The 144179-nt window shown below is 33.1% G+C and overlaps 1 protein-coding gene and 1 long non-coding RNA gene across 2 annotated transcripts in view; one reads left to right on the forward strand and one right to left on the reverse strand.

Moving 5' to 3' along the window:
- The first annotated feature begins 15039 nt into the window (after positions 1-15039).
- Positions 15040-90094, forward strand: LOC133187882 (uncharacterized). Its single transcript, XR_009721272.1, has 4 exons — positions 15040-15062; positions 89514-89587; positions 89726-89926; positions 90025-90094. It is a non-coding gene; the product is annotated as an uncharacterized LOC133187882 (long non-coding RNA).
- A 51676-nt stretch (positions 90095-141770) lies between these two features.
- Positions 141771-144179, reverse strand: part of LOC133187548 (neuroglian-like) — a 54232-nt gene continuing 51823 nt past the window's right edge. Inside the window, exon 10 of the mRNA XM_061322949.1 lies at positions 141771-144179. This exon is cut by the window's right edge and continues 2034 nt beyond it. The gene's annotated coding sequence lies outside the window, so the exon portion shown is untranslated.

Raw genomic sequence — 144179 nt, forward strand, 5'->3', positions numbered from 1 at the left:
CAAATCGGTAACCGGTGTTATAGAGTATTATTTCCCCCATAGTCAACTTTTCCCGGAATCTGTACTCTAGAATAGGACATTCTCCCGATAGGGAAATATCAAACTAGAGGCAAATTTCCACCTCTTTCGAATTCTTAGAGTGATATTTCCACTGTAAGGTTTCCGGGTTCGTTTAAGGCCGGATTCGGCTGCTCTAACTGATCAATTTAATCCAGTAAAATTTTAGTATCTCAATAACTGATTTGAATTAGCAATATGTAGACTCTCCCTGTCGCTCGGGAACGCATGGGCCTTCCAAGGACTGAAGCACATTAGCTTCTTGCCTCTAGCTAGCCAAACCCGTGTATTATTGTAACGTATATAATTACATATTCACTACCAAAGTCCCGAAAGCCTATTTCAGGCACGTAAGACTTTATTCAGGTATGACAGTACCTACCACGTTTGGTTATTCTGTTTTGGACCGTCTTCGCAAACCAGCCGTCAGCAACAGACTACATGTAACAATTCAAGCCGACTGTCTCAGTATATATACACACTTCAGGTCACGTGACCTGCTGAGAACCGGAGGGATTCTGTAAGCGGTAGTATATTAAGTATGTCCCAACGACCCCATCGGTGTAATATTGGATTTGAAAGCAGAGAGCAAATACTCTCGTAAAGTTTTTCAAGATTTAATTTTTCTACAAATTGACTTATTTTTATGACCCATGCCAACAGCAGCTATTTTGGATAATTATACATACTTACTTGTACGTGTAGTTTGAAATACAAAGGTAAAAAAAGTTCATTAAAAAATAAAATTCCTCGATTATATTGTACCAATCTTTTGTGTGCGGTTACTGAAAAAAGAAATTTAAAATTTTTAATTTTCATACTTCGTATATTTCAGTTGAACTGCTCGCCATTATGAAAATATAAAAAGTTGAATGCTCACCTAGACTTTTTAGGTCTTTCCACCTTTCTGTGGAAAGACCTCTTGAAATGCTTATGTTTATTATTATTATTATTATTTTTCTTCCCGGACTTTTGAAACCGCAAGACTTATCGAAAAACTTTATAGTTCATGATACTGGATATTAAAAGTTATTCCGAAAAACGACCCCCCATGTTTGAACTTTGACCTCTTACGAAGTTATTGCCCCTTTCGCAAGAATAGCTTGTTATCGCTACTCCTTCGAAACCGTAAACCGTAGAGGTACGAAACCTTCACCAATGTCTTTGACTAATTGAGGGGATTCTTCAATCTATTCATTGCGAAAGAATTCGTTGACCACTTCAATGAGTTATTGCCCCTGAAAGTTTTTGATATTCATGAAAAATTAAAAATTTTCAAAACCATAAGTCGTAGAGACATGAAACCAACTGCATTGAATTCTTTGACATTTGACCTTGAAATTTATGTCAAGGTCAAAGGTCAAGGTCATTCAAACTATGAGATATTAATAACTCTCTTGTCTTTCAACATATACTATATGCCTTTGCATCTTTAATATGTCCTTCTAAAACTATTTCAAAGATTTCATTCTTGTCCCCTAAGCTTAACCCCTTTGAAAGTTATTGCCCCTTGTGCAAAAAACCTTGTTATCGCTACTCCTCTGAAACCGTAGACCGTAGAGACATCAAACCTTCACTAATGTCTTCAGGGTCTTTAGACACAACTTCAATCTATTCAGTGCGAAAGGATCTGATGACCCTTTATATGAGTTATCGCCCTTTAACGGCTTTGCGCTTAATAGTAGGCCTTATAACTTTAAAAGTATAAGTCCTAGAAGCATGAAACTAATTGCAATGTGATTCTTGACCTTTGACCTTTAATGTGTGGTAAAGGTCAAAGGTCAAGGTCATTTCAAAATTTTCATTTTTTTCTATTTTCAAGCCATTTCTGGATTCTTTTTGTATAAAAATTAACTTTAGAGAGTAAAATATAAAAATTAAAGAAATCTAAAGAAGGTGGAAAGACCTCTAATTGTTCGAGAACAATTAGTCTACTAGTTTGTCATTATTTTTTTGAAGTTTTACTAAGATTGTCTCTCGCGAGGAAACCTGCTTGAAAATTATATAAGGGGCCTTATAACAATGTGTCGACCCCTCCCCTCATATAGGGTAAACTGATCGGAAGTCGAACGCCTATCTATATTCACCGACAGTGTTGACAACAGGGCACATTATGCGTGTCATAAACTCAGAAATCTATCGAAATGTGTGCCTAAAGCGTCATTTTAGCGTGTTGTTTACTGTGGCAACTGAATGAAACAATTGTTATTAAAGGAAAAAGCCCGAGATACCAAATAGATCGTAAGTCGAACACATTCGACCACAAGTCGAACGGCTAGATATGAAGTCGAACGCCATTTATTCCGAGTCGCATGAATTACGAATTTTTCATTGATCCTCCACCTTTTCTGTTGATTTTATCTTATTTCTCTCTGTATTCATTTTTTTTCCAGTTTTATATGCTTTGTCTATCTTTTTTTCATCCTCCGTTGAACATGTTTGAAGCCCAATTTGAAGTTACATGTATGGCAAAAAAGAAAAAAAAACGTTCTGCTTTCTTTTTTTTTTTTTGACATCGATCACTTTGTTATCTTCATTTTTTACACTTAGAAGTCTTTTCTAAGGTAACATTTCGAATGCTTAAATTATTCGTTTCAGGCGAATTTATGTGGTCAGGACTCAATTTATTGTTTGAAGTTTCACAACTTTCTATGGTAGAACTAATTTTCTTAAAGTTCGATTACTTTATTCAACACAAAATAGTTTCAATCTAAACAATCTTGCCATGAAACAAATTCAATTTGACATATTTTAAAATCAGAAGACATAAAACGATTTACAAAATGGCATAAAAATTTAATGTTGAATATTTATTTCTTCAGAAATTTTTAAATCTTTCATGCGGATTTTAAAACCATTCAAATTATATCTATAAGCTTTCGTTTTTCTTTTTCTTTAATCAAATGTTAATCCTCTGTTACGGCCCCTATTTTCCTGAGATCTCAACAAATCTTATTATTTTCTGGAACTGGCGCAAACATACTTGCAGCGTCGTTGTTTTTTTTAAAAGGGGGGGGGGGGCAAAAAGATTCAAGGTGAAGATAGGGAACGGAATCAATCTCAAGAAAATCTACAGACAATACAAATCTGTAAAAAGGATATAAAACACGAACCCCCGGAAATTCCAGAGGTGGGATCAGGTGCCTAGGAGAAGTAAGTTGACCAGTCACATCCGCCAATTACAGTCTTCGAAATAACCCGGGAGTCCGATGCCCGGGACCTGGTAAAAATGAAGATTCTTATGCCCGCTGGGCATGTGTAATGTTTTCTCCATTGTAGACTGACTTTTATGTAAAAATATTTTACACAGTGGATAGCAATTTATACTTTCGTTTCTGATATTAAAGTGTGTACGGTATTTTATTCCATGACAACTCCTTTTCCCTTTTTGTTTGTAATTGGCATTTCTTGATTTTTTGTGTGTGAAAATTTGAATAGTAGTTTAGTAAAATACCCGGTAAATAAAATCAAAAGAAATTAATTTTACGTCAAAAGTGATCGTTACCCCCCCCCCCACCCCTTTTCAACATGTTCAATTGTATAATACTCGTTTATTAAATTCAGATTTCTTCAAAAATAGCAATGATTACCACATTTTGGTAGATTTATTATTTCTTGTAGATTCACTGACCTTTTTTAACAGCCCTGTTTATACATGTATTTAATGTACCAAATAAATATGCCGTCAGTAGTCAATTAAATAGGTGAAATTTATTTTTTATTACCTAATGTAACAATATCATTAAAACAGACAAGTATATACATGGCCGTAGGAACCGGAGGGGCACGGGGGGGGGGGGGCGTGCCCCCCAATAATTTTGCCGATATATAGATTACTATAGTAAACATAGATACTATATGCTAGTGCCCCCTCAATAAAAACGTCTGAAGACCTTCTTTTTTTTTTTTTTTTTTTTTTGCTTGTCAGGAAATTTTTGGTAGTGCCCCCTCAACAGTAACAGTCAACTGAAAAATGTATTGCTGTGCCCCCCCCCCCCCCCAAACTGAAATTGCTTCCTACGGACCTGATATATACTAAATAAGTTGACCAAAGAAGTGCACACACATTTTAAAATCAATTTCACAGGTGTCATATGCAGTGAAGCGTAACTAACTAATCCCTGTCGTCTTTCTACTGTTGTTGAAATGCACGAGATAATCATGCCACATTGTGTACACAAACTGTAATTACACTGTAGGATTTTCACATGGAATCCAAATTCAGTATGTTAAAAACAGCATGCAGGTTTTTCCGTAATGATAAACTACTACATTTCAAAATTTTCGGTAATGCATTACAGCAATAAAAAGTATATGTTCTTGACCACTCGAAAGAATATTTTTCACTCTTGGAAATTGTTGGTTGTTGGTCCATTCTTGTATAAACAATGGTTCATACACTGTAAAGACAGCGTTTTTTTTTTTTTTTTTTTTTTTATTTCATGAAGTTAAATTCTGAGTAGGGCATATAAACTTGGTAAAAGTAGTAGATGAGATGCCCGACGGGCATGCGTTGTGAAGACTGCGCCATGAACCAGCAAAAACCAAAGAAGTAATTATCCAATCTCGAAAATTCCATGCGCGGGGGGGGGGGGGGGGGGGGGTCCAACTGTTTCAACAATAAGATTTTTGGCTACATAAAACGGGGCGATTTTACCGTGCTGCAAAAAATTAGGGGATGGGTTGCAGCTAGACTTTTCAATGAACATTTTCAAACTAAATTTACAGTAAAATATTATGTTCGAAAATATACTTCGTGCTTGCGGAGCGTCAGATCTTCTTAATTAAATATTCATCACTGTTTGTCTTTTCACTGTCGTGGTAAATGGATAAAGCATTAAGAACCCACCTGTAACATGTATTAGGCACTGGAGAGCACTGAAAACATTGGCAGGCGCAGACCCAGGTATTTTTTTCCAGAGAGAGGGGAGGGGGCACTACATCACAAAAAATCCAACTCACAAATTTGTTGATAAAAAGAAAAGAAAACTCCTTTTCCCAGCATGAGGATTTTTGCACAAAGTTTAAAACTTGATTTTAGACGTAATTGCCAAAATAGATAGCCTACATCTAAATTTGCTATATTACGACTAGATGTTTACAATTAAAATGATCACGTAAATTGTGGTCTGAATAATGGAATAATTAAAGTACTGGTGGCACAGGTTTGTTTGTTTTTGTTTGTTTGTTTGTTGTTGTTGTTGTTTTTTTTTTTTTTGTTTTTTTTGAATGGAAAGAGTTGATTCATTTTCTTCTATAATAATATAATCTTTATAAATCTTATAAAGCTTTTAATCTCTCTTGTATAAATTGCGGTATTTTTATCGTTGTTTCTAGTGTCGAACACTGATCGACTTCCGATCATTTTCGGTGTTCGACTCCATATTTTTTTTCGATATTAATTCAATGAGCTTTGGTTAATTATTTTGCGAATTATGTATCCAAAACCATATAAAAACAGCTTTTAAAAATATTGATTGGTATAAATCCTTTTTTTAAAGTATTGATTAGCTTATTTGGTAAATGTTTGGAGCTTTGAAACAACATGGATAATTCATTTACGACAGAAAATTTGGAGAAATCACGTTCAAATTTCCCGGCACCTAGAACTATTAACAGAAGAGTTCGACTTAGAAAAGATAACTCTAATTGATTAAATGGATAAAAAAGAAGACAGATAATCAAGAGTTGCTTACCATTTATTGTTTATCAAAAGGTGTACTTGAGGTTTAAAATACGTTCGACTCGCGGTCATGTCCGACTTTCGATCAGTTTACCCTATAAGTACATGCGTTATATTTTATTGTTAGGGAAAATCGACTCTGGAGTAAATCGCACTCAATATCTATTACACAGAGTAGGATTTCCCCCCGGAAAATTGAATCTGGTGTGGTATTTCCATAGGGAAAATCCTACTCTAGAGCCATTTTTCCGAGGGGGGGGGTGTTATTTTTTTTTAGAGAAGAAAGCCTACTCTACAAGTATTAAATAATCTAAAAACAGATGAAAAAATAATGGGCATTGAGAAGATTCTTGTTTAAGCCACGATGTACTAATACGTTTGACTATGTAAGCCTGATGCAGATTTCACTGCAGATTTCACTGTGTTTTTTTATTCCTTCCTTCAATGCATTTAGCTACCACTTGTTTTTTAGAGACAAAGAAAAAACAAAAAGGATAAGATACTAATCCAGTACCAATATTTAAAAATATATGATAAAAGATTATATAATCGCATAACCTTTTGCTCACAAAATGCTTTTCATTTAATATAACTGACACATCTACTAATAAAAGGTGATTGGTGAGATACCTGTAACTAATCAAACGATATGAATCAAAATTTTTTGACTATATATACAGTCTACATTTCAGGAACAGTATCCAATCTATTGGAATTCCCATGGGTACCAATTGCGCCCCGTTATTAGCAGACATTTTTTTGGTATTCATATGAAGCAGAATTTGTCCAAAATCTTGTACGTGAAAAGAAGAAAACACTTGCTGTGGCCTTCAACTCGACATTTAGATATATCGACGACGTATTGTCAATTAACAATGGCTATTTCCATTCTTATGTCGATACGATATATCCTGGTGAACTTGAGATAAAAGATACCACAGAGTCTGACACATCTGTTTCATATTTGGATATTTTACTTGAAAAAGACTTTAATGGTAATCTAACAACCAAGCTTTATTATAAACGTGATGACTTTAACTTTTCAATCGTCAACTTCCCTTAAATATGCAGCAATATACCTTCATCACTTGCATACGGGGTATATATCTCTCAGTTGATTCGATACGCAAGAGCATGCTCTACGTATCGAATCAATTTCTAAAACGAGGTAAATTATTGACAAATAAGTTGAAACAAGAATATCAGCTGTCTCGTTTAAAGTCATCATTTCGTAAGTTCTATGGTCGATACAATGACCTTGTCAGCAAATACAATTTATCATTGAGTCAAATTCTGACTGACTTTTTTCATACTAATTGTTAGGCCATTATTTACACACTGAATTGTCGACGGATTTTTCCGTTATTTCCCGATCATGACAAGCGCATATGTGGAAAATGTTGGGCTCAGCTCTGAATCACCACACTTACATTCCATCTATCATACCACTGCGCTACTAGATCATTGATGTCGAAAGGATAAATTTAAGACAGATTGCCCAATCTTAAAATAATATTAGAAGGGAAATTCAATATTCATTGTCATCATTTTTAATATGAAAATTTTATCATCATTTAGGTAGATACCTCAATATTCACTTTATATTCTGTACAAACTCAATGCTTTTCCTATTTAACATATACGGAAACTATTAATATTTACATATCATTATTGTGAATTTTTAGTTTACACGTATCAATTAAACTGCATGACAAACTTTTGGTGAAAAAATGTTTTGAAGATATCGCTACTAGAGTTGGTGAAATTGCCTATCATCCTCTATGGTTCTTTTGAAAACAAAGGTTTTATCAGTAACGGACTACAAGTATTTTTTTTTTCAGTGAAACTTTTTATGAGTAACTTAAAGGGCTGTTCTAAAGTTTGTTCAGAAAGACAGTCCGGAAAGACAGATGAATATGTAATAATATTTCTAAAGTATGGTGCCGAAGATATCGTACTGTTAGAGGATAAGAAGAATTCTGAGTGTGGATACGGTCTTAAAGATATGGTTATATAGTGTACCATTAGTCAAGAAACACAAAGTAAGTATACTGTGAGCTGAGAAACACTTGTAAAAATGTGTTTTTTTTATTATACAATTATGTGATATGGAAATTAAAATGCATCCGTTTATCTCTAATTTCAGTGTCCCTAAAAAGTTTCATCGCATTTCAATGTATTATTGCAAGTAACCTGGATACACAGAAAGTTTTTTGTAAAAAAAAAATTTATACTCAAAGTTTTGAATAAACAACACAAATAAATATCCTTAACATTCTTTATCTTCGTATGTCGCAAATTAAATAAACCAAAACTCTGAATAAATGAACTATTAGATTTTTCAGGAACAGATCAATGTTCTCAATGTGAAATCAACACTGGCCCTCTAATCATATGTGCTGCCGTCTTCGGGAGATTCATTGCTGGTTTTGTCGTAACATTGTGTTTGAAAGATAAAATGATTTGGTAAGTTTCCAAAATTATAATGATGCAACTACCATAAAATAAAAAATAAAATCATTTAGAACTTGAAATATTTCGGGGAAAAAATTATATTTGATTTTTTTTTAAATTCATTTATTGAAATTGAAATGAATGGAATCAACATTAGAATTAATTGAAATAATTTTCTCCTTAAATTTCGATAAACCGTTTTATTTTTGTTTAATGGTTGCAGCATGAAGTGGAGTTCAACGTTTCAATCACTGACAGCAGAAGGGAGGAACAATTATAACAACAGTGGAATCTCCGAATCTCTAGAAAATGTATGAAGCATATTTTAGCTTTTACAATTTTTGTTCTTCTCTATTTCATTGTAAGTAGATTCATGTACATAATAAACTTTTTTCTCTACCACTGATTAAAGTCGGTGTTACAGAATTGAATACGTACTATACTTTTTAACGTTGAGTCCTATGATACTCAAAACACTCATGTGATTTTCTCCAGCAATTATGTATACTGGGATATTATATGAGATGAATAAATTCGTAATTTTCATTGGCTGAAAGGACGTCACGTGATATTCTTCCTTTTGTGATAATGATACGAAAGCGCTTCCGCGGAATATGACATCGCACGATTCACCGTTCGGCTACACCAAAGTCACGTAGAACGTGACGTCATAATATAAGATGCATGTCTTTGCTATAGTGACGAAATGACAGCCAAGCCAAGTCTGTCTAATATAGGACTGTGTCAGATTATTTATTTTGAGTGATTATATAATATATACTATTTTGGACTTCAGTAAAGTCAATATGTAGTTATAAGGACCAATTGGATATTGACCTCAGGCACAAAGCTATGTTGCTAACACTTTTTGTCTTCGGACAATATCACTTGACATGGGTCCTTTTAACCACATATCGACCTACACTGATCCATTATTATACAATTATTGCTGGTTTTTTGAGGTCAATGCGATGATTTAGACACCTGAGGAGTACAATATTGTACTTCGAAGGTGGCTTAATCGTCGTATTGACCTAAAAACAGCAATAATTGCTTCATTATATGATTCGATTCAATGATTAAATGACACACACTCATTAAGCAATCCGTGCCATCTTACTTGTTCACATCTACTGAAGTACTAGCTAAACATAATGAGAGAATTGGGGTTTAAAAAACAGTTGTAATAGTTTGAAATTTTTAATTCTAGTTTAGGTGCAATGTATAGGATTGATTTTGAAAAGGGGGGCATTGAAAGGGAAAAAAAATGACAATTTACCTGAAAACAAATCTTTGACTAGCCCCCCCCCCCCCGATATCATATATTAATAAAACTTTGTACATAGATTAAACTAACAATATCTAATAAATTTATTGACAACATTGTATTATTTCAATTTAATCATATGAAAATAAAATATTCCATTGTCTAGTGTAAGAAGGCGGCGCAATACATAGAAATTACAATTGAAAATCGGTTCGGTATATAATATTTAAAATCCCACGAAAAAGTATTTACTTCTCAGAATTTCAAGAATAGAAATGAAAATTTTTAATATTGTATTGTGAATACCTTTCCTCAAATTTTGGTGTATATGCTTTAATTGATATGAATTTTACACTACCCATCAGTTTGAAATTTGACCTGTTGAAAATGGCGGCTGCGTTGACACAGGCGCAGGTATGGAATGAGATAAATGAAATATGAAGATAACGAATAGTAATCAATCTCGAAAGTCCAATGAAAGGATACAAATTTGCTGCAGATCAAACATGGACCTCAAAAATTAGAGGTGGGATCAGGTGGCATGGAGGTGAGCATCCCCTACCGACCGGTCGCACCCGCCGTGTGCTCCTTGTCTTGATCGAAAAAAAAAACGTGAAAAATCCGTAGACAGTTCAGTGTATAAATAATGGCCTAACAATAAGTATGAAAAACCTCTGTCAGCATATGACTCATTGATAGGTTGTATGTACTGACAAGGTCATTGTATCGACCGTAAAACTTACGAAAAGATGACTTCAAACGAGAAATATGCTCTTGAATTCACCACAGAAACGAATAAGTCATAAATGTTTGATACACATGGACATGTTTTCTGGTCCTTAGTATATGAAAATGACTGGGACGGTTTTTCTTAGAACATGTATGCGTTTTTCAGTTATTTGTCTTGACATCACGACTTTGTCGATCAAGTGACGATCATTTATATTTTTTTCAATTGTTTTACATAAATCGCTTCGGCGCAGTAGATTAACACAAATATTATTAACATTTTGTCATGTAAATAAACTCATCGTATCCTTGTGTATCCAAAATGTGCTTGGGAAAAGTCATAGTATTACTTCGGTACAAAATATTACAGGAGATGTTCAAAAATCGACAAATTTGAAGGTATTTTCCTCCCAATATCGTAATCTGGTTTAAAACAAAGCCATAACACATTTTCCCCAGGCATCTTTGTTATGGAACAACCTCTTCTACCAGATTTCCAAAAAAGATCTCAGATTAATCGTCATAAATCGTCTGCGCCTAACTCTTTTATACACACATAATAAATTCTACCTCTAACCACAGGTATGACAAAGTGTGCGTTTCAGAAGTTTGCAGCAGGATTGAAAGTGTGCCATATTATTGCATTACAAAATTTCCCAACAATTTAGAGGAAGATTTTAACCCTCCCGACTTTTAGCAGTTGATGTTTTTCTTTGTTATTTTTTTGTAGGTGACCCCCCCCCCCCCTCATCTATTGATCAACTCTCACAATATGATCCTCTAGAAAAAAATCATCTTTTAGTTTTTGTTACTGACTCTCTACTGGAATATACTGCTTTGATCAATCTCATAAACGGATCGGTTTTGCCGTTTATGAGATTGATCAACCCGATACATTCTAAGGCGTTTTTCTGTGGGGATTAATTAAGAATGTTGTATAAAATCATACATCGAAGATACTGAATAAGCTCAAAAAGAACATAAAACTCAAATTAGGAGTGTCTAAGCAAATATTTTGAAAACGGTTATAAAAATTTCAAGAAGCAATTTTTCTATAGTACCGCGGTAGTTGAAACAGGTGATCATTTAAATCATGTAAGTTGTGAAATTAAACCTAACAAAAATGAGGCAATTTACAAATTTCGCTGATATTCATTAATGGCTGAGATTTCGTTCAGTGTTAAATATTTTGGTATTTTGGTAATTGTACAATGAATCTATTGGATACATGTAATAAATTCATGAAAACACTTGTCTGTATCTTTTTCTTGTGTTTATCAATTTGTAAATGCAAAACGCAACATATAATTTGAAGCACGCTGTACATGTATATGAGAGGGGAGGGGTGACACATTGGTACAACTGATCCTTCTATACTGAAACTCAAAAGAAACGCAACAAACAGTAATCTACTAATATTTGAATTTTTTATTTAATGATTTTCAAAAATGAATACAGTGAGGTTAAACTCGATTTAAAAACATCAGAGATTTGATAAAAATGTTTAATGATTATCTTTTAACTTTAGAAAGTAACACGTGACTGTTAAAACACCCCACCCCGGCTATTCAATTACAGCGTGCAAGACTGCCATGCACAACAATTGCAGCTTGATTTCTACGATGCAGTAGGTTCATCAATCTCAAGATCTGAACGAAAGAAATATTCTTTGCCATTTTAAAATGCCCATTTTTCAGATGATAAGGTCGAATTTTCTCTAGCCTAGCGCAGTGTAGTAACCCTTGGACTTCCGGTCCAAGGACTGTCATTCATGCTAATGATAAGTAAGAGCCTCTTGAGGCGTGATGTAGTGCATATTTGCATCTGCAACTCCCCATCACCTTTATTTTGATATTTTCCAGCTAGAACAATGGAAATGCGTACTTAAGTCATTTTCAGGAAGCCTTGGCATCGCTTACGGAAAAGAAAGGAGAATTTATTTCTCGGAATATTCCTGCATTACTTATGATGAACAGATACAAACCCTTAAAACTCCATACTATTGCCAAATGTTTTGTTAAACATGTAATTTTTGATTTCAGTTAAGCGGACTCAAACTTAACTTCCGGTAATGGTATGGAAATCATTCAACCGTTAAATTACCGATATTTACAAAGTTGAAGATGCCCTTACTTTTTAGATACAAAATTATATCCTATATATAATAGTTCCCCCTAAAATAAGATGTTGCGTTTCTTTTGCGTTCCAGTATATAATTTTCCCACAGGTGTTCTCGCAGTAGACAATCTAAATGAAACTTTATAAAAATTATAATCAAAAATATAGTTGTGCATTCTACATTTAAAATTTTAAAAATGGCGACATTTCTTTGAAAGATATAAAGTATGAGAATTAAAATTTACCTAATTGATTTTTTTGAAGCATCAAAGTCTTTTTTTCATCTTGTCAAACTACTTTCTGCCAAAAAAAGTTATGGTCTAATGTAATCGGTTGGACAAACATTTAAACTTTAGCCATGGAAACAAAAAAGAAGAATTTAATTTTAAATGGATTTTTTTCTCCAATTGTTTTTAAATACATGTACATAATATTGATGTGTAAGTGTCTCTCCAAGTTTCTGGTGTTGATATCCAAAATAGTTATCGTTGCCATGAAACTGCATCAATTTCTTATATAGTTTGAAATTTTACAAAAATTTCCTCTTTGCTTTCAAATCAAATATGGCACCGATGGGGTCGAGGCCTCGAGGGGACATACAGAAGAACTACTTGATTTAAGTACTCACAAAATAGTATGTAGATCCTTTCAATAATAGATACTGGGTCAGTAGAGGGCAAATAAATTAAATAATTCAAAGTGGCCTCTAATTTTTTTTTTAATTTTTAACAAACAGGTGTCGTTGTGCCAAGAAAGGTGTCGGGACATCTCGTTTTACGATTTTTTGCATGACTTTTTAAAATTTCTTATGAGGTAAAATATTGCGTTCAGAAACAATGCTTTGAACTATTTATTTTAAGATTTCAAACTAAATTTGAATAATTCTTGAATCAAAAACACTCAAATTTTCATTTTAAAAAAATCATTTGATTTTCGGGAAAATCCTACTCTGGGAACGAACGATGGAAAAAATTAGAAAAAAGGGGGGGGGGGAATTTGGATCTAGTGTGCGATTTCCCTATGGGGTAAATCCTACTCTAGAGAACAGATTTCGGGGAGGGGGGCTTGGTATGGGGGAAATCCTTTCCTACTACACCGGTACATTTTATCGAAATGCGTTCGTGTTCAGTAGCCTAATAGAACTTAGAGTGTTACATGATAGTAAACAGCTTCTACTAGAACTACTGAAATTTTTCCATTTTTTTTTAAATTTAAGGACACTTCCAATGAACTCATCCAACCATCTCAGCAGCAATTAAAGACGATTTCGGTGTATGAAGATATTCATGATGATGGTGTTTATAACCATTTACGCGAAGACAAACCTGAGAGAAGACAAAGACATTATTCAACCATGCAGGAATCATATTGTAATGAAGATCCTCTTGAAAATACCTTATCTGATGAAAATGCTAAAGATGATGGAAATATTAAAGGTAATACACATCAACAGGAAGGGTTGGAGGTAAACACTAGAGAATTGAATGGTAGAGAAAAATCCCCCGATTGCTCACTTGCATATTTTACTCTTGAAAAAAAAATTCTTAGTTAACGTTTCATTTTTATAAGATCGCAGTATACATGTAATACAAGATTATACTTCATATAGCCTTCATATTAATTATAATGTGTATAGGAATAGTAAATATAATGCCCGAGTTTTTTTAAGTGGTATTTATTATCATGAAAAATTTTTGCATTATACATTTGATGGCATTTTTTCAAAGGCATCATATGAGAGTTCATTAAATAAAATTCACGAGGGTTTAATTTTTTTTTTTGCAAATATAATTTATATCATTTAAAGGATTTCTTTTAATAAGAAAGAACAGTATTCCAAAAGCTGCGTGATGTCATCTAAGCAATTGCAATAATGTGCACATTTAGAATATGAAAGATTAATATGAACATGAAGAATTCATAAAAATTTATTATTTTCATTATATAAAAAAATCAATTTAAAATAATTTTGTTTAGTTTAATTTCAACACTCTATATTTAATTGTGTAATATTTCGCTTAATACAATATTTATTTCCAAAAGGAAAAGACACTGGACTGCAGAAAAGAATGTCTTTTAAGTCCTCTTTATAAAGTGATATGACATATCTTCTATATGATGTATGTCAGCCAAACTGGAAATTAAAAAAAGGATGTAAAACATTCTTTACACTATACCGTATAACAACATACATGTAGTTATTTATACAATTGACTGCAGAATGAAACATATTTTGGAACTTATATATTGAAATTGTATACACTCTACCTTTGGAAACTATTTCGTACATGTAAATGACAATTCATGTCACTGTCATATTTGAGTCACTTGCTGAGCTTGTGCGATAGTACTGCTATTTCTATTAAGGATGTTTTACACATGATAAATCATTAAATCTGGTGTAAATATAAACAATAAAGCGTTATTTTATTGTCATTGTAGGGGATATGATGGCATGGGTTGTTAATTTTAGTAAAATTTTCATGACTCGCATACATACAATGTACATGTATGTCCTTTTCTACTTATTCTTACAATGCAGGTAATCATATAAAATTTGATAACAATAATTCATTTCATTGTGAGTCAAACCTGAAAAAACCTTCCGCATGATTATGAGTACGATAAGTTTATCATACATATATATCATAAAAGCATTTCTTAAGTTGTATAACCATTTCTATATTATAACTTAAATATTTCATTTCTATAAGGATCTAAGGTTAAGTTGAGGAAAAACAAAGATGAAAAATGGTAGGAGTTTTTCACAAAAGAATTAACTATTTCATTAATACAGAATGTCAATGATAAATTTATTAGTATGCCAATTAAAAAAAAAGATGATGATGAATAGTTTTTTTGATACAGTTGTTGGAAAATTGGTAGTTTTATCTGTCCTGTGCCATCCTGTGACCAACGTTTCCAAACTGTAAGTATTGTTTGATTTTTTATATACACATATTTCTACGACAATAATGCTTATTATGTGACGGTTAATAACCATTGTATATAGGGAGATAATTTTACATTTTAAAGAAAATAAGATGGTTTGAAGCCAAGGAATTTATTGCATATACTTCAGACAGTGCATTGAAAGAGCCACAGATTTTTACAGAGAGATAACTAGCGATACAACATGTCTCTCCGGTTTTCAAAGTAAGTGACCAAATTCCGTCTTAAAATATATCATACATGTATTGTAACAGTGCATAAAGATTTGAATAAGTTGCAGAATTTATAAATGATAACAAGTGCATTTCCTTCATCTTAAAGTGAATATTTCTTTGAGCAATATAAAGAAATGCTCTGGAGAGTGTGTTATAAAACAGACATCAAGGGAAGATAACTACATAAAAATACACATCAAATACGACACTGATGTAATTTTGAGGCTAGAGGGCAAGAAAAATTATGCTTGTGGATACAGTTCTAAAAATATGTATGTTGCGTGTACCATTAAGAAAAAAACACAAGGTAAATGTAGAAGCATTCGATCTCACGGATTTAAAAGTTATACGTCAGTTTTTAAAGAGTTTTTTAATTACATTTTACAAAGTTCCTTTCGTTTTACTTTTAGTATCATTAAAATCATGTATAATCAGCCAGTGCATCAACAGAAAAGTCACTGAGTCCAACCCAGTAAATGGTAAGTTTTTATCTTATTTTAGAACTGGTTTTAAAACAATATAACTTGAGACTTATCTAATGCAAACTACTGTAAAATAAGGATACATGTATATGAACAATTTTCAAGGCACGAACGTCGCTTCTGTAACTGCTCAAGATGTCGTACCTTTCTCGAACGCCTATTTAATCATCATCTCTGCTGCTGTTCCAGGAAGTGTTTTGCTCGGTGTCACGGTTACAGGGTTAGTGTGCTTACGGACCAAGACAATACACTAAAAGGGAGGTTGTTCAAAATGATTTTCTCTGACATAATGCTTTCTAGAATTTCATCTATTCATCAACTGTAGATCTATATAAAAAACACTTTTTGATCAAAATCAGAATATCAGTTTTACTATCAGTCAATACAATTTTGAGTCTTGGACCGGGATTGCAGGAGGATAAAACGTACACTAGGACCTCAGCTCACCTGCTCATTCACAACCATCAAACATGTTTACTCCGCTATAAAAAATAGTGCATCACAACCGCAAAAGTGAAAGTAGAATAAAAATGCATTTCTTTGAAACAATAATCAACTAATATTAGGAAAGATACAACAGGGGGGATATAAAATCAACATTGACTGATGTATTTTAAGATAAATGGCATAGTTTATATGGGAATGCATTACATTAGCTGACCTCCGGTCTCCCTAATGATGTACCTCATAAGGCGGTCGTATCAATATAACACTCTAGCTAAACTATGGACTCGATCCTCATAAATATAACAGAGTAGGTGACCTCTGTCTTCGCATGCGTGGATCTAGTGGTGGAAGGGGGATCACACCCCTCGTTTTTTTTTTACTGATATTTTAAAGATATATGAAATAATCATATATGGTAATAAATTACGAAAGTTGACCTATGGTCTCCATAATGATATACGTACCATACTAGGCAACCTTATCAATATAACACTCTAGCTAATCTCTGGTCTCATTTTAATAAAACAGAGTAACTGACCTCTAGCGGGAAGGGGAAAGATCAGCACATTTTTTAAAAGATTTATTTTCTTAAGAAATTATCAGATCGTAGTTGCAGAGCAACCCAGGCCTGTTGACTGATTTCTATGTGATAGCTATAATGGCATTTTTCCCCGATAGTTCCTTCCTTTGGAATGAAGTTTCAACTCGGGTTTCAAATCCTTTATTCCAAGTCACTAATGTTCGTAATTATGAGTCTGGATATATGTTAACTTGCGTTTAGCATGCATGTATGTGGGATTGACCAATCAGAAAGTTCAGCTCCTCCTAAGCGGTTTAATGATAGTGTACATTGAACACTGGGGATTGTAAAAATTGTTAAACTTGTCTGTGATACCCTCTTTTTTTCTCTACCACTATTATTTGATTGAATTGCTATAATTTTTACAGTGGAGTTTGATATGTTTTCCTCTGCCAATTTTGTTGTCTGCTGTGCAGAAAAGTTTAAGTTTAAATCATACAAAATATAGTTTTTTAATCAGCAAATATTATTTTTCTTCTTGTTTCGAGTATTTGTTTTAAACAAAATTATGTACATGTATAACCTTTCGTTGTGTTTTAAACAAGATTTGTACTGGTTTAGTATTTATTGTTCACATATTTTCTATATTATCTTAGTTCTGCTTTGTATGCAAAAAATATTTTAGCTTAAAATTGTGTGTTTGTTTAACGTCCCTTTTTTCTCACTCATATTGAGACGCCACCAGGGCTGCAAATTTAGACCTGTACTCGCTACTTACAGCCTTTGAGCAATGAGTAATCTTTCTCGGGCAAGCACCTCTGCGACGTGGGATCTCGTTTATACGGTCTCATCCAAAGAATCGGTATCAGCATCACACAGTGGATTTGCGCAATTGAATTACATGTAATTGCATACATGTTTGTGCTTTCGTTCTTCGTTATTCTACATTTTAACCATACATATATCAAGCAGTAATTTACATAATTATATTATCACACCCCTGAATCAAAATCAAAATAACAGTTTTATTAAGAGTCCATGCAATATTAAGTCCTGGTTTTATATATTGGGAACTTTTCCTACAAAAAATATATGATAAAGGCTTTTCTGAATTATTAAAGGGTCATAAAAGAAGGCGGTATCTGTATTTCAATAGCTACACAAACAAAATTTAGTAAATAATTTATTACATTATTCTCAATGAAATACATGCTTATCTTTTGTTAAATTAACCATATAATATTATAAAGTTTAAAGTCATTTTTCTCCTTTGCTTTGTTTTTAGTTTGTACATGTTTTTAAAAATCAAACTTCACGACACCTCTTGATTTTAAATTGTATTTAAAATGCATACTTACAGTCAAGTAGGATACAGTTTACAGTTATGTTATAGGACTTAATTATCGCATGTATCTTAATTATTTGAAATTAAAAGGGTAAAACGTTCTTTATGACCACATTTTATAAATTTTGTGTTTTTACTGCGGATAAACCTCGGTAATGAACCAATTATTGACTCAAAAGTAAACCCTGAACTTAAAATTTAAGTTAATTAGATAGCGATCACGTGACCCTGTGACGTCAAAGGCGACAGTGGCTGATCAGCTCTTCACGTTAATCTTACTAAAATATACGCGAAACAACCTGAATTTTCTGCGTTGTTGACGACCAAATCACCGATTTTATCGATATGAAATTGAATATCAATCCTTAAATTTTAGAACTGTCAGCAAGAAAACATTAAAAAAAATTCTGTTGTAAAAATTGTAAAAACAGCAGCGGCGATATCGAAGGAAACGCGGCGAAGACAAAGAAACTCGCCATCACATTACAATTTGATTTGTCATCTTATCACATGTATTAACTTATTTGAATCACACATTTAATATTATATAACTGTTATTCTTAGCTTTTAGCAGAACAATTATTTACTTATGTTTTGTAAAGAATGGCGGTCTTGAAAAATAATTTTCTGATCACGAAATATTGCCGTAATCAGAGCTACAGATTCTAAATGTTTGGAATAAAAAAAGAAAATATTTCAAAAGCCTTATACCTTAGAATTAGTTAATGTTTCTATGGTAATTAAAAAGCACTTTAGGAATTTTTTTTAGCATTTTTCATAATTAAGCTGCATTTATCGTTGATAACTCCGTAAATAGTGTGCACATTCTCATCTCTCTATCACTGAATTGTCGTCTGTGATGTCAGAGCAGTATTTCGCCGAAATCCGACTGAACTATTCATATTCCTGTATTTGAATTTCAACTCTCAATATCTCTTAAAATGTGCTTTCAACAACGTTTATTGTATTCAGTATTTTAATAAACAAGATTAGATAAGATGTTTTCATAACATTACGATTTTTGAAAGATCATGCGATGTCCTTTAAGTAGGATACGGATACAGTTACTTCTATACAACTATAAATATAGTTTTACGGATTGTTATAGAAGTAACTGTGTTCGCATCCTACTTGACTGTAAGTATGTACTCAAAATACAATTGAAAATCAAGAGATGTTGTGTCGTGATGTTTGATTTTTTAAAATTTGTACAAACAAAAACTATAAATATAGTCATATCGAACGTATGACTTTTCGGCACTTTGTACAACCATTCCCTATGATAAATTTAAGACCTGGCTTTTTGACATCATAGACGGCTGCTTTTTCAATAAAAATGGAACTCGTAAATTTACTTATCTTGTTATTGGTCAATTGCAAAATTATTTTGTTAAAAAATATTCTGATTGTACACACAAGTACTTTAAAGTTGATATTAAAAAGATGCTTGAGTTTCTAATTGACAATATCTATGTAGTTTTTGGAGATCAGGTCTTCCAACAATCTATCGGAATTCCCATGATTACTAATTGTAACCCGTTATAAGCAGGCATATTTTTGTATTCATATGAAGCAGAATTTAATTCAAAAATTCTACATGAAAAGAATAAGCCTCTTGCTGTGGCCTTCAATTCAACATTCAGATATATCGACGACTTTTTATCTATAAACAATATAAATTTTCATTCCTACGTTGATTTGATCTATCCATTTGAACTCGAAATAAAATATACCACAGAGTCTGCCACATCTGTTTCAAATTTGAATAATTTCTAGAAAAATACCTAAATGGTAACCTAACAACAAATCTTTATGATAAACGTGATGACTTTAACTTGTCTATCGTCATCCCTTATTTATGTAGCAATATATCATTATCACCTGCAAATAGAATTTATATATCCAAGTTGATTCGATACTCAAGAACATGCTCTACGTACAAAAATTTCTTAATCGAGGCAAGCTATTGACAAATAAGTTGATGAAAAAGGGATATCAACAACGTCGTTAAAATTCAAATTCTTTTGTCGATATAATGACCTTTTCAACAAATACAATCAATCTTTAAGTCGAATGTTGCATGACTGACGTTTTCCAAACAAATTGTAAGACCATTTTTTTCTCACTGAATTGTCTACGGATTTTTCTGTTTATCCTATCATAACAAGGAGCAAACGGCGGTTGTGATCGGTCTCTGTGGATGCTTACTCCTCCATGTCACCTAATCACACCTCTGATGTTTTTAGAGGTCCGTGTTTGCTCTGCTCCAAATTCATATTACTTGAATGGACTTGAGTTTGATTGTTGTTCGGTATCTCCATATTTCATCATAAAAGTGACTATATTTGTATCCTACACGGCTATAAATATAGTCATAAAATTCCACATGAAGTTTCTATATTGATTTATATTAATTTGTAAACTAAGGGGTTGACTACATCAACAAGCTTATCATGGTTCAGATCTTGATTCAGACACAGTTGGCGTTGTAACAAAATGAGATATTATACTTTCTTGTAAATTAGTTGAATCTTATTCGTCGAGAAACATTTGTTAAAAAACACTATAATCCTCTGAATGATGAAGTCACGCCCTCCAGCGTAGCAACAGTCAATATTGCTTGACGACGGGTGATATTCCATAAAAAATAGTGACTGCGCAGAATTTATGCGCGCAAAGTTCACTGTTATATGTATTTGTATAAAACATTCAGTATAATATAATAAATATTGCATGTAGTTGAGTGTAACATTGAAAAATTTTACCCTTCGAAAACTGCGCCTCGGTTGGCAATGGTTTTCTTGGGGTGAAAATTTTCAATGTCACACTCAACTACAGGCAATATTTATATAATATTATTAATAATATAATTGATATATAATAATACATGTAATGTCATACTACAAAAACATTAACTACATAAATACACAATTTACCTAAAAATTTAGTTCTCTGATAAGATATTGATACTAATAGATACTCAAAATAAGGGAACACAACTCTTGCAGCTAAAATTAAAGCATCCCTCACTAATGAATTTGATACTCTATACGTTAAAATGTATATCTATTCAATTCGAGCAAAGTAATCGAATATCTGGATCCTAAAATATTGTGTAACTTGAGCATACCAGTTTACATAAACTATGTATAATATTACCGTTCAATGTAATAATTTTTTCAATAAAAATATCTATCTCACATAATTATTCATTCTTTTACCATATTGAATAAAATTGTTATCTATTATAATTGCAAATAAATAAATTACACATATCAATTCATAATTAGTAAATAAAGTAGAACTTACTATTAAGTGGAAATAGTCATTTTCAAGTCTCAATGTCTGGAGTCTTTAACAAATAAAGTCATCTCTTTCACAACACAAAGAATGTTCAGATTTGACGGTAAATCCAGTAACCATAGAAAAACTAACCAAAATAAACGTGACAAATAAACTACCAATACATTATTCGTCAAGAAAACTTCAAATCTCTGACCTGCCTAAGGTAATCAATTATATGTAAAAGTAAGATTTGGGATATTAGAGGGTGGATCCGACTTCTTATCAATTCCATCCATTTAAGGGACTAGGCAATATTTATCACCAGGGTGGGACAGTTGCAAAATTTTGTGGGACAGTACTTTTTGAGGGATTCAATTTAGGATGGGACAAGCATTTTTTTTTGCGAGTGACAGAACATGTGTTCGCCATTTTCACAGTATTTGTGCTAATTGTGTTGCACTTGGACCAAAAATTAAAAAGTCATACAGCACATTATTGACGTGTTTTCTAGAAAGCACAATACCTATGCACACCAGTCCTAATTTTTTTTATATAAGCATTCTTATAAAAAAGTAATGCTAAGTCACATTTTGGGCGAGATCTTGAGTTGTGGACACTACATTACACCTTTTATTATCTAAAAAATATTAAAAGATATATTTATTAATTCCAAACTTCTTGTAAGTTTCGATAAAATACCTGATTGCAGTGAAATAAAAGAAAATTGTTATTGTTCTCTTTGAAAACAAAAAATTTATACACATTAATGACTGGATACTTTTTGCCTAATTTATCTCCCATCTTTAAGTTTATCTACATAAACAATTACACATAAGACCTATTTAATTATCATCTGAAAATTAAATTGATTACTTCTAAATTTCAAATACATTTGTCATAATATCCTGGTTATCTTCGTTTGCATCGTATCTAGCTTTGAAAATGCATAGCATTTTTGTTGCGGACACTATAAGTTACCATAAGTATAATGTTTAGTCATTTTTAATAAAAATAATTGTTGATAAATGTTCTATTTTAGACTGAAGCAAATCATGAAAATGGATCATATTAAAAGATGTTGGATGTGGTTTATTGAGATGAAAATAACCGCATATAACAAGAATCATTATAGTTATTTCTTAATGTATAATTGTTATGCAGTTGAAAAAATGTGTATGGTTTCCCAGATTTTAATACAATTTAACAACCTAAAACAAATAGTTTTATAGATAAATTTCACAAAATAAAGAAATTACTGAGGAATCTACCATTTTTTCAGTATTTAAATTGTTGTGGACACTACAATACATCGAAATTTTGATAAATGACACCATATTTGGTTTGAATGGAGTAAACTGAACATTTTATTCAAGTTAATCTCTAACTAGTTCTCTTTGTACAGTGAATGGTATTACATGTATGTTATTGGGAAATTTAAAAAAAAGGTCTAGTCAAGAACGATATTCCTGGAAAATAAAACCCGTATACATACCAGTGAGATTGAAGTGTTATCTTGTACAAAAATCACCATTTGTTGTCTTAATCCAGTTAACAAATTTTATTATCAAAGGAGCTAAATATCAGAGAAGTGTTTCACATTTCAGAAATATTTTTAAAAAAAATAACAAGAGGCCCATGGGCCTTATAGGTCACATGAGTATCATGCAACAATTGAATTTGGTTCGTGTTTTAAAGCAGAGGCCATGAAATTCACAATTTTGAAAGAAGCACCATTGCTCATCATAACTATTCACTTAGCATGTTTACTTTGATTACTTAATACCCAGAGGCAGAGCAGAGGAACAAAAAAATGCATCTCCACTTCATAATCAGTAGTTCCCCACCCCACAGGAACCCCTGACCCCGGGGCCACACATTTAACATTCAAAGCATTTATTAAATTTCGGCACATAATCCTCAGAGACCCCCCCCTCTCGGTACCCCTGACCAAGGGGTCATCAAATTAACAATTTTGAAAGAGGCACCCTTACTCACCATAACTATGTACTTAGATCATCGGCATAATACCCAGGAGCAGAGGAGAAGATTTTCAAAGAATTAATGCATTTTCACAATACAATCAATACAGCCCCGCCCTAACACCAGACCCCTGACCCAGGGGCCATGAAATTCACAATTTTGAAAGAAGCACCCTTCCTAATCATAGCTATGTACATGGTTCATTGGTTTTATACCCAGGAGCAAAGAAGAAGATTTCCGAATAATTAATACATTTTCACTACATAATCATTAGAGCCCCGTCCTAACACCAGAACTCCTCACCAATGGGCCTTGAAATTCACAATTTTTGAAGAAGCACCCTTGCTCATCATAACTATGTAATTAGATCATAGGCATAATACCCAGGACCAAAGGAGAGGATTTTCAAAGAATTAATGCATTTCACTATATAATCAACAGAGCCTTGCCCTAACACGAGAATCCCTGACCCAGGGGTCTTGAAATTCACAATTTTGAAAGAGCCACACATAGATGCCATATGCTAAAATTGGCTGAAATTGGTTCAGCGGTTTCAGAGAAGAAGCTGAAAATATTCAATTGTTAACACACGGTGTACGACGGACGATGACCGACGAAAACGGATAACAATAGGTCACCTGAGTGACTCAGGTGACCTAAAAAGTGAATTCCAAGCCTCTGAATTTAAATTTAAATTTGATTATAAAATAGTACATGTGTCTTGGATTATTTTTTCTTTTTATAAGAGAAATAAAACCTATAAACGCCCACATAACTGTTAAGTGAACCAATCAGACTGTTTAATATTTCAGAGTTAGAACTATTCTTCTTCACCATGAAGAAACAATTCTTCGCGAGATTTGTGAACATTTGATTGGCTTAATAAGAGGGTTGTGTTTTAAAAGGTGTTTTAACTTGATCTGCTACGGCAGTAATTAAGGAGGAACAGGACCTTGAGCTGAAAAAAAACTAGTCATTGAATTTTTTCATATTTTGTATATTTTTTAATTTAGTATGTCCTACATATCTAAAAGCAATTCTGTCATCACTTTTCTTGACTTGTTTAAGAGATATCGCCATACAAATATCGCTCCGTACAGTGTCTTCATTAAGTTTTGGTTCTTCGTGTTTACGGGTCCATTATCAAGTCTATAATGGGAATTTTTAAACACAAACAAAAAATATGTACACGGACATGCAGCTCTTCAAATATTCAGAATATAGTGTTTAGAATTCATAAGGTATTTTTTCCATATTTCACAATTTTTATGGACTGGATAAATTGATTATTCTTATGCGACTTTTTTTCTCATTCTTATTCAATATTTGCATTCTGGGTAATACGAATTGTTCCATTGTAACGACTCTGCTCATTGAATAATGAAAACAAAAGAAGTTTTGCTTCATATGCCTACAACTGTCAAAGGATTCCCGCCAAGACTTACTTGCACTTTTTAAATCAATATGAATTGAGTTTACAACCAGCTCTATTTTATATCATATTTCTTTCCCATAATGCAATTATTGAGAAAGAATAAGAAAACATCGCATAGGAAAGATAAAATTAAAAGAAGATTATTAAATAAGAATCGTATCTTTTCGAATAGAAATGGATATCTTTTCGAATAGGAACAACAATGTTATAACATATAAATCACATAATTTTCGAAAAAGACAAAATTATCGAATAGGAATGACAAAATTATCGAATAGGGAACACGTATTTTCGAATATGAATGATATATTTTGGAATAGGAATAATATTATCATATTTTTTCTAATAGGAATAGCAATTTATCGAATGGAAATGACAAATTATCGAAAAGGAATCAAATTTTTACGAATAGGGATAACAACTAATGGAATAGAAATCACATTTTATCGGATAGGAATTCTATGTCTTAGAATAATAAATTCTTTGAATAAAAATAACAAAAAAGTATAATAATGCAATGTTTTACACGCCATAATATGGTGTTTACATATCCCAACTTATTCCATTCTTTAACGATGGTTTTAAAAATCCCTGTAACATCAACTTATCTGTCAGTAGCCTCACAAGATAAGCAATATGCAGAGATGTATAATTTTTGAAAGAAAAGTGATTAGAGTAAACTAAACTTACTGGAAGACTTCTAATATATATCTGATTTTTTTTTTCAAAAATATATTTATTTTCAATAACATACAACATGTTTTTGAGACAACACTTCCTCAGAAATCCTCCGTAGATTCTTCATCTGGGGTGCCAGGAGCTCCTTGGATTGGTAATTTATTTCATCTGTAAACAATTCAATATTTCCATAATATACTTTTAAAAAAATAAATAAACATCATTTTTAACATTTTAATAGTGAATAATGTAGATATTACGGATTTATACATGCATCTTTATATGATTTACATTTTCAGAGGACATAAATCATATTAAAATTTGAAAAATCATAATATTAAATACAAAGCAAAGTATTAGTCATTTGTAAAATAATACATGTAGTTTAAATAGAAAAAAGACAATTAGAAAATATTAATAGTAAAATTAACTATGATTTTGATTTTATGAATACATAGAATTGGAGAAAAACTCAAATTCAACCGAAGGTAAAACCGCATCTAAAGAGTCCATCCACATTAACTCCATGTTGATTTTATAGCAGGATGACTGACCCATCCTGCAGTGAGTGTTCATCTAAATAAAAAATAAAAGATTTAACAATTTATAATTGCAAAGACAGTTTTTCAAAGTAAATTCCATCATTTGTATTTCTTTTAATTTTCATAACATTTGCATAATACAGAGTCTTTTAAAGCATGTTTTATAAGATTATTTGGTGTTTTGGTATTGCTTTATTCCCGCTTAGCTAGTGAGGGAGAATTGCTCAACTTGGATTCAGCCTCTGTTAATTCTGGCCTTAAAAGAAAACAAGTTGTAAGACTTTACAATTTTATTTTAGAGAAACCGCAACTGAGGTTGTCAGGCCGCGCACGGCCATTATATACCTCAGAACCGGTTTCCATGACAATTCCACAACTTGTTAACTTTTTCTGTACCCTTGTGACATGACCGCATGTGGTCATCGTGTGATCAGTGTTTTCGTAATTCTAATTAAGAATTAACCTTAGCCAAAGTTGGAATTTTGTATTTCATAAATTCAATTTAAGACGTGTTCAAAGTCAATAAGTTTGACCAAAATCAACATTGGTTATCCCCGGTGAACACTGACCACTTACATGAAATATTTGATCTATTGATAGTGATTTACTTTATTACTCAACCGCCTGGTCCGAATACACAATTTGTAAATAAGAGTTACGAAATATGTTTATACTCTGTCAATAATAAATACCAGGTAATTTCAAATATGATCTTGCACTGAGTATAAAGATTAAAACTAATAGATATTATTAAATTACAACAAAAAATGTGAATAATACAAAAAATTCTATATTGAGAATATTCACTTTCTCCAATATTATCAATTCGACAAAAAATTGTGTTTATATATTTTATATGCAACAAAAGAGAAAAGTTTATTGTATAGTCTTATTGTGTTGTTTTGAATACAATAGAATCCGGTAATAATGTATTTCCTTTAAGCAGGAAAACAAACATATTCACAGACTGTGCTCCATACTTGAAAAACATTTTTATAATCAAAAATTAAGTGTCTTAAAAAATTGTATTCTCCAATTGATTTTGACAAATTGTACAATATTTGTTTATTTGACTGTTCCATTTACTTAAAAACAAATTGTTGCATAGTATATTATTTAGTAGTTTGTAATCAAATTCGGCTAACTTTTTGTCCTCCTTTAATTTTGTTTTATATAAATGAATATTTCTCCAGTCTGAATTATTTGTTATTTGAAACTCGATATTGTTTACTTTGAGAGCATGGATTTTGTAAAAAAAAAAAAAAATTATTTCAGAGTAAAAAGTTGGTGTTTTGTTTTTTATGAGTCAAGATAGGATTTTCTACTTGGATGAAATTTATCTTCGAATAATCAAATATTTGTTCGTATTTTATAAATACTGTCTTAATTATTATATATTCACAAAGCCAGTTACTTTTGTTTTTAATAACACGTCTGAAAAAAATAACACGTCTGGAGATTTTAATTTTCCATTCTCATTAAATAAGTGCTTTGTATATAAAATTCCACTAATCAATCAGTTTAGAAAGGAAACTGATTTTCCCTTGTTGGTAAAAATCTCATTGGACCAAATAGGTTGTGTCAAAAATGTGTGTGTTGTATCTAATTTGTGTTTTATTTGCAAAAGTTAAAGCATGAAAAAAAAAGTCTTTGTAAAAAAGCGCACGTGTTGAACAATATCAAATCTTTTTTATAACTGTTTCTGATATAATTAAAAGATACTGCAAATCAGTACCTAGAGCTTTTCAAAAGCTGTTGATAAAATATTTTATCACATGCTCGGTTAACAGCAGTTTACGAACCCAGGTTGCTTTCAACCCTTTAGTTTTGTTTCTATATCTGCCAAACTTATACCACCCTCAGTAATCTTCCCTAACATATTATTTCTTTTTATTCGTTCATTTTTATTTCAAATAAAATATTAATTTATTTAACATTTAACATAGTCTTTGTCTGGTACTTCTAGTATTGTGGCCTATGAAATCAACTAAGGAATAGCAAAAGCAATTTTTACAGCACATTTGCCAAAAAGCATTAAATTTCTTTTCTTCCAAGACTCAAATAAAGTATATTCCATGATAGATTTTCATGCAGTTTTTGTTGCAGCATTCTATACTATCTTGTCCTATGTATATAAGTAACCATTTCACTTAATGGTTTGTTACGTTTATACGTTCCGAAATAAATCTTTTTGTATAATTGTGAAATAAATTAACTTTTTAAAACTATTTTATATATATATATATATATATATATATATATATATATACACTATAAAGAAATGTCCCTATCTCAACTCCAGGATAATCAGTTCTATAAGAAACTAGAGCAAAATCAGGATCGGCAATCTATGCTTAAAATAACAAACCTCACAAAGAAGTTTCAAAGTAACCTCACGAAAAACGAAATTGAATACCTTACGAACTTTGAAGTTAAAACTAGCCATTTTTATGGTCTTCCCAAAATACACAAATGTAAAGAAATCCAGAAAAATGTCAAGAAATGTAATTCTACATACATAAAACTTCCTAGACCAAATGATCTTAAACTGAGGCCCATCATTGCAGGACCTGCATCTAGTACACAAAGATTAAGCAATCTGCTAGATATAATCTTAAAACCACTGTGCACCAAAGTGACCAGTTATGTTCGTGATGATATGGATTTCCTTAATTATATTCCACAAACAGTACCAAGAGATACACTGCTTGTTAGTTTTGATGTTACCAGCTTATATACTAATATTACGCATGATTTAGGAATTGAGGCAATCAAATATTGGTTGGATAAATATCCGGAAGAAATCGACGATAGATTTCCCGCAAACTTCATCTTAGAAGGAATTAGAATTGTACTAGAGAATAATAATTTTCTTTTTGATGACGAAAATTATCTACAAATCAAAGGTACTGCCATGGGCACCAAAGTCGCCCCTACATATGCGTGTTTAGTTATGGGATTTCTAGAAGAAAAACTTTACACTATTTTACCGGAAACCTTTGATCTGGACTTTACGCAGTACATTAAAGAGAATTGGAAAAGGTACTTGGATGATTGCTTCATCTTTTGGACAAGGAGTGAAGAGGATCTTAGAAAATTCCATTCGGTCATTAATGAATTACACGATTCAATAAATTTCACAAATGACATGAATCGTGATTCACTTCCTTTTCTAGATATACTCATAATAAAAAACGGAGAAGATATTTCTACAGACCTATTCTGTAAAGAAACAGATACTCACCAATACTTGGACTTTCGTTCCTGCCATCCGTCACATACAAAAAGGAACATTCCATACAATATGGCCAGACGTATTTGTACCATTGTGACCGAGCCTACTCTACGCTTGAAAAGACTCCAAGAATTAAAACAACACCTGAGGCGACAAAACTATCCAATAAACCTTATTGAGGACGGAATCAACCGGGCAAAAGACATACCAATAACCAAATTAAGAAAAAGTCGCCATCCAGAGGAAAACGACGTAGAGAACATCCCATTTGTGATAACTCATAACCCACGTAACCACAATATTCTAAATTCAGCGAAACGATTTTTTCCAATATTAGAACAATCTGAAAACATGAAAAATCTTCTGGACAAATCATCAATAATTAACAGCAGAAGACAAGCACCAAACCTGAGGCGGATTTTAACCAAAGCGAAATTTTCCTCTAGCAACCAGAGAGTCGTCAAAAAGTTTGGTGACCCCCGATGTGGAACGTGTGATTTCATTCAGGAGGGCGAACATATTACACTTAAAAACGGGAAAATTTTAAAACCAAATACCAGTATGAATTGTAAATCTTCAAATTTGATTTACTGTGCAATATGCCCTACCTGTGGAGAACATTATATAGGGCAGACAAATCAACTCAACGCACGAGTTAGGGTTCACAAACAACATATAAGGGACGAAACTGTCAGATGCACCCCATGATAGATTATGTGTTCACAGATTTTATATTATTTCTATGCTTTAATTATACATTGTATTTTAACTGCGTTGAAAAAGTTCATGTAGCCGCTACCACAAACTTCATTGTGACGTCATAATACCTAAGATTTTTACGACGTCATTAGCAACGTTATTGGCAACGTTTTGAACTTTTCATAACTGTCTGAAGAGCCAACATGGCTGAAAGCGCTAACAGTAAAGATTTTATTTAATTTGGACTGTAGCATTCTGTTGTCATTTATTTTTTATTTTCATTCATTTATATATATATATATATATATATATATATATATATATATATATATATATATATATATATATATATATATATATATATATATATATATATATATATATATATATATATATATAATACATAGTCATTTATATATGTTTTGTGTATGTAAATGATTTTTTTTTCTATTTAAGAGGGCCTATTGTAGGTCATTTTAAAACTTATAAAGTCAATAAAGGGCAATACAGGGCTAGGTTCACTTTATCCATAAAATAGGCCTGCCCATATACCAATTACCTCACCAAGTCCCAATTTCCCATTTCAGGATTTGAGGATAATGATGTAATTCATGACGTCATAATGCATGAAATAGCAAGAAAATTACGTCTTATAATGAAATATGTGGAGATAACGAACAGTATTCATGATCAAAAGTCCATCAATACAAAATAGGAGCAGAGCAAACACGTACCTCCAAAACATCAGTGGTGGGATCAGGTGCCATGGAGGAGTAAGCATCCCCTGCCGACCGGTCACACCCGCCGTGTGCTCCTTGTCATGATCGGGAAATAACGGTAAAATCTGTCGACAATTCAGTTTGTAAATAATGGCCTAACAATTAGTATGAAAAACGTCAGTCAACATTTGACTAAATGATAAATTGTATTTGCTGACAAGGTATTGTATCGACCATAGAACTTACGAAATGATGACTTTCAACGAGACTGCTGATGTACATATACAAACGGAAAAATCCGATTCAGAGTTAAAATGTTGACCTAGTAATTTGTATGAAAAACGTCAGTCAATCATTCGACTTAACATGATAGATTGTATTTGCTGACAAGGTCATTGCATCGACCATAGAATTTGCAAAATGTTGACTTTAAGGTAGATCGCGAGTTTGCTGACGTCACAAAAGGAATTGTATTTGCTGACAAGGTATTGTATCGACCATAGAACTTACGAAATGATGACTTTCAACGAGACTGCTGATGTACATATACAAACGGAAAAATCCAATTCAGAGTTAAAATGTTGACCTAGCAATTTGTATGAAAAACGTCAGTCAATCATTCGACTTAACATGATAGATTGTATTTGCTGACAAGGTCATTGCATCGACCATAGAATTTGCAAAATGTTGACTTTAAGGTAGATCGCGAGTTTGCTGACGTCACAAAAGGATTCGACGTAGAAAATCTACCGCTTTTACCGTATCAAACCACAAACAAGCAAAAAATATCTTCAGCAGTATACAGTATAAAATGAAACATACAGTAAAGCTTGTGTAGTCTGTAAAATATTTATTCATTTATAATTAAAAATAAAGGATGGATCAGTATTTGAATTGAGAGTTTTCTTTATTTTGGAAAATGCAAGGGCTAAAACTAATTCTGTTTATCAAAGTTAAGCGCAATAATTCATCATACCGTTTACGGTAGCTTAGTCGGTAGAGAGCTCGCTCCGTGATCGGGAGGTCGTGAGTTCGAATCTCGGCCGCGACAGACCCAAGTCGATAAAATGGGTAGCAACTGTTCCTTCGCCATGCGCTCGGCACTTTGAAGTGAAAGTTGCAGGTCTTTCGGATGAGACCTTAAAAACCGAGGCCCGTGTCACGGCAGGCGTTAGCACGATAAAGATCCCTCACTGCTCAATGGCCCTGAGTGCCGAGTAAAGGTCAAAATTTGAAGCCCTTCACTGGTGACGTCTCTATCTGAGTGAAAAATTCTCGAATGGGACGTAAAACAACATACAATCAATCAATCAATAATTCATCATTCTTTGCATATATAATTGTCATTCAATTTATTTTGACGGAATTTAAAAATTACGTCATTTTTAAAAAAGAAAATTGCGTCACAATCAACAAGCCATCCAAACCTTTTCGTAATGAATATAGAGGAAAGTTTTTTTTTTTTTTTTTGGGGGGGGGGGGTCATTGATGAATTAGATAATTCTCAACAAAGGCAACTTTTACATGAATATTATCATAAATCGAAAATTGAATTTAAGGACTAAATGTTTTATTTTGAGTGAATTGTTGAGTAATTCATAAATTTTTCTGGTCACACGCGCAAACGAAAATAATAACGTCGCGCTAACGTAATATAATGTCGTGAAGAAAATATAATACGTTTGATGGAAAATTGTAAAACTTTAAAGTTTTTTTTGCGAGAAATTGAGCTAGAATACATATTAATTTTCTTTAATAGATCGATTCTAAATTTACTTCACATTCATTGTGTTGATTAATATAAAATTCGTCTGCTTCATTTTAATATTATGAGCATGTTTTTGAAATGCATATAACGGCGTGAAAGGCGCATTTTAGTATATATTTCATTGAAATAGCGTCACCTGTTCTCATCAACATTAGTGCATTTGAAATAAGATTACAACTTAACCACGCATACGAATCTCAAAACAATTTCAGAAAGAAAAATTTTAAACGAGAGGATTTAGCTGACAAATTTTCAGTGTATGTTTTCAGACAGACAGTAAACCCGCGATCTACCTTAAGCGAACGAGACTTTTGGTATTCTTCTTTCATTAACTTAATTGTCAATAGCTTGCCTAGTTTTAGAAGTTGTTCGTACGTGGAGTATGCTCTTGTGCATGCATATAGAATCAATTGGGAGGCATAAACTCCATATGCAGGTGAAAATGGTATATTGCTACATATAAAAGGGAAGTTGACGATTGAAAAGTTGAAGTCATCACATTCATCATAAAGTTTTGTTGTTAGGTTACTATTAACGTCTTTTTCTAGTGAAGAATCCAAATATGAAACAGATGTCAGACCCTGTGGTACCTTTTCCTTCGAATTCAAAGGGATATACAAAATCAATGTTGGAATAAAAATGAATATTGTTAATTAATTGATTGATTAATTGTATGTTGTTGTACGTTCCATTAGAGAATTTTTGCTCATATAGAAAGGTCACCATATACCGGTGAAGGGCTTCAAATTTAGACCTTTACTCGGCACTCAGGGCCATTGAGCAATGAGGGCTCTTTATCGTGCCAACGCCTACCGTGACACTGGACCTTGATTTTTAAGCTCTCATCCGAAAGACCCGCAACTTTCACTTCAAAGTGCCGAGAGCTTGGCGAAGGAACAGTTGCTACCTATTTTTTATGACTTAGGTCAATCGCGGCCTTGATTCTTACACTCGACCTTCGATCCCGAAGCGTACGTTCTTAGCGACTGAGCTACCGTTAGGGTTTATAGTTAATTGTTAAAACGCCGTCGATAGATCATTGATGCCACAGCAAGAAACTTATTCTTTTCATCTAGAAGTTTTTGAAAAATTCCGCTTCATATAAAGTGGGGGGTCTGTAATGATTTTATAATGAAAAACATCAATTCTTTGAAAAACGAAATGCAGTTATGATGAGCAGGATGCCTCCTCCAAATTTGTGACTTTCGTCGCCCTTTCATGGCCCCTGGTTCAGGGGTACCGGTGTTAGGGTGGGGCTTCATTGATTATGTAGTGAAAATCTATTTTTCTATTCCAGTGTATATTAAGCAAACAAACTTAGTGCATAGTTATTATGAGCAAGGGTGCATCTTCTAAATTTGAAAGTGTTTAATTCCTGGGTAAAGGATTCTGGTGCTAGGGTTGGGCTTTAAAGATTTTATAGTGAAAATGCATTAATTCTTCTAAAATCCTCTCTGCTCATCTGCATTGAGCAAGCAAACAAAGTGCATAGTTACGATGAGCAAGGGTCCATCTTCAAAAAGTGTGAATTTCATGTGAAAATAACGAACAGTAATCATACTGAAAAGTCTTATGAAACAATAAAAATTGTGAGAAGAGCAAACACGAACCTCTGAAAAACCGTCAGAGTGGAATAAGGTGCCATGGAGAGGTAAGCATCCCAATTCGACCGGTCACACCCGCCGTGTGCCCTTTGTGATCGCGTAAACAGTAAAATCTGTTAAATAGTATGAAAATATTGACTGAACAATTTGTATAAAGGATGTCAGTTAACATTCGACCTAACGACAGATTGTATTTTCAAACAAGGTTATTGTAGCGACCAAAGAATTAGTAAAATGTTGAATTTTAACGAGATTGCAGATTGTCTTTTCATCAGCAACTTATTTGTCAGGAGTCTGTCGCGTTTTAGAAATTGTTCTTGCAAAATACACGTGGTATCTATAATGTTAAAAGCAAAAATAATGAAAATTAGAAATCAGTCTAAAAACAATATAATGAAATGCCTACATGTTTAAATAAACAAACATGTCAGAGTTGATATAAAATTGAATATGAATCGTCTATCGAAAGGAATTTTAAACTTCCCTAAATGGCTTAAGAACTGTCTCGTCTATAAGCAAATACATTATTCATTAGAATATCTAAAGCGGATGATGTAATGTATCCGCAAACTTTGTTTCCTTAACCATAGCACAAATTCATCGCCTTGATCATGTTCTAAGAGAACAACTAGTGATAAACGGTGATTGGAGAGATAAATGTAACACATCGAACGATATGTATGAACGCCTCAGCTGCCTTATGTGGAGAACATTCATTATATGCTGATACCTTAACATTATAAGCTGATACTTTTCATTATATGCTGATACTTCAACATTATATGCTGATACTTCAACATTATATGCTGATACTTTGACATTATATGCTGATACTTTGACATTATATGCTGATACTTTGACATTATATGCTTTTCCGGTCTATTAGTATTTGTATACTATTACTATTACTATTTCCGGCCTTAGAAACACGCGTCAGTAGTTAAATTCTCGTTAATGGCTCGGTAATTTTTATGTAATTTACCAATAATCAGTATGGGAGTTGTTGTTCAGGGATTTCATTGTTATGACATCTACATAGTAATTTAGGCTACTAATGACTCAAAATCATATGCTGATACTTTGCCATTATATGCTGCAACTTTGTCATCATCAGCATATAATGTTGAAGTATCAGCATATAATGTTAAAGTATCAGCATATAATATTGAAGTATCAGCATATAATATTGAAGTATCAGCATATAATGTTAAATTATCAGCTTATAATATTGAATTATCAGCATATAATGTTAAAGTATCAGCATGTAATGACAAAGTATGATCAGCATATAATGTTGAAGTATCAGCATATAATGAAAAAGTTTCAGCATATAAAGAATGTTCTCCACATTAGATAGCTGAGGCGTTCCATAGATTTGAATCTAAATCTATGACCAATTATACGTTCTACATTTCAGGAATTGTATCCAACAAGCCACACATTTTTACAGAGAAGTAACAAATAAAACAGGTTGTGTATCCAATTCTTCAAGTAAGTTATTTTCCTAATAAGAAACACTATGTACGTAAGTTTTATTATATTTCCAAAGGTTGATACCTTTGGTTTATGACAGAAAAAGAGTCATCGCTACTTTGCCGACAAGAATTTAAAAGCAAATTATCCGTTTCTATTTACAAATATACCTTTTCAATCCTATATATTCATATTTGCTGTATTTTTTTTTTACTAAGCCAACTATGAAATTGATTTGAATACCATTTTCGTATATAGTCACGCATTAAAATATAAATGGAGAAAATCGTGTTATTGTGAGGTCACAATGACGCCACGGAAATGTTGACACTGTTTAGATTTGAAATACGTATTGTTATGGACCTGTGGTGGCACAGTATTTACTTATTTATTTATCTATTTATATTATTAGTGGCCTAGTATTTATTTATCTATTTATTTATTTATTATTAATGTTACTGTGTATATATAATTATTTATTTATTGTTGATGTTGTTACAATATTTATTGCAAATATTTAAAGGATTATTCCTGATACATAAATTATTTAACGTCGTCTGTGTAGATGTCTACTTTAGTGCTGTACTGTACTACAGTGAATGTATACAAGGATTGGATAATTCTTGTATCCAGAAAGAAATACAACCTCAAGATGATTTAACAATTAGTTAGAGGTGCAGAGACAACTATTTATCAACTTTGTCTATCAGCAACTTGTGTTATATAGAATTACTAAGCGTAATCACCCAGCTGACAGCCAGCTATAATTATGTCAACACGTGCTCAGCACATCGTCACCTCGGAGAGATGATTCAGCTTTAAATACCATTTACCATGATTTATAGACATAATAAACAGAGTCTACACCTTTTAATTATTCACGTATGAAGGTTAAGACATCGTTAAATACTTTGTATAAGCCGCATCAGTCGTAATCTCTAGGCAGAATTCAGCAGTGTTTTCATTCGCAGACGGCCATGTTCCTTCATGAATAATAATGAAGGGTCACGTGATAAACACTATATAAGGCCGATCCCGACCTGAAATCATCACTTCGGTCACATAGCAAAATGAGTCAGCAGCAACTTTTCCAGCCAGACCATCCGGCTCCGAAGGTGAATATTTTGCACCTTCTCCATTAGTTACATAGATTTGAACATACATTCCATTCATGATCTATTGATGTTTAGTAGGAACACCATCACCACCTTCTGTATCATATTCAGCATCCCTACTCACCTTCCCTAGAAGGTGCAATTAGAGAGAGTTCAACACCTTCCATCACCTTTTATCACCTTCTACTAGAATTATAACTGCAATTATATAGCCTTTATATTATCTACACTATATGCACCTTGGTTAGGTACCATAGTTAAGTACACCTTCAGTTGATAGGTCACCTTCTACACCTTCTCTGTACCAAGTGTACCTTCTAGTTATCAACAGAGATTATCACCTTCTCAGAACTTCTACTCCTTCTTATGAATAGCCAGGCATCACCCCGAGAAAATATCAACACCTAGAGTCCTGAACTACATTAAAGAGCGCGTTTGACTTTGTGCTTTTTTAACTTAATAAATTCATAGATATTTTTAATCATCTTTGTCATTACTTGATTTCTGACAGGTACAGGAGGGCTCACAAACTTTGAAACGTCTGCAACCTTTACTCATAAAATAGTGGGTCATTATAATACTACAGGTTTCAGCAGGTGTATGCGTTTCAGTATTATAATTATTTACTGCACATTTTTTGTACCATGCATAACCTCATTGCATAATATTTTTAACTTTAGATGGTTTTTGCTACATTTTTTTGTTTATATACCATAATGTGCTTAATTGTGCTTGTTATTGTCAATTATACTATGTATTGATATATTTTATTTGCTTCGTCATTTATTTAGTAATAAATGACCATTCAAATTCCAACCTTGCGTTTTCATCTGTGTCAAACAGAACATCGCCACATCAGGTATCCATAAAAATAATTTAAAAAAAAAAACGATATGGGTAGAGTGTTATATTTTCATAAGTTCAAATATGTCATTTAATTGTCATTTTACATATGTATCACTCTAATTTCGAGACAAATGACATAGAAAATCAGTGATAACAAAACAAGAAGCTGTGAATATGCAAATTTCAATGAAATCGTATAGAACTATCTTTACCCGAGATAGAGATATTTTCAAAGTGTAATGTGTATATTATAACTCTGAAATTATGTTGATTATAAAATAATAAAGGAATCAAAGAAAGGATTTAAAAAGACTTTTTTAAAAAAGCGCATAAATGAAAAAAAAGGAGCTCAAACTTGGAATCACCACATTTACATTCCAACAATCATACCACTGCGCTACGAGATCATTGATGTCGAAAGTATAAAATTACGACCGATTGCTAAATCTTAAAATGATATGAGAAGGAAAATTGAATATATATTGTCATTATTTTCAATATTAAGACCACCTTTAACCAAAATTATCGAAATGTAAATAATGAAGTGTAATCATACCCAAATAAATTTATTTTAAAGTTTGTCATCGTTTGGGTAGATATCTTAATATTTACGACATGTAATTTACTATATACTCTATACAAACTTTCATATTTATCATATACTAGAACTTTTATTATTTACATATCATTATTGTGTAAATTGAGTTTACACATGTATAAATAAAGACTGTATGACAAGCTTTCGGTTAGAAAATGTGTTAAAGAAATCAATTCTAGAGTATGCGAATATGCTTACAGAGTCTGACACATCTGTTTCATGTTTGGATATTTTACTTGAAAAATAGTTTATGGTAATCTAAGAACCAAACTTTATGATAAACGTGATGACTTTAACTTATTAATCGTCAACTTCCCCTACTTATGCAGCAATATACCTTCATCACCTGCATACGGGGTTTATATCTCTCAGTTGATTCGATACTCAATAGCATGCTCTACCTATGTACAATTTCTAAAACGAGGTAAATTATTGACAATCAAGTTGATGAAACAAGAATATCAGCAGTCTCGTTCAAAGTCATCATTTCGTAAGTTCAATGGTCAATACAATGACCTTGTCAGCAAATACAATTTATCATTGAGTCAAATGTTGACTGACGTTTTTCATACTAATTGTTAGACCATTATTTACACACTGAATTGTAGACTGATTTTTCCGTTATTTTCCGCTCATGACAAGGAGCACACGGCGGGTGTGACCGGTCGGCAGGGGATGCTGACTCCTCCATGGCACCTGATCCCACCTCTGATGTTTTGGAGGTCCGTGTTTGCTCTGCACCTATTTGTAATTGTTTAATGGACTTTTGAGTTCGACTACTGTTCCTTATCTCCATATATTTCTTTACAAAAACTCTATGGCTCTTTTGAAAACAAAGGTTTTATTACTGACTGACTACAAGTATTTTTTTTTTCAGGACAACTTTTTACGAATAACTTTCATAATTGTTCTGAAGTTTGTTCGAAAAGAGAATCCGGGAAGAAAGATGAATATGTAAAATTATTATTAAATTATGGTGCTGAAGATATCGTACAGTTAGAAGATAAGAAGAATACTGAATGTGGATACAGTCTTAAGGATGTGATTATAGAGTGTACCATAAGTCTTAAAACACAAAGTAAGTGTACTGAGAAACACAAAAATGTATTGTTGTTTTTTTTATTATGCTAATAATGTGATATGGAAATTAAAATTTTATTCTTTATAATTTCAGAGTCACTTCAAAGTTGTATCGCAAGTCAATGTATTCATGCAAATAACCTGGATATACAGAAAGGTTTTTGTAAATCTTATTTATACTCAAAGATGTGAATAAACCATTTAAATTAATATTGTAATGTATCAATTGATTTTAATCGTAATATTAAGTGGTCAACCACTTATCATTCTTTTTAAATCTACGTTCAAAACGTACCTGCCAGAAAAGTTGTTTATTTATAATTTTATTGAAAATAATATGTTAACTCGTCTAGATATGATTGTAGTATTAGCTTTTATCATCGTATTTTACCTGTTGTTGCTTCATATAAGATCGTAGGATTAATAATGTGAGGGATAAGAATTTTACATTTCATATTTTTGGTAGCCATCATACAGTGTACCTTACTCGTATCGTCACTTCCAGTTGAGTGACATATTTACTCTATGGTAATTTATGATTCAAGTTTAGAATATTAGATCAGATTTTTTAATTTTAGTTTGAGGCTATTAGTAGTTCTTTATTGTTACGTAGATCTTATCAATCAGTCAGCATTTGTTTACGTTATCGTCGGCAGTTACGATATTCATACGTTAGATTGTTCAGTTAAGAAATTAACAACGTTAAAAAAGTTCACTTGGAAATGAACTTGGTTGGTTGATTTAATCCTATGAAACCCGAAGGGGTTCTCAGTAGATTTGATCATATTCCAACCAAGCTCATTACTTTTTAAAATTGTTGTTTATTTCTAATATTTACTTTTGAGGCGATTAATTAGAATAAATTATTACACCAACGACACATCGTACGTTGCGAAGAGCTGTGACCTAAAAAAAAATGCGCAAAGTTGTTCCTTCAAAATTGTTTGAAATGTCATTGTAAAACTGCAAGTAAGTCTATATTCACGAATTCAGCATACAACAAATATATTTGTTTTAAAATGAATTCATGCTTTTTAAAGATTTATCATAAATTTTTGCTTGTGCATGCCCTCCTCTTGGTAGTGAACGTGTCATATAAGTTAGACAATCTCCTACATTTAAATGTTTAAACTGAATTTGTGTGAAATTTTAGGGAAATCGATGGATTTAATGATAGTTGTAGTGATCTGAAAAGGTTAATTAGTCTGAATGGTGTTCAAATCAAGGCCGTGTACAATTTCCAAAGTGCTGATTTTTTCGGCGAGAATCGTCGTCTGATGCAGTTTACCAGCGATCAAAGGAATTTCGGGTTAAAAAGGTAAAAACAATTTTCGGTGACTAATAGACACTGTAATCATTTAAGGAACAAAACGGATATTTAAATGGTTATATGTTTGATTGAAAAATCTCAATATTTTGCAGTTTACTCCCTCATCGTTGTCAAGACGGAAAGGATAAATATAACAATTTTTGAAGCTATTTCCACAGTGACTGCCTCTTTTAATCTGACTGGTGGAGAAGTTTTATGCATCGTTGCAGGTTTTTAACTACAGCAGTGCCAATTTTAAGAGTATTGTTCTAATATATTTACCGTTCTAATAGCCTTGTGCAATGTGGTTGTCAAGAACTGCGTCACATTGTCTCAGTCCTACACAGCTTTTAGGCTAACATGCTACAGAACATGCAAAAAATAACAATTGTTTGCACAGTAGTATATGTATACAGTAAAATAGAATTATATAAACTTGTTTATTGTGTATTTGTATAATTTTTAGATTCAAATCCGTGCAATTAAACTATCGGAAACGTATATGTAGTGTTGTGTTTCGTTTTGTTTTTCATTAATTTTGTGTCTTACAATATCACTGCGCCTGGTGAATTCGGTCAGGTAATGACCACTGACCCCTTAATAAGTTCATAAAGAATTGAACACGTTTGCCCTTCAATAGTATAGGTTTATCACAAAAAAATATTTGCAAATGTAAAATAACCTATTGTACAGCATAGGGATTTTTGATAAAGATATTACATAATTCACCTAGTCAAAATTATTTTATGTGTTATATTTTTTACGATATTGTACGGCAGCATGTGTGCTACAAGTATAGTTCTGTGTGGGTTCTTGTGTATGAACTCAACTTCTCGTACAAGCTGTTCATTGGTTAATAGTTTATACGGTCATGTGACAGATGATAGGAGGTTATATAAGCAAGCGCGTACTGGTCTATTTTACATGAGAGCAAATTAAATTATTGGTGCATCCTGGTAAAAAGACGAGTTATTTAGATGATGAAGCAATGACTCGTATAAATACTGAGGATTAAGAAATAGTAGTCATCCCTGGGGTAGCTTACAAACTGGTGTCAGAAGTGGGATACTCAATTTTTTTAGTGTATTGATACGATCCCATGAGCCGTCCAGTCTGGTAATTCAAAATTAACATTGAGCCTGAGAAGTTAAGATGCCATAATTTTACAATAGTATTATTACTACTTATTTTAGACGAAAGAAAAGAGAATTTAAGATGTCAGAAACTGGCGATTCGGTTGATCATGAAGTCGAGGTACGCTTGCCCGATTGGTAGCATTTGATGATGGTGGTCAAGGTGACACATTTGATGAACATCAGAATTTATTGAAAGATTTTCTCCAAAAAGAAAGGAAGACAATCATGATCAAACACTAAGCGCCTGTAATAGTTTTTCTGGTAACTTACCCTGCAGCTGTTTTCAAGCCCTGTCCAACCTGTAAATTACATGATGAAGCCAGAGTTCGATGATGGAACTGTAAGCTAGGAAATTAAATTTCAAATTTCAATTACTGAGCAGAACTGAGAAAGTGGACACAGAGAGAGATAAAGTACTGTTCCTTGCAGCACGCTTGAGAGTCCTAACCAAGAATATGGTTTAACCTTGAAAATATTAAAGAAGAAACAACATGCTAGAGCTGTTAAATCAAATAATAAGGAATCCAGTGTATCAAAGACTGACCCTATCTGGACAAACAAAGACCCGGGCAGAGAAGAAATCAAGAAGTTACTAAGGCAACAATACTACCAACAGGGAAATTGAGACCTCGCAGTAAAGTTAAGGTGCCCAATAGAAATATCGGCGATTTTTTTGTGATAAGTACCTTCTTGTTCAGTATGGCGAATCCTTTTAATACTTTACTAATATCAGTATGTATTCGTTTTCATGACGAGAAAAAAAAATCTTTTTTTTTTACATAAATGCCATTCAAACTAACAGGAAAAATTAATAAGTTAAACAAGTCGAGACCAGTAGATTTTCAGACTTCAGCATAAATTTACATGCTAAATTAGTCATGTGTTTACTTTACTGAATACATGTACCAATAAGCTAAATGAATTACAATGCATTATGGGCTAATACATGTTTTAATACGAACTCAATGTACTGAAATGAACAGCAATTTTAATTGTCCCTATTGATATTGAAAATGGTGTATAATCTTTCATTTCTATGATCACATTTACAAAATTTATATGAACTTGTTTAAATACCGGCGTAAACTATTGTTGGAAGAAAACGTAAAGCTGCTATTGTGTAGAACAAGCAGTGTCTTTTTCACGTGGATTTAGAGAGCAAAGAAGAAAACATCAGTTAACAGATGCTTTTGATGTGTTTTTACAGTTACAGTTACAATTTAAAGAATGCTTGGAATATAAAGTCTTTTTCTTGGGCATTGTGTTATGAACATATATTCAAATGTTAAATAAAAAATGGTTCTCATTTGCGATTAAAAATGCCTTTTTTATATTCATGAGTATTGGGTGCGAAGTAATGGAAAAAATCTTGACTTTTTTTTTTTTGTTGACAAACAAGAAAATCGTATATATGTATCATTCTGTCCTTGAGTGTGTTTTGCATATATATATATATATATATATATATATATATATATATATATATATATATATATATATATATATATATATTTGAATAAGTTTTCCTACTATATCACAAATGTAATAAGTTTCACGATAAACCCTGAAGAATGCTGAATCACACCGGAAACAGTTATGTCACACACCGGGAACAGTTATATCACCCGACGGAAACAGTTATAACACCCTCCATATCACTTTCACGTGTCTTTATGTTACGCATTTTTAGCTCGGGTTCGATATTTCATGACGTTGGTTGCTAAGCAAACGTAAACAACGGAGCGCAATTTTTAACGTCATGAAAGCATTTTTGGATTATTTGCCTAAACTTAAATAATTCTAGATTATTTTTTGATTTAAAAATGTTATATAACATATACCACACAGGCCCGTAGGAAGCAATTTCAGTTTGGGGAGGCACAGCCAAACATTTTTCAGTTGACAGTTGAGGGGGCACTACCAAAAATTTTCTGACAAGCAAAAAAAAAAAAAAAAAAAAAAGGTCGTCAACTACCAAATATTCCTTGACAAGCAAAAAAAAAAAAAAAAAAAAAGGTCATCAGGCGGTTTTATTGAGGGGGCACATGCTTATAGTATCTATGTTTACTATAGTAATCTATATATCGGCAAAATTATTGGGGGGCACGGCCCCCCCCCCCCGTGCCCCCCCGGTTCCTACGGCCATGCCACATGACTTCTTGGGTGACAATACCATAATGTTTGCCCCTCGGTGACAGGAAAGTCCTGGACTCCAGGACTTTCCTGTCACCTTGGGGCAAACATTCTGGTATGTCACCCTCGAAGCCATGTGATATATGTATAATACAATATAATAATATAAATCATCCAAATCAACTCCAATATTTAATAAGAGCATGAATCATTGTCTTTGATATATAAACTCTCAATTTCAGCCAGATAAAGTGAAAAACAAGTTATACAGTTTTCAAGGTGATCAAGTAAATAGAATGCATTAAAACGACGAAAACCACGTCGCCCGCGTGGCGCAGTGGTTAGAGCATCTGCTCTATAGTCGCAGAGTAAGGATTTGATTCTTACGTTACGGGTTCGAATCCCACTGTGGTACATGGAGACCGGTCCTTCGGATGAGACCGTATAAACCGAGGTCCCGTGTCGAGTAGGTGCTGGCACGAAAAAGATCCCCCACTGCTCAATGGCCCTGAGTGCCGAATATAGGTCAAAATTTGGAGCTCTCCACCGGAAAGTGGTGGCATCTCTATATGAGTGAAAAATTCTCGAGAGGGACGTTAAACAACACAAACAAACAAAAGCCACATCTTGAACACGAAGCAGACCGTCATGCTTTGCGACTCATTCAATTGATTGGAGAATGGGTTTGACGAAAACATCGTCATGTAAAGAAAAATGCCCACCATAAAAGGTAGTTTACACGATCTGTTAAAAGAGACCTTAGATTTTAATAGCGATTCTCTGTAACCACTTAAACTTCTTTGCCACGCATGGTCACCGATTTTGATGAAACTTTGCCCATTATTACTACTTGACATCAGAAACATATATTAAATAAAATTTCGTTGCTATGTGTCTTGGTTGCCATGGTAACAGCCAGAAAAATTGAAAAATTTGAGCTTTTCAGCTACTTTGAATCTTTATTACACCTTAATAAAGACTAAGAAAAACAAACAAACTATTCTCCCAAAAACATGACACCTTGTTGCCACTTATGCTATAAAGAAACTATTTAGAATTTATCTCTTAGTAAGTGGTAACCATGGGTACATTTGGAATACATTTTTGATGCTGAAAAATGCTGAAAAACGCTCAATATTCACCAATGATAGATGTTACATGATCAAACTCAATCAACAACCTAAGAAAAACAATAAAAAATATTTGACCTTATGTAATTAGGTATTGGCAATATTATTCTAAAAATAACTTTCATGGTTGCCATGGTAACACAGCGTAACCATGCAAAATTTGTGGCTATGATTGGGTTAATGCTACTATCTTGAGGAAAAACAATAAAATTCATGACTAACACATATGTATCCTTGGAACCTTGCAACACCGACAACATAAGAAAAATTGGGATTAAATGTTACTTTGCATTGTAACCATGGAAACAACGTATCAGTCGTTTAAAGTGATATTTTTTGCTCCTTTAGGAATTTACTTACCTTTTAATCAAGAAACATATTATTTGACTCACCTTGAATACTACTTAACTGGTAGAACTAAAGTTGAATATCATATATTGATAAAGTTTGTTGAAAAATACAACACTGTTGCTATGGTTATCAAGAAGGGAAAATGTTCAATTTTGTTAATTTTATATCAATATTAAACCCTATGTGCCAGCTTTTTGCATCCAGTTAGAGATTGGGTGGTAGTCAAAATTCAAAGTCAGGTTAGTTGTTCATATATATCAATCATAAAAGTTTTGGGAATCTACTTACAAGGGTGTGTATCCAAGGAAACAGAATATTTTTCAAATTTTTATGCATATTTTTCCGGCTAATTTCCATAGCAACGCTCTATTTAAAGAATTGAGTTTGAATTTTTTGAAATGTGAAAATTAAGGTCACACCAATGCCTTTAAAAATTGATCATCAGTTATATAGAAATATGCTTTTTAAAAAGATAGGAGAAGATTAAAACACTAAGAGAGTAAATTTAAAATCCTTTCGAGGTAGATAAACCATAGCAACCGTTGCCAACCTATAAGAAATATCATATTTCGTCCTTGGTATATGTTATAAGGATCTCTTGTCTATCATTTGCTTGCATTTCAACCTATAATTGTTTTTATTCTTAAGTATATGACTTTATAAAATTAAATGAACAAAATTATTACTTTTGAATACTTCGTTTCCATAGTAACGTATGTAATAGTTGATTTACCAAACATGTTTATCATGCATTTAAGACATCAGGCCTTCAACTTTCAGAAACAGTCATTGCCACTTGTTTGCTTTGCTGCAAACGTTAACTGGGGGACTCTGAACATGTTGAAAAATGCCATTTTTCAAACGTTAGGACATGTTGCTATGGTAACCATGACACGTAGCAACCAATTTTTGCCTGATTTGAGTTTACGATATCAAAGACTTTTATCATAGAGATTTTGGAGAAATTCTGAGACTATGCGTGTCACAGCTCCTATATAAAAGTTCAAGTCATTACAGAGAATGGCTCTTAACAAATATTTGTCATTTTTGCATTTAATGTATTCTTTATATATTATTGAAAATAATGTGGTCTAATCCGTGAAGTTTTTGCAATCAATATACTTTATACAATATACTTGTCAGCAAATACAATCTATCATTAAGTCAAATGCTGACTGACTTTTTTCATACTATATGGTGTATTTGTTAGGTCATTATTTACACACTGAATTGTCGACGGATTTTTCTGTTATTTCCCGATGATAACAAGAAGCACACGGCGGGTGTGACCGGTCGGCAGGGGATGCTCACTCCTCCATGGCACCTGATCCCACCTCTGAAGTTGTAGATGCCGGTGTTTGCTCTGTTCTTTTTTGTTATGTTTAATGGACTTTTGAGCTCGAATACTGTTCGTTATCTGCACATATTCCATTACAATATTGCTTACCAGAATATAATAGTAAGATTTTCAAGAAACCAAAAGACCTAGATGAAACCCTCTGTTTCATCGTTCCGCAACTTAAAAAAAGATATCTTCTTTCATACTTTCTCCCTTTCATAATGCTTATTGTGATGAAGAAGAGAATATGAACAATTCAAATAAAACAAATTAATTAGCTCTATGTTGATATGTAAACTCTCAAAACACTCTCATGAGCATATTTTAATTTTTTTTTCAAGAAATCATTTCTTAAGACTGCATATTTTGAGAAATCATTTTTTTATCAGTTCCGCCATTACTCGAGATATATAAAATAGAACAAAAAAGTTAAGAATAGCATTTGAGCTAAGATAGCAAATTAGATATCACGAAACTCTTAAATAACACAGGAAATCCTTAATCCATTTTGGGAAGTACATAAATTATATTCCGCAAGAACATTCCTGTTAAATGTTTTGACATGATCGTATTTTTATTGTTGTAGGTCTATTGTAGGTCTGAAAGGTACAAATCCTTAAAAGTATTTTCAATTGATAAGCTTGAAGAAAACAAAGATTGCACCTGTGTTGAGGAGTTTGTACCAAACCGTTAATGAAATAAAAAGTCTTCGCTAATGATACAATATGTATAATGTATGATTAAGCGAAAGGTGTGCATTTATGCCCGAAGCTCAATTAAACAATCACAAATTTGTGGCCCAAACCGCAAATGATATAACAAGATTTTACATTAAGTATTGCAGTTGCACCTTCTAATATTATTGATATATTGAGATATTATTCATCAATAAGGGTAGAAAATCTTTTATCTATAATGATTGCGTTTTCATTAATCTTTTTATGGATTTGATTGTACTGACACATTTTTAAGAAACCTGAATAAATATTTACTCGTCCAAGGCTAATATCTGTCATGATTTTGTTTTTTAAAATACAAACACGTGCCATAAGTATTCATAAGTCAACATGGCGGCTTGTTTACGTTTGAAAACGAAAGTACATACTTTGAGTCTCATGTTTTTCGTAATACACGTCATTGATGACGAAGTGTTCCAGATTTAGATTTTTAGTCACATGATGTATCACATGATAATTTGTTGTCGTCTGTAGTTTAGCGTAAATTGTCAGAATTACGAATTTGAAAATATGGGTAGAAAAGGGCGAGAGCTTGGGATGGACGCAAAAAATATCATTATAGATTTGATACAGAATGGTCTATCCCGTCACAAGGTCAGTGAGATGTTGAAAATTCCAAAATCAATAGATATCGATGTAGCAAGAAAGTTTTTTGCCACATGGTCAGTGGAAAACAAAGCAAGGAGTGGGCTACCAGCGAAAATGAAAGAAAGGGATTATCGTGGTCTGGAAAGCCTTGTGAAAACGCATCGTCGGGAATCACTGAGTGACATTACATCTAAGTTTAATGTAGGCAAGACTGAAACTGTAAGTAGGCGGACTATTTAGCGTCATGAATACAGAAGGTGTGTAAGTATGAAGAAAATTGTAGTGAAGGAAGTTAATCGTCGAAAGAGATTTGCATGGTGTAGAGAGAAAAAGCGGTGGACAGTTCAAAATAAATGGAATAAAGTAATATTTTCTGACGAGAGCAAAATTATGATTGGACATGACCAACTAGTTCATATCTGGTGCAAGAGAAACGAAGGTTGGAGATCCGATCTTGTTCAACCACGGACATCGCAATCCAGGTACGAAGTAATGATATGGGGCTTATCTCTTGGAATGGTGGTGGGACAGTTACACCGGTAAATGAAAAAATTTATGCAGCAAATTATCAGGAAATTCTAGAAGAGAACCTGTGGCCAGTGATAGAACCCATGCATAATTACGTATAATGCATATCAACAAGTTTATTCCAAACGTAGTAGATATGTTGAATACTACTTCATTCTTAAGATATAATTTTTAAATACACGACATCTAGATGTCGTTGTCTTAATGCAAAAGAGTTATGATTATGATAACGCTTAGAAATAATATGCACTGCATATGTGCTGTGAGATTTATTTTTTTCTGAACTGTACATTAATCCACATTAACTGAAACACTATAATTGCATGTATATCTATTGAATTATTCAAATAGATATTCAAATATCTATTCTGAATTTGTTTTGCGTCATAAATAATTATGCTTTCTTCCTGGAAAAAAACATGCTTTCAACATACAAAATGATGTTCAAATCTCATGCCTTGTAGTTAAATATTCCTTATTCAGTTATTCAAAAATAGTACTTACCTTTAACTGTCCACTAAGTTAACAATCAAACTGACTGTAAGTTTCTTTTGATTGTAAACAACCTTTACTTGAGACAGTCCAATAAGTAGACAATGCTTACTTAATACAATGGATGAGAAACAGTTCTAGGAGAGTATATTATGAACATAATAGAGTTAATGTTTTAATTATGTTATAGGCCTCAAACTGTGCATTCTGTAAGAAGAAAGAACTATTCTCTAGTCCAACGGTCCTCCAACATGAACAGCTCTCTCTTCCCATAGAATGCAGTTTTCGCCTTTAAAGGTGCATAGACACAGATTTGAAGTTAATATTTTCTCAAATTTTCCGTATAATATCACGACTTATATATTGCAATAACAATTCACACGAAAATATAATTAAAAACTTATTTTATCTGAAAGTTATTGGAACTACGAATTCCGGGACGCGTTTGATTAACACATCTTTGCACTTACACAATTTTAACTTTAGTCTTAATATTTAAGAAAAGAAGCGATTTTGTTATGTATTAATGAAAAATATTACATCTATAATCCAGAAAATTCAGAGTAGAACTGTTCGAAAGCAAAACCAACTCACCAGTATTGTCAGTCCGTGCTCTGTGATGTGTACAGAGTTTAACAAATTGAACACTGTTTTTGTAAACAGGGCACGAGCTCTGTTATTGTTAATGTTTACGATTCACCGGGTGTGTTCAATTGTTAAACTCTGCACACACCACTGAGCACGGACTAACAATACTGTGAGTGGTTTTTGCTTTCGAACATTTCTACTCTGAATTTTCTGGGTTATAGTTTTAATATTTTTCATTAATACACAACAAAATTGCCACTTTTCTTAAGTATTAAGAATAAAATTAAAATATGTGAAAGCGCAAGGATGTGTCAATCCAATGCGTCCAGAAAATCGAAGTTTTAACAACTTCGAGATGAAATAAGATTTTTATTATATTTTAGTATGAAATGCTATAGCAACATATAATTCATGAAATTATACAGAAAATCTGAGAAAATATTTACTTCAAATCTGTGTCCAAGCACCTTTAACCTTTACTGAGACAAAGTTGTGGCATTCCTAACAGCTGAAAAGAGAATTCCCTATTGTTAGCCAGTATTTAAATTATGATTGATCACATTTGTTTTGTGACCTAGTCTTCCAAATTTCCCAGCTCAAAACATTTCTTTCCACATTTATAGTAATCGTTCCTCATATTTTTGAGAGCAACACTGGTATTCATATTGGTTTTACTATTTCTGAAATCAGTAAATAAAAACGACACGTTTTCTTTTTATTGTACATGGATTTGTGTGTGTGTGAGAGAGAGAGAGAGAGAGAGGGTGTGTGTGTGTGTGTGTGTGTGTAAGAAGGGGAAAATATCTGTTAAAAATGTTATTATTTGTTTTATTAAAAACATGGTCTTTTTGGGAGTTGAACTGGCACCTTTATTTTATTTCTTCCGGGCTGAGCAGTGTAACATGTACCAATTGACCAACTTGGTTTGTGTGCATTATATAATTTTACATAAGTCTGGAAGTAGCATGGGATTTGAACTTCTGGTATTTACTGAAATGGTTTATTTATAATTAGTTGTCATTATTTTCAGTTACCATTAAGAGTAATGTTATATATTATGAAACGTTAAGCTCCGAAATACATGAAATTGAAATATTTTTGGTGAAGTCATGGTACAATGCATTGCATGCTGGTCATTTTTTGTACTTTTGTTGGCAGAAAAATTGGCAAGACTGGATGTAAGTAGAATTTAGTGAAATTTTGTTATTCATTGTTGCAACTATTAAACAGGAATATTTCAAAGGATGATATACAGGATAATCTCTCAGAAATGATTTTAAATTACAACTGACTTGTTTGTTTGTTTTAACATAGAACAAAATTATATTTTTCATATTTTTTTTAGAATGTTCGCCGGTATCATTAAATTGAACCCCTCCCTCCAAAAAATGTGGATGCTTTCTCAATAAGAACCATAATACTGAAGAAAGAGATGAAAAAATTAAACCCAAGGATAAATTTCTGAAATACCCATGTGCAGACTTCAAAATCCAATGATTAAACCAAAACAGAAATAATGTTATAAGTAAACTTGGAAAAATAATAATTCAATTTAAAGATGAATAATGAAACAATCAAACAAAAAAGGATAATATTAATAATGATTTTTTTTTACCGATAATTCAAAATAATAATGATAATAAATTACCAGTTCCAAAAGGCGGTTTTATAATGATTATATATATATATATATATATATATATATATATATATATATATATATATATATATATATATATATATATATATATATATATATATATATATATATATATATATATATATATATATATATAAAATTAGCTAAAAAATATTCAAAATTTAATTTAAAACAAGAGGCCCATGGGCCACAACGCTCACATGAGTAACTTTGGCCCTGTGGTTCTTCACTTGATTTCCCCCTTTGTAATACCTATTATGGCCCCGCCCTACCCCAGGGGTCATGATTTGAATAATTTAGAATCTATACAACCCCAGAATGCTTCCACTTAAGTATCAGCTTTTCTGGCCCAGTGGTTCTTGAGAAGAAAATTTTAAAAGAATTTGTCTATATATTTCAAAGTAAAACTTTGATGATTCCCTGATGTGGCCCCACCTTACCCCCAGGGGTCATGATTTGAACAATTTAGAATCTACATTACCCAAGGATGCTTCCACATAAGTTTCAGCTTTTCTAGCCCAGTGGTTCTTGAAAAGAAGATTTTGAAATATTTTTCCTTTATATCTTTAGGTAAAAATTGGATTCCCTATTGTAGCCCGCCCTACTCCCGGGGAACATGATTTGAACAATATGGAATCTACACTACCCCAGAATGCTTTTACATAAGATTCAGCTTTTCTGGTCCAGTGGATCTTGAGAAGAAGATTTTTAAAGATATTTTCTACATATTTCAATGTAAAACTTGGAATCCCTTTTGTTATCCCGCCCTACCCCTAGGGATCATGATTTGAATAATTTAGAATCTACACAACCCCAGGATGCTTCAGTTAAGTTTCAGCTTTTCTGGCCCAGTGGTTCTTGAGAAGAAGATTTTTAAAGATTTGGCTTATGTATTTCAATATTTAACTTTGATTCCCTGATGTGGCCCCACCTTACCCCCAGGCGTCAAAATTTGAACAATTGAGAAACTACACTACCCCAGGATGCTTCCACATAAGTTTCAGCTTTTCTAGCCCAGTGGTTCTTGAGAAGAAGATTTTGAAATATTTTTCCTTTATATCTCAATGTAGAAATTGAATTCCCTATTGTAGCTCGCCCTACCCACGGGGATCATGATTTGAGCAATTTAGAATCTACACTACCAAGGATACTTCCACATAAGTTTCAGCTTTTTTGGCCTATTGAATCTTGAGAAGAAGATTTTTCCTATATATTTCAATGTAAAACTTGGATTCCCTATTGTGGCCCCGCCCTACCCCCGGGGGTCATGATTTGAACAATTTAGAATCTACACTATCCCAGTATGCTTCCACATAAGTTTCCGCTTTTCTATATCAATGGTTCCTGAGAAGATTTTTAAGGATATTTTCTACATATTTCAATGTAAAACTTGAATTCCCTATTTTGGCCCCGCCCTATCCCCAGGGTCATGATTAGAAGAATTTAGAATCTTCACTACCCCAGGATGCTTCCACATAAGTTTCAGCTTTTTTGGCCCAGTTGTTCTTGAGAAGAAGATTTTTTTTTAATTACCCCACCCTATTTTTGTCTTTTCTTGATTTTCTTCCCTTGGAATGGGACTTGGCCCTTCATTTTAAGAATTTACACTTCACTTCAACCAAGGATGCTTTGTGCGAATTTTGGTTAAAATTGGCCCGGTGGTTCTTGAGAAGAAGTTGAAAATTTGAAGAAAAGTTTAGAGACGGACAGACAGACAGATAGACGGACGGACGGATGACGGACAATACGTGATCAGAAAAGCTCATTTGACCTTTCAGCTCAGGTGAGCTAAAAAGGAGAAAAAAAGGAAAATCTTGAAAGGCATGGTTTATGAAAAGAAAAAATAATTGTGAAAACCTGCATTAATATAATTATGCATTAAGAATCTTTCGGAGCACATACGATATCTCAAATCAAGCAGTATTTAAAATACAAACATGAGACATTAAAGGCATGTAGAATAAATGCTGTAAGCTACAATGTACAACTATGTACAACATCTGTCTGCAAATCTGAACAGTTTCAGATCCTCATGCATCAAGCAATGTCGCAGCAAGGCGAAGTAGAGATCTGATACTCAATATTTAGGGCTCTTAAAAAGGTCAATCACGTCTGTTTGTCAAGGTGACCTATAATCTTACCTCGCATGTAAAAGGACCGTAGAGAGCTAATTTCCCTGGACTGTACTGTTCCCAGAGGTGGAAGATTCGCTGCTTCTGTCCGGTCTTCCTCTGTCTACGGCAAAACTTTCATTTGGACATCAATTTCCGCTGAAGGGGTAACAGGGTGGCCTCTTGGTGAAGAAGTGGCGCCAGAACATAGAAGAGTAGCTGTCTATTTGGTGATTGCGAATAATTAGAAACGGTTTGGTATCGTCTTTTTCCCATAAAATTATGTTGTGGGGCGCTTTTACCAATAATTGGAGAGGTTTCGTAAAGAATTTTTTCTATAAAAGTCTCCAAGATGCGCGTTTGGCGCTCTGAGCAGTACTTGGAGAGGGTTTCGTAAACAAAATTTTCTATAAAATTCTTCAAGGAGCGCTTTTTACAAGAACAAGTGGAGGCTTCGACCAAAATAATGGGGCGCTTTGACCGGTGTGGTTTTATTATGGGGCGCTTTGACTCCCCCCCCCTCCCTTAAACACATTATATTCCAAGGATTTAAACCTCCGCCTTACTTTCCCTGTGCTTTCTGTATATATTTTAGAAAGAAATTGAAACGTTTTAGAGAAAAAAAAAACTCAAGTATTACTGGAAAAGAGATTGGAATTTAAAAATAACATAAGCATTTGAGCTAAAAAGTCCAATGAAACAATACAATTTAGAGAACAGCCAACAGGGACCTCTGAAAACATTTCAAGTGAGATCAGGTGCCATGGAGGAGTAAGCATACGCAGTTGAACGGTAACAACTGCCTTGTAGTCTTTGTGATTGAGTTAACGCAAAATTCCGTTTAAAAGTTTGAAAATATTGACCGAACAATTTGTTATAAAGGACGTCAGTCAATATTTGACATTGTATTTGCAAATAAGGACATTGTAGTGACCATAGACGTTTTTAAATGTTGACTTTAAACGAGATTGTAGATACTCTTGTATTCTCAACTTACTAGTTAGTCTGACTCGTTGTGGAAATTGATCGTTCAAAATACACATTGTATCTATATACGTATGAAAAAAGATTAGAAATATAGAAATCAGTCTAAAAAACAATATGATGAAACGCTTACATATTTAACTTAAAAAAAAAACATCTCGGAAATGATAGACAATTGAATATACATCATCTATCGAAAGGAATATTAAAGTTTCCCTAGATTGCTTAAGTACCTTCTTATTTATTGGGAAATGCATTATATTCTTTATTAAAATAGCTAAGGCGGTTGATATTATGCATCCGCAAACTCTGTTTCCTTAACCACAGCAAAAATTCATCGTACTGATCATGTCCTTAGAGAAAACTGTACCAGCAGAAATGAGATCGAGTAAGAAATTTTTTTTTTTTTTTTTTTTTTTTTTTTTTGGTTTTTATGTTTGTTTGTTTGTTTGTTTTGTTTTGTTTTTTTTTTTTCTTGTTTTTTGTTTTGTTTTGTTTTGTTTTTTGTTTTTTGTTTTTTTTTGTTTCCTAAAAAATCTTTAAAAATTCAATTCATCTGATATCATTTATTCAAAGAGTGAAATAAATAATTAATAATCATATAAACACATATATTCTGTTACATGTAAACTCTATTGATAGCTTTACTGAAGTTCGTCACAGTAGCATATGTAATGCTTTATCCCCTGGACTGCTGCACTGCAGATATGTAAGTATGGAAAAACTCATTCTATCTGATAGCTTTGTTTATTTTTATCTTTTTTTCTCAAAAAAGTACATATGCTGTGGTCATAATACGTCTTACACTACATCTAAAAGAGAACATTCTTTACGTTTAAATTGATTGAAAAGATTAAAACAGATCACAAGAGTGGTGTGTATTGATTGTTGCAGAAGCAATGAAATACATGAGACACGTATGTGCGATGTAACATTCTTACAATTTAATTTCTAATAGCTAAGTCAAATATCATGGAGGAATGCAAGGTTTTTTCAATGACAACTGTCTGCAAATTAAAGAATAAAGAAGTTTGAAATTTCGTGTTAAGTGTATGTTACCTTTTATAGATTTTTGTATCTAGTCGCCCTCGTAGCACATTGGTTGAGCGAAATATTTTCGAAGGGACGTTAAACAATCAAACAAACAATAAAATGTGTAACAACATGTACATTTAGAAATAGGGAATCAAAGATTTTTGTCATTGTCATTGTTAGTTTTTATAGATGTACTTGAAAAGGTTTTTTTTATTAAATACATGGTTTGTTTGGTCTTATACTATATTCTTATCAAGATACTCATGATCAAATATGGAGATACGTGATACGCACAGTATCAAGCTCAAAGTCCATAGAAAAAATGCAAGTCAGAAGCAGACCTCAAAAAAAACAACAGAGGTGGGATCAAATGCCATGGTGGAGTAAGCATCCCCTGCCGACCGGTCACATCCGCCGTGTACTCCTTGTCAGGATCAGGAAAACGGAGAAACCTGTATGCAGTTCAATGTAAATGGCCTATATGTAACAATTGGTATGAAAAACGTAAGTAAGCATTCGACTTAATGATAGATTATATATGCTGATAAGGTCATTGTTTCCACCATAGAACTCAGTTAGGAAATGATGACTTTATAAAAAAAACTGTTGATATTCTTTTTGTCAACTTGTTTGTCAATAGCTTGTCTCGTTTTAGAAATATAGATATTTTTTTTTCGAATTGTACATCTTGCTGATTTGAATAACATTTGCTTCGATACATTTTTAAGTCGGTAACCAGTAGTTTAGTGTAGTATTTTCTTCATATCTAAATCCCCCCCAATATGTACGCCCCGCCCCCTCCCCCCCCCCCCCAAGAGGAAATCTCACACTATGCTCAATATTCCCCTCTTTGTCAAAGAAGAATTTCTCCTATTTTATTAATGTTAAAACATATAGTAAAACTCTGAACTACAAATCTTCTAATGTTATCTATGGAATAGAATGTAATCTTTGTGGACTTATTTATGTTGGTGGAACCAAGGGTTCACTTCATAAAAGAATATCGGGTCACAGATTCCAAATAAACCATGGGTGCCAACACCTTCTCTATAAGCACTTTAATTTAACTTATTCAATTTTGTTAATGAGAGTTAGAATTCTAGAAAAGATTTACCATTAACAAACACTCCATCACTGAGTACATCTTTCCATAGACAACGTGAGGAAATTTGGATTAGAAAACTGGTGAGAGCCCTTCCCTATGGATGCAATGAAAATATCAATAGTGTTGGGAATCTTTCCAGTCCATAGTGTAACAATGTCAATGTGATGGGACTTTTCAGCCATACACAGAGACGTAAACGTCATGGGCATATAAACCTTTAATAAACGATGTTCCATTTGATTCGTTACTACCTTCCGTAAATCAACAGTTAGGTCTTCATCTCATTCAACTTTACTCTGTCCCTTTGAAACTTTTGAATAGTCTACTTGAAAAGGTCGAGAAAAGTCCATTTTTTTTATTTCTCGACACCAGAATACAGCCTCGGAAGTGTGATTATGGATATTGCGAATCACAGGCTTTTTAAACTGCCAAGTTTTACAGAAAAAAAATGCAGCTGAAACAATCCGTTTTTTTCAATATGTCAACAAAGGAATTGACGCGGTATATAAGTAATATTCTTAATCACAAAAGGGTCCAGTCTTGTATTCCACCATATTTCAAGCTGAAGACTAAACCTTGTAGTTCCTACAAATATACATCGACTATTGGTTCCAAACTTTTTAATTATAAGAAAACTTTATAGGGCCTGGATATCGAATATCTGAAACATAATCCTCCTTCGTGTTCATGTTCTTCTTCACCCTATAACTATAGTCCTGCTGGACACGTTATAACTGGTAACATAAATATAGTTAATAATGAAGACCTTAGATCGCTAATTTTAAAAGGTCCTAAATATAGAGAACCCCGATCCTTTAGCTGGTGTCGTAATTTCATACATATTATGGATTCTGTAGAGGATTACGCCAGGTGTTGGGTCAGACATGAAAAAGAAAACCTTGATACTTTGTCAAATTAAATGATTTAGGGGCAGTATGAAAGCCATCTTTCCTTCTGTATTCAATAATTCAGAAGTGAAAAAAGAATTAGATAGATTATACGATCAGTACATACTGGTCCCTGCTGACAAAGCAGGTAACAACATTGTCTTTGTTTGTAAGGCTCATTATATAAATTGTATTTTAGAGGAACTTGGATTTAATTCTACAAGTGGTAATCCAACCTATACCCATAGCTCCCTTTCTAAGGAGGAAATTCTTCAAAATCATATGTCAGTTTTGAATATTTTTAATATTCCCAACAACCAAAATAAATTTGAACTACCATATGTATATTGGATTCCGAAACTTCATAAAAATCCTTTCAAAGATGCATAGCTTATTTCAGTAAATGTTCTACCAAGCCTCTTTCTTTACTCCTCACTAAGATATTAAAAGTTGTGAAGGAGAAACTTTAAGAGTACTGTGCAACAATATATTTGAGAAGTGGTGTAAATCAGATGTGAAAAATAAAAAATTCAAAGGAACTTTTGGAACATTTGAAATCACAAACTTTTACCAAAAAATTAACATCATAAAAACTTAGGAATTTTCAACTTTTTATACATCTATTCCCCACGATAATTTTAAGTCCAGATTTTCTGGCATCATTGACAGCTGCTTTTTCAATAAAAATGGAACTCGTAAATGTACTCACAGTACCGACCGGACACAACCTAACACCAGAGCGAACCCAAAGCGCACCCCGGGTTCGCTTCCTGGGTTCGCTCGGGGTCCGCTGCGGGTCCGCTTTCAGAAAATTTGGGACCGCTCTGGATGCGCTTCGGTTTCGCTCCGCGTTCGCTCGGGGTCAGCTCTGGGTCCGCTAGAGCGAACCCGGTGTTCGCTTTCCGGGTTCGCTTTACGCACTCATGCGTGAAGCGGACCCCGCTTTAATCTTGCCGCCAGTAAGCCCCGCCCCTTGTATATTCCAAATACAGTAGTGAAATTGATCATTACTGTTTTTATGGCGATCGAAACATGTACATGTAAGTGACAATATGGAGAACGTTGATAAATTTTCAAGAATTTCACAGTACATTCGACGTAGAATTATCACTTCTATTTTTCTTAACTTACAAGCTAAGTATATCTCGAAAGAAAAAGAAGAAAATGTGTTAAATTTATTTTCGATGTATCGGATGGAGTGAAATTGATAGGAGTATCTTAATAAAAAAAAAAGCTTTCACGTTCATTTGTTTACATTATTCATGCGTTTTAAAATAAGTTGGAAATTCCAATTGGAATTGCAATTGCTAAATCGTAATTCAAATGTTTGAAAGACAAACAACTGAATTATGATCTTATCTATGAAATAGCTGAGACATACTGTACACGTAAAATGCTAAGTTTCATATTAAGCAGTTTACATTTAAGCTAGGTTGTCGTCCATTACATGTATATGTAGGTTGTGATAATCACTAAAAATTCTCATATAGTGTAACTTGAGTTTCGTTTTACAGATCATTTATAATTTACTTCCATGCTATAAATCATTATTTCATAAGGCGAATTTAACGGAAGACTTGTAAAAAAAAAACAACAATCAAAAAACCAAACCAAACAAACAAACAAAAACTAATAACTGGTCCACTGATAAGAATATATTTTCTTTAGTTGTTTTCAAATGAATGATCATTTGAGTAGTTTGTGATCCTTACTGGTTCATGATCCCCCCCCCCCCCCCACTACATACATGTATATACTGGAGCGACATTTTAACGAACAAAATTCTAAATGTTTAAAAATAAATAAAAACAAGAAACACAAACAAAACAAGAATTCAATAACTGTAAACTCGCATGATTAAGTAGATGAAATTAAGATAATAACGCCCGATTTTCTTTTTTTTTAAATTTCGATGAGCCCCCACCCCTCTCCGTACTCGAATTGTTTTCTATGGGCCGGTTGTAGCGATTTTAATTTCAAATAATATACAGTGTTCTCTCTCTCTCTCGTAAAGCTATTTTACTGATTTTCAGCATTCAGGTGGCAGCAAATTACATGAACATGTACTCTTCATGCAACGTACCAAAGAACTATGATGTTTCCAAATTCAAAAATAAAAAAAAATAAAAAAAAAAAAAATAATTGAATTTCTCATTGATAACGTGCCCAGACGAGGTACATGTAACTTAAGGGTCATCGAATGTAGGGGGAGTATATACTCAGGTATACCGAGACCATGGAGACAGTATACATCCAGCTAGCAAGTGTCAATTAAAAAAACCCAACGCAATTGCTCTTAGCACTCGCAATATCTTCGAAACAGGTGGATGATTACCGACACGTGAAGACCTTGGCTTCACTTTGAACTTATAATTATTAAAGTGTTAAAATTAATTAATTATGACAATTACAAAGTTCAAATACAGGTACCTATGTAATGAATAAAGTATATGTACGTTTTCGTATTAAGGTATCTTTGCAAGTTCAGTTTACTAATGTTGGAATTACGTGTACTTTTCATGCACAAGTACAAATCGTATACGTCTAGTATTTTTTTTTTTTATATCCATATAAGGTATTTCGAAAATTACATGTAGTACATGTAAGAGGTTCATGGACATGTAAACCTGTATATATATATATATATATATATATATATATATATATATATATATATATATATATATATATATATATATATATATATATATATATATATATATATATATATATATATATATATATATCGACGCGAAGGAAAGTGATAAGCATTTTTTTTTTTTTTGACTGACTTGCAAGTAGTTACAAAAATTCAAAAACATACAATGTAAGGTCTACATGTAAGATAAATAAGATTGACAAAATAATCTTTCCCTATATATATGTATTTAAATCAAGCTATTTATTAAATTTTGGTAAAAGATTAATTTAAAAAAAAATATCATAGTAGTTAAAAAAATGAGATTTTTTTCCTCCAGTTTACGTATTGACATAAGGCACATTTATACTGTGCAATGTACATTTAATTTTTTTTCATGATCAATTATTAAGATCGATTATTTCGATGTTGATCTGGATAAATTAAAATGTGCATGCAAATTAAAATAATAAATAAAAAAATAATTAAATTAAAGCACGTACATGTTCTTATACTGTATCTTGAGATAATAAAATTCTATAATTTATCGAAGACCAGTTTTTTTTTTTTTTTTTTTTTTTTTTTTTTTTTTTTTTTAAGTAACAACTGTTATAACCATTGTTATCTTTTTTCTATTATGAATTAAAGTACTTATTGTCTGATAAATTTACGCAATGTATATTTATATATTGATGGATTTTAAAAATATAAGGAAAATAAATATATAACCATACATGTAACATGCTACCTGGATAATAAAAATATATAATGTATTAATAGATTTTCAAAATAAAAAATAATGAAAATAGATGTGTAAATATTGCATCTTGTTCGGAGAATTAAAATATATAAAATAATATAAGATCATGTTTAAAAATCATATTAATAATATTTTTACACTGTACATTCACACGCTTTGCTTGTACAATGTTTAGATTACAAACTGGCATGTTGACTTGTCGATGCGCTGATGGTCAACGCATTTTATCACTTATCCTGATTGACAGACCTGTTCGGCATGTTGATAGGTCGATGCGCTGATGAGTTAATCGCTAATCCTGATTGACAGCTCTGTTACGCAACACCGAACGCGCGTTGGCTTTCTGGGACCGCTACTGAATTTGGGTTCGCTTTCAGCGTTCGCTCTGGGTCCTCTCTGGGTTCGCTACGGGTGCGCTCCGGGTTCGCTCGGGGTCAGCACTGGCGGACCCCAAGCGAACCCAGAGAGCGAACCCGGGGTGCGCTCTGGGATCGCTTTCTGTAAGGTTGTGTCTGGTCGGTACTGTACCTTGTCATTTGTCATTTTCAAAATTACTTTGTCAAAAGAAATCTGATTGTACAAACAAGTACTCTGAAGTTGACATTAAAAAGGTGCTCGAGTTTCTGATTCGCAATATCTATGTAGTTTATGGAGACCAGGTCTTCCAACAATCTATTGGAATTTCCATGGGTACCAATTGCGCCCCGTTATTAGCAGACCTATTTTTGTATTCATATGAAGCAGAATTTGTTCAAAATCTTTTCCGAGAAAAGAAAAAAACACTTGCTGTGGCGCCGGCCTTCAATTCGACATTTAGATATATCGACGACGTATTGTCAATTAACAATGGTTATTTCCATTCTTACGTCGGCACGATATATCCCGCTAATTTTGAGATAGAAGATACCACAGAGTCTGACACATCTGTTTCATATTTGGATATTTTATTAGAAAAAGACGTTAATGGTAATCGAACAACAAAGTTTTATGTTAAACGTGATTACTTTAACTTTTTCAATCGTCAACTTCCCTTACCTATGCAGCAATACACCCTTATCACCTGCATACAGAGTTTATATCTCTCAGTTTTTTCGATACGCCAGAGCATGCTCTACTTATGAACAATTTCTGAAATGAGGTAAGTTATTGACAAACAAGTTGATGAAACAAGAATATCAGCAGTCTCGTTTAAAGTCATCATTTCATAAGTTGTATTGTCGATACAATGACCTACTCAGCAAATGCAATCTATCATTAAGTCAAATGCTGACTGACTAATAGTGTCGACGGATTTTTTTTTCGTTATTTCCCGATTATGACAAGGAGCACACGGCGGGTGTGACCGGTCGGCAAGGGATGCTCACTCCTCCATGGCACCTGATCCCACATCTGATGTTTTGGAGGTCCGTGCTTGCTCTGCTCCTATTTTGTAATGTTTAATGGACTTTTGAGCTCAAATACTGTTCGTTATTTCCACATATTTCAAAGATAACATCTTGGCTGAAGGTTTATATGAAGTTTTTTTCAATGGATATATAAGTGAATTCTGCTCAAGAATTGCTAAGAAAAAGTATGAAATCGTAAAACATATACGCAGCAATGTTAAGGCTTCCCGAAGCGTTAAAATGTGCTCAAAACATAATATTTCATTGCGAGGTCGGTTTTGGTTTTAATTTGTAAGTATTGTACTTTAGTACTTCCAATTCATATAGAGGGTTCCCTCGGCTGTATACTAACATGTTTGTTATGATATCACATGACTTTGTTGATCACGTGACGGTCATTTATAATTTTTTGAAGTGCTTTACATAAATCGCTTCGGCGCAGCTGATTAACATAATAATAACAAACATTTTGTTATATAAATAAACTCATAGTTTCCTTGTATACCCGAAATGTGCTTGGGAAAAGTCATAGTATTACTTGGGTACAAAATATTTCGTTAGAAATTCAACTTACCTACAAATTTGAGGGTATTTTCCACACAATATTGTACTCTGTATTAAAAAAAGCCATCACATAAAGTATAAAATTTATGACACTCTCACCGTCATAACCCCTCAAGTTGGCATTACTTGACGTCATTTTCCATTATGACGTCATATTTTGGTAGTTCAGAGAAGTGAAGGCACAGAGTGCACTGTGATTTTCACGACTTCTAAAATGTGCATCAGCCCACCTGTAAACATTTAATTTATTTGCCCTCTACCATCAGTGTTTTATCTAAAGATCGGTACAAAGAACAAAGAGTGTGTGAGAAATTCTAAACTTTATATTATTGATAGGTTCAACATGCCATTATGTCCAATAAGAGACAGCACCTGTTTGAAAATTAAAGAATGGAAACTTGTAGCAATGTGTCACCCCCTACCCCTCATATATGCATGTACTTACAGGAATAATAATTGCAGAATTGAGAAGACACTCATCCTAGTACTGTAATTTAGCCACGAATCTTACGTACGTTCGCCTTAGTAAGCCTGATGCAGATTTCACTGTGTTTAATTACAGTTCCTTCCTTTGATGCATTTAGCTGCTACTTGTTTTAATGTATAGATATTTACTGAATTGCAATCCAACTGATCACAAAACTTTCAGATATCTGAAACATTTTTAGAGCCAGCCATAGAGAAAAAATAGAAAGGATAAGATAACAATTAGGTACCTATATCTAAAAATATATCAGAAATTATCTAACCGCATAACCTTCTGCTCACAAAATGCTTTCCATTTAATACAAACAACTGTCATAACTATCAATAAAAGATGATTGGAGAGATACCTGTAACTAATGAAACAATATGAATCTAAATTTTATGACTATATATACGTTTTACTTTTCAGGGATTGTATCCAACAAGCAACACATTTTTACAGAGAAGTAACAAATAAAACAAGATGTGTATCCAATTCTTCAAGTAAGTTCTTTTTTTGATAAGAAACACTTTGTACGGAGCACGTTCTAGGTTTTGTGTTATTATTATAAAGGTTAATACCTTTGGTTAATGATATGAAAAAAGAGTCAAGACTGCTTTGCCGACAACAAGGCCGACTCAAAAATTTAAATTCAAATCATCCGGTTCTATTTACAAATATCCTTTTCAATCCTATATATTCAGATTTGCTGTAGTTTTTTTTAATAAGCCAACTATGAAATAGGTTTGAATGCAATTTCCGTATATAGTCACGCGTTGAAATATAAATGGACAAAATCGTTTTATTGTGATGTCACAATGACGCCACGGTAAAATTATTATACAACGATCGATACAAGAAGAATGTTATATTTTGATAGGTGCAACTATGTCATTTTACATGTTTATTACTCTAATTCTGAGACAAAAGACTTCGAAAATCAGTAAAAATAAAACTATTAACTATGAAAATGCAATATTCAATGAAATCGTTTAGACCTATCTTTTCCTGAGATATTTTCAAAGTGTAGTGTATATATTAAAATTCTGAAGCTATATTGATTATAAAATAATAAGAAAAAGCATAGAAAAGATTCAAAAACATTTTTCTAAAGCGCATAAATGGAAAATAAGGGGCTCAAACTTGGAATCACCACATTTACATTCCAGTAATAATACCACTGCATTACGAAATCATTGATGTCGGAAGGATAAATTTAAGACTGCTAAATCTTAAAATAATGAAAATTGAATATATATATATATATATATATATATATATATATATATATATATATATATATATATATATATATATATATATATATATATATATATATATATATATATATATATATATATATATATATATATATATATAGTCATTATTTTCAATATTAACCAAAATTATCTAAATGTAATGAAGTGTAATAATAAAATTCATATAAATATTCAAATTATTATTAATATTTCGTTTTCTTTCTTAAGGGTGATCTTTTTCAAAAGTTTGTCATCGATTGGGTAGATACCTCATTATTTACTATATAATCTATACAAACTTTCGTATTTATCATATACTGGAGCTATTATTATTTACGTTTCATTGTGTAGTTTGAGTTTACACTTGTATATTTACATCCACTGAATATTATTTGACTGCCGTCGTGAGAAAAGGGCCCTTATCTTTTGACGTCACAATGCGCAGAAAACGACGTCAAAGTCGCGGTATTGTAAACACGGGAGTAATTTTTGTTGACTGCGTTTTGTGAACAAAAAATAAAATTAGACTTTCAGGTGTTACAAGAAAAAACATTAAATCATATGAAATTTGATCCGGACAGATTTAATAACTAATATAATTACACACTAGTACATGCATTCATTAATTATTCTGTTTAGGTATTTAATTGATATCACATAATTACGCTAAGTGCGACATTCAACTCACTGTTAATTACGACGATTTATAGCGATGTGTATATATAATGCATGGCTTAAGTTTTCTGAGCAATTTGCAAATGTTTAAATTTGACTCGTATTAAGTAGACTAAGTCTTAATATTAAATGGCATTCTGCTTACACGTATATTTTTTTTCCGAGAGAGAAATTGATTGATTGATTGTTGTTTAACGTCCCTCTCGAAAATTTTTCATTCATATGGAGACGCGACCACTTGCCGGTGAAGAGCTGCAAATTTTGTCCTATACTCGGCACTTACGGCCATTGAGCAGTGAGGGGTCTTTTTCGTGCCAGCACCTACTGCGACACGGGACCTCAGTTTATACGGTCTCATCCGAAGGACTGGTCTCCACGTCCCACAGTGGGATTCGAACCCGCGACGTAAGGATCAACTCCTTACTTCGCGACTCTAGAGCAGACGTACTAACCACTGCGCCACACGGGCGACTTCAGAGAGAGAGAGGGAGAGCAATGCACATACATGTATACACTTCCTAATTCTAAAAAAAACACCTAATGTAAAATGTACTTTTTTATTGATCTATTGTTGAGAATATCGATATGCGCATTTTAACCAGCTCACCAGCTTAGGGTGAAGCGTCGATATCCAATTGTGTTTGAGGAGAAGGGGTCGGGCGCAGATCATTGAAAAGCAAAAAAAAATATCTCTTAATAAAAAAGCAATCGGTAAAAGTTCAATCTAAAAAAAGAGAACCTATCTTTTTTTCTTTTTTTTGGGGGGGGGGAGGGGGAGGGGGGATATAGTACTGGTATATGGTATTATGGGAGATTCGAACCTCCTACTACAGCAACGAATGAGAGAGAGGGGGGAGGGGGGCAAACGGCCCCGATATAGATATTTCTTTGGTAAGTTAACAGCAAGAGAATATGCTAAGGGGAAAAATGGAAGAGGGGGATGCCACGGAAATTTTGCAAAAAATAAATTATGATTAAGAAAACATTTTGAAATGATCAAATAAATACATAAAAGATTAGTTTCTGATAAAAATGACTATTGTATCAATTTTCTTAGATTGTTCCGATAAAAGCTGACTTGAAATTGAATTGCAATACATTTAGGATATAGATACAGCTAATGTGGACTTTTTCCAAAAGCATTATGATCAATGTTGAAGAAAATAACAATTACATCGACGATGATACTAGGATTAAAAATATTTATGATACAGAAGAAACAACAGAGTAAACAATAGATTAGGTTGTTAAGAAATTACAAACTTCTGATAAATTTTGATATGGCGACATCTTTTGAGAATAAATCACTGATAGGGGAATAAGAACTAGCAACTAGTTGTTATGGGTGTCAAATTCAAATGTTAAGAAAACTTTCAAAAACATCAACCACACCAGTCGTAAGACAACAAATACAGGGAGGAAATCTATATTTTGATAAAGATGAAAAAAAAATTAACACTGCTGATGTTTCGAGCTGAAAAACCCAGGTTCAGGCAAAACTCTGATAACCATAAAATATGTTAAAGAAGGTTTTTTTGGCTGACTGTTGCACAGACACTTGACGTTTTAAACCTTTCTTTTCATAAATAAAAAATTCTCCTTACAAAAATAGTATGGAGAATTTTTTATATATGAAAAGAAAGGTTAAAAAAATCAAGTGCATGTGGACTGTTGTATTCATGTACATCTGTACGTAATAAATTAGTCACGTTTCGTGTTGAAATCTTGAACTTCAAGTCTCAGCTCTGATATCTCGATACCCCTGATATCTCGACATTTTTTGAAAGTTCCGTTGATGTAGGGATAATGAAGGAAAAATATTAAACAAGCACACACATCTTTCTGATTTTAGAGAAAAAAAGTTTCTATTTCAGTCGTGTTGTAACAAGCAAAAATTAGACTCATGCTCTTTAATTTCGAGATTCTGACAAATTGTTATTTTTTGAAACAATAACTGGGAAAAAATGGTTTGTCTATTTTATCTTTAGCTTTCAAGACAAAAGCTGATACTAAGTCGATCGCCCATGAAGTTCAAGTTAGAGTGGTAGAGTTACAAACATGCAATGGGATATTGCTTAACCAAATCGCTCATAAACAAAAAAAAGCATAAACATGTGTGCTGGACGTAATATTTAATTATTGTTGAAGAATATAATTTTATGTACATTTCATCGCATCGAAAAATGAAAAGATTAGGTGTCAGATTAGCTGATGCCACAGAGGAAGATGAAAAGAGGATCTTGATTATGTTCAAATGCATATATTCAAGCAGGTCCGTAGTTAGATTTAAAAGTTCGGGTGGGGGGGGTCGGGGGAGGGCAACTTCCACCAAAGATCTGAATAGCAAAAAATAATAATAATAATAATAAAATAAAAAACAAACAAACCTAAACTGACTAAAGAGTTGGGGCAGCAACTTCCCAAAATAATCTGACAAGCAGAAAAAAGGGAAAAACTTACCTGTGCAAGTCCTGGAATTTATCAGTGCTCCACATTACAACAACAAAAATGAGGGGGGGGGGACCAGCACGTATAAGAGGAAAAATTGCCCCCCCCCCCGCGTTCTACGGGCCTGTTAAGTCTCGCATGATATTCGGTTTCAATTTCAAATAGATTTCATAAAAATTGTAATGCAACTGTATTTCATTTCGCTCAGAAAAGTCCTTTAGTTTGTATGTATACCAGTTTTTTTTTTTTATTTTGGTTTATTTTTTTTTTTTTTTTTTTTTTTTTAGATAAGCGGTCCTTTTAAGAAATGATGAACGATACTTGTTGTATTCAAGTGATACAGCAGTAGCGTCGAGGGCACAGTGCCTCAAAATAAAAAAAAAAGGACAGAACCATTTTAACCGCTTTTGATTAAGTGTGGTTTACTGAAAAAAAGTAGGTAGTTGACAAAAAAAGATAAATGTACAGATAAACGTTCATAATACAAGCCTTTGACATCGTTATGTGCCTCTTTGTTATGTTTCTACTCCATAACTAAGACAGGCGAAGAAATTGAATTGTATAAACAATGGAAACTTAATTATTTAACCATTTTTATTAAAGAATTAAGAAAAAGCTAAATAAAAAAATCCCCTTGGAAGTAGTGAACAGATTTTTTTTACACATCATGGCATATCTGAATTTATTTCCCGTTAAAATTTTTTTGTGATACAGAAAATACATGAGGTGTTATTATCCCTTCGTAACAAAGTTATAGAGGATAAAGTAACGTGCGTGTATGTGGGTGAGTGAATGCGTGCTTATATCCGAAAATATTTTTTTCTTTTATCGGGATCGATGTGCTCTTTCGCGAGGGGATGTCCCGCTTTAATTGCACGAGGTGCCCCTCTGGGACATCTATATAGATTTTTTCATATTTTAATATTACAAGTGCTTTATATTTTTTTATAAATTGAGCTAGAGTAGGAATTTTAAAAAGAATACCTTATGGTGTTGAATTCAACAAGTATCAATTTTTCGACAGAATAAAAACCGTTCCTTTATCCTGTTTTGACCCCCACCCCACCCTTTACGAAATTACTAGACTTGCTCTAATATAGTATGAAAATAGTATGCAACTTCCCTCATGAATAATTACATAACATAATTCTCAAGTTTATATGAGTCAAAACGATTAAGGTTATTTAAAAAGTGTAGTTTTTAAAAGAATGTTTGGAAACTGAATTTGACGCACGCGACGTCATTACGTTTTCAGTAAGTAACGTCAACGTTGTTTTGAAGCGGCCTTACTAAAATGCTCATAAAATACTGATAAAGTGAGATATTTTAAAAAATGATGTATATTTGCATTCAGAAAGAGTCAGGCTATCAAAATTTAACAAAAAGTCGATTTGTGAAATTTTGACCTTGGAGGTTGGATCCTACCATCAAAAGTAATGAGAATTTTTTATCAAGTATATTTTTAACATTTATACACATAGCTTTATTAAAAATCAAAACAAAAATGTGGGTCAATACTCTTCTTTTGGCGCTACAGAGCATTTAGTTTGACCTTTTTGCACTGTAAATACGTCTTACACATAAATCAATTTTTAAAGTTTTTCCTTCAATATTTTTATTCAAATAAATTATGGGAACAAACTCAGTCTTATTTCATCTTAAATAGACACATTAAAAATTTGTGACAGCAAAAAAATATTCAAATTAATCCGCATGTTCAATTATTTGACCTTTTTGCACTCAGAAATTTTCATTTTTCTGGCATTTTAAATTTAACAAGCAAAAAAATCAATTGAAAGTAATGACATTTTACTAAAATTTAAGAAGAATGGTTAAAAGTATCTAATATTTTCAGAAAAGAAAATTAAAAGTGGGGGTTTGTGATGTTAATTTTTAGATATTACTAAAATAGTGCTAATTTTAAACTTAAATTAGGGCTATTTTTCTCTTGATTTCCACAATATATTTGCTATATTTATCAAATATGATGATTGAATTCATGACAGTTTATTTAATAGATAATTTAGGACCAGTATAAAACAGTTCACTGCACAAAATAACTATGTGTGCAGACTGCATGTAAAAATAGGAATCCAAACTTAACATACTTTAAATACTTTGAAAGAGAAAAAATTTTCTTCTAAAAACCTTCCGCCACAAAATATAGTTCCTCACTTAATGCTTTTGGTATGGAATTTAATCATGGAGTTTAAGCTAAATATAGTTAAATTGGCATTGTAGAATCCAAATTTATTGTAAGAATTAAAACATTATGCAGAATTTTTGAAATATGGGTTAAGATAAAAATCTGCTCAAAAGCTCAGAAGCGAACCTCGTTAAGGGCCCTTTTCTCATGACAGCAGTCATTTCCTTTATTTCTTGTGAAAACCATTGCCGTTCATCAGTCAGTAAACGACACTAAGCTAGTCATCTGCATTGATTTCTTGAGCAAATATTGTTCCATCAATTATGCATACAATGACATACAGATCTCTAATACAATATTTGACATATTTATTTTTACTTCGAATGTTTTTATGCAGCTATAAATATAAACAATAAAATGTTTTTCTTTGTTTGTTAGTATGGGAATTAACGTCGCAGCCGTTTACGCGGGTTATGCATTTTTCTGCAACAGCTGCGACATTAATTACCGTACTAACAACGAAAGAGAGCATTTTAATTGTTTAAATAAATTAAGACTTTATGACAAACTTTTGGTTAGAAAATGTGTTTAAGAAATCAATACTAGAGTAGATGAAAATACTCTATAATGCGCATGCGCTATGGCTCTTTTGAAAACAAAGGTTTTATCACTGACTGACTAACTACAAGTATTCTTTTTTTCAGTGAAACTTTTTACGAATAACTTTCATAACTGTTCTGAAGTTTGTTCAAAAAGAGAATCCGAAAAGAAAGATGAATATGTAAGAATATTATTAAATTATGGTGCTGAAGATATCGTACAGTTAGAAGATAAGAAGAACACTGAATGTGGATACGGTCTTAAAGATGTGATTATAGAGTGTACCATAAGTCTTAAAACACAAAGTAAGCGTACAGTGAGCTGAGAAACACTTGCAAAAATGATTCTGTTACACAAATTATATGAATCAAATTATGTAAATTAATTATTATGGAAATTAAAATCTTTTTCTTTATCTATAATTTCAGAGTCACTTACAAGTTGCATCGCAAGTCAATGTATTAATGCAGATAACTGGCATACACAGAAAGGTTTTTGTAAATCTTACTTATACTCAAAGATTTAAATAAAGAACACAAATTAATATCCTTACTATTTTTTATCGTCGAATGTCACAAATTAAATAAACCAAAACTCTGAATAAATGAAATATTAGATTTTTCATGTGGAACAGATCAATGTTCTCAATGTGAAATCAACACTGGCCCTATAATCATATGTGCTGCCGTCTTCGGGGGATTCATTGCTGGTTTTGTCGTAACATTGTGTTTGAAAGATAAAATGATCTGGTAAGCTTCCGAAGTAAAATTATTTAGAATTTGAAATATTATCTACTTGAATGGGTTTATATATATATATATATATATATATATATATATATATATATATATATATATATATATATATATATATATATATATATTCTACAATTATTTAACTCTGAAATGAATCAAATAGAGATTAGAATCAATTGAAGTAATTTTCTCCTTAAAATTTCGATAAGTTGTTTTATTTTTGTTAAATGGTTGCAGCATGAAGTGGAGTTCAATGTTTCAATCACTGACAGCAGACGGGAGGAACAACTGTAACAACAGTAGGATCCCTGAATTTCTAGAAAATGTACGAAGCTGATTTTTAGCTTTTACAATTTTTGTTCTTCTTTATTTCATTGTAAGTAAGTTGATGTATAATAAAACTTTACATATTGAATACGCACTATACTTTTAACGTTTATACTAAGGTGAAAACCTTTTCAACTGACTCTTATACTTTAAAACATTATTATTATTTCAACTTAAACATAAAGACGCTGGTATTTTAAGTACCATATCTAACCAAGTTAAAATTTCACTAATTTTGTTTTAAATCACAAAATTTCGAAAAATCAATTAATTTCTGAAAATGATAATTTAAAAAAATGTTCAAATATAAAAGTTGCTTTTATAATTGGTAGTTCTTTTAAAACAACCCTGTATTCTATCAACTACCACTCCGGTTATCCTACAAACTCATATAGTTTCGACCTAGTATGACCCTATTTGTTCTCTGTCCAGCGCTCGTCCACTGACCTTAATGACATCAACGCATGGACAAACAATCTGTAGACACCCTACGCACAAAAAATGAATTTAATGTTACAAGAACTTAACATAAAATACCACTGAAAACCGAAATTCATTCCCAGAAACAAACGAATGAATACAAATTATTTAAAATTCTTATCGACTGGAACTGCATGAACACGTAAAAGAATTCTTCCAGACAAGCTTCATGGATACCCGTCAAATTCGGTGCTATCTCAAACAGATATTTCGCTAGTTATACAAAGGATAGAGACAATAGAAAACTTCCGGTGTAGAGATGAATAATGACCACCATAGAATAATGACAGGGAATCATTTTTCTACGTCAAAAAATGACTTTTGCCTGTTGAAAAAGTGGTATCACCCTGAAAATCAGCATACCCTACGTTAAGAAAATGAATCCCTCTAGAATTATAACTCTTGTCGATTTTATTTGCGATATATTTTTCCTTTTGGTTAAAAAGATAAAGAATTATTAAATAAACAAGTTGCTGTCCTTTAAAAAAGGACTGCAATACGTGGATCATATGCATGTGTTTTTAAACGAAATTCAAAGAAAATTTCTAAATTTTACAAAGATGTGATTAAATTTTATTTTTGTACATGTATCTTGTAATTTTCATCGATCGTTATTTAAGTCTGTTTAATTAGTCTGTAATGATAAAAAAAATCATGACCTTGAAATGATATGAATATGAAATGTTGATCTAGGTATTTATCGCAATTGTAATGTAGCCTTTAAAATTAACGACCTAATTAAAGGAGGCTTAAGCGTGCAGGTATCGTAATGATTGAATTTTAACTCCATTTGGCGGATCCAGGGAGTGAGGGTTGTTCCGGGTTTTTGGAACTCCCTTTATTTTTGCAGAAAGAGGAAGTGTGTGTTTTTTCTGTAATATTGACATTTTTACGTCTAGTATTTTCAATAAAATAAGTACTTCAATCTCTGCCCTTTCTGCTCTCTATATAGCATTTTGCTTATTGCTTTACTCCGTGTACCTTCACTACCCCGGCCCCGGGCCTTAATCACCCACACGTAACATGAAAGATTTCACTTTGATATCATCGGAAGATTCAGGCGAACGTACGGCTATGCCATTTTGGACCATCTTCTAAAGTAGCATACTTAAAGAAGTATGCTTAAAAAGTCACGAAGTATCCATAACAGAATAATTATCTCCTTATATTATGGGGATATTTTAATCGGTTCAGAATGTCCCCGTAGTATGTGGGGAGGGGGGCTCACTTTTTCTTTAAAAAAAATTAATCTTTTCTTATAATTTTAATATACAAGGTTTGGTTTGCATTGGAAGTTCCCCCGCACTTTTTGTTGCGGGAAGGTTCAAAATACGGAAAACAAACATTTGAAAGAAATCAAAATGTACCGAAAAGTTAGACGAAGCCCCCCCCCCCTCTCCCGAAATAGGATTTTGCAGTGTGGTGCACAGGTTGTTATTTTTATTTTATTTCTTTATCTATTAATTTTTGCTTGTCAACTCTTTTTTGATGTTGCCACCTTTGAAAACCGGGCTTGAATTTAAGTGCCTGTGGTGTGACCTAGAAACCCCCCTCCCCCCACCCTGGATCCGACCCTGTATTGAAGCACTAGAGAGTCTCGGCACTAGATGGTCTCGAGTTATCTAAAGCGATGCTAGGTTATCGATTAACTTGATAAATTTAAAAAAACAAAAAAATAATAATTTTTTTGTGGTTTTTTTTTCTCTGTCTCTTTTTGAATAAGGGAATGGTTAATATCGTAACTTCTCGGCAAAACAACGTGTTTTTTCCGAGCTCACAACAAAGGTCTGAGAAGATCTCATCGCACGTGTGTAGACCTAGCTAGGCTATTTGGTCTTGCAAGCACAGGTGTGTGCACTCTTTTCTAGTGACGCTTTGACTGGTGACAGTATTTGCTACGGACATGAAGAACTATACACCAAGTTTCATAACATGTGCATTTTTTTTTCTATTAAAAATTGGAGTAAATTAAAAGTCGAATATCTTGGATAATATGGGGTAACCCATATCTATTCTTGTTACAACGACTGTCAATGCATCCATGGACGAGTTCTTTGGTTACTCTGAAAGGTGGCAAAGGTTAACCTTTCATTAAGATCTGCCTACTTTGAGTGATTGTACTTTCATAGGAAAATTGTTAAATTTTTATCCCCGATTGGCCTATAGTTTTGTCATTTAAAAAATCGGGCTATTTCGATACGATACATGTAACCCATAACTGCTTGGACTTGACATCTGTACTAGATTTATACGGAAGATATTTTATCATTGGAAAGATAGATGGTACACGTGTAGCACAGATTTGTAGTACGCAGAATTTTTTTGTTTTGATGTTTCTCCCTCTCCTCCACATGGAAAAACGGTGCTACAGGTCTTTATCAAGCTATATTTGGATTGCTGTCTGTCAAATGAATTTGCGAACCTTGATGCACAAAACTAATAGCGGTAAATATTGTATTTAAAGACTATCTTTTAAAAACTAGTAGTTGAATTAAGTTTTTAATTCAAAATGTTCAAGCTGTTAAGCTATCTATATAAGTTCTTCCTACTTATTATTTAAAATGCTTGTATCATAGAATTTAGTTTGTATATATGGATATATGTATAAAAGAGAAATTCGGATCTTGGTTACGTCAAAGAATACATAAATACGATGTGCATATTTTAAAGCGAGATTTGCCAATGATTGGCATATTCTAAATCGAAAAGGGCGAATTGTTCTCAGGGCAAGATGGCAAAGTCTCTAGTATTCTCGCGCATGCGTAGCCTGACGTAAGCCCATGGCATCCGGTTTAATCCCGTTTATATATTTTCGGCGTGGACCTCAGGGTCCACGCAATCAAAAGACCGTCGGTCAATGGGCTCACCTAAGGTATATATAAAATTAGGATACAAAGATGATATGTTGGCCTCGTTAAATTTTTCGAATAAAATGATCTCTCTTTTATGATACTTTGACGACATTAATCGACTTCAATCTACAGTATGTGTAAATGCTTCCATTTTGATTTGACAAACGTATATTTGTTTTTAAAGACTTTTTTAAATTTTCCCTTAGATATATTCAAGAGAGAGAGAGAGAATTGTTTATAATGTCTACCTATCGGTTAATCAAGTTGCGTATTTTTAAGTCAATGATTTAACAGTGTACAAGTACAATACTTGTGATTTTTGGACATATAGCAAAAGTATCTTACAATTCAAATAAGAACTGTGTGATGTTTAAGTTACTTTTTGTACATTTTTATTAAAACCGAAAGAACAAGCATCAATTAAGCATCCCCTATATGTGGCAAACAAAATTGGAAATGCAAGCAAATCTAAGCTAAATTGCAAGTAAATCTTCAAAAAAAGAAGAACATCAAACCTGTTCGAACATATATGTTATTTGCAAAATAAATATCTAGCTAACTTATCTGTCAACACAAATATCTTGTTTCCGAACGAAGAACAAACTTGTCAAAACTATAACGTTATTTTTTAGAACACATCAAATTCGTCCGAACAGTTATATTTTTTTCTGGACTTTAACGGCACGATATTACTACATTATATTTTGTATTTCAGAAGGCATGGCCTTCATGGATTTTTGTAAATTTGTTAAAGTTAATAAGATTTTGAAATTGCAAAATGCATAACCTTATACAAATTTTAAAAATATTGAGAAATAAATGTATTTGCTAACAAGGTTATTATAATGACTCGTGAATTTTTCGAAATGATGACTTTAATTGAGACTGTTGTTAAACCTCTGATTTGTCAATATTTTGCCTCTTTTTAAAAGCTGATCGTACTCAGAGCATGCTCTAGCGTACTGAATAAGTTAGGGAACTTAAACCCCATATGCAGGTGATAGTCGAATATTACTTCTATTGTATATGTAAGACGTTGGTGATGGAAAAGCCGATTCGGAAGTCCTCCTGTTTGTCAAATACTTTTTAGTTCGTCGTAAACGTCTATAATCCGTGAAATATTCAAATATAAAAAGGATGATAAAGAAACGTTTATATAACAGTTTTAATTAGGGATGACAATCGAATATAGAATTGTCAATCAGTTAACCGCAAAACGTTCCCACCGATTTGTCTGTTAATCGTAATAAAATACACATATTTTTCATATTCATTTTCGAGTAAGCCATATTCAAATATAACTTTATCGACCCTTGAATTTGCGAAATGTTGACATTATAACAAGACTGTCGATATCCTTGTATCATCAACTTATTTGCCAATAGCTTGCCTCGTTTTAGAAATTTTCTGTACGTAGAATATGCGTATCGAATCAATTGGGAGACATAAACTCCATATGCAGGTGACAGATGTATATTGCTACATAAATAAGGGAAGTTTACATTACAAAGTTAAAACAACCTCAACAGTACCGAACAGTTATTAAAAAACTCATCTGTATTTACTTAGAGTACACTGTAGACTCCCATTCCCCAAAAAGTAAATATTAAATAAATATAATTAAAAGAAGCAGGTTGGAAAATTGTAAGGAAAAATCATTTTTGAAAAACCAAATTATCATCAAATCATTACGATGCGCAAATTTCATTCATACACAGAGTCGTGATGCCTACTATGACATAATAAATTATGTATTATTTATACATCATCCGTTGAAATGATATTTATTTAGCTGTATGTGTACTTAGATGAATTAAGTAAAATTTTGAGTGTGAGTGTAAGCTCTATTTCTTGACACTTGAAGAAAAACTTTAAAAATCAATGTTTACCTGACCATTCAAAAGTATTTTGAAAGTGTAATTTGGGACAAACAAATAAAACTTCTGCTTGTTCCACATGAAATTTATTGTCCCTAAAAGCTAGTTATGTTAGAAAAGTGTTTTTTCAATTCTGTATTCATTTATCGTCTCAATTTCTAACTACAGGTCTTGTAGAGTAGACTTTCCCCTCTAGAATCCCTCCCCCTTCAATACTGGCTCATCGTCACGGTAGCTCAGTCGGTAGAGCGCTCGCTCCGTGATCGAAAGGTCGTGTTTCGAATCACGGCAGCGACTGACCTAAGTCGATAAAATTAGAAAGCAACTGTTCCTTCGCCAAGCGTTCGGGACTTTGAAGTGAAAGTTGCGTGTCCTTCGGATGAGACCTTAAATACCGAGGCCCCGTGTCACAGTGTCCCTGTTGGCACGATAAAGAACCCTTACTGCTCAATAGACCTAAGTGCTGAGTAAAGGTCAAAATTTGAATCCCTTCACCGTTATATGGTAAAGTCTCTATATCAATCAATCAATCAATTCTGGCTCTAAAGTATGATTTACCCCAAAGGAAAACTTTAATGACTCTAAAGTAGGATTTTCCTACGGAAATCCTACACCAGATTCAATTTTCCGGGGAGGGGGGAATCTTACTCTCTATTATAATTACGCAGTGCGATTTCCTTCACAGTCAATCCCCCAATGAAATATTATGCCAGCTGTCCTTAAATATGAGGGGGATAGGGGTACACATTAATTACAGGTGTCCCTTCAATAAATTTCCATCAGGTGCTCTAGAAGTAGACATCCATTTTAAAGAAATTTTCACAAAAATTATCAAAAAAAAAGTCTAGTTGTGCATTGAACATTTCAATTTTTCAAAATGGTGGCCAGTTCCATTGAAACAAACGAAGTATGAAAATTTAAAATCTTAAATATCTTCTTTTTTTTTAAGTAACTGCCCAACCAATTTTTTTTTTGAAGAATTAAAACCTAATTTTACTTAATCTTAAACTTATTTTATCTGGTCAAACTGTTTCTGAAAAAAATGGTACAATGTACATGTAATCGGTTGGACAAATTTTTAACTGTATCCACGGAAACAAAAATGAAGAATTTTATTTCAAATGGATTTTTTTTTCTCTATTTGAATTTGAAACTACAATGTACATGTGTATAAATATATATGATAAATTTGAAATTTTGCAAACATTTAAGAGAGTTAGTATTTTCTATTTGCTTTCAAATCCAATAATACACCGCTGGGGGTCGATGGGACATACTTGTGCTACGGCTTGCAAAATCATTTTTTTTTTATTTTGTTCGACTTTTTCCCCTTTTAAGAACTACTTGATTCAAATACTCAACAAATGGTATGTTGAACCTATCATTTATATAAATTTTCTCACAAAACCTTTTTAAAAGGTACTTGTCCGTAAATAAAAACAACGGGTCGGAAGAGGGCAAACAAAATGAATCTCTAAAGATGGCCTGATGTACATTTTAAAATTCTTGAACAAGCAGTTACCGCTACGCCAAGAGAGTGTTGAGACATCGAGTCTTACGATTTTTGAGTGACTAATTTTACAATTTTTATGAGTTAAAATGTTTGGTTGAAACGCAATGATTTGAACTTTATATTTTAAGATTTTATACTACATTTGAACAATTTCTGAGTTGAATTCACCCATTTATCCATAAAGAAAAACTCTGTTGACTTTCATATAAATATCAACAGGGAAATACGTGTTAAACTTTTCGTCAACAATGAAACATAAAAACACTGACGATGGAATAGCACTTTATTATTAACTTAGGTCATTAGGGTAAATTCTGGAAGTCCAAAAAATACACCCGAACAATCCGAAGCCTAGGAATGGACTAATTAACAATGGTGTATGTAACATATAAGTAATAAAACATAGCAATGGCAATTTGTACAATGAACATAAGTGACAGATGGCTTAGATAGAATAACTCATGTTAAGTTAATTGATTACATTGACGCATTTTGAGTTATACAGTAATTAGAACAACTATGGTCTTTTAAGGTGTTAAAAGTAATTATAGTTGTTCTGAAGAAATTTCTAAATCAGCTAAAACTTAAAATGTTACTGTAAATATTGTCGATATCTTTTTAGTATTGATTAAAATAAGGAAAAATTCTCTCTGAGAAAGATGAGGGGGAAATTTGGCTCTAGTGTGATATTTCCCCTGGAAAAGGGGGTCCTACTCTAAAGATTTAGGGCAGGATGGGGGGGGTGGCTATGTCGAAAACCCTACTTTACAACATTGGTACATTTTTTTTCAAAATACTATCGTATATCTAGTATAAATCAGAGTATTACATGATAGTAAACTGCATCTACTAGACTCTGAAATTACTTTTTCAATTTTTTTTAATTCAAGGACACTTTAAATGAACACATCCAAGCATCTCAGAAGCACATAAAGACGATTCCGGTGTATGAAGATATTCATGATGATGGTGTTTATAACCATTTACGTGAGGACAATAATTTAAAACCTGAAAGAGGGCAAGGACGTTATTCAACGATGCAAGAATTATCGTGTAAGGAAGATACTCTTGGAAATACCGGTACTTTATCTGAGAAGAATGCTGAAGGTGATGATGAAATCATAGATACACTTCAAAAGGAAGGATTGGAGGTTACTGCTGGAGATATGAATGGTAGAGTTAAATCTCCTGAGTGCTTGCATGCGTATTATACTCTTGAAAAAAATAACTAAAAATTTATTTTTTAGAAGATTGCAGTATATTATAAAATTATACTTCATGTAATCTATATATTAATCACAATGTGTATTAAAATAGTGTGATGTATAATAAAATTCGGTTATAATAAGTCACTGGGACTTCAAATGGTGGTTCCTTATGACAGAGCTTCATTAAATTTGAATGAATAACATAGTGCAAAGTCTCCTACGGGATTTTAAAAAATCCTTATAACCGAGATATCTTTATAAGCTAGTTCTTTATAACCGAGTTATACTATAGTATTCATTTTACATGTACTAAATTTCCATTGAAATATATATTTAAAAGTGTTTTTTTTTTCAAAAGCATCATACGAGGATTGATAAAATAAAATTCACGAGGGTTGAAAATATATAACACATTTTATTTGTATCATTCAAAAGTTTTTTTTTTTCTAAATAAAAAATAGTATTACAATATCTGTGTTATTTTATCCAAGCAATGACAAATATGCACATTTTAGAATATAAGAGAATGATGGAGAATTCATTATAAGTTATTATTTTAGTTTGATAAATAAAAATTATATATATATATATATATATATATATATATATATATATATATATATATATATATATATATATATATATATATATATATATATATATATATATATATATATATCGTTATGGCTTATTCCCAAGTGCCATTTCGCAAAACGACTAAAGACAGTTCATCCGCCGTTGTCTTCTCCGATTTTGACCTCCTTTTTTGTCAGTTGATTTTGTGTCTGTCGGGCCAAGTTATAATTTTTTTCTGCGTCGCTGGGCAATTTCTTTAGTTAGAATAGTCAATGAATAGTCCGTCAATCAAACCCCGATGTTCGCCAGACCATCGGCAGACTGTTTGTTAAGTCAGTCGTCGGTCGGTCGACATTAAGGCACTGGGTTTTCTAAAATGTTGGCCGGCAGTGAATGTCAAATTTCGCCACGCTCTATGATTGGCGACGATTGGCCTACTTATGGATATTTAAATTTTTAAAGCCATCGGTGTTCCTATGAATTAATGTGACTACTCCGCGTCGCCAGATACTAGTTTTGCCCCATTATGTTTTTTTAGCCAACGGTATGAGAAAAAAATGGTCGCCCGACCATTAGCATAAGGAGTAATGCCCCCCTCCTCTATATTTCAAATTTTTTAACTTCCCAACATTGATTGATCAAGAACTATGGCATTAGATTCAAATGAAAAATAGTATGTGGTATGAAGCAGCTCTTGATTTTTTTTTTTTTTTTTTTTTTTTTTTTTTTTTTTGTTCGTTTGTTTGTTGTTGTTGTTTTTTTTTTTTTTGTTTTTTTTTTGTTTTTGTTTTTGTTTTTTGTTCAAAAAAGATTTTTTTTTAAGTCAGATCATGAACAAAATTTTATTCAGAGAATAGGAGAGGCAATAATTTATTATCACAGCATTCAATTAAAAAATATGAGGTGTATATGAACATAATATTTGTGTAATATCTATAAATTCTTATTAGAAAACATAATAAAGTGCCCATTCCTAAGTCAGAATGTCATCATTTTTTATGTGCTTGTAAGAAAACAATACATCCATTAGCAAGAGTTATCTTAAAATCAAATATGGAGATAACAAACAGTAAGCAAGCACAAAATTCCACACAAAGAATAAAAATTATGAGCAGGGCAAACACGGATCTCTAAATTAATCAGACGTGGGATCAGGTGCTAAGGAGAAGTAAACATCCCCTGCTGACCGGTCACACCCGCCGTGTGTTCGATCCTTGTCATGATCAGGAAAAACAGAAAAATCCGTAGACAATTCAATGTGTAAATAATGTCCTAACAATTAGTATGAAAAAGTCAGTATTCGACTTAAGGTCTGAAGACACGTTGCTTGAATATCTGTTTTGTATCTCTTCATACTATATAATAGATAAATCATAATTATCATTATCTTGTGATTTTTAAACTGTTTTCAAAATGTCTTTGTAGATAAAGACACCAAACAATTGTTATATTGGCAGTGGTAGTGATTTCTAATAGGATGAAATAGCAAATAAAATCCTGTGGTATCTTGTACAAATGCCTGGTAAGGTACTTTAACTTCACTGAGAAATTCTTGAAAAAAATTATATATTATTTAGGAACCTGTCGTCTGACCTAAATTATAGATAGTTTTTGCTGACAAGTCATTGTATCGACCATATATCTTGCGAAATGATGACTTTAAACACTGTTGATATTCTTGTCTCATCATCTTGTTTGTCAATAGCTTGTCTCGTTTTAGAAATTGTTCGTACGTAGAGCATGCTCTTGCATATTGAATCAAATTGGAGACATAAACCCCATAGACAGATGATTAGAGTGTATTGCTACTTAAGTATAAGAAGTTGACAATAGAAAGTTGAAAGCATCACGTTTAGCACAAAGTTTTGTTGTTAAGTTACCATTAACGTCTTTTTCTAGTAAAATATCCAAATATGAAACAGATGTATCAGACTCTGTGGTATCTTTTGTTTCAAGTTCACTGGAATATGGAGTCGACAAATGAACGGAAGTAACTATTGTTAGTTGATAATAAGAAACATCTAAATGTCGAGTTGAAGGCCACAGCAAGTGTTTTTCTTTTCATGTACATTCTGCTTCATACGAATACAAAAATAGATCTGCTAATAACGGGCGCAATTGGAACCAATGGGAATTCCGACAGATTGTTAGAAGACCTGATCTCGAGAAACTACATAGATATTGTAAATCAGAAACTCAAGCATCTTTTTATATCAACTTCAGAGTTCTTGTGTGTACAACCAAAATGTTTTTAACAAAATAATTTTGTAAATGACTTATGATAAGGTAAGTAAATTTAAGAGTTCCATTTTTATTGTAAAAAGCAGCTGTCTATGATCTCAATAGGCCTTGATTTTAATTTATCGTGGGGAATGGTTGTATAAAGTGTTGAAAAGTCATACGATTTGATGTTATCAATTTTGGTAAAATTTTGTGATTTCAAGTTTTCTAAAAGTTCCTTGGTTCCTTATCCACATCTGATTTACACCACTTCTCGAAGATATTGTTGTACAGTATTCCTGAAGTTTCACCACTACTGCTGTTAATATCTTAGTGAGGGGTAAAAAGGTTTGGCTGAACATTTACTGGAACCCGCTATGCATATTTGTTTGTAGGAATATTTAAAAAGTTTAGGAACCCAGTACAGGTATGTTAATTCAAATTCATTTTAATTGTTAAGAATATTAAAAATATTTAAAAGTGACATACGACTTTGAAGAATCTCCTTCTTAGAAAGAGAGCTATGGGTATAAGTTGGATTAACACTAGCAGAATTAAATACCAGATCCTCTAAAATGCAATTAAAATAACGAGCCTTAAAAAAGACAATTCTGTTACCTGTTTTGTGAGCGGGGACTAGTACATACTGATCGTGTAATTTTTCTAATTCTTGTTTCACTTCACTTCTGCATTGTCGAAGACAGAAGGATAGATGGTTTTCATATTGCCCCTCAATCGCTTAATGCGAGATTTCAACATTCACCTTATTTTTTTAATCCATTCTGACAAAGTTTCAATGATTTATTTTTCATGTTAGCCCATCGCCTGGAGTAATCTTTGACAAAATTGATAATATTTATGAAATTATTACCTAGTTGTAAGATCGGAATTCCCTGAATTTCGGCCCTTTAAATAAATGATTTGAGGTCCTCATATTAACTATATTTACTTACCAGTAATGACATGCCCAGCAGAACTGTAGTTGTAAGGTGAAGAAGAACATAAACACGTTAGATGATTACGTTTCAGATGTTCGATATCTAGGCACAGTAAAGGTTTGGTTTTGTTTTGACTTTGTTTTTGTTTTTTTTAATTGAAAGTTTGAAATTGACAGTCGATGTATTTTTGTAAGAAGTTGTGGACTTCAACTTGAAATATGGTACAATACAAGACTGAACCCTTTTGTGATCAAGAATATCACTTACATTAAATACGTCAATTCTTTCGTTGGCATATTGAATTTTAAGGAGCAAACGGGTTGTTTGAACGGTATTTTCTTCCGTAAAACGTGGCGATTTAAAAAGCCTACAATAATCACATATCCGAGCCTGTATTCTGGAGTCGAAGGATCCAAATATGAACTTTCCTTGACTTTTTCAAGTAGATTTTATAAAATTTCAAAGGAACAGAGTAAAGTTTGGTGCGAATGTGATGAAGACCTAACTGTTTATTTACATAAGGTTGTATTAAATCAAAGGTGGTGACATCGTGTATAATAAGTCTATTGTAAGACCAATGTCCATGACTACGATTACGTCTCCGTGTATTATTAAAAAGTCCCATCACATTCACATTGCTACATTGTCAACTTGAAAGATTTTCAACACTATCGATATTGTCATTGCTACCATATACGGAAAGGCCTCGAATTTAGTCTTCTAATCCAGTATTCTTTTCGTTGTCTAGGGAAAGGTTTACTCAATGGTGGACAATTAGTATGATTGTAAATCTTTTCTAGAATTCTAACTTTCATTTAAAATATAGAATGATTAGGTAGGTTAAAGTGCTTGTACAGAAGCTGTTGGCCACCTCTGTTAATTTTAAATCTGTGCCCCGATATTTTTTTATTCAGTGAGCCCTTGGTTTCCCCAACATAAATTAAACCAACAAAGGGTACATTCTATTCCGTAAACAACATTAAAGAATTCGGAGTTTAGATTTTCCCAAGTTTTGGCATGGAAGCTCTGTCCAGTAAGATTAATATTACATTGTACATGAAGTCAATCAAATCCAAACAACACAGGTTTTACACTTTTTTACAGAACATTTGAAATAGAAGACATGGGATCGGAAATGGAATCTTCAAATATATCTCTAATAGAAACTACACATTCTTTCATTTTTTGTATGAACTGTTTGTTTTATACCAAAACTGAGAATCTGAAGACTGTACAATGAAATATGTTTCATATCCCTGAGGATTAACCAAGATACAACGATGAAACTCTTTTGAGTCTGTATCTCTTATAGACTCAAAAGAGTGAAGCCTATTTATACTGGGCGACGCGTCTGCAAAAATCATTCCATTATACTGTGTACTACTTATGAAGTACCGAAGGACAATTATCCTCGTGGACAGACTGTCCACCACCAGGGATACATGTTCGGTGATTAAAATCACATATGGAGATAACAAACAGTAAGCAAGCACAAAATTCCATACAAAGAATACAAATCAGGCCTAGGAGCAGGGCAAACACGGATCTCTAAATTAATCAGAGGTGGGATCAGGTGCCATGGAGGATTAAACATCCCCTGCTGACCGGTCACACCCGCTGTGTGTTCCTTGTCATGATCGGGAAAACGGGCAGAAAAACCGTAGACAATTCAATGTGCAAAAATTCTTTACAATTAGTATGAAAAAGTCTGTATTCGACTTAATGATAGATTGTATTTGCTGAGAACGTTATTGTATCAACTATAGATCTTGTGAAATGATGACTTTAAAGGAGTGTGTTGATATCCTTGTTTCATCAGCTTGTTTGACAATAGCTTGCTCAATGAAAAATAAATGCAGTACAAAAATATTCTACATATGGTACATGATACATTAACGCACTTTTTTTTAAATGGATCATAAAAAGATAGAACTTGTTCAACTTGTAATTAGTTTTTCCCTATATTTTTCTTTTTTTTTTTTACATGTACATTTAAAATAAAGATTTAAATTCAGTTTTATTATTAAAAAATGAAAAATTCTGGTAAGATTAATTATGAGTAATATTAGGATTTTCTTCTAAGAAAGTTATCTGTCTTATCAGAGGGTTAGTCCCACTTAAATGCGACTGAGGTACATTTGACATCTAAATCTGCGTTATGTACGGCGGCAAGGAATTAATAGTAATCATCCATTTTATTTGCATCAATCATTCTGAAAATATATGTATCAAATTCAGTATTACTTTAACAGTCAATGGCCATGCAAAGAAAACCAATGAATGATAGCGTAATTAAAACTTAATATATTTATAATTTAAGTAATAACTGACTAGTCTGAAAGAATTAAACTAGTTTAGAAGGCTTATGAAATTATTAATTATATTTGAACTTGGTCATTTCCACGGGATAAGCATCATGAACCATTAAAACTAGAAGTTATTTCTTATACAAATATCTAAAATCGCTAAAGGGGACAGTCATTTGATTCGAGATGTAGGTGTCTGGCAGATTTTGAAAATAATCTGCCCTTGATAACGTTGAAAATAAATAATCTCTCCTCCACCGAGAAGAAAATAATAAATGCTGTGGTAATCTGACCTTTAATGGTGGTTCTTAACACCCCCACCCACCCACCAATTTATTATTAATATGGTCGATACAATGATCTTGTCGGCAAATACAATTTATCATTAAATCAATGTGGACTGACGTTTTTTTCATACTAATTGTTAGGCCATTATAATTATTTACACCCTGAATTGTCTACGGATTTTTCCCGATCAAGACAAGCTCACTCCTCCATCGCACCTGATCCCACCTCTGATGTTTGCTCTGCTCCTGATTTGTATTGTTTAAATGGACTTTTGAGCTTGAATTCCGTTCGTTATCTCCATATTTCATCTGAAAGACAGGCCATTTACAACAATTTTTCTGTTCTTTTTCCTTGATGATCATTTCTCAAACGAAAATGTTATAAATGTGTTACATGTTTTAACGTTTTTTTTTTTTTTGTTGTTTTTTTTTTTTTTTTTTTGTTTTTTTGTTTTTTTTTTTTTTATTCAATGTAAAAAGGGTGTAAATATAAGTGTCCGGATGACACATACTTAAATCTGTATTATTTTGAAGGCAATTGAAATTATTAAAGATATAAGGACGGGTTGTGTTCAAGTTTAATTAGCGGTTCATTAAAAAAAAATATCATACTCGTTTAACTAAGAGGTTAAATCTCGGGAAAATTAATGCAATAAATAAATAAAGATTTGATATTGAAATAAAAATACTTAAAATTAAAACAATGTAAATGTATTTAAAAATTCATGAATATGCATGGATAGTGGTACTTGATCCAACAGGTCATTTGCATTTCTCCCAGCCTAAGGAATCAGTGATCAGTGAATCAGGAATCAGTGATTATGGTGTTAGGATCGCACACATAATTAACCGTTATACAATCAACACAAAATATGATGGTAGGCAGAATAACTTAGCATACCTTAAAATTACTTTTCTTTCTATTTTCAATCTCATTTCTTGAAAGGAATCAAATTAAGAAGAAACACTGAGAAGAAAACTTGGCTGGAGTTGTTAAAGGGGTGGGGTGGGGTTGGGGTTGGGGGGTTGTTGCAGTTCCCTTCCTACAGTAGACAACGTAATGTATGTACCCATTTTTATCTTCTAATCAACTTTTAATCTAAATATTGATATCACATAAGAGATTCCATATATTGTCATAGCGTACAAGTAAGTCGTCGTCTTAAAAATCATCACTTCTCGCAAAAGTCTATTTGGATCAGGATTTAACTGTTTTATTTACTTGTAAATGTCACAAGAATGCGAGAGCATTTGATTTGGATCTGGGGGCACTCGAAAAATTCATATAGGTTTATTGTGTTTTTGATTTGCTAAATGATTATTTGATACAAAACGTATTTTTGTATTTTTTCCTAATAATTTGTTAATATTCGGATAATCTCTCCATGATTTTAAACCGTTGTGTACATTTTAAGTCAACTCATCGTAGCGAGGCTTAACTACAGCTAAAAGGCACCATCCTTTTCCATTCTGGAGAGAGAGAGAGTTGTAGAGAGAGAGAGAGAGAGAGAGAGAGAGAGAGAGAGAGAACAATAAAACACATTGTATCATATATATATATATATAGAGAGAGAGAGAGAGAGAACAATGAAACACATTGTATCCTAGAGAGAGAGAGAGAGAGAGAGAACAATAAAACACATTGTATCAGAGAGAGAGAGAGAGAGAGAGAGAGAGAGAGAGAGAACAATAAAACATATTGTATCATAGAGAGAGAGAGAGAGAGAGAGAGAACAATGAAACACATTGTATCATATACATATAGAGAGAGAGAGAGATAGAACACATTGTATCATATAGAGAGAGAGAGAGAGAGTGAACAATGAAACACTACATTGTTTATCTTCACCTTTTTCATTAAGTCAAAAACGTGATATATATTAAAACATGCCGTGTCTTGTTACCGGATATATGATCCAACTTTACTTATGATAAGTTTAATAGCATACCAATATTATAAAACACAGGCACTTGACATTTTGATAAAAATATCATTTAAATTTAAGTTGTATAACCATTTAAAGTTATTTCTAAGAATCTAACGTGAATTTGAGGGAAAACAAAGATGAAAAATGGTAGGAGTTTTCTCATTATCTTTTACTATTAATTTATGGTTTTTAAAAAATTAAATATTTAAGGATATAAGAAATAACTTCAGGAGGTAATAGTTTAACCATTAGTGGTAGTCTACGAAGGTCCGTTTAGGATCTATTAGATCTAACAGAAATTTTAAACGAACTTAATTCGGTATAACAAATCTGTAAATTCGTGACAACGAATCTAATCTATCTGAACAAAGTTGAATTCGTTAAAACAAATTAAAAAAAAACATTGTTATGTGAAATTAAATTGGTTTAAACGATTTCAAAAATGTGTTATAAAAGAATAAATTCGTTTAAAAAATTCTAAAATGTGTTATAACGAATTAAATTGGCTTAGGGGAATTCGACAATTCGTTATATCGAATTCAAAAATATTTTTGATAGGTCCTAAATGGGCTTCGATCCGTAGTAATCCGTACTAATCACATCGGGAAAAGAGGACGTATACAGTCAATTTTATTTCCTTTTGACATTTATTTTTTTTTTTTTTTTTTTTTTTTTTTTTTTTTTTTGATATTCATACTTTCTCAATTTAAACATTTGCACCCAGATTTTTACCTGTTATGAGTTAAAATATTTATAATTATCTTTTCACATAAGCTTGAAAACTAGTATAATTAACCATGTGCCATCTATAGAATTTTTATTATCATTTTTTTCCAAGAGAGAAACTTAAGAAAGATGGCTCTCGAAAGATAGGCACTTTACAAGAAAACTTTTTACCATTTCACAAGCAAACCTTTTGCCATTTGAATCTTTGTTGTTGACGAAAATCAGTGTTAAGATTTTTTTTATTTCTTATCTGAAATATAGAACACAGGGTCATTAGACTTTAAATTCAAATCAATACAGGATGTCAATGATAAAGTTCCTAGTATGCCAATTTAAAAAAAAATAATGAACATAGATTGGTTGTTTGATACAGTTGTTGGAATTTTGGTAATTTTATCTGTCCTGTGGTATCCTGTTGGCAGCCTTTCTATATTGTAAGTATTGTTTTGAATTTTATATAGATACATATATACACATGTTTCTACGAAATTAATATTAATTGCCCTGACGGCTCATAGCCATTATACATGCATGTGGAGAATAATATTAGATGAATTACAAAGAACAAGGTACGGTTTAAATGCAAATCTGGCCCTGTATTTTTTCTACATTATAAAACTGATGTAAGAAAGCAAAACTCATACTTTCTGAGTCATTGAAATTCCATACAGTAATAACATATAAATCGTTTTTCATTAACTTGTTCATTACGTTCCATAAGACATCAATTTTTAGTGGAATTTTCTTTGAGATAATATAGAGCACATGCATCGCCCCACAAGGATTTTGAGAAATGTGATTTTCAAATGATTTTACACAACCTATCCAAATATTGAAGTGGGCGACGGCTGTGAACATTATTTCGTAAGAAAAATAACCCCAGAAATGAGTCGTTTTGAGGGTTTGTTTCTGTTTAAAACTTGTACAAAATTAATGAGATCATATTCCCAAAATGATCCTCCTTCATGCTATATTCTGTCATGATTTATCACATTTATATACTCGACTTATATTGAAGCCAATTTCATAACATTTTGAAAACATTAAACTTTAGAGCACAATAGAGCCAAACCTTACCTACATTTTTGAAGAAAATAAAAGGTTTGAAGCCAAAGACTTTATTGCATGATTATATTTCAGACAGTGTATTGAAAGAGCCGCAGATTTTTACAGAGTGATTACTAGCTCTACAACTTGTTTATCCAGTTCTGAAAGTAAGTAAACACTTTAGAGCTTAAAATACTTACTATCATAGTTTAATCGTGTGTAAAGATTTTAATACATTGCAGAATAAGTAAATTATACAAGAAAACCACTGGAAATATATAACTTGTGTTCTCTTCCCCTTTTAGCAAAGGTTTCTTTAAGAAACATCACAGAATGTTCCGGAGAGTGTGTTATAAAAGAGAATTCGAGGGAGGATAATTACATACGTATACACATCAAGTACGACACTGATATTATTTTGAAGCTAGAAAGCAAGAAAAATTACGATTGCGGATACAGTTCTAAAAACATGTATGTCGAATGCACCATAAATCAAAAGACACAAGGTAAATCTATAGGTAGTATCATTTGATGTTTCAAATTTAAAAGTTTGATTTTATATCAAATGATTTATTTTTGTAGGTTTATTGTTATTATTTTTCAGGATCATTAGAAACATGCATAATTGATCAGTGCATCAACAGAAGAACCAATGAGTCGAAACAAGGAAATGGTGAGTTTCTCTTTTCATTTTAAGTGTGGTTTAATAACCATATAATCGTAAAATAGAAAATTACTGTTCATGTGGACAATTTTCAAGGCACGAATACCACAGATACTGGTAGTGAAGCTCCTCATAATGTCGTACCCTTATCGGACACCTGTTTAATCATCTCTGCTGCTGTCATTCCAGGATCTCTTTTTCTCGGTGTCTTCATTACAGTAGCAGTGTGCCTACTGGCCAGAAGGTTACGGTACAAGGAACAACGGTGTAGTACCAAACTATATATTTCATAATGTGCAAAATATTTAATGAATACCTCATACAGTTCTCAAAATATAAGGTGTTACAGACAGATAGACAGACAAACGCCGGATAAAGAAATCCCTAAGTGTCGCTCTGATCTGAACGAATTAATTCAAATCAATGTTCTCAAATAATGCATTCTAGGATGATCATGTAAGAAATTGGCCAAAAAACCTACCCGGTAATTGGCCAAATGTTCAATTCACAAGTAAGAAGAACAAGTGGTGCATTAACAATTTTGTCTGTATTGACTAAACCCACGTCCTACGGTTGTTGTTTGAAAACATTTATCTTGAGGCCATCATTAAAAATATCTTTGTTTCCCCTAACCCGACCCTAAAATTTGAAGTTGGGTAGGTAGGTAGGTAAATTATTTTTCTTTTTGACAGCAGTTTTGAAAATACATTCTGAAAATTAAATAAAATCTTTATAAATAAGAAAGAACAAAAGAAACCTATTTTTAAACCGAATATCATATAAATGAAATTTAAAAGCAACATGTATGGTAAATTAATTTACAAATATTATTCATTTCATTTTGAACTTGTGAAATATCTCAGGCCAGCGTAAATTTATTGAAATCGAATTTTTTCAAAAGACAAGATTCTCTAATACTCAACCATCTGCCATCCGGGTATATTTTTTTTTCAAACCTACTATCATCTTCGAGTGCTTTCACAAACAAAATGTCAAGGACCTCGCGTTGCGCAGTAATTCTAGTGTTTCGTTTTGGAGTCACGACGTAATTCAGGAGCTTATTGTAACTCACAGGTCCCGACGAGGGACGTGGATACTGGTCAGTCGAATGAGACCATTAAAACGTAGATCCATGCAGTTTGCAGTATGCATGTAGATGTCGGCACGAAAAAGATTCCTTATTGATGCTTTATGATCAAAATTAGGAGCCCTCCACTAGACAGGTGTTCAAATGTTGTCGACCCAACAATTTTTAAACGTATTTTACAGCAAAGAAACAACCTATTGTCAAGGGCCTTTTGCTAAAGAAAAATACACAGGACGTCTCAGGAAGCCGTACCATAAGCCAATTTAAAAAAAAAATTTCAACACTATATTTGAAAAGACTGTACCTGTATAACCAAACCATATCTAAAATGATTAAAGTTTCATATATCTAATAGTATAGTCAGTCACGAAGTTTACCCCATAAATAAAAGAAATGAAGAAAATCTAAATTATATTTATCAAGATGAAATAATTATACAAAGACATATTTACAAACTCCTATGGTCCTATATAGTAAAAAAGAATCATACATGAAGTGTTTATTAAATCGAAACAAATGAAATGCATTGAAATTTATTGATATGCAATACACAAGGTGGGCCCCTCATCTGCTCATGAGGCAGGCTTTGCCATGCTTACTACGTACGTTAATTTTAGAAGACACATTTGCAGATAACGGCTTAACACTCCTTAGTCATATTATATTTAATTCACGAAATGTTTCAAGAGTGTAGGATTCTTATAAGTTAAAGATATATATTAAGATTGATAAATCGCCGTTGTTTTATAACACGAGCTAACTTTCTTTGGCCACACAAATGAGAGTAGAACAAAAGCCGCCTTTCTGATAAAATATGAATTTTAATGAAATTGTATTTTATAAAGTTGATAAAAAATAATAAAAAAAAAATATTTGAATAATCTTATCAAAAAAACTTTTCAGTCGGAACGATTTAAGTGGGTCGGTCGCGTTAGGGGAAACAAAGGTATTTTTTTTATTTTGGCCTGACGCACTATTGTTTAAAAGGTGCTTGAACAAATTTTTTTTCATTTCTGAGATTATTCTAGGCACTTGAGTATATACATGTAACATCTTACTTGCATCTTGGGGAAATTATCTTTAATCAAAATGTGAATGAATGTTTTCATTCCTAGATAATCAGATCATAGTTGGAAGTTTGTTAGGTATGGAACGCCTCAGCTGCCTTATGTGGAGAACATTCATCATATGCTGATACTTTGTCATTATATGCTGAGACTTAGTCATTATATGCTGATACTTCAACTTTATATGCTGATACTTCAACATTATATGCTGATACTTAGTCATTATATGTTGATACTTTGTCAATATGCTAATACTCTGTCATTATATGCTGATATTTTGACATTATATGCTGATACTTTGTCATTATATGCTGATACTTTGTCATTATATGCTGATACCTTGCTATTATATGCTGATACTTTAACATTATATGCTGATACTTAGTCATTATATGTTGATACTTTGTCAATATGCTAATACTCTGTCATTATATGCTGATACTTTGACATTATATGCTGATACTTTGTCATTTTATGCTGATACATTGACATTATATGCTGATACTTCAACAATATATGCCGATACTTTGTCATTATATGCTGAAACTTCAATATTATATACTGGCACTTTGTCAATATGTTGATGCTTTGTCATTATATGCTGATACTTTAACATTTTTTATGATACCTCACTAATAGGGTGCTTTAAAAATAGGTTAAACATCGGGATCGTCATACCAAAATTCCTTGACTAGAGACAGTTTAAAATTTCCTTTGAATATTGCATAGTTTAGGTATATATACATGTTCATGTATCTGCAAATTGACGGGACGAAATGGAGGAGGGAGGCTCGTGTAAGCAATCTTCTACTGGTGGATTTGGAAAGGGGTAGAGGGTAATACATAATATTAAGAGTGAACTAAACAAAGCTCTGCAAAAGCGCGTGTACCGTTAACTTTAGTTAACTATAGTAAATCAAAGTGTCAAAGTTATCACTATAGCAAATCAAAGTTTTCAAAGTGATCACTTTAGTATCAAAGTGATCACTATAGTTAATCAAAGTTTTCAAAGTGATCACTATAGTGAATCAAAGTTATCACTTTAGTAAATCAAAGTTTTTACTATAGTAAATCAAAGTTTTTACTATAGTAAATAAAAGTTTTCATAGTGATCACTACAGTAAATAAAAGTTTTCATAGTTATCAGTTTAGTAAATCAAAGTGTCAAAGTTATAATTATCACTATGGTAAATCAAAGTGTCAAAGTTATCACTATAGTATATCAAAGTTTTCATAGTGTCAAAGTTATCATAATAGTTAACTTAGTTAACTATAGTAAACTATAGTTAACTATAGTATTTTTTGTAAGGGCATTTCCTAGATGATCAGATAGAGATTATTTATTTCACACACACTGAACATACAGGTCTATCTAAACTCGAAATTTCTTTTTCTTTGGGGAGAGGGGTGGTCATGCCATCCACCTATTCAGATTGTTGGATGACATGATCTCCAAAACTATATAAATATTTACAATCAAAAACTGAAGCATTTTTTTTAATATCAACTTCGTACATGTAGTACTTGTGTGTAATCGAAGATTCGAAGACATATAATTTTTACTCTGTCCGTCTAGCTGTCTGTCGATCTGTTTGCCTGTTTGTCCACAAAATTTTTAATCTTGCCCATAACTTTTGATTGATTGGAACTATTGCTTTCATATTTCAATGTATATTTCTTGTGACAAGACCTTTCTTTGGGTACCAATATATATGACCTCTTGACTTTGACCTTGCAAACTTTTGCAAATCTTGCAAAATTTTATTAAACTTTAACCTTGGTATAACTGTTGAACCGTAGGCGCTAGGGCTTTCATTCTTCACATGTGTATTCCTTGTCATACGACCTTTCCTTTGGGTACTACTTTTTTTTACCTTGACCCTGGATTTAGACCATCTTTTGAAAAACCTAAACCTTGGCTATAAGATTTGAATGGTTGGAGCTGGGATTTTCACATTACAAATGTTCATTTCTAATGTAAAAACCACTTCTTGGGTACCAACAATTTTGACCTTTTGACTTCGACCTTGGAGTTTGATCTTCTCTTGAAAAACTTCAACCTTGGCCATAACTTTTGAACGGTTGGTGCTAGGACTTTTATATTTCACAGGTGTATACCTTGTTTAAAGAGCTTTCTTTTAGATCTTTTGACCTTCATCTTGGAGTCTGACTTGCATTTGAGAACTTTAACCTTCACCATGAGCTTCAATAAGAGGGGGATCAGTGTTTCACAAACACATCTTATTTAACAATGAATTTGATTTACACTGTTGAAGTCCCTGCCAAATATACTTGTATGTCAGTGTCCTGTCTAATCTTAAAAGTTGATAGTACACAGAGCATGTTCTAGCATACCAAATACGTTGGGAGACATAAACACCATATGCACGCAATATTGAGATATTACTACGTAAATACATGACGGAAAAGTCGCTTCGGAAGTCATCCCATTTGTCAGATATTTTAGTTGTTAAATGCCCTTAAACGTCTATAGTCATTAAAGTTAACAAATGTGAAAAAAAAACAGAACATTTAGTTATCTAATTAGTTGTGTAAAAAAGATTCCCAAATCGTTGCCATGGCAACGATTTCCTTAAATGTAGAACACTTGGGGTTGCTGATAAATATTTTTTTGAAGTTTCATAAACATTATCCAGGCCTAAGGTGAGAACATTTATAGACAAAATTATTCTTTTTTATGTGTTTCCATGGCATTGGTGATTATTTTGATAAATAAAATTGTCAAATGAACATCTAGAGTTGCTGATGGCCATTTCTGAAAAGTTTCATTAAGTTTGTTCAAGACATCTCGGAGAAAATGCTAGGACAAAATAATAGGTCAGGTGATAAAAAGATGTCGCTCCAACTGCCGTTACGGACAACAAAAAGCCACTCTGACGTATCTATTGTTCTTTTTGTATTGTGCGCTGAGAACTCAATACGTCTATTTTATAATTATTTATTTTTAAAAATGAAATGAGATTTCAGTCTTTCTCTACTCTAAAATGCTAATATCAAAACCATGCCTCACAAAATCAAAAGAGACACTGATTAAATCAACTGTCCGGATTATTTTGCAAATTGGGTCAAAGGTGAAGAGGATTGGAGGATTAAAATGCTGGTAAATTATGAGAAAGTGAGTAACCTTATTATAAAATGATTTTCCTATTATTTATATTTGTCCTCCAGAGCATGTCTGATAACACTGATTTTTCTACATAATAAGGAGAAATGATTTTTTAAAAAAATTTTAAAAAATGTAGCTAATGTAGCTTCAATAAATATTCTTGCAAATATGATAGAATGTTCATAAGTTCTGGATGTTCGTATTTAAATCATACTTTAGACAATAACAGGAAGTGAGTACTAGAAATGCTTTTCAAGAAAGAGGGAAGTACTTGTACTCTCTAAATTGTTGATTTTTACAATATGGTTTTTGAAAGTGTAGTTAGAGTGTTTCCAACTTAAGACATAATATTTATAAATAATTAAAAGCTATCAATGACTATCTATCTAGTCAGTATAAATGCATGCGTATATTGGACAATATATAGGGAATTTACTATGAAATCATCAGATTTCATGGAATTCATGGGTTCCCCTTAATCTTCTAATTAACATCCATCACGAATTGAGAAACTTGGGTTTCAGAGTCATCTTTCCTTTTGTTGAAACGCGTGAACATAATAACATTCACAAGAACCTGTTAAATTTAAGCAATTCACGAAAATTGCCCCCATGAATCTTACTTATTCAACAGTATACTGCCTCGCTAGTGAGCAAGTTTTTTTCTTAGTGATGCAGTAGAGTCTCCCTCCATTTCAGGCAGGTTAAGCTACATTGACCTGGATAGTCTGAAATGGTAGAGATTACATATACAAATTTTGACCTATATTGGCACTCACGGTCATGGAGCAGTGAGAGATCTTTTTCGTGCCAGCACCTACTGCGACATGGGACTTCTGTTTACACGGTCTCATCCGAAGGACCGGTCTCCACGTCCCGCAGTGGGATTCGAACCCGCGACGTAAGGATCAACTCCTTACTCCGCGACTCTAGAGCAAACGCTCTAATTTAGCCACTGCGCCACGCGATCGACCTTTGTGAGAAGAGAAGAATTATGAAACTGAAAATGATTTTAAAACCGGATTTTATTTAAGAGCCCTTGAATGTTATTGTCTCGGCTTTAACAATGTAAATCTTTAAAAAAATCACAAGATCGTTTTGTAGTCACACAGGAATAACAATAGATGAATACTTGGAGAGAGAGAGAGAGAGAGAGAGAGAGAGAGAGAGAGAGAGAGAGAGAGAGAGAGAGAGAGAGAGAGAGAGAGAGAAGGGGAGATTTAATAATTAAATACTTGGGTCATGAAATAAAGGCAATTGTGTCCCTTGCTACAATTACATTTTGTAGTGCTTTTCGAGAAATTCTTAATGCAAATTCACACTGTTAGAAAGTGTTTTAAAAAAGCTAATTTCATTTTCAATAAATAGCCTGTTTGACTTCTGTGAAATGTAATTTATCGTAAACTTAGAAAGAAAAATGCTATTACTGGATTGAAATCATCTAGACTAATTATGCATATAAATGTACTATGAAATGTGAAGAAAGTGGTAGAAATCATGCTCAAAAGACCGATTAAACAATACAAATCGTGAGCAGAGCAAAAACAAACCCTCTGAAAACATCAGAGGTGGGATCAGATGCCATGGAAGAGTAAGCATCCCCTGTCGATTGATAACACCTGCCGTGTCCCTCGTCGTAATCGGGTAAACGGAGAAATCCAAAGACAATTCAGCATGAAGATATTGACCTTACAATATATACGAAAGACCTCAGTCGACATTCAGTTTAACAAATGCACAAGACAATCGTATTGAGTATATTTTAATGTATATACTTAGAGTATTCATATTTATAATTTTTAAAGAAAGCTTGTCAATCGATATTCTTATTAAAATTCTTTTAGAATTCTAGATTTTTAGAATTCTAAGAAAAAATGAAGTCTTACGACGGCGTAATAGTACCATTTCAATTTTGCAGAAAAAATAAATAAAATCCTTTGAACGATTTAGAAATTCGTTTTATGATTTTTTTTTAATCGTTTGTACGATTTTTTAAATAATTTTTACGATATTTCAAAAGGGTTGTACGATTTGGATATTCGTTTATACGATTTAGAAATTCGTTTGTACAATTTAGAAAATCGTTTGTGCGAGCTAGTTGGCCCACCTCTTGTAGAAAGAAGAGTTGTTTCCACCGCCCGCCCCCTTCCCCCAGAAATAGAATTGTTGAGGTTGGTCAGGTCTCCCCCCCCCCCATCCTTTTTATTATTTTTTTTAGACTTTTTCTGTTTGTCGATTGTTTTTTACCTGCCCCCTTGTCCACTTTAAAAAACGGAAGTAAATGTTTTGAACACATTTCCAGGGAAAGAATGAATAACCATACTTGACAATAATGCTTATGTGAAGAACAAATTCTCTATTTTTCCAACTTATTATTTACATGATTTTTACTTATTTCTGTCGTGTTTTAGTTAGGTTTGTTGATGGTGTGGTTGTTGGAGCGTAATTTCGTTGAGGCGCAAAACTGCAAGTGTTGAGAATTGTAATAAAAAAGATAATTTTAAAAAACAACCAAACAACAAGAGGTCCTAGGGACTTAACGGTCACCCGAGTATAAAACAACAATCCATAGAAGATCTATAGAGTATAAAATAAATGATAGAAGAAGAAAATTTTTAAATGATCTTTCCTATATAAATATATTCCTAACTAAAACTTTGATCACCTGTTGTGTCCCCTCCCTACCCCAGGGGGTCATGATTTGAACAAATTTGAATTAAAATTACCCAAGGATGCTTCCATATAAATAAGACAGATGTACTTATATGTAAATCTTTGATCGTCCATTGTGGCCCCAACCTTCATTTGAACAAAATTGAATCACCTTTACCCACTCACTTTGTGGCAAGTTTGGTTGAAATTGACCCAGTGGTTCTTGAGAAGAAGTCGAAAATCTGAAAAGTTTACACAAGACGCACATCAGCACACCCGCAAGAAGATGGACGAAAACAGATAGCAATAGGTCACAGTCACCTGAGTGACTCAGCTAGGTGACCTAAAAATCAAAATAGAAAAAAACCAAAAAACAAATTTTTATAAATAGGTTGGTAAAACAACAATAGGTTGTACAAGGTTAATACAACAACTGAAACGCTGAGTTTTGAATAGATAATTATAAACCCATCAAAGTTTAAAAACTCTTTATGGTTATTTTACAGATAACTCGGCATCACACTTAATCTACAATGCTTTGCCTGTACGAAAATATTCCTGGCAGCATTCGTAGAGCTTTACTTGCCTGCTCAAAAAAAACCTGCTCGGACAACTCCTCAGGGTATATAAATAAACAATGGATCATGAACAAGAGGCCCATGGGCTACATCGCTCACCTGAGCACACTGGCTAGGCAAAAGCACAAATCAGTTCAGTATTGAAAAGATTGCCTGGGGGTGGGGGGGTGGGGGGGGGCTTGAATTTTAAACTACCTGATGATGCTTCCATGTCAATATAACAAATGGCTTTATTGTACTTGAGAAGATTTTTTAAAAAAAATTCCCATATATTCCTTTGTAAAAATTTGATCCTCCATTGTGGCTCCTCCCTATCCCAGGGGTCATCATTTGAACTTGAATCTACACTACCTGAGGATGCTTCCATATCAAAATGACTAATCATGGTTTGCAGTTCTTCAGAAGAGGATATTTTCCTATATATTTCTATTTAAGACTTTGATCCTCCATTGTGGCCCCATCCTACCCACGGGGGTCATGATTTGAACAAAATAGAATCTACACTACCTGAGGATGCTTCCACATAAATATGATCAATCAGGGCTTTGCTGTTCCTGAGAAGAAGATTTTTAAAATTTTTCCTATACATTTCTACGTAAAACTTTGATCCTCCATTGTGGCCCCGCCCTACCCCCGCGGGTCATGATTTGAATAAATTTGAATCTACACTACCTGTGGATGCTTCCACATAAATATGAACAATCTGGGCTTTGCTGTTCCTGAGAAGAAGATTTTTCCTATATATTTCTATGTACAACTTTGATCTTCCATTGTGGCCACGCCCTACCCCCGGGGGTCATGATTTGAACAAATTTGAATCTACACTACCTGAGGATGCTTCCATATAAATATGACTCATCATGACTTTGTTGTTCTTGAGAAGAAGATTTTTTAAGATTCTTCCTATATATTTCTATGTAAAACTTTGATCCTCCATTGTGGCCCTGCCCTAAACCCTGGGGTCATGGTTTGAAAAAACTTGAATCTACACTATCTGAGGATGCTTCCATATAAATATGACTCATCATGACTTTGCTGTTCTTGAGAAGAAGATTCTTAAAGATTTTTCCTATATATTTCTATGTAAAACTTTGATCCTCCATTGTGGCCCCGCCCTACCCCCTGAGGTGATGATTTTAACAAACTAGAATTTACACTACCTGAAGATGCTTCCATATAAATATGACTCATCATGACTTTGCTGTTCTTGAGAAGAAGATTCTTAAAGATTTTTCCTATATATTTCTATGTAAAACTTTGATCCTCCATTGTGGCCCTGCCCAACCCCGGGGGTCATGATTTTAACAAACTTGAATCTACACTACCTGAGGATGCTTCCATATAAATATGACTCATCATGGCTTTGCTGTTCTTGAGAAGAAGACTTTTAAAGATTTTTCCTATATATTTCTATGTAAAACTTTGATCCTCCATTGTGACCCTGCCCTATCCCCGGGGATCATGATTTGAAAAAATTTGAATGTACACTACCTGAGGATGCTTCCACATGAGTTTCATCTTTCCTGGCCCTATGGTTCTTGAGAAGAAGATTTTTAAATGTTGCCATTATTTTTTCACTAATTCCTAATTATCTCCCCTTGAAAGAAGGCATGGCCCTTCATTTGAACAAACTTGAATCCCCTTTACCCAAGGATACTTTGTGGCAAGTTTGGTTGAAATTGGCCCAGTGGTTCTTGAGAAGAAGTCGAAAATGTGAGAAGTTTACAGACAGACAGACAGACACACAGACGGACGCCGGACAAAATGTGATCAGAAAAGCTCACTTGAGCTTTCAGCTCAGGTGAGCTAATAAAAACTGAGTGATATGTCTTTAATTATATATGAATACAATTTCAGGACTTTGGCGAAAAAAATGTATCAAAGGATTTATGTGCTATTTGACTAAATAAATGCTTTAACCTTTTGCATGTTTTACTGGAAGAACGATTTTCTATCTTCATGGAAATATTTTTGAGGAAATGTAAAAAAAAAAAAAAAAAAAAAAGAAAGATAGATAAATAAAAGAAACATTCATTACATTGTACATATTTTTAAGTCACTTTAGTCACTCAGATGACATTGCTATATGTTTCTTCCGTCTTTTATCGTCGTTTGTAGTGTGTCGTTCGTCATCATGACATGAGTTAACATTTGAACATTTTCAACTACTTTTTTTTAACACCTCAACGAATTTCAACCAATTTTGGTATATAGCATCTATGGATTGAGTAGAACAAAAAGTTGTGAGTTTCATCGTTCCTGTCCCCTGAGGCCCGAGGGATGGAGCTAAAACAACTCTTAAAATTAATGCAATTTTTAAAAATAATCTTCTTTACTCTGGGCATCAAGCAGTAAAACTGTTCGCACGATTCATTGTAATTAAGAAATAAGGTATCTTTTTAAAACATTTATCAGGATGTAAATGGGATTGGTCATGTGATCAAACCTAATAAAGCCTGAAAGGCTTTATGATAGTGTAACGTTTCTATGTTCGAGGATTCGGTTGCTCTGCCTGAGCACTTAAAGGAATAAATCAAATAATTATTAGAATTTCTCAATTACGGATTTTAATTAACAATATTTACAATGTCCGATTCTGTCCTGGAGCACGTGTGCTTCCTAACTATGTAAAACAGTACTTATCAACTTGCAGTACTATACAACAAAGTCTCAAAAGCCTTATACAGGCACATAAGACTTGTTAAGCAAGTTTATGTTTCTCGCCTTAGCTGAAAACCAATTGACTTCTCTCGACTTCAGTCTGGAACTGACTAAGAGCTCTAATATCGATGTTTATATACCCTAAAAGTTCTATCACGTGATCTCTGAGGATCGAAAGGGTGAACTAAACAGGAAGTACTTATAATCTTCCAGAGGACAGAATGGGATAAATCATTTCGATTCCTAGTTTAGTTTCATTACCCACGCCTCCAGGAATGCATGTGTCCAGCATTAAATTACTAACAACTTGGGGTTAACATATAACCCGTGGTATAAACAAAAATAACAACAAAATACTAAAACTATCTGGCTTTCATTGTTCATATGATTTAACAAATGTTGCACACACAGAGTAAGCATTACTGACAAAAATCACTAAAAATATTCATTTTTCTTATATACAGTTACAAAAAATCAACTAATGATTCAGGTATAGTGCAATATGAAATAAAATAATCACAAAACTTTTAATGTCAAAATAACTATTTAGGAGGGTTCCTCTAAAACCAGGTCTCCTCCTCATGTACTTCAACAACTGTTTTCCCATCTTTCTGATACGTTTCCTGCACTCTGCCTTATCTGCGTCGATTGTCTCTTGTAGTTTGTGCACCCATATTTTGACAATCCGTAATCGTCAGGGTTCTGGCTTCGACTAGCTGACGATAGTCTGTGTACTAGCTTCCAGAGCTGGACATGTCAAATGAGCAGATGGTGCATCCAAATGAACTAAAGAGCGTTTTCTGGAAGTAGTCATCGGATGTTGGAATGGTGATGGAGCACGTGGCGTCAAGGGGTCCTGGCTTGCTATGGACTTGGATATCGGCGCAGAGACTGGAGCTAGTCTTGTTGGCTTCCTCTGGCTGACTTCGTCAGCAGGGCGATTCTGTGATGTGCTCCCGACTACATAAGACATATTTCCAGGGTCAAATTGTTTCTAATCATTCGTACCACTATCAGCTGCTGCTAAAACGAACTCACTGTGTCGAGTGCGGCGATGTCTTCCCATGTCACTTTTCTTGTCAATGGCATAATCTCATTCGGCGCATTCGAATTTCTTCTGTCTCCGCTGTCTACCGCATTCAACCCCATGCTTCTCCGACTCAACCTCCTTCACAATTCTGGGATCACATATCGGACATCGATGACCTTCTTTACTAGGAGTAATCTTTGTATTACTGATCTACCAAAAAAAACCCAAAAACGTCAATAATCCGTATTTCTATTTTTTTAACAACTGGTTATAAATATACATACTTACCCTTAAACACAAGGTAATCTTAAATCTCTAAGCGCTATAATCGACTTCGTAGTCCTGAAGATATTCGGGTGAGTTTTTAGCGCAACGCGGTCTACTGCTTTCGCGTGCGTCTGCTTCTGCATTTAAAGCCCAAGGTTCCTCAAATTCAGCCACAAGAACATCGATGGTGGACATTAAAATTGGGAAACATTTGATCTCCAACTTGAGTATCATTCCTATCACATATGTCTTCCTCGGTTTCTCCCTGTAGTATTTGTGCATGACTTTTTCTCATTCGTTCACAATGTATGACGGTGATTTTCCCCCGAGAGTCACGCGCAACTTTATATAGCACATCAGACAATTTCTTCTCGACTTTGAATGGTCCCCTCCAGAACGATGTCAGTTTTTGGGAGCAGTCACTCTTCCTGACTGGAGAGTATAGGAATACTATATCCCCTGGCTTAAACGACAACCATGATAATTTGACATCATGATACTTCTTTTGTCGCAACATCTCTCCAGACATGTATTCTCTCACAATTGCATGCTCTTTCTCTAGGCTTTCGCGCAATATCCATACCCACTGATGCGCTGGAACGTCTTTCAACTCTGACGGCATTTTATACATTAAATCTAGAGGCGTTGTTGCCTCTCTTCCGAGCATTGACTTGTCGGGAGAAACCCGGTACTCTCATGTACTGTGGAGCGATAAGCCATTAGGATGTAAGGAAGGTGTAAATTCCAATCTTTCTGATTCTCCTGGACATAAGCACTGAGCATTGATATTAGTGTACAGGTGAAGCGTTCATAGTCCTTGTTTTAGTGATTCCCAGCAACCGACACATGTCCAAAATACTTTGCTTTCATATTGGCACTTTGATCGGAATGAAGAACGGAAGGAACGCCAGATCTTACTATTACTTGTTCCATAATCGTTCGGGCAATAGTTTCTGTCTCCATATTTTGTGTAATAATCCGATACGACGAGAATATGACGATTCCCTCTGTCGGTTTCCGGTAATTCACACAAAATGCATGAAGATATTCTCTCCATAGACACACCAGAAGCCATAATCTGCATTGGAGCCCGCCGTTTAGGGATAGGATTCTTCCTTCTTGCACAGGTATCACATCCTGCTATGTACTGGTGGACATCCCTTTATAATCCCGGCCAAAAATATCTCTAATTCTGGCTAACGTCTTTGTAACACCAAGATGCCCTGATGCTTTGTTATCATAGCATATCTTTAATACATTTCTCCACTCTGAATTTGGTATTATAACTTGATACGTTTCTCGATTTGAGGGAAGTAAAATCCATTGTCGCACTAGAAGGCCATCTCGAATGCTCAATCTCTCAAAGTGATTCCATAGTGACTTAACCACGTAACCAAACTGTGAGACATCTGTTTATAATGGTCGTTTGCCTTTTTCAGTCCACTGGCGCATTAGCTGAATATCACTGTTATCCTTCCGTGCTTCTAAAACACCTTTATTTTCCTTATCACATTCCTCGTTTGTTACTTTTGTGGATGACTGCACAGATCTCCCTGAAAGGTTAGGTTTTTCGTCTTCCCAGGTAGGGTCAAATCCACACTGTGTGCTCGGAATTTTACTAAGAGGCATCCGCATTTCCATGATTTCGACCCGGGCGGTGCTCTATCTTAATATCATAGGTGCTAATAACCTCAAGTCATCTTGCCAATTGGCCCTCTGGGTTCTAGAAGTAAAGTAGCCACCAAAGGGATCCGTGGTCAGTTCTAAGAAGGAATTGTCTTTCATACAGATAATGGCGAAATGTTTTATAAAATGTACGACAGCCAATAATTCTGTCCTCGTCACACAGTATCGTTTTTCTGCTTTTGTTAAGGTGCGACTGGCATAAGCTCTCACTCGCTCTTTTCCACATATTTCTTGTGAAAGCACGGCTACTGTAGAGTGATTGCTCGCGTCTGTGTCAAGTATAAAAGGTAAAGATACATCCGGTTATACCAATATCGGCCTAGAGATCAATCTATTCCGAAGATTTTCAAATGCGTCCTATACCTCTTTTGTCCATCGAAATTTACGCCCTTTCTCTGTCAAGGGGTGGAAAGGTTTTGCTTCCTAAGCAAAATCACTAACGAAACGTCTATAATAAGTGCACAACCCTAGGAAGGAGCGGTCCTCAGACACACTTGACTTAATGAAGAAGCACATCGAAAAATCTTCCTTACGCACTAGAACGACGGGCGAAGCCCGAGGGCTATTTGAGGGTTCTATTACATCCTTTTCCAGCAATTCATTCACCTGTTTATCATCATCTTGTAACAAATGCAATGGGATTCTCCATGCTCCTTGCTTAGTAGGTTTCTCTGTAAGTCTAGTTTTAATTCTGCGTTTAACAACTGACTGTAGCTCGATCCAGATCAAAATTTGAAGTAGCAAACAAATGTTGATTTCTATGTAAGAATTTTCAGACTTCCAGGTCTACTCTGTTTGATGCGTAAGCGCATATCGGAGTTAACTAATGCATCAATGAATGCATCCTTCCCTGGTGTTTCTCCAACTTCCGACGGTACTGTAGGATAAGCTAGACAAGTCGATCCGCGGATAGCCTGTCCCAGTTCAGACATGGTCTAAGACGCTCTTTGTTTTCTTTCCGTTAACTGCACACGGTATAGTTCAGTCTGATTTGGCAGCGCAATGCGTCCTTCAAGGGCCTTAACCAACAAATCATATTGTTGCCCTGTTTCTTTTGAAACATTTCCAAGTACTCCCTGCGCGGTTCCTTTTAGCGATACAGCTAAGTAAAGACCTTTTTCTTTCTCTGACCAGTTGATAATGGTAGCGCATGCGTATAGCGCATATTACACTTTGCATTTTTACTACTTTGCTCTGTGTCATCCGTCTGCCGATGAACATTCATTGGGTTTCTGACTCCGGCTTTCAGACTTTGTTCTTGTACATTGCTATGAATATTTCCATGACTTGTATTTGGCCCACTCAATAGTGGAGCATTTGAATTAATCGATGCACTCGTTATCGACGGCGCGCGCAGTCTGCTGTGCATCTGCCATTACTCTATGTTCATCATCAGCTAAACAATAATTATACAGCGCATTCACAAGTTCAATTTCATTTCTGCCAGTTTTCCTCATGTGGGCTTTTAGACGTATACAAATTTTCATAAAAATTACATAACGTTCCTAAAATTTCATTACTACTATATACAGAATTTTCACTTTCAGTTATTTTTTCTATAACATTATTTTGCTGGCGTTTTCGTTCTAAATTCAAGAAGTACGATGTGCATTTTTCTCCATATTTAATCCAGTTAGCTTTAGATCTTATATATGCACCTTTTAATTTTTTCTCATAAATTTCATTTAATTCTTTTTCAAGCTTCTGTTTTTCTTTGTTATTTATTTCATGAGAAGGTCGATTTTCAATATCTCTAATTTTTTGTTCTATAGTTTTAACTTTGCGTTTCAGGCAGCTGCTTTTTTGTTCAGAAAAATCTATTGAGAATTCTTTTATTAAATATTTTACAGTCTCCCATCGTTCATGTGGACAATTAATTTCTTTTATTTTTAAGTCCTTTTCCTTCAGCATTTTTTTAAGTTGAGAATTGTATTCTTTATCTAATAAATGGGACGTGTTCATTTTCCAATATCCTGACCCTCTTTTATTTATATTTAAAATGAAATCTAATCTTAGTCCAAGATGATCACTCATTCTATTTTGTTTGACTTGTGGACAATTTGTGAGAGTCATTGAATCAATTGAGAGAAGAAAGTTATCTGAAATTAAAATATAATCTATTCGACTACTAGGCACATTTTGTGCATTGCACCATGTGGATCCTGGTTTATTGCAGCCCGGAGGACCGGGCTGCTCTATACATATAAGTTTAAGTGTTGGTATATGGGGATTGAGGTGGGAGAAGTTATTCAGAATTAAAGGTTTTCTAAACATAAAAAAGATTGTTAATCAGAATGTTCTTTCCCTTTATAAATTACGAGATACAAAATATATTTACTTCCATAAAGTGAATCTGTAAAAATATATATGTTATAGTTACACTATAGATATTAATTGGTTAGCTGTAAATACACTCACAGTTTTTCATTCACGAGGGGCGGAGCCCCGAGTGAATAAAAACTGTGAGTGTATTTACAGCTAACCAATTAATATCTATTGTGTAAGTTACTTGTACCAGAGGACCAATGAGAGAAAAGCGAGTTGTTAATTAGCACCGCCTACTACGAGGTGTCAAACCATGGTCCGGAGTCTGTATAAATAGCTGTCTCCATCTGCAAGGATCATACTTGACTGCGGCACTGCTACTGCAAGTTGTTGATAAAAAATTCGGAATTCGTACGTGTGAAGATATTGTACCTTTGAAATGTTGAAGACGCAGAAAACATGATTTTTTGCAGGTACAGGTATAAGGGTAGCGATTGTAGGCTTTTATATTCAAGCTGTTAACTCTGAAAGAAAATTTATCTTTCTAGATCTTTTTTTTTTTTTTTTGAAAAAGGGGGATGGGTATGGGAAACATCGCCATTGAACTTTATCTTTATGGCAATCGGCGTACAGAAAAAATGAAATGATTTGTGACGTTTTAATGAAAGTTTGAAATGGTATTGGAAGTAAAAAAAACTGGGGGGACTTCTGAAGTGAAATTGCTAAATGTATTTGGAGATGGGAAAGAAAAAACGAGAATTCGAGATAGGACGTATCATTTACTGATTAAGGATACGCGGAGAAAACATACAGAACCATTTATTAAGCGAACACCGACAAGCTAATGTTAGTATTTTTTTAAATTAAAAATGTTGACTTATTAATTCATTCATCAGCCATTGCCAAGGTCTTGAAATTCATCAGTCAAGGTCTTGACACAGTCCATGGCTTGATGCCAAAAGGTGGGCGTGACTTAAAAAACTGTGATTCTTCTGGTAAATACACCACAGCAACATCAAAGCAAAATCTGAATTTACCGCCAGTCCTATGGTACAAGTTTTTCATATTTAATATATAAAGTTGCTTATCATTTACTATCGAAAAAACGACAGGTCCCTTTTTTTTAGAACATCGAATTTTACTTATCGCATAAAAACGTAAAAACGTACTTTACACAGTTCGTGTTTTATAATCTTAAAGTGAAAGACATTTTTGAATATAGGTGATGCATGTGTCTGGTTTCAAATTATATTTTATGTAGCCAACATTTACTTGAGGAATTGATAAAGTTTAAAAGGGTATCGTTTTTGTTCGATTTTCATCCGACTTTAAGTTTTCAAAATATTCTCTACTATCGTCTCCATCATTTAGACGCATGCCTTTTTCACACATATCGAAGCGGTTTGATGATCAAGACTCATCTCCATTGTTTACTTTATTTATTTCCCGGGCGACAATTGATGGCTACATCAATGTTTTCTTGTTTTCATTTAGATTTCTCCATGTGTCAATCAAGTGTAATTGTTTAATTAAAGAGGAAAGTTGATTTATACTCGTGTCAAAACATTGATTTTTTTCATCTAGTTTACAATTGAAATCTCCGCCAATAAATAAATTATCCGTATTGAGAGCAAATTTCCTTACCCACGATTTTGTTGTTATATAGAATCCCTTTCTATCTAGCACCCTATTCGGGGCATAAAGATTCACAAAACAATATACTTCGTCCTTAATTCTAATATTAAGTATAATCTTGCGACCATCAGCTGATTTATGACAATTAATAAATTCAAAAGGAAAACCATTTCCAATGAGGATAGAAACTCCTCGACTATAGGATGAATTTGAAAAACAATGAAAACTATGTCCACGCCATCTAGCATTATAAACATAGAGTGTCTTGAAGTAGAACAATATCAATATCAAGATCTTGGAGCCAGTCATATAAAATTGTACGTTTATTATAATCATTTAAACCCCTTGCATTAAGGGAATATACTTTCAGTAAGTCTGAGCTCATATATCAGTTTTGTTGTTACAGTGTTCAAAGAGATACCTTACTCACTGTCAGGATGCTGGCTGTCATCATCCGCACATAAGCTGTCTCGTGAGCGTTTTGTAGGCCCATCTTTCAGCTGACTGACAAAAGTGGTTATCTCTTGTTGTGTATTTTTAGAAGCTTTTCGCGAAGGTTGTCTTGGTACCGAGAAGCTTCGATTGGGCCGAGTTTTCTGGCGGTGTTTCTGTGCCACAGAGCTAATTAATTGTCCCAATTTATTTAGCCCAGGCCAAGCTTTGGGTTTGGTATTTAGAGGTATTTAGAGTTGCTTGTTCATTGAGGCCGCTACCCCAGAAGTCGTCATAGGTCGCTTCGACAATAATGCCTTTTGGGTTGCATTTTGAATTTTTTTCTCTGAACGGTGCAACTTGACTGAACTTAGCCTCAACTATGCCCGTCATGACGTCAACCTTTTCTGTTTGCCAGGTAGAATTTGTTGCCACAGTATCCCCAATACGTTTCGCTTCAAGAGCAGTAGTTGCGGTTCTTATTCGCTCAGCGGCATTGACATCACCATTACGCAACGCTTTTATTAGCTGGAACGCAAGCCATGTTCCGCAGATCTATGGGTCTCCCCGTTTACTTTTATATCTGATGTAAAAAAAGTTAGAAAGAACATATTTATGGCCGTGGAAAGCCACGACACTATCATTCTGCTTTTCATGATATTCGCAGAGCTCCGAGCCAGGATCATGACCTGCTTGCTTGCACACTTTGCATCGTTGATCATTTTTACAACTGCGCGCATGATGACCTGTTTCCCAGCAGTTTTTACATTGTATTTCCTGCTTTGACTTGTTTTGGCCAAAATGATATATTCGGCATTTTCGGCCGGCGCAGTATGCAAACCTTGGCAGAGAAGTTCCATCAGGTAAGGGGACGATGTAAACGAACCGGTTCCCACTGAGAACACTGGTCATTTTACCCGTAACTGGATTTCTAGTGTTTTCGTAGCGCAATTAACTTTTTAATTCTACATTAAAGTCCTGTAGCATTTTTATTATTTCTGTGTCTTGTACTGACAGAGGTATGCCAGAGATTGTTACTTTCAACACGGGATCATTTGGATTCTTAGCCCCAGAAGAAAATGGGTTTGAATCATATACTGAAACTGTTTGATTTTTAAACTGGAATCCCTCACGAAGTAATTTTTGTCTGCAGTCCTTGTTTTTCAGGTAAATGCGCCAGAGATCTCTGTCTAGTTGTAGACATTTTACATTGTCTCCAACGGATTTTGTGATTGATTGAAGAATATCGTAGTCTACAATGTTTTGGTTATCAGCGAGTAATTCACTGTTTCTGAAATAAACCGGTTTATCTGTCCTGTTATCCATTGTCTGGTGATCACAGCTATGAGAGATCGGATATGCAGGTCAACACAGGTAAACACAGGTAGTGAGTAAATACTCACAATGTAGACAACGCGATGAAAACAGAATATATGCAGAATATATGCAAAAGAAAAAGTAAATAGAGCATCCAAAACTTGAGAATATTAATCCAACACATATACAACACATATACACAATATACAGAAGCACTTGCGAGTGCAAAAAGCGAGATAAATTCAGATTTTATGGTCAAAAACACAGAGCTCACATAGACACGTCCGACTTGTAGCCCGTCACGTGACCTTAAATTAAAAGCTATATTTCAGAAACTGAAGTTTCTTCAAAATTAACAGATTATGAAAAAAATTATTGTGATAATATACCCACAATGAAGGAATGTGAAGAAGCTATCAAAAATATGAAAAATAATAAATCACCGGGTTTAGATGGGATACCTGTGGAGTTTTATAAACTCTTCTGGAACGACATAAAAACGTACTTTTATGATGCGTTACTAAGTCATTTGAAGCTGAAGAGCTAACAGCGACACAAAAGTTGTCAATAACTAGAGCAGAGCTCGTTGCAAAGCAACGAGTAGGTCTTCCGTTGGAGCTGCGAACAGGAAGAAGTGACTTTGAGTCAAGGTCATGCCACATTCTAAGGTTATAAGCAATCTTGTAAGGGGTATCAACTTGCAATGTCTCACCAGTAGAAAGACAGTTAAGGAATGTTGTTTCTCCGTTGATGACCTTGAAGTCGTTCAAATGACCTTGCATCAAACCATGACACACAATGGTTATAAGCAAACCCTATCTATGTGTTACCGACTCGACAAGTTAACACATGTTCTTTCAGACCATTCATCCAGTCAAAACATTCCTTCCTTAGTGACCCTAAATTTAATCAACATGGCCGTAAACCGGGAGGGGGCACGGGGGGGGGGGGGCGTGCCCCCCAATAATTTTGCCGATATATAGATTACTATAGTAGACATAGATACTTTACTTGTGCCACCTCAATAAAAACGTCTGATTTTTTTGCTTGTCAAGGAATTTTTGGTAGTTAGTGACCTTTTTTTTTTTTTGCTTGTCAGGAAATTTATGGTAGTAGTGCTCCCGTAACTGTCAACTGAAAGTGTATGGCTGTGCCCCCCCCCCCAAAAAAAAAAAACAAAACTGAATTTGCTTCCTATGGGCCTGATCAAGGCAATGATAACACTCTGTATGATATCAGCGATACCCTTTTGTGTGTTTCGCACTTGACAAGTTCACAGTTTGCATTTATTGCATGATAGTGAGGGAGACATGAAGATTTCTTCGCCCATAAAAAATCATATTCCCAGAGGGCAACATGAAGATTTCTTCGCCCATGAAAAATCATACTCCCCGAAGGCAACGCCCGAGGGAAATATGATTTTTCATTTGCGAAGAAATCTTTATGTCTCCCTCACTATTATGCAATAAATTGTTTATAATACCGAATTAACCAAAATGTAGGAATTACAAAGAAGATCCAATGAATAAAGCAAACATGCATTTGATGAGAACGATATGAAAGATATGTAAGTTACAGGTACACCAATAGCCTCGTTTCATTAAAAAAAAATTCCTACGTGACAAGTTTGTGTGATCACACCAGTAACATTCAAACACCACCATTACATTTTTACACATTTAAATCGACACAATCAATCAACGATAATATGTTGACGGTGCGACCGTTGGGGCGAGTGCATTGTTCACTTAATTTTAAGATCCGCCTCTTCAAACAGCACAAGACATTTGGAACGTCTAGACTGTGACGTCTCATGACGTATGTTAGCTGTATTTCCATAAACGAATTTTGAAAAGTGCAAACATTTTAACAAAGAACGTTTAATCTACTATCTGTATGCAATTCTATTAATCAAGGTGATTTTTTGGGGTGAATTTTTAGTTGTTGTTACCGCGCGAACGAAGTTAGCAGCGTCGCTATAAACAATCTAATTCCCAACTCGTTTAATTGTGGCGTCACAATCGTTAAACACGACGTTTTGTTGCAGAGCAAACATGATGGACACGTGACTTTCTCGGCCAATCAAATTCTATTTTACTAGTGATTTTTCACTTGTAAGCTAGTTTTCACAGAGGTATAATAAACTTTTTTTTTAGACCATACATCGAAATAAATTATCATAATTTCTATAGTCGTAATTTATTAGGTTCAACTCACTGCTTTAAAGGATCATTGTAAATGTTTTATGCCCGATTTGGATACTGAACAACGTGTGATTTTTGAAACACTGATGCCCCCATATGGCATCTTATGGCAAAAGTTAAAGTTTCTCAAATGCAAGTCAAACTCCATGGTCAAGATCAAAAGATAAAAAAGAATGTTATTACCCAAATAAAGGTCTTGAACAAAGAATATACTGTGAAATATATACTAGTATGAAAGCCACAGCAGCAACAGTTTAAAAGTTATGGCGAAGGTTAATTTCTTTAAAGGGTCAAACTCCAAGGTCAAGGGATCATAATTGTTTGTACTTGAGGGAAGGTCTTAATTGTTACAAGGAAAACACATGTGGTATTAAAAAAGCCTTAGCACCAACTGTTCAAAAGTTAAAACCAAGGTTAAAGTTTTTCAAAAGTAGGACATACTCAAAGGTCAAGATAAAATGGTCAAAATTATAGGTATACAATGACAGGCCTTGTCACAAGAAAATTACCTATGTAATATAAAAGCCCTAGTACTAGTCATTCAAAAGTTATTGTCAAGGCTAAAGTTGTTTAAAAGTTGGTCAAACTCCAAGAAAAAGGTCAAATGGTCAAACATATTTATACCCAAGGAGGAGACTTATCAAAAGGGATACAGATGTGAAGTTTAAAAGTCCTAGCACCAACTGTTCAAAAGTTTTGGCCAAGGTTATAATAGTTTGGTAAAATTTTGCGAAAGAGGATCAAACTCCAAGTTCAAGGTCAAGAGGTCAAATATGTTGGTACCTGAAGGAAGTCCTTGTTACTAGGAATACACATAAGAAATGTGAAAGCAGTAGTTCCAACCAATCAAATTTTATGGGCATAGTTAAAGTTTTTGCGGACAAAGAGGCTAACACAGTCTAACAGACAAATAGACAGGTGGACAGGACAAAAACTGTATGCACCCCGGATCTTCGATTACAGTAGCATAAAAAAATGTCGGCGTCTTTGGGTTTTCGCATTGGCCTTAAATCTGAAAATCCAAAGGATTACAAGGTGCATTACGATACGCTTTCACATCATGTTCTATAACCCAGAGCATATTGTCTGCAAAGATAAATATTTAATTCAGTATTTAATTAGCTATGCATAATTATCTATGTTGTTTTAAAAAGGAAATATAAAAAAAAAAATATTTGTTTTATATTTTTCGATGTAGAGATATACAGAAAATGTTTTCCAATTTTAAGTCCTATCGCAATACACATTAAAAAAAAAAGTGTGTGTTGGAGGGGGGGGGGTCATTACATTTTTGCTGGGATTCGCTTATGTATGACCGTAGAGAAACAAAGAGTGGGGAGGGGGCAAGCAGCAACTAAATCAAAATTTACATATTAAAACTACAGCAAAAGACTATTTTCAGAAGGTCTGCCCCCCCCCCCCCCTACAATCCGTACAACGGACCTGTGAAAAAAATACTGATCCTACATTCAGAGTCCCAGGGCACCAGGAAAGAGTGGCAAAAAGAGAATATCGGTTTATTTCAGTCTATAATTCGAACCAAAATATCTTTTCCTCAAGAGTCTTCTTTCTTTGAGTTCATCCCAGTGATCGTGTGATTTATTTCATTTATTTTACGTTCTGTATTGGACTTGGAAAATGAGGATATCTTTAGGTTCCTGAGCTGGCCTTGAAGCCCGCAGAACAGATTTTCTGCTTTATGATAAATTCAAGTGATATGTAATTCGGTATTAATTTTGTGTTGATTTTTTTAATGTTAATTTCATCAAGAAATATGAAAATTTAATGCTTTAACTAAACATAGTGAGGCATTTTTGTGTGGAACGATTATTTTGGGGTTTTCACGATTTTTTCATATGGTACACATGATAAGTAAGTGCAATAAATATAATTTGTGGAAAAAATGTCCAAGCCCCGGGGTTGAATATCGGGGGGGGGGGGGGGGCTGTCAACAAGTACCTGTTGTCAATCCCGTAGAAAGCAATTTCAGTTTTTTTGGGAGGGGGGCAAATAGAAATTTCCATAGGTACTTGTACTCGATTTTTTCCTATGGTACACATGATGAATAAGTGTAATAAATATAATTTGTGGGGAAAAAAATGTCCAACAAAAATCGGGGTTGAATTTGGGGGGGGGGGGAGGATCCTGTCCACAAGTACCTGTGGAAATTTCTTGATACATAAACAGAATTTAAAAGCATGTATAAGACATCAATTGAAGGGGAGAGGGCACGGCCGTAATTAAAAGTTATATAGAGACTAGGAAGGAATGAACTGTCATTAAATTTTGGTTAAGAACTATTACCTAAACTCTTCACTTTCACATTTTCAATTACAGATTCTTGTTTTTAAAAAGCTATACATGTACATTTATATGTATCTATTAGATGTATAAATTATGTTATTAATCATTTTATCTTAAAGAAAAAGTAAAAATCTCAATCAAACTTGTTCCGCATATTATGCTCTCTGATTCATTACTCAACAGATGCTTCACATACATGTAAGAAGAGAAGACTTCAGACTGCAGGTGTGATAAAGTCACAGCATGCAGCTCCAGCCTTAATTCCAACTTTGTTCCAAAATATTATTATTCAACGCGAAAAATTAGAATTAGCCGAAAGAATATTTTGAATCACTTCGGAAATGCTACCGTAGCACCAGACTGAGTTCACAATATCGAGTGATTTTGATTGACAGGTGTAGCGACGTTGTGCATGCATTTCGTGTAACTATACATGTACTGCAGATTGTGGTTGAAAATAATAAACAAACAGCTTTAAAGAAAAGATATTGTATACTGTACATATATTTGTTAAGAACCAGTTCATTCATGAAACGAATTTAGTCGTATTATGTGGGCCCATGTTATATTTGACAGGTTGATTTACTAGTAGAAATTCAATGGACCACAGTCATTTAGGGTATTCCGAATCACCCCGCAAATCGCGACTCTCGGTAATTTACCTTAGTTACCGCTGTACCTCGCACGACACATGCACAGGTGTGACAACCAAACAGTCATTATTAGTAAGGTCTATACTTATTGCATACAACAAATAAAGAGGTAAACATAATGCGTTAAGTAAAAGAATTAATTATTTTAATTCATTAACTTCCTATCCTTTTCGAAGAAAATGCCCGTGTGGAAACGTTGCATGGTATTTCTCATCGATGTCGTGGCGTTGTTGGTGGATGAAACATGGCATATAAGGTATCGATAGAACGGCAATCTTATAAGCTTTTGTGAGTATTATTTGTTTTTAATAACACCTTAAAAATATACTAGTTATGGCCGCATTTATAGCCCCCTACAGTTTCGAACCACGTGTGTACATGCCCCTAGCCAAATAAATTGCACACGCTACATGTATACTTGTTATATGTCAGATTATTATTTTTTTTTATAACATTGTTTTTCTTAAATGCAAAGGGTATGATTGTAATGATTTGACAAAGCAAGAGCTATAATAAGACTATCCCGGGTCCCGGTATACACTTGATCAGTGTTGATCAATGGTGATATGTACGAGTACACGTATGCAGTGATATACGTCATTCTTGATAATCATGAAATCTAAACATGAGTTGGTTTAATTCCTTTTCACAATTTTTTTTATCATCATTATATCATTATTTGGTAGCCTACTCGTAGAATTATGACTGTTCAATGTTAATTATTTGCATTAAAAAAATCATATAGGTAAAAAAAATTACATAATTATCATGATTATATTTACAGGACAACAATTTACAATCAGGTAATTTCAGAAAGTAATATTCTGTTGGTATTTGCTTTTCTGCATGATCCGCCTCTGAGAACGCTGTTTTATATTGTTTCTACAGAAGGGAGGGAGGGGGGGGGGGAGGGGCTTTAATAACTTAATATAAAAAACAACAACATTCAACAAGAAAATAATTCTTTTCTTTTGGTAAACAATACCAACTAATTCATTAATCATAATGTTGTTATCTGACTGTTTTTAGCCATTTACCTGGTGATTCGAAATACCCGGAAGTGACCTGCAATACACTAAAAAGGTGATGTAAATATAACCCCTGTCAAGGCCGCTGTATCGTAGATAGACTCGCCGTGTACTGTAGATTTGATTTTTCATTTAATTGGCTTTCCTTTAATACCAACCAACCATTTATAAACTTGTTAATAAAAGCGTTTACAGTCAAAATGTAAAAAGTGAATCGGAATACTCTAAATGTACCCGTTATAAAAACAACTCATTATCAATTCAGTGGACCAATAATTTACTTCAAAATAAGCTATAGATCAATAAAATTGATTTCAGATTAACCAATATTTTGTTGCAAAGATAATGTAAAACAGAGACCGGGGATTTTGTATTTCTCTGTATTTTAAACACTCGATATGCGTACATTTGGGGCGCTCTTGCATATACATGTACACTTGTACATTCGAATTCATGATCGTGCTTATAAAAAGAGCATGTTCTGTACTTGCATGTATGTATGTATGTATGTATGTATGTATCCGTAAAACTTTTCGATTTTCCCTAAAATTCATCCTCACAATGTCAATTCAGGTTCCGAAATCACAATACCTTGACATTGTGAGGATGCCGAGAATTGAAAAAGTCACCTCCACTTACAATTATCATGCATGTGTACATGCAGTTTAAAACACGAGACAGAAAAATAAATTGTTGCAAACTTAATGGTTAAGTCGGCAATTAAAATGCGTAAAACTTGAAATGAATAAATGCACGGGCGGTAAGGATTGATAAAAATAAGCGTGAGATAGAGTAAAATAAAATAATATGTAAGATTCGAAATGATTTCAAACCCAATTTTCCATTAATCGCTATGAGTACACAATGTATTTTAACACCGATATGACCCCGACTCTCTGCGGCCACGTGTGCACGAAGACTGGGTTACAAGGCGACAGAGCAGAATGTAAACTGTGCTGTAAGAAGGCGTGAATTATTGTATGTTTAAAAGTATTATTTGATGTATATAGTTTAATATTTAATGAAAAATTTAATGAAGAAACAATTAAGAGACTGATAGTAAAAATTATACTTTACACAAGTATTAATACTTAATACTTCCATCACTAATTGCAATTATTTGCCTTAGCACCTTTTCAATTACAAATGAAATAGAATACAATTACACGGGACAGAGAAATAAATTGTTTGTTTTTTTTTTTTTAAAATCGTATTGCTGTGTCGACAGTGAACAGGCCGGTAAAAGCGATTAAGATTCGAAATGATTTTATGCACTAGTGTTTGAAATTAAGATTAAATCAAAGATGCAATTACACGGGACAGAGAAATAAATTGTTTGTTTTGTTTTTACTTTAAAAATTCGTATTGCTGTGTCGACAGTGAACAGGCCGGTAAAAGCGATTAAAATTCGAAATGATTTTATGCACTAGTGTTTGAATTTAAGATTAAATCAAAGATGAGATTAAGTTATCTTAAACTGTTAAAGATTAAAAAAAAAAAAAAAAAAAACCACAATGTTTCATTAGTCGTTGTTTCTACACGATGGATTTAAAACGTGATCACAGTCTTCACAGATATTTGTTTTGTTTACATGGTTTATGACCGCAGGTGGCTGGTCGATGGTGACCTTGGCAACGTGGGATCGCGGATTGTGTTACATAACAAAACACATCTAGGTGAACATGGAGAACGTAAAATGCGTACAGTTAATGATCATTAATTATTCGAAGCTTAGAGTTTAATATTACTTACATAGTTATATAGATACATTTAATTCCTTCCTTTATTTGAAGACGTTGTTCCCTTTAAAACTAAATTAAAAAAGAAAAGAAAGTTGTAAAAAATAATTTATGAGTGAACCACAGAACACGTTTAAAACCTTATTTAGAAGAAAATTAACATTAAATACAGTAGGGTATATTATTTATAGCAAGTTTGTTTAAGTTATACACATGAAGAGTTCTGATTTACTTGCCGAATGAAAACGCTTACCTGTTTACGGGACCTGCTTTTTACCTACATATTACGACATATTACGCAATACTCGAACAAAACAACATTTTTATGAGATCAATAAGGTGTTAAAGAGCAACTTTAATTCCTAAATCCATATCGAAATATTTACCGTTTTTGAGTTATAAAGCGAAAACTTTCAAGGGCTCTAGATCCCTAATTTTAGGGGCCAGCCCCTTTTAAATGATATCAAATGAAAGCTCTCGGAATTATGCACAACTTTTATTCTACATGTTTTAACAAATTATTTTTAGTTTTAAAGATATAAAGGAAAATATGTCAAAATTTTTGCTCTTTTTCGCGTTCTAACTTTTGACCCCTCTCTAGCGCCATTTTTAATGCAAAAATCAAGAAAGAAAAACCGATGTGCACAACTTCAATGCTTCTTCTTTTCAATTTCAAATGGTATTGTGCTCCAATTATTACAGTTTCCGAGCCTTTGTCTGGAAACTAGAGGCATAAAAATTTCAATCAAAGGGGAATAACTCGTGAACAGAAGGTAATTTCCGAATTGTATTACAGTATTCTGAAAGTGTTTTGTAAAGTCTAAAAGCTCTGAAAATTTGAACAAAATCCGTTCAGAAATGAGGAAGATATGAAGCTTCAAAGTTGGCGTCTAGGAAAAAAAAAAAAAAAGAATAATAAGAATAATCTTAATCATTACAATCAGTAGAAGGTCTTCCGTTGGAAACGGAAGACCTTAATTAGTCTTATACACAAAAAAGGCGATAAATCTAATGTTAAAAACTACAGACCTATTAGTCTTACTAACTGCGACTACAAAATTTTAGCATTTGTTTTAGCCAAACGACTACAAAAAATTATTTCAAAACTTATTAACAACGACCAATCCGCATATATAAAAGGTAGATATATTGGATGTAATGCCAGATTGATTCAGGATATTTTTTATTATTGTGAAGACCAAAACGAAAATGGAATTCTTCTATTTCTGGACTTTGAAAAGGCGTTTGATACTGTAGAATGGTCCTTTATGTTTGAGACATTGAAAGCTCTAAATTTTGGTCCAAATTTTATCAAATGGATTAAAATACTGTATAACAATCCCAAATTTAGAGTTAAAAATAACGGTTTTATATCCAGAACATGTAACATGACTAGAGGTATACGACAAGGCTGTCCAATATCCGCTTTATTATTTATAGTTACAGTTGAAATACTAGCTATACGTGTTAAGTCTTCGGAAGATATACACATTTTCAAAATAAGTAATAACAATGAGATCAAAATGTTACAACATGCAGACGATTCAACGAATCCACTTCAAGACATAGAATCTGTAAAACATGTTGTTCAAGTAATAAATAAATTTTCTAAAGTAGCTGGGCCAAATCTGAACATTGATAAATCTAATGTATGTTACTAGGGCCCTTAAAAAATTCATGTAATAGAATAGATAATATAAAGGTAACAGATGGACCAGTAAAAACTTTAGGTATATACATAGGACACAACAAAGAAATATGTTTAGAAAAAAATTGGCAAGATAAAATTGATAAAATTTCTAAAACATTAGATTCATGGGAAAAGAGAAAGTTGACAATTTTTGGGAAAAAAGAAATTTAAAACACTGCGACATTTAAGTCCGGACACGACATAGTCCGGACTTTTAGGTACCCTTTTGAAAAGACATAATTTAAAAATTTTCCTGGATTTTGGTGGGATTTTTTATTCTCATCTCATCATGTCAATCTTAACTTCCACAATGTTGTAGTTTTCTTATAAACTTCTCCCAAAACTTAAAATCCCATGGGAGAATGGGGGGATTTTTCATCCCACCTGAAATCCCACCAAAATCCCATGGGAGAAATAATACTATGGGATAATTTGTCCCATATGGGAAAAAAAATCCCTTGGTTGTTGCAAAATGGGATTATTTCTCCCACAGGACAAAAAATCCCACTAAATGAAGAAGCTAGGATTAAATATCCCATGTCTTGGCACAATATAGGAAAAATAATCCTATAGTAACCTTTTTAATGAGTCATTTGTTCAATTACATCAAACTAATACAATGATGTACCACGATACTTGAATGGTATTTAGATTTCAATTTCCTCCTAAACTTAATTCACAATACAAGTGAATCAATGTATGTTATAAAAAAAATATATCCACCTTATGACAATATAAAAGAGGGATCAACTTCAAAGTTACTATGCTTTTTATGATATTGACATTTTATTCCTAATATATTTAATTTGAACCTTGACTCCTGATCTTGTGACCCCAAACAGGAGGCCTAAGGGCCTTGAATTGCTCTTCTGATAAACTGTACAACCTATCACTTCTATTTGAAACCTCTAAGTATCCTGTATATTTAGATAAAGCCTTGAAATTCCAAATGTAGGTCATCATGACCTACATTTTTGATGAAACACTGAGAACCCAAGATGATTCTAAGCCAACTAGTGCCTGAGAGTAGGTCATGGTGACCTACTTATCACTTGTCATTCTCTGAGGACCCAAGATACTATCAACAAGGTTTGATGATTCTAAGCCAATTAATACCTAAAATATTTATAAAATTATTACCATAAAATTTCAAAAGTAGGTAACAGTGACCTACTTTTCAGATGACATACTTTGAGGACCCAAGATGCATCAACTGACAAAGTTTGATGATTCTAAGCCAATAAGTACCCGAAACATTTAATTACAGTCATGTAAAATTGAAAAGTAGGTCACAATCACCTCCTTTTCTGTCGACCTACTCCGAGGACCGAAGATGCATCAACTGACAATTTTTTTGGATTCTAAGCCAAATAGTACCCAAAAATATGAAATACAGCCATAAAATTTCAAAAGTACGTCATGGTAACCTACTTTTCAGTTGTTGTACCCCTAAGACCCAAGATCCATCAACTGACAAAGTTTGATGATTCTAATCCAATTAGTACCCGAAATATCTAATTAAAGCTATAAATTTTAAAAAGTAGGTCACAGTGACCTACTTTTCAGTCAACCTACTCCGAAGACCCAAGATGCATCAACTGACAAAGTCTAATGATTCTTAGCAAATTAGAGCCCGAAATATTGAATTATAGTCATATAAATTGAAAAGTAGGTCACGGTGACCTATTCTTCAGTTGACGTTTTCTGAGGACCCAAGATGCATCAACTTACAAAGTTTTATGATCATAGGCCTTAAAATGCCCACATTATGCCTCTAAAACGCTTTGAAATTGAAAGTTCAAAAAGTAGGTCACTGTGACCTACTTTTTAATAAATATATTTTATGGCCCCAAGATGCATCATCTTACAAGATTTAATGATTCTAAACCTCTCAGTATTCGAATTAATGACCTTAATTGTTTTGAAAAAGATTAGCCATAAAATTCAAAAAAAGGGGTGATGGTGACCTACTTTTTAGTAGACATACTCCGAGGACCCAAGATACATCAACTGACAAAGTTTGATGATCATAGGCCTTAATTGTTCAAAATATGCCTCTAAATCATTTTGAAAAAGAATGGCCGCAAAATTTAAAAAAGTAGGTCACCGTGACCTACTTTTGAGTCAACATGATATGAAGTCCTTAGATGCATCAACTGACAAGATTTGATGATCCTAGTCCTTATAGTAAGCAAAATATCAACATTTTAATAAAATTTAATTTTTGGTCAACTTTGATGTGACCTTGAGACCATGCCCTTTGCCCCAGGGCAATTCTTTGTGCAAATTTTAATCTACAAAATATCTCCTCTTTTGTGTAAGTTTGGTGATAATCTGCCCGTGGTTCTTGAGAAGAAGATTTTTTAGCAACCAGTACTTTTGTTTCTATTTTCCTAATTATCTCCCCTTGTTGAAGGGTCACAACCCTAGTTTTAGTATAAACAGGAGCCCTTGGGCCAAGGATACCCTGTGACAAATTTGACAATAATTGGCCAAGGGGTTCTTGAGTTATGGCTTATATTCTAAAAAGTTTACACACACACTGCACAAATGGCCATAGCATTAGCTCTTTGAGCCTTTGGCTCAGAAGAACTAAAAATATAGTGGGCATCTATTCTTCAAAGGGTATTATTTTATAAAAATTAAATGTCTATCATGCAAAATTTAATGGTTCTTAAAATATTGAATGGAAATATCTTTTTATGCCTAAAGTAGTTTGTTCATTGGCCTTAGACCTTGTGACCTCAAAATCTGCAGTGGTCATTTACTCATCAGGAGATGCCATTATACCAAGTGTGATTTCTGTCAAGTAAAGGGTTCTTAAGTTATTGAGCGATCAATATTCTTATGTCCAGTTTGACCCTTGATCTTTGACTTTGGGACCTCAAAATCTATAATTGTCATTTACTCCTCAAAAGAAAATAATGTACTTATAAATATGAGGTATGTCAAGCAAAGGGTTCTCAAGATATAGAGTGGTCACTACCTTCCCATATCAAGATTAAATCTTGGCCTTAAGAAACAAGTTATTTACATAAATATGTGTATTCTTTTCAGAGGAGTTCAGGATTGAATACTATCACTGTATTAAAGTGCCACTTTTTTGTACATGCTCAACAGAAAAAAAAACATATTTAAGAAAAACTGTGGTGGTCGAAATAGCTTAAGCTATTCTGCATAGCTTATTAAAGCAATATAACAAAATCAATCTAAGATTGTATGAGAACTGACAATAGTATGCTTATACTATACTTATACACTTCAGTTACCAGTGGTTACACGCTGACATATGCATGTAAACTTGCCCCCGTCTCACTGCCAAAAATGACAGCAGAATGGACCCGTTGGTGTTGTTAATGGAGTAATTCACACACGCTAAATCAAATATAGACTGATTTAAAACTTGCATGAATTAACCTTTTTAGAATAAACATCTTTTTTTTCACTTTCATCAGCATCTTTCTCTGGATATGATGATCTTGTGCGTGAAGAGGATCTGGGTGATTTTTAAAGCGCTCTACTGACTTGGAATAAGTGTGCACTAATTTGCGATCTTTTAACGGAACATATAGTAAAGATACTTATTGAAAAAGAAAATAAACACGTCACTATTTATGGTTTTTCCATAATTTATGTATGAATGTAACATAATTCCCCGTACATTTTTTTTGTCGTTCTTATTTAATAATCTATTTTTATTTTATTTTACTATTATTTAAAAGAAAAATTGCAATGAAAGCTATTTATGAGTGACTGATCGAGATATATGTGGAAAACAAAAAAAATCACGCCTGGGCGATTCTAAATCAGGCCGTGCATTGCTATATCTGAAGTGACTTGGTGAAATCGCGATAATTGTTTGGGTTTTAACCTTATTCAAGATTATATAGGTACCACATACAGGAGTATTAAAACTACATAAGTTATTACCTACCCCCCCCCCCAATCTCCATGTTCATTTCCCTCCTCAATATTCTATGTTTAATACGTGTACGCCATCGGATTTTTTTTTTTTAATTTTACCCGGTTGAATCTTGGAAGCAATGATGACAATATAGAAGCGGGTCGAATATTTTCTAGAGTATAAGCTTTTTATATACATCATGTACATAGACTATCATAGACTATATATTATTATAATAGAAAGAATTGGTCTTTTACCTGTTTACACTTCAGGTATAATTTTCATGTTTTCATTCAGCAAACCAAACTACATATACATTTTTTTCGTACAAATGTAATCCTTGATTTTTTTTTTTAAAAAAATAAAACACGTTAATACCTATAAAAACAATCGAAATTAAATATAAAGAATCACTGAAACACGAGAAAAAGTTTTATGATTCATTCAGCATGGCAATCATGCTAGATTGCCGGCTTCAAACAATTTTCCACAAAAGACCCCAACCCCTATCTACGAACACTGCCATCGACTGACACCGTAATCGGATACCTCTCTCACTCTCTCTCTCTCTCTCTCTCTCTCTCTCTCCATGACTTTTTAATCTATATAATTATCTTATACATCTTTTAATCACTATATATGACTGACATTATTGAGAAAATTTGAATGAAAAAAAAAATTAAACTTTATGTGGCTTTACCAGGGACCTATACATGTATACTACTAGTCTACATGGTATATAGGTCCCTGGCTTAACTTAATTCATTTAAAACATAACGAAGCCATTAAATTTAAAAAGGTGTAACTGTATGTATTTTTTGTAATTGCTTGACCCATATGGGAGTATTATGAATCCAAATAATCAATGATTTAGTTTTAATTTTCATGATTTTTTAAAAGCAGTTTCCCTTAAATGAATTATTGCGTCGTAGAATGCAAATTTCGATAGATAATTTTATTATTGATGAACATTTTTCTTTCCATAATGCAAAATATTAATGCATTATGATTGCGAAATACTAAATAGGGATACACTGTCATACATTCAACATGTTCAAAGGATTATTTTTTAATAAAAATTCAGATTGTATATCGTATGGATAAATTGTATCGATCCCTCCAGCCGTTCACACCTTTGAAAATCAATTGCAAAATTCACCCCGGGGCTGTAACCTGTAACCTTATAGAGTTTCCGTCCGACAGTCGCACGTATATTCAAGAATTCGGCTTCACGTCTACTGACAATTGCAGTCCCCTGTTTATATTGCGTAACTATCATTATGGAAAGACCTCGATTCCTACAAAAGACCAGTACATGTATTATTGAAAAAAAATCTACCGAAGGCTGAGATTGTTAAGAAAATATTAACATGTTTATTAAAAATGTTATAATTTCATGCTTTAAAATCACAGTTTAACAATTATACCTGAATTTTATGCTGCAGAACTGTAGCTCTACGAAAATAAAAATACTGACAGACCTGAGAGCTACAATGCAACCTACTGAAAAAAAACTTTACTATGCACAATATGTTACACTTTTCTGAAATAATTTTCTCGAATTATTAACCCAAATACCAAAAAATCCCGATTTCAACCAAATTCTTTAAACCTCTATCAATTGTTCTCGAAGCCAAATTTAATGCTGCCACCCAAAATGGCAGTATAAAAAGGTGAAATTTCCGATGTTCTCAATGTAAGGCATAAGCAGAAGGGCTATGACCAAGGGTTGTAAGGAATGTTTTGTTATGGGAAAAATAAAAGTATATGTTAGAATGTTTTTCGGGCGCGATAAATATACTCTCTAGTCGTCCGACCAATTTTTTTTCAGATCAGCGACCTATACAGCTACTGCTTACCTTAATTCTTATACTATACAAAAGATCGCATGAATGTTAATATAAATGATTTTTAACAGTACGACTCTATTTTCCCCATAGCTTATTATTAGTAAACCAAGTTTACTATTCCTATGGAATTAATTTTCGAATTTGAAGCATGTGTTAATCATTAAAGTATTCTTTTAAGGAACTTGCAAGACCACTTGATATTACATAGTTACATATTATTAATGCAAGGAAATGCATGACATGAAGGGAAAGCGGACAAGAAAATACCCCCCATCCCCTCCCCCCCCCCCCCCACTACACATACCACCACCATCACCGGCAAAAAATGGACGGTAATTTTCCTTGTACATTCTGTCGAATTTTCAACTGCTTGACAGAATAAACATGACAAAAAGTACATGTAAACTCGTACAGTAACTTTCAAATTTCTTTTCTGGTATCATAATAACACATACATGTGTAGGTATTATACTAGATAATTTCTATGGCTGTCGTTGACTCAATTCGAAGTTCACATTATTAAATATATAGTGATACCTAATATGCTATATACTTATATCAGTTAAGAAAACCTTTTAAAAAGTTATCATGTTATGAAATTGTCTTACCTGGTAACTAAAATATGGAAAACACACTGACAAGAGAAGAAATATAATCCCTTGCAATATAGGAATGTGTTTGTAAAAAAAAAAATCACTCGAAAATTTCGCCAAAAGAATATTTCTGCTCCAGAGATCGAAAAATGTATTTTGAATACAAAGTAGCACACTACCTTTAATTTTTCATCCTATAACAATACAGCTAAATATAATTATAATAGGCTGCTCTTAATCATTTTGTTAAATAAATATAATTAAATTCATCAAAACCAAAATAACTGCACAATATTTGTTTTCTTTGACCCAATAAAATTAAAACCATGTTGTTTTTAAAGTGAGTTTAATTATTTACTCTTCATTTATTAAACCCGTTTTGGAGTGACCCCTAACTTCCTTAATCATTCTTAAAAATAACATAAGTATAGTCTTGTTTTCACTGCAAGAATTAGGCATCCTATAAAGGCTTGGGTTGAACTGTAAATTTTTCAATAAATTATCTACATAATTTTTAATAATGTAGCTACTATGTAACTGTAATGTGTCCGCTGAGTACAAAGACAACTACAATCAACTGATTAAAGTCAAGCTGTGCATTATTATGAATGATGGATGTACATTTGAATTACTTTATAAATATAATATTACATGTATTCATATTTTTTAAAACTATATTCAATGAAAGTTTTAATAACATCCAAATCTGCTCAAAAACTGAATACGATATGTAACAATAAATATGAATATGTAAGCGTTTTTATCAACTTGAAAATCTTAAAGCGTCATTTTAAAGAAAGAGTTTGAGATTCAGTTTCTCCTTTTCCAAAGCCATTGTCACTGTTTCAGCCATGATTAATTAGACTGTGTGTGGTCACCCGTGTATACATCTTCAGACATGCAGTGACTACCCTCTATTGTTATCTAGGTATTAGCTGTATCCCGAGTATATATACATGTATGTACATATTCACACATGGGTAGTCACTAGAGGAGAGTGGTTACACTGAGGTGCTCGAAGAGAGGCGGATCCAGTAAATTAGTCCAGTCATTGATTCGAAAGTACTTTGATAAGGAGGGGAAAAGAGATCTAATTATGAACTCCCAAATTGCAATTAATCAGTTAATCGCAATATTTAAGTTTTAACGACAAACATAATTTATTATCACATTCACGATACCTCACAGGCATACAAAACACTGTTTCAGGCCCGTAGTGCATCAATGTGTTTCAAAGTAGAGAGTTTGACAAGTAAGCAAAAAAAAAAAAAAAAAAAAAAAAAAAAATGAAAAATCCCCATTTGCCGTGATTTTCCAGTGTTTGACCGTAAAACAACAAAAATATGTGTGTGTGTGTGTGTGTGGGGGGGGGGGGCTTCCAAATGAAAATTAACTTAGAAAATCTATTCTCATAAAAAGTGCCCCCCTCCCCCGTGAACATGTACCCATGGGTCTGTTTCAATTAAGGAAAAACATAAGGAAGAAGGTTTACTACTCATAGATTATATAAATATATACATAGAGGACTAGTAGATTTCTTTTCTATGGGCCAATATATAATTTTATGTACTGTATTCCAATCCTTCTCTTTATAAACAGAAATTCTTCAAAATGAATTCAATCAAACGCACCCAGGAATCAGACACTTCGAAGCACGTCTACCGACTGGCGATTGAAGTACGCGTGTTCTAGTGTTTTTCAATGGATTTAATACGAAGTTAAGCTGTACATCTTGTGGCGCTGTAAGTGATTGAGAACCATTTAATATACAATTAATGAATTATTGATGGAGGATGCATACATGAGACAAACTTGTTCATACTTCAGGCTTTGCATGCCTAATACAGAAGGCTGATCACTCATTCACTGATCAGCTGTTCCGTTCTAAGATGCTTTCTGTTCACCAGCTTTACAATGTAAGTAAACACACAAACAAACTTTGTCTGTCCCTAAACAGCCAAACACATATTTCAAAATACATATGTACCTTGTCAAGTGGAAACACATTGACCATGTTGAAAATATGACTGCTCTGACAAAAATGATTGACCCCAATGTGAGAGGGTGGGGGTTTAGATAATGTGATTAAAAGAAGTCCATTATCATTTCATAGGCGAGAGGCTAAGGTTTGTTGACATAATTTTTCTTCCGAAAAAATAGCAAAATTAATGCTTACCAAAAAATTTCATGGAGATCAATGATTTTCTTTTAAAAAGGTCTGACATCTATAGGGAAAGATGGATGCATGCATCCTAACATTTATTCAGAGTATAACTTTGGACAATACAACCCATCAGTTTATAATAATGACAATTACAACATGTTTTACAGAAGTTAAGACCATCAATGAGTTTAAAAGGGGTTGTTGTTGGTGGTGGTGGTTGGGGGGGGGGGGGGGGTAGGGGTGTTCCAGTAATGGAGCATTTGAACCTTGTATTTCATAAGAGGAAAAAATATTGTTTGCTTATAACCAAAACTCTTTTTATTACTATTATTGTAGTAATTTACATGTACTTAAATTTAAAATAAAAAATAAATTATCAAACTTGTGTATTAAATTAACATGACCACATGAGTAAAATACTATATAATATGCATAAAGTCACAGCAGTGGAACAAAATCAAACTGTATTTTGACTTAATTTGTATATATTAAAAAATGTCAATACATTTTAAAAATAATGTAAACTTTACAATGTTTTACATAATTATTAGTCGTCCGCATGCTCTAGAGTCGCAGAGTAAGGAGTTGATCCTTATGTCATGGTTTGAATCCCACTGTGGGATGTGCAGACTGATCCTTCGGATGAGACCGTATAAACCGAGGTTCTGCGTTGCAATACATGCTGGCACGAAAAAGATCCCTCACTGCTCAATGGCCCTGAGTACCAAGCATAGGTCAAAATTTGCAGCTCTCCACCCGCAAGTGGTGGTGTCTTCATATGAGTGAAAAATTCTCAAGAGGGATGTTAAACAACAAACAAAAAAAACATAATTATTATACTTAGTTTTAGAATTTTAAAAGTTAGAAATCATAAATGAATGTGCCCCATTCACTTACTGTTATAGATCTACATATGTTTATATGTACAATTCATATTAGTTTCTACATAATGTAGTTAAAAATTCAATGCTTAGCCACAATTCAATTGTAGTTTTCCTTTACATGTGTAATTTGCAAATACTAAAGAAGAATTTAATTGAAATATATATAACTTTCTGTATCAACATGATCAACTGATACATTTACATTTTTAAAGTACAAATATAGTCATTAAAATTTACAAAGACTATTTCATTGTCAACATTGCAATAAAAGTTCACTGACACAAAGATTGAAAATGGCTTAATGGTTCAAAAGTGATAAAATCATCCCAGACTGACATATTGCATTCCAAGTGTAAATATCCTATAACTAGAGTAAAAAAGACTAATTCCTAGCTCATGATCATTAATCATATTAATACTTCTAATTTGATATTTGAACAAATTAAGGACCTTACTATGATACATATGTAGAGTGCACAGAGAAAGATTGTGAGATCTAAATAAACAATTTAAAGCAAAAATTCCCCCACTTTCACTACTTTTAGAGTTAAGAAACTGTCTCCCTAGGACATGGATTCACGATATTCAAAGGATTGTATCAAATGAAATTAATAATTTTAGATCTTTTAAAAAAAATCTATCTGCAAGTACAAACATTAGCAATTTAACACACGTTTTCTTGTGTTTATCACTATGATATATATACACAAGCCAATGACAGAAGTAAAGAAAAGAGTGATCAGGGGGTCATACAACCTTAATTCTTCCCTTATGTATACAAGTGGACATGAAAGCTAGAACTAAGAACTGATTGATAAACTAATTGACCATTTTAGTAATAATTAAGTCCTGTATTTATATATCATTTTCACTGGAATTTTAAATTTAAAAAGTGGAAATAATAGAGAAATATTGACTACAGTAACATGTACACTACATGTATAAGTTGTATTATGTTGGTAAAGATTGTAAAAAATAGATTGTAAGTTCAATTTAGCTTAAATACATTAATTAGAGTTATGTGTACATATCATTTGTAAATAAGCTATTAAGATTTCTGATGACTTGAGCAGTGAATCCAATATGTGCTCAGGAAAATTTTACCTTAATTTTGGGAAAAGGGAGACAAATTTTGTTTTTGGACTATAAGGTCCTTTTTCCAATATATATCATATATGACAATGACAAAACTTTATTCTTGAGCACAAAACTGTTAACAGTTGTAAAGAACAATATATATTATAACAAATATACATGACAATTGGCATTGTGTGACAGAGCCTGACCAGGGGGACCTATATACATATATCATATACATGCATGTAATAATGCAGCAGATAAATATCCACTTAACAATAAATGCATGCATTTTAAGAGTACATTATCATACAGTGTAATGCATTGTTTATATATCATCAATCCTCAATTATTAGGTGTGGTGGGTTTCACGGTCATATAGAGATGTAAAGGATTTAGTGGAGGAACCAAGCGAACATCCAATTTTTAATTAAGAGATCCAAGGGGAGTTAATAAAGCTCATTTTTTTTTATAAGATATATAAGGTCTCTGTAACCTTTAAAAATCTCAGTAAATTTTATGTAGGAAATATTTAGAAAATAAAAAAAAAAGCTTTGAATAACAGCAGGACCACACAAAATCCCACAAAACATATGTTGTTTTTTTTTTTTTTTTTTTTTACTAGGGTGGGGTTTTTAAGTTTAATTTTCATATTTTGTGTATTCATAACAACTTTCCAAATCCTCTGGCCCTTGATTCAATCCACAGGGTGACTCTTAGTATTGATCATATTAATTTTTATTGAAAATTCAAATCGACTTTAAAAATCCTGTGGCCCTTGGTTTAGTCCCCAGAATGGGACTGACTAGGTCATATTTCAAGAAATTGTTTCAACTATGAACATTTTATTTTCTATTAAAAAGGACATTTTAAATTGGCAAACTGATTTAAGCATGATTACAGTGCATACATAACTTTCAATCAAAATTAGAAATTAATGTTTCATGCCCCCTTGGTCCAGCAATCAGACAAACTGTTCACATATCATTACCAGTACACTGAATATTTATAATTACCCCTTGACCAAGATGCAAATTTCATGTCCCCTAGTCCATGGATGGGTGGGGGAAATAAGTAATATACTAGTGTACCTTATTTCCCGTAACAATATTACTGGATCACTGAATTTTTTCTACTTTCATGATAATATTTAATTGACAGTGGGGTAGCTAGACAACAATAATGTGGATGCATGCTTTAATGATTGCGGGGGGTCTGGTGCAGCAATAAACCTCCCTCCCTTTATACACAAAGTGGGTTCAGGGAGGGGATCAAGCCCCCTGAAGTACCACAACAATTTAACTGACAACAATTAATACATGTACTAATTAATGTGCACAGTTTGAAGATAATACATACAGAGCAATTCATTTATCTTTGATTAATGAAACAAATGTTTTGATTCAATATTATATGTTCTTTTTCAAAGAAATTAGCATTCATATACATGTATATAATTATTAATTATTATCATTTTTTTTTTTGAAAATGAGGATGCTTTGGAATACAAGCATGCATGTACTTGGTAGCTGCATGTGCCACTGATTGAATCAGTGACTGAAATCAAACATGCTATGATTTATGATGCTATGATTAAGGTATATTTAATTCCATATACATCATGTAGAATCCAATGGGCATGATGGGAATGGGGATCAAAATTTTAAGATATTCATTTATTTAAATTATTATATTAATTTCACTGTACTTTAAATAAACATGGAAATTATTATATAAACTGTTGGAATCCAAAATATTTTTTGGTGGATCAAAGTATATATTTTACTTTCATCATTGAATTCAAAGAGAAACATGAAGATTAAATTAAAATCCATTGTAGTGAGCGGTGGATCCAATGGGAGTGGAAGTGGACATTAAAACTTAAATCAAATATATGCACAAGGGATCTAAAGTATCTAGTGGATAAAAAAATTTCTTCTTCTTTTTCATGGTAATATTAACCTGAATGAGACTGTAAAGTTATTAATAACAGATGACTTATGAGTATAGTTTATACAAGGTGAAATGGGCTCATCATTTGCTATACCTATAGTTGTACCGGTAATCCAAAAATGTAAATATTTTTATCTGAGTAGAGTACAGAAGCTATTTGAAATTAATATCTATATGTTGTGGGATATTTAGCTCACCTTAATGAAGTTTGGGGTGTCGGCATCCCAGGTTAAAATTTTTCGAGCAGATTTCTTTTTAAATATACACTGTACTTATATGGCCTACATTAATCTGAGATGCATGGAGGATGATTCTAATGTGTTTCATTGTACCAGACAAGGTTTCAGATGCTGCAATTTCAGCTAAAGAATGACCAGATTAATGTTTTTGAAGCAGGTTAAAATTTTAGGAGCAGGTCTCATTCCCAAGTAATTATGAGCCCTATATTGATCAAACTTGAATGGATGATACATCTAAGGATGCACACTACCAGGCTTGTTTTGGATGCTGAATCTGACCTACATTTTCTAGATGAGTGACTAGATTAAAGTTTATGAAGCATGTTCATTCTAAACTAACTAAATGCTATATGTTGACCAAACTTACACGGATGACATATCTAAGGATTTGACACTACCGACTTTGGATGCTGGATCTGAACTACATTTTTTCTTATGAAAGACCAGGTTAATGTTTTTTTTAGCAAGTTCATTCTCATTCTAAAGTTACTATTACTATAAACCCTATTCTGACCAAACTTGTATGGATGATACATCTAAGGATGCACACTACTGGACTTGCTTCAGATGCTGAATTTGACCTATATAATATTTTTCAAATGAGTGACCATGATAAAAAGTTTTTAGGAGCAGTTTTTCTTTAAAGTGTCTAAAAGCCATACTTTAACCAACTTTGAATTGAGGAGACATTTATTGATGAACACGACCAGGGTTGCTTTTGATACAGGATTTGACCTACATTTTTCAGATGAGTGAACAGGTTAAAGTTTTTGGAGCAGGTCCATTACCAAGAAACTATAATACCTAGATCTGAACTAAACTTACAAGGATGATGCATCAAGGTATAAAAATTCTAAAATTTGATTGAAATGCAGGATTTGACTTACATTTTCTGGATGATTGATTAGATTAGAGATTTTAGATAAGTTCATTCCCAAGTATCCGCAAACTCCTTCAGAAAAAAATTACATAATTGTTGCATTTAGAGATGCTCACCACTAGATTATTAGTTTGGTGTGGGAATTTGCCTTTCTTAAAGACAACATTTGTTGAGGTGAGCTCTGTAATCTCTGATTACCTATGTTTTGTGTGTTTCCTCCAGTCCTATTGTTTTCTTATGGATGCCAGTATAAACTGTGATCAAACAAAGCATTCCCTTCATTACACACATCAATATAGCAAGGTATTTTATATCCTATGGGATAAAAATTCCCAAAATGATACTTCATAGGACTTTAAATCCTAAGAATAGCTAATAATGGGATTTTTAATCCTATTTCTCCAATGATGGGATAAAAAATCCCATGGGAGGAAATATCCCTCACAGATTTTTTTCTCCCATGGGATTTTGGTGGGATTTCAGGTGGGATGAAAAATCCCCCCATTCTCCCATGGGATTTTAAGTTTTGGGAGAAGTTTATAAGAAAACTACAACATTGTAGAAGTTAAGATTGACATGATGAGGTGAGAATAAAAAATCCCACCAAAATCCAGGAAAATTTTTTAATTATGTCTTTTCGAAAGGGTACCTAAAAGTCCGGACTATGTCGTGTCCGGACTTAAATGTCGCAGTGCTAATAATTAACAGACTATGTATTTCAAAACTACAATATAATGCAACTATTCTGCCTAATCCACCTTAAAAAAATTATTAAACAAATAAGTAGATTAATTTTTAACTTTGTTTGGAATAATAAAGACCGTATAAAAAGAAACACACTTATAGGAAAGGAAAAAGAAGGCGGAATTGACATTATTGATGTTGAATCTAAATTTCAGGCATCAAAAGCATCTTGGATTTCAAGATTACTAAATATAAAATCTAGTCTTGCATCTTTTTTAAATCATTTATTTCATAAAGAGGCATTATCACTAGAATACATTTTAAAAACTAATCTAACACATGTAGATGACTATAAAGAAATAAAATATCTCCCTAAATTCTACAAAGAATCAATATGTGCATTCAATGCATGTAAAATTACAAAAGATTTAACAAATTTATCCACTGACGAGTTTTTATCTTTGCCAATATGGAAAAATAAACTCTTCACGTATAAAAATTAACCAATTTATTTTGAAAATTGGATTAAAGCGGGAATTCTGTACACAAAAGACTTGTATGATGTAAATGGCTCATTCTATGATATAAGACACTTCTGTGATAAGGTTTTATACAAAAACAATATCTTATGTGAATATTTTATCCTGAAGACAATATTTAACAAACTTTCAAAGATATATATACGTGAGAAGGCGCCATATATCAATATAAGAAATAACAGTCATGTATATACTCTTAAAAGGAAATAGATATGTTCTTATAAGTAATGTAAAATCATCTGTTTTCTATAACATATTCATTGAGAAAAAATTCTTAAGACCACTAACAGAAAATTATTGGAGTGAATTGTTTAATATTCCCAAATATTTATGGGCTTCTATCTACTGTATGAAAATTTCAAGAATGTCTGATAAACATATAGCAGAATTCAACTTTAAGTTATTGCATAATTTATTAAACAATAATTTGAGTGTGAGCAAATGGAATCCTAATGTACAAAAATTTTGTGCTAATTGTGGAGAAATAGAAAATATTATGCATCTTTTATATAACTGTAACGACTCAAGTTATATATGGATTAAGTTAAGTCTAATTGTCGGGTTTAATATTAGTTGGAAACATGTTGTAATAGGCTTTTATGAAAACTCAGATTTTGTTATGGGCATGAATATTTACTTTCTTTCATTGCACTGAAAATTTTCAAATACAAGATGAACTGTAGACTTACGAATTCACATTGTACCAGAGATTCTTTGAATAATTTTGTTAAATCTGCATTAAATACATATCAATATATTTCAGAATTGTCTTATGATAATGTACAAATTCAAAAAGTGTTTAAAAAAGTTTGTAGAAGTTATTAATTGTTATTTTCTTTGTTTAAATCATTAAAATACATGTATTTCTTTCTTCAACTGTAATCTTTAATCAAAATTGTCATATTATATACTGTTTATATGTTATGTATGTTATTGTTTGTTTGCATTTAATAAATAAAGAAAAAAAAAATTCTGCCAGTTTTCTTTCGCGCTATATCGCAGGCCTCTTTGTAACATTATGATCGGTGTTTATTCTTTCCACGATGGCACTTCCGCTTTGCTTATTCCTCAATTGTATTACTGTTTCATCTGTTGTAGATGAATTTGAATAGCCCTGGTCTCCACTCGCACCAACCATAGTCGCAATTCCGGAATCGCGCGCTCGCGCACGTTTATCTAGAGGGGCAGAGTACCTCTCTAATTCTTTGCGCAGTTGTTCACAGCTCTTCTCCGGGAATGAAATTTCCTCATCCATCATCTCGTTCATAATGATTGCAGATTTGATCTTAAAATTGACTATAGAAAATATTCCTTACCGAATCCCGACGCTGCATCCAAATTTATATAACGTTTCTGGGTTCGAAGATTCGGTTGCTCTGCCAGGGCACTTAAAGGAATAAATAACATTTATTAGAACTTCTCAGTTAAGGATTTAATTAACAATATTTACAATGTCCGATTCTGTCCTGGAGCGCGTGCGCTTCCTAACTATGTAAATCAGTACTTATCAACTTGCAGTACTATACAACAAAGTCTCGAAAGCCTTATACAGGCACATAAGACTTGTTAAGCAAGTTTCTGTTCCTCACCTTAGCTGAAAACCAATTGACTTCTTACGACTTTTGTCTGGAACTGACTAAGAACTCTAAATGATACCCATGGCTGATTTATTTCTCTTCAAGCTGCAACGGTATAATTTGAATGTGTTGAACAAGTCTACCAATCATGACGTCACTATGAAATAATGTAAATATTAAGCATTGAGCCCTCTTCAACATAGTGAAATTCATGGCCCCAGCTGCAGGGTAAGGGGTTCTGGTGTAAGGACGGGGCTCTATTGATTTTATAGTAAAAATGCATTATTTCTTTGAAGATTTTTTTCTCTGCTCCTGGGTATTTAAACTAAGTGCATGATTATGATGAGCTAGGTTGTCTCCTCCAGAATTGTGAAATTTGTAGCCCCAGGGTAAGTGGTTCATGGGGGATATCTATTAATTTTTTGTGAAAATACATTAATTCTTTGAAAATCTTTTTCTCTGCTCCTGTGTGTAGTAAACAAACAAACTAAATGATAAGCAAGGGTGACTCGTCCAAATTTGTGATTTTCAAATTTGTCATTTTCATGGCCTCTAGGTAAGGCGTTCCGGCGTTAGGGTGGGGCTCCATTATATAGTGAAAATCTTCTCTATTCCTGTGTATATTAAACAAATGCATTGCTATGATGAACAAAATGCCTTTTTTAAATTTATGAATTTCATTGCCCCTGATAAGGATTTCCGTGTTAGGATGGGGCTTCATTGATTGTATGGTAAAAATGCATTAATTCTTTTAAAAAATCCCTTTCTCTGCCTCTTGATATTTAGCAAACAAACAAAGTGCCAAGTTATGATGAGCTAGGGTGCCTCTTCCAAAATTTGAAAATAACAAACAGGTATCATGCTGAAAATTCCAATGAAACAATACATATTGTGAGAAGAGGATAAGCGGACCTCTGAAAAGTGGGAGGTGGGATCAGGTGGAGGAGTAAGCATTCCCTGTTGATCGCTCACAACCGCCGTGCGCTCTTTGTGATTGGGTTAACGGAAAATCCGTTTGAAAGTATGAAAAAAATGACTGAACAATTTGTATAAAGGACGTAAGTCAATATATTTGTCAGGTGCCTGTCTCGTTTTAGAAATTTTTTGCTCAATTTACAGTTGTATCTATAATTATAAGCAAAATTATAAAATTTAGAATTCAGTCTTAAAAGGAAAAACATTCTAGCAATTTAATTGCTAATCGCTTAGATAAATATCAAGTAGGGATGCGACGTTTTTTCGAGAATAGCTGTCAGCAAAGCTAAAAGAATTTTGAGATTTTGTAAAGTGTAAGTTACCTTTTATAGCTTTTTACTTGTAAGAAGTCGCCCTCGTGGCGCAGTGCTTAGAACGTTTGCTTTAGAGTCCCTGCGTAAGAAGCTGATTCTTACGTTGTGAGTTTCGAATCCCACTGCGGGACGTGGACACCGGTCCTTCGGATGAGACCGTATAAACCGAGGTCCCGTGTCGCAGTAAGTGCTGGCACGAAAAAGATCCCTCACTGCTCAGAGGCCGTGAGTGCCGAGTATAGGTATAAATGCAGGCCCGTAGGAAGCAATTTCAGTTTGGGGGGGGGGGGGGCACAGACATTCATTTTCAGTTGAGGGGGCACTATCAATTACCAAAAATTCCTTGACAAGCAAAAAAAAAAAAAAAAAAAAAAAAAAAAAAAGAGGCATCAGACGTTTTTATTGACGGGGGCACAAGCATATAGCAGCTAAGTTTTCTATAGTAATCTATATATCGGCAAAATTAATGGGGGCACGCCCCCCCCCCCATGCCCCCCGGTTCCTACGGCCATGAAATGTGAAACCCTCCACTTGCACGTGGTGGCCTTTCAATATGAGTGAAAAATTCTCGAAGGGAGTTAAACAAACAAAGAACATGTAACTACATGTACTTTCAGAAATATGGAATAAAAGATTTCGGTCATTGTCATTGCATTTGAGTATTTATGAATGTACTTGCAAGAGTGGATTTTTTTAAATACGTCCCAATTGTACAACAATTGCTGCTCGTTTTCTTCGATGCATTAGGGTTATCAAACTCTTGATCTGAGCGAAATAAATATTCTTAGGCATTTTTAAGGGCCAGTTTTTCAGATACTTAGGTCGAATTTTCTCTAACCTGGTGTAGTGTAGTATCCCTTTGCTTCACGTCTGTACTGTCATTCATGCTTATGATCGCATGCGCCTGATGAGTCGTTATGTAGTGCATATTTGCACCTGCAACTCTCTTTTACCTTTATTTTGAGAATTTTCAACAAGAACAATGAAAATGCTTGCTTTCAGTCATTTTGAGGAAATATTGGCATCACATCGGGAAAAGAAAGAAGGATTTTTTTCAGAATATTAGTGCAATACTTATGATTAACAGCTACAAACCCTTGAAAACAGAAATTATTATGAAACAAGAATATCAGCTGTCTCGTTTAAAGTCATCATTTCGTAAGTTCTATGGTCGATACAATGACCTTGTCAGCAAATACAATTTATCATTGAGTCAAATGCTGACTAACGTTTTTCACACAATTATTAGGCCATTATTTACACACTGAATTGTCGACGGATTTTTCCGTTATTTCCCGATCATGACAAGGAGCACACGGCGGGTGTGACCGGTCAGCAGGGGATGCTCACTCCTCCATGGCACCTGATCCCACCTCTGATGTTTGGAGGTCCGTGTTTGCTCTGCTCCTATTTTGTATTGATTAATAGACTTTTGAGCTTGAATACTGTTCGTTATCTCCATATATTTCATTATTAAATATGCAATTTTTGATTTCTGTTAAAAGGGCTCAAAATCAACTTCCGGTAATGGAATGAAAATCATTCAACCGTTAAATTACTGATTTGGCAAATTTGAAGATGTCCTAACTTTTTAAGTACAAAGTTATAACCTGTATATAATTTCCCCCCTAAAATAAGGATGTTGCGTTTCTTTTGCGTTTCAGTATACAATCATGTGCCCATATAATTGGTGTTGGAGTTGACATTTTTAGATCACCTGAACTGGAAATTCAAGCAAACTTTTTTGATCACATTTTGTCTGACCGTCCCTCTGTCTGTAAACTTTTCACAATTTCATCTTCTTCTCAAGAACTACATATACTGGGTCAATTTCAACCAAACTTCCACAAAACATCCGTGGATAAAGGATATTCAAGTTTGTTCAAATGAAGGGCCATGCCCTCTTTCAAGGGAGGTAGACAAGAATTAGTGAAAATTTAGTGACATCTTTTAAAAATCGTCTCAAGAACCACTGTGTCAGAAAAGTTGAAACTTATGTGAAAGCTTCATTAATTATGAAGTGTAGATTCAGTTTAATTCAGATCATGTCCATCGGGGGAAGGGTGTGGCTACAAAAGGTGATCAAAGTTTTTCATAGAATCGAATATTTAAAAAACATTCTTTCAATTTTTTTTTCAAGAACTACTGGGTCAGAAGAGATGATACATATGTGTAAGCTTCATTACACTGCGTATGTTCAATTTTGATGTGCTAGCTGGCACGAAAAGGATCCCTAACTGCTCAGTGACCCTGAGTTCCCAATATAGGTCTTAATTTGCAGCCCTCCACCGTCTAGTGGTGACTTCTACATACGAATGAAAAATTCTCTCGAGATGGACAATATTACAACAAACAAGCAAACAAAAACAAAATCAATTTTGTTCAAGTCGTGACCCCGGGGTAGGGTGGGGCCACAATGGGTTATCAAAGTTTTTCATAAGAATATATACAGAAAATCTTTAAAAGTGAAGAATGTAACAGTCAGATGAAGCACCGGCGCAACCCCCCCCCCCCCCCCGCCCGGTGGTTTGATTTTTATCTTCTTTTTTTTTTTGCCCCCCGTATCGAAGATTCGAGGGTATATAGTTTTGGCCCTGTCAGTACGTCTGTCTGTTTATCCGCAAAAACTTTAACCTTGCCCATAACTTTTGATTGGTTGGAGCTATGGCTTTCATATTTCACATGTGTATACCTTGTGACAGGACCTTTCTTTGGGTACCACCATATTTGACCTTTTGACCTTGGAGTTTCACCCAGTTTTGCAAAATTTTACCAATCTTTAACCTTGGCATAACTTTTGAACGGTTGGTGCTAGGGCTTTCATACTTCACATGTGTATTCCTTGTGACAAGACCTTCCTTTGAATACCAACAACTTTGACCTATTAACCTTGAGCTTGGATGTGACCTACTTTTGAAAAACTTTAACCTTGGCCATAACTTTTGAACAGTAGATGCTAGGGCTTTCATACTTCACATGTGTAATCCTTGTAACAAGACCTTCCTTTGGATACCAACAACTTTGACCCTTTGACCTTGACCTTGGAGTTTGACCTACTTTTGAAAAACTTTAACCTTGGCCATAACTTTTGAACAGTTGGTGCTAGGGCTTTCATACTTCACATATGTAATCCTTGTGACAAGACCTTCCCTTGGATACCAACAATTGTAATCCATTGACCTTGACCTTGGAGTTTGACCTTCTTTTGAAAAACTTAAACCTTAGTTATAACTTTTGAATTATTGGTGCTTCAGTTTTCAATTTTACCTGTATAGTCTTGTGAGAAGGCCTTTCCTTAGGCACCATTAATTTTGACTATTTGACCTTGACTTTGATGTTTGACTTACTTTTGAAAAACTTTGACCTTTTCTATATCTATTCAATGGTACATGTAACTGCTAGGGCTTTCATATTTCACACGTATATTTTTCGAGACAAGACCTTATTTTGGGTACCAACATATTTGATTTGCATTTGAGAAAGTTTAACCTTTGCTTTAAGTTGCCATACAGGGGCATCAGTGTTTCACAAACACATGTTGTTGTTTTTTTCCCTTTGGTAAATTCTGTTTGTTTAACTTGTATATATTCTCAATTAAATCCACAGGTAAAATTTCATAATTAAATTATTTACTTAACATATATAGTAACACATCTTCACATACAAATTACTTTTTTTTTTTTTTTTTTTTTTTTTTTTTTTTTTTTTTTGCTTGTCAAAAAAATTCTGAACCGCACCTCTCCCACCCCCACCCACCCCCTCTCCGTTCTGAAATTTCTGGATCCACCACTGAGAAACAGCAGTAGGCCCATGATCAGTGATGCTTATATGGAAGCATCCTCAGGTAGCGCAGATCCAAGTATCTTCAAATAAAAACCGCGCCTAGGTTGGGGCCACAATGGGCAATCAAAGTTCTTACACAGGAATATATGATAAAATTCTTAAAAAATTATCTCAAAAGCAATGAAGGTAGGTACAAATTGTTGCCGGCGACAATATGAACAGAACGACAAAATGTATCGTCACAATCAGGCTGCATAAAATGGCATACGAGACACGTCGTTGTGATTCACACACCAATTACATTCACAAAACTACCAAAAAACAACAAAGAAATCATATTGTCGCCGACAAGTTTTGGGTATTAATATAAATGTCTTCTCTATATACTCCTGTTATTAGCATCGCCATTACATTTTTTCTCATAATTTTATTTTTAAAAATTTAAAATCATTAAATTTTGATATATTAACATTTTTTTACGCTTCTGACGTTACGTAAAAAACGTCAAATATTATTAGCATCGCGATGTTATTTGCATCGCGATGCTAATAATTTTTGACGTTATTTGCTTCAAATATCATTGATCACAGGAACTTAATTAAAGTATAAATTATACTTATATTTTTTTTATTTTTTTTTTAATTTCTTCGGCTGATATTGGAGTCTCGGGTTGATATGGGATGTGATACAGATTTTGCAATGTATTATTCTCTATCGAACTAGTCTGTAACTGTCCATTTCTTTTAACAACATTTGACTATCTGATTGAAAATAGCTATGAAAAAAAAATATTTATTTAGTATCTAATTTAGTTTCCTTATCACTTATAATAATGAATGAGAACAACAATTTTTACTTTGAAATAAAAATGATTTAATAATCTTAATGATCAACAAGATATAATTAACTTTTTCTGTACAACACAAAATGACAAGGAAAGCATTTTTCTACAGTTTCCCAGAAAGAGAAAGCTAATTGCACTAAGCCCCCTCTACTACTCAACACACAATAAAACTTCTGAGTATTTGCAAAGTCTGATCCATTTTCAACTGTTTTAGAACACACACAAAAAAAGATGAAAAAAGGAACTTTGGAAAAATAAAGAATTTTCCCAAATTAAAATTTCAATATTCAAGAGTAAAGACTGTAACCATATGGTACGTCATGTTACCTCTCTAAAACAATATAATGATTGGTATGAAAAGAGATTATTGGAGAGGTTTGAGACAAAAAATAATTCAGCTAAAGGTTTAAAATAAGATGATGAAAGCATAAAGAATAACAAATGAAATCATTTGGCACAAAACAGTTCTAATCCTAATGTGAAAAAGACAAAACACAAAATGAGGTCATTTCCATTCAAAAACACATTAGTGTTAGACAAAAAGAAAACACATATTCATACATTTAAACATTATCATTTATGAGTTTGATTGATACAACAATCTAAAAGTATCCATTTGTGGGGGGGTTTTATCAGTGTACAAAGCAAAGCTGTGCACATCGTTTTGCTGACATGCATTTTTCTTTAGAACAATTGGGGAATAGCTTCTATCTTTTTTATGTGTCCTCACTGAATGATTATCTGCTAGCCAAAATGGCACTTTTTCTGCACTAATTTATTTTTTTACAGAGGATGAAGATAAAGAAGTTATGTGTATCACAAAGTTCAATGAAAGTTAAAAAAGGAAACACTGCAACAATTTTATTTTAGAGTTACCACTCTTTCCTTAAAGGGCGTTGATCAATCAATTTGAATATTTACCCTCAAAATGTTTCTCTTTTATAAACATAAAGAAAAATTGCCAATCATACATGGAATCTATTAGGATTTTGCATTTCAAAAATACAATATAGTTAATATAACCTCTGTCTTATACCTTCTTTCATCTGTTTTATCAAACTTACAATTAAAAAACAAGTTTTAAAAAACACAGAACTTAACTCAAACTAACTCCACAATCAACAAAACACTCATTGATTGATTGTTCTCTACACATGTTCAAAACAGTTTCAAAACACAACCACTGTCAGTTCATAGCATGTACTCTTTGACAACTAAAAAAAATAGGTACCTGACCAATTAGACATTGTTTCTAAACCTAGAGCTTCATTTCAGAGTCAGCAACTTTAGAAAAACAACACATACTGATATGATTTTCTTGGTTTGTTGCAAAATAACTGTAACAACATCTAGCACAACCTTGTGGTTCATTATTTACCCATGATGCAGTATATATATTTATATATGTCCCAATGTGCATTTGGCAAGAATGAAATGTTCGTTTAATAAAGAAAATGGATATCATATGAATAAATGAAATTGTGCAAAATTGTATGAAAAGACTGCATGGATATATTTTGGGTGAAGTGGGGAAACATGATGACTATGAAGGAAATAATTAAGTGAAAATGGCAAATGTTACATGATTCACTTTCTTTAGTACAATGAATTTGAAATCAAAATAACAGGATAACCTTATGTTTAAGAAGAAATGCATGAAAAAACATCAGATTATAAGTTTTTTCCCAAAACTAATAAATTGCCAATTTATTTAAAATGGGGGAAATGTGTACTTTTTTGTTAATACATGTACAAGTGAAGAAGAATTTACAAACATTATGGTACTTTGATGCATAATGAAGAAACCAATATTACATATAGCCATTATTTGCAAGATGAAGAAGATAAAAATTTAGTAGTTCATGGGAAAAACCCATTTCAAGGTCACATGACTTAAGCAATATCAGTCCTTTCTTTTATATTAGAAAATTAAACATTCATACTTGTTGCCATGCACCCAACTTTAATTTGTTAATTAATATAGATTATAATGACCATGGAAAGGGTGGTACTAATGAACATTATCATTTTTGGGATTTTGAGACATGAAGCTAGAATGTCTATGTGCTAAATTATATACTCATTGCCACTGTCATTAATTCTTGCGAGGTTTAACTTAGTTACATTATTTAGAGATGATGATTATTTTTGTGTCAATCAACTGATCAGAGTATTTCTGATAATGATGAATGATGATGATTTTCTAGTAGAGAATAAGTAAATGTAAGCTAAAACTACACAAACTACAAAATTTCACAACCTTTTGAATATGAGGATTCTGATTGGTTGAAATTCCCATTCATATTTAAAAATTACGTGATAGCAAGCACACAGAGTTTTCAAACAATCATTTCCATTTACCCAACAGAAAATTCATCATGGCTGTTTTACATACAGGTACATGTATGTACAAA

Source organism: Saccostrea echinata, unplaced genomic scaffold (genome assembly GCF_033153115.1).
Source record: "Saccostrea echinata isolate AGI-Se365-2 ecotype Australia unplaced genomic scaffold, CSIRO_AGI_Sech_v1 ptg000015l, whole genome shotgun sequence".
In the NCBI taxonomy this organism is placed as follows: Eukaryota; Metazoa; Mollusca; class Bivalvia; order Ostreida; family Ostreidae; genus Saccostrea; species Saccostrea echinata.